Source organism: Ziziphus jujuba, chromosome 7 (assembly GCF_031755915.1).
Source record: "Ziziphus jujuba cultivar Dongzao chromosome 7, ASM3175591v1".
Lineage (NCBI taxonomy): Eukaryota > Viridiplantae > Streptophyta > Magnoliopsida > Rosales > Rhamnaceae > Ziziphus > Ziziphus jujuba.
In genome coordinates this window covers 13,244,637-13,388,815 of record NC_083385.1, presented here as the reverse complement: position 1 = coordinate 13,388,815, position 144,179 = coordinate 13,244,637, and the positions used below count along the sequence as shown (strand labels likewise).

The 144,179-nt window shown below is 32.3% G+C and overlaps 12 protein-coding genes, 1 long non-coding RNA gene and 4 pseudogenes across 16 annotated transcripts; 16 read left to right on the top strand and 1 right to left on the bottom strand.

Annotated features, from left to right (window-relative positions):
- The first annotated feature begins 19,589 nt into the window (after window positions 1-19,589).
- Window positions 19,590-23,085, top strand: LOC132804467 (replication protein A 70 kDa DNA-binding subunit B-like). The gene is made up of 9 exons (XM_060818870.1): window positions 19,590-19,644; window positions 20,223-20,319; window positions 20,411-20,460; window positions 20,680-20,758; window positions 20,844-20,976; window positions 21,061-21,221; window positions 22,251-22,333; window positions 22,669-22,755; window positions 22,850-23,085. Exons 1-9 carry the CDS (start codon window positions 19,590-19,592, stop codon window positions 23,083-23,085), a joined length of 981 nt encoding a protein of 326 aa, XP_060674853.1.
- A 9,729-nt stretch (window positions 23,086-32,814) lies between these two features.
- Window positions 32,815-40,263, top strand: LOC107404434 (WD40 repeat-containing protein HOS15). 2 transcript variants are annotated; one of them, XM_048479204.2, is made up of 14 exons: window positions 32,815-33,092; window positions 33,814-33,959; window positions 34,075-34,432; window positions 34,981-35,075; window positions 35,163-35,209; window positions 35,618-35,762; window positions 36,211-36,274; window positions 37,517-37,675; window positions 37,783-37,904; window positions 38,504-38,578; window positions 38,826-38,879; window positions 38,964-39,037; window positions 39,133-39,207; window positions 39,795-40,263. In XM_048479204.2, exons 1-14 carry the CDS (start codon window positions 33,032-33,034, stop codon window positions 40,012-40,014), a joined length of 1,695 nt encoding a protein of 564 aa, XP_048335161.1. In that variant the 5' UTR covers window positions 32,815-33,031; the 3' UTR covers window positions 40,015-40,263. The 2 variants fall into 2 exon arrangements, with proteins under 2 accessions (XP_048335161.1, XP_048335162.1); XM_048479205.2 differs by lacking the exon at window positions 32,815-33,092 and having other exon boundaries at window positions 33,818-33,959; window positions 34,067-34,432.
- A 3,347-nt stretch (window positions 40,264-43,610) lies between these two features.
- Window positions 43,611-45,681, bottom strand: LOC107404431 (licodione synthase). The gene is made up of 2 exons (XM_016011381.4): window positions 44,703-45,681; window positions 43,611-44,513 (listed from the first exon to the last, which is right to left on the bottom strand). The coding sequence occupies exons 1-2, from the start codon at window positions 45,642-45,644 to the stop codon at window positions 43,854-43,856; spliced, it is 1,602 nt and encodes a 533-aa protein (XP_015866867.2). The 5' UTR covers window positions 45,645-45,681; the 3' UTR covers window positions 43,611-43,853.
- A 7,948-nt stretch (window positions 45,682-53,629) lies between these two features.
- Window positions 53,630-54,917, top strand: LOC107404435 (zinc finger protein 7). Its single transcript, XM_016011384.4, has one exon. The coding sequence runs from the start codon at window positions 53,983-53,985 to the stop codon at window positions 54,604-54,606; it is 624 nt and encodes a 207-aa protein (XP_015866870.1). The 5' UTR covers window positions 53,630-53,982; the 3' UTR covers window positions 54,607-54,917.
- A 19,789-nt stretch (window positions 54,918-74,706) lies between these two features.
- Window positions 74,707-77,307, top strand: LOC107404429 (cytochrome P450 81E8). Its single transcript, XM_016011378.4, has 2 exons — window positions 74,707-75,745; window positions 76,539-77,307. The coding sequence occupies exons 1-2, from the start codon at window positions 74,846-74,848 to the stop codon at window positions 77,160-77,162; spliced, it is 1,524 nt and encodes a 507-aa protein (XP_015866864.1). The 5' UTR covers window positions 74,707-74,845; the 3' UTR covers window positions 77,163-77,307.
- Window positions 77,308-78,971: 1,664 nt separating this feature from the next.
- LOC107405743 (cytochrome P450 81E8) lies at window positions 78,972-81,008 on the top strand. Its single transcript, XM_016012830.4, has 2 exons — window positions 78,972-79,929; window positions 80,253-81,008. Exons 1-2 carry the CDS (start codon window positions 79,042-79,044, stop codon window positions 80,892-80,894), a joined length of 1,530 nt encoding a protein of 509 aa, XP_015868316.2. The 5' UTR covers window positions 78,972-79,041; the 3' UTR covers window positions 80,895-81,008.
- A 1,117-nt stretch (window positions 81,009-82,125) lies between these two features.
- On the top strand, window positions 82,126-82,875 carry LOC112489727 (cytochrome P450 81D11-like; annotated as a pseudogene).
- Window positions 82,876-86,312: 3,437 nt separating this feature from the next.
- Window positions 86,313-89,114, top strand: LOC107405738 (cytochrome P450 81E8). The gene is made up of 2 exons (XM_025069204.3): window positions 86,313-87,349; window positions 88,292-89,114. Exons 1-2 carry the CDS (start codon window positions 86,465-86,467, stop codon window positions 88,916-88,918), a joined length of 1,512 nt encoding a protein of 503 aa, XP_024924972.2. The 5' UTR covers window positions 86,313-86,464; the 3' UTR covers window positions 88,919-89,114.
- A 3,031-nt stretch (window positions 89,115-92,145) lies between these two features.
- LOC107404424 (cytochrome P450 81Q32-like) lies at window positions 92,146-94,306 on the top strand (annotated as a pseudogene).
- Window positions 94,307-95,644: 1,338 nt separating this feature from the next.
- On the top strand, window positions 95,645-97,528 carry LOC107404425 (cytochrome P450 81E8). The gene is made up of 2 exons (XM_016011376.3): window positions 95,645-96,532; window positions 96,890-97,528. Exons 1-2 carry the CDS (start codon window positions 95,645-95,647, stop codon window positions 97,526-97,528), a joined length of 1,527 nt encoding a protein of 508 aa, XP_015866862.2.
- Window positions 97,529-98,168: 640 nt separating this feature from the next.
- LOC107404430 (cytochrome P450 81Q32) lies at window positions 98,169-126,293 on the top strand. 2 transcript variants are annotated; one of them, XM_048480039.2, is made up of 2 exons: window positions 98,169-99,425; window positions 125,614-126,293. In XM_048480039.2, the coding sequence occupies exons 1-2, from the start codon at window positions 98,535-98,537 to the stop codon at window positions 126,238-126,240; spliced, it is 1,518 nt and encodes a 505-aa protein (XP_048335996.1). In that variant the 5' UTR covers window positions 98,169-98,534; the 3' UTR covers window positions 126,241-126,293. The 2 variants fall into 2 exon arrangements, with proteins under 2 accessions (XP_048335996.1, XP_048335995.1); XM_048480038.2 differs by lacking the exon at window positions 125,614-126,293 and adding an exon at window positions 100,924-101,678 and having other exon boundaries at window positions 98,195-99,425.
- On the top strand, window positions 105,525-107,585 carry LOC125423978 (uncharacterized). 2 transcript variants are annotated; one of them, XR_007242716.2, is made up of 3 exons: window positions 105,525-105,958; window positions 106,271-106,342; window positions 106,779-107,585. It is a non-coding gene; the product is annotated as an uncharacterized LOC125423978 (long non-coding RNA). The 2 variants fall into 2 exon arrangements; XR_007242715.2 differs by having other exon boundaries at window positions 105,525-106,342; window positions 106,779-106,924; window positions 107,046-107,585.
- On the top strand, window positions 109,940-113,374 carry LOC107404426 (isoflavone 3'-hydroxylase-like; annotated as a pseudogene).
- LOC125423930 ((+)-piperitol/(+)-sesamin synthase CYP81Q1) lies at window positions 121,055-124,142 on the top strand. The gene is made up of 3 exons (XM_048479881.1): window positions 121,055-121,063; window positions 122,267-122,617; window positions 123,513-124,142. Exons 1-3 carry the CDS (start codon window positions 121,055-121,057, stop codon window positions 124,140-124,142), a joined length of 990 nt encoding a protein of 329 aa, XP_048335838.1.
- An 822-nt stretch (window positions 126,294-127,115) lies between the features above and the next one.
- Window positions 127,116-129,749, top strand: LOC125423902 (cytochrome P450 81Q32-like). Its single transcript, XM_048479741.2, has 3 exons — window positions 127,116-127,740; window positions 128,170-128,511; window positions 128,916-129,749. The coding sequence occupies exons 1-3, from the start codon at window positions 127,192-127,194 to the stop codon at window positions 129,561-129,563; spliced, it is 1,539 nt and encodes a 512-aa protein (XP_048335698.1). The 5' UTR covers window positions 127,116-127,191; the 3' UTR covers window positions 129,564-129,749.
- Window positions 129,750-132,391: 2,642 nt separating this feature from the next.
- Window positions 132,392-134,514, top strand: LOC107424876 (cytochrome P450 81Q32-like). The gene is made up of 2 exons (XM_048479742.2): window positions 132,392-133,384; window positions 133,749-134,514. The coding sequence occupies exons 1-2, from the start codon at window positions 132,503-132,505 to the stop codon at window positions 134,373-134,375; spliced, it is 1,509 nt and encodes a 502-aa protein (XP_048335699.1). The 5' UTR covers window positions 132,392-132,502; the 3' UTR covers window positions 134,376-134,514.
- A 7,239-nt stretch (window positions 134,515-141,753) lies between these two features.
- Window positions 141,754-143,528, top strand: LOC107424868 (cytochrome P450 81Q32-like; annotated as a pseudogene).
- The last annotated feature ends 651 nt before the right edge of the window (window positions 143,529-144,179 follow it).

The following is a 144,179-nucleotide window of genomic DNA, read 5'->3' as shown; positions in this document are numbered from 1 at the left end:
CGTTATTAGGAGGCTGGAAATTCAGAGCTATTTTTTAAAGGTAATTGTTCTGCTCATATCATTAATTTGGTGATCTTATTCCCTTGAGATTTGACATGTCAGATTTTACTCTTTTTTTTTTTTTTTTTGGGCTTCTGTTTACAAAGAAGAATTTGAAGCTCTATCTAATGATCTTATTATTATTTAAATAAGCTGGATCAGTTGTTAAGATTCTTAGGAGCGTCATGTACTATAGCATATTCATGATTTCTGCTGTTGTTAACTTGTTATGTTTCCTTTTGCTCCAGTATCTGGCTGTCGTACCTGGTGTCTTGGAGTGGTGGAAATCCTGCTTAAGTTTATTTTACAGAGCTGGAAGAATGCTTAGCTGTAGCTAAGCCATGCGTTTGGAACCTGAGCCAGTGGTTCACTATTATAATTCTATAGTGGCATTTATGGTATGGAACTAGTGTAGTATTTCTTAGTTGTTGATTAAAAGGACCCTGACTAGACTGGTTCATGGAGAGAGAGAGAGAGAGAGAGAAACAAAAAAAAAAAAAAAAAGAAATCGAAAAGAAAAGAAAGAGTGAAAGAAAGTAAGAGAGAGAGAGAGTAATGTAATGTGTGATTTGTCATGGAGGCTATGTTTTTTGAAATGTCAGTTTTAGTCCTTCCTCTTCTCTATAGTTTCCAAACTCGCCCAGAAGGCCCATGTTTGTCCAATTTATATTATTCAAAGTAGTGTCAATTTCCTTTTAATCTTCTTGGTTCATAAAGATAAAGAAGGTCAAGCCCTTTTCGCTTTATGTTATATTTTTGTTTTATCTTTAACTTTTGTTGGATATTAGAAGTTTATTATTTAAAAAAAAATTAGCAAGTGTAGCTTTTTTTATTTTTTATAATTATATTCTTTGCTAATGTTTCTCTATAATTTTTTTCTTTTTTTTTGAAGGTGTTAACTCTCCTACATCTTACATTTGGCCTCACTTTTGTTTGTTAACAAGGTTGGCAAGTTCAGGTATTTATATATATATATATATATATATATTTAACTTTTGTTGGATATTAGAAGTTTATTATTTTAAAAAAAATTAGCAAGTGTATTTTTTTATTTTTTATAATTATATTATTTGCTAATGTTTCTCTATAATTTCTTTTTTTTTTAAGGTGTTAACTCTCCTACATCTTACATTTGGCCTCACTTTTGTTTGTTAACAAGGTTGGCAAGTTCAAGTATTTATATTTATATATATATATATATGTTATTATTTGATTTTTTTAACCTAAAAAAGAGTGTAGATTTTGGCTCTTTTGTTCCTTAGAAATTTGATTTGCTGTCTTGTTTTATCTTTAATATGTGTTGGATATTAGAAGTTTATTTAAAAAAAAAATTAGCAAGTGTAGTTTTTTTTTTTAATTAAGTATATACTTTGCTAATGTTTCTTTTTAAATCTTTTTTTTTTTTTAGGCGTTAACTCTGCTGCATCTTACATTTGGCATCACTTTTGTTTGTCAAGAAGTTTGGCAAGTACAGGTATTTATATTTATATATAGACTAAGGATTTGATTTTTTAACCTAAAAAAGAGTGTAGATTTTGGCTCTTTTGTTCCTTAGAAATTTGATTTGCTATCTTGTTTTATCTTTAATATGTGTTGGATATTAGAAGTTTATTCTTTTAAAAAAAAAATTAGCAAGTGTAGTTTTTTTTTTTTTTTTATAAGTATATACTTTGCTAATGTTTCTTCGTAATTTTTTTTTTTTTTAGGTGTTAACTCTGCAACATTTTACATTTGGCCTCACTTTTTTTTATTAACAAGTTTGGCAAGTTAGGTATTTATATTTATATATAGACTAAGGATTTGATTTTTTAACCTAAAAAAGAGTGTAGATTTTGGCTATTTTGTTCCTTAGAAATTTGAGTTGCTGTCTTGTTTTATCTTTAATATGTGTTGGATATTAGAAGTTTATTTAAAAAAAAAAGATAGCAAGTGTAGTTTTTATTTTTTATTTATTTTTATATATAAGTATATACTTTGCTAATGTTTCTTTTTAATCTTTTTTTTTTTTTTTAGGTGTTAACTCTGCTGCATCTTACATTTGGCCTTACTTTTGTTTGTTAAGAAGTTTAGCAAGTTCAGGTATTTATATTTATATATAGATTAAGGATTTGATTTTTTAACCTAAAAAAGAGTGTAGATTTTGGCTCTTTTGTTTCTTAGAAATTTGATTTGCTGTCTTGTTTTATCTTTAATATGTGTTGGATATTGGAAGTTTATTTTAAAAAAAAAAAATTAGCAAGTGTAGTTTTTTTTTTTTTTTTAAAGTATATACTTTGCTAATGTTTCTTTGTAATTTTTTTTTTTTTTAGGTGTTACATCTGCAACATCTTACATTTGGCCTCACTTTTGTTTATTAACAAGTTTGGCAAGTTTAGGTATTTATATTTATATATAGACTAAGGATTTGATTTTTTAACCTAAAAAAGAGTGTAGATTTTGGCTCTTTTGCTCCTTAGAAATTTGATTTGCTGTCTTGTTTTATCTTTAATATGTGTTGGATATTAGAAGTTTATTTTAAAAATAAAAAATAAAATTAGCAAGTGTAGTTTTTTTTTTTTTTTTATAAGTATATACTTTGCTAATGTTTCTTTTTAAATCTTTTCTTTTTTTTAGGCGTTAACTCTGCTGCATCTTACATTTGGCCTTACTTTTATTTGTTAAGAAGTTTGGCAAGTTCAGGTATTTATATTTATATATAGACTAAGGATTTGATTTTTTAACCTAAAAAAGAGTGTAGATTTTGACTCTTTTGTTCCTTAGAAATTTGATTTGCTGTCTTGTTTTATCTTTAATATGTGTTGGATATTAGAAGTTTATTTAAAAAAAAAAAAATTAGCAAGTGTAGTTTCTTTTTTTCTTTTTTTTTCTTTATAAATATATACTTTGCTAATGTTTCTTTTTAAATCTTTTTTTTTTTAGGCGTTAACTCTGCTGCATCTTACATTTGGCCTCACTTTTGTTTGTTAAGAAGTTTGGCAAGTTCAGGTATTTTTACATTTGGCCTCACTTTTTAGGTGTTTTTTTTTAATAAAAAAATAGCAAGTGTGATTATCTTTTTCTTTTTTTTTCCCCTTTTTTGTTTATAATTATTTATAATTAAGTTCTTTGCTGATGTCTCTGTAAACATTTTGTTTTTTAGGTGTTCGTTGTTGCTATAGCTTAAATTTGGCCTCACTTTTGTTTATTAGAGAGTTTGGTAAGCTTGTATATATTTTCAGTTCTAATTTATCATTGATAGGTGAGAGTATGGAAAAATAAAAACAAGATCAACAAAAATATGATAGTATGTCAAATGCTAAAAGAGAAGAAAAAAATAAAAACCGAAGAGAGAAAATGCTATTACGTAATGAATTACTAAACATAAATGTTAGACGAGACCGTTTATTTTTGAAAACTTTATTTGTTGAATGTCACAGTAATAACATTGGAAATACATCTGAAGCACTGATAGGTGTTGATGAAGGAAGAAGAAAAGAAGATAATTTAGGAATAGAAAACACCTATTCTAAAAAGAGCAAGACAAATGGTATGCATATAAAAGATAATGATAATTTAGTAATAGTTAATAAGAAGGAAGAACAATTAAGAAAAAGGAGAGAAAAATATGCAAAAAAATCGAAAGGGAAAATAAAACTAATTAATAAGCAACAAACCAAAGAAGGAAATGCACATAATGAAGTGTTAAAAATTATATATTTAGGATCTTCATCAAATCAGGTTGGTATTAATGATGCAGAAAATTTAGCCATTGGATATGTAACTAAGAGTGGCATAGTTAATGCACATTTGAAAAATCAAATTGAAAATGAGTCATTAATATCTAATAAAGGAACAAGTGTTTGTAAGAAAAGAAAGCAACGAAAAAACATTTTGAAAGAAATAGTTAGTAGTGTGCATGTTCTATCAAATCCTACATTTTGTAATCATTGCAATGCTAAAATATTACAATATGAACCCAAGGGATTTTATTGTTCAAATGGAGAAGTTTTATTGGTTCATAATAAAATGCCTATTGAGTTGTATGAATTATTTACTTTAGATGCTGAAGAAGCAAAAGAATTTAGAAAATATGTTAGAACCTACAATAATACATTTGCTTTCACTTCTTTTGGTGTCAAATGTGATAAACAACTTTGTATGAGAAATAAAGGTATTTACACTTTTCGTGTACAAAGACAGGTCTATCATTACATAAATGAATTGTTACCTATGGATAAACAACCATCATATCCACAATTATAGTTTTACGACACTGAACATGAGTTAGAAAATTGTCTTCGTTGTTCTAATTCAATGAATTTAATGTTGCTACAAAAAATAACCAATATTCTTTCTGTGAATCCTTATATAAAGTTTTTTCGAAGCTTGAAAGATATTGAAAATTTACAAAATTATTCTAGTCATATCAAATCTGATGTAGGATTAGATCAGAGAGTGTATAATCTTCCCACTGCATCTCAAGTAGCTGCTATATGGATAGAAGATATGAATTCTGAAAATAGAAATCGTGAAATTGTTGTGTATAATCAAGCTGGATATAGTCATAAAATAGAATACTATTTTGGTTGTTATGATGCATTACAATATCCTTTGATATTTCCTTTTGGAGATGCTGGTTGGCATTAAGGAATAAAAAAAATTAACAAAAAAAAAAAAAAGACAATCATATCGTGAAGGTCAATTTTTGACCAATGTGACTGAAATGGATTCTGTTGTAGACATGCTTGATAAGGAGACAGAAGGTGTTTTTTTTTTTTTTTAAACAACAGAATTTATGTATGTATATATATTTTCAATAGTCCTGCTAACTTATCTTCTTTGCATTGTTTCTACAGTGATGGGAATGAAGAAGAAAAGAAATAGCGTTTCATGTCGTGAGTATTATTCTTATAAGTTGCAAATTAGATCACTAAATGATTCGATGATTTTGCATATAGGACGTCTTTTCCAACAATTTGTTGTAGATATGTATGTAAAATTAGAAACTTCTAGGCTTGATTATTTTAGAAAAAATCAAACTAAAATTCGTGCTGAATTATATCAAGGAATTATGGATAGTGTTGATGTTGGAGAAACTAGGGGCATAAAAGTTGGTCGAAGAATTATATTGCCTTCTACTTTTATCGGTGGTCCTAGGGATATGCGTAGAAGGTACATGAATGCAATGACTTTAGTTCAAATATTTGGAAAACCAGATATTTTCCTTACTATGACATGCAATCCAAATTGGATAGAAATTAAACAAGGATTGATAAAAAATGAGGAAGCACAAAATAGACCAGATTTAGTTTCACGTGTGTTTAGAGCTAAATTAGAAGAGTTGACGAAAGATCTTTTTAAAGATGAAATTTTTGGTCCAGTAGCTGCACATGTACATGTAATTGAATTTCAAAAAAGAGGTTTACCACATGCTCATATATTAATCATTTTAAAATCTAATTGAAAGTTACTATGTCCCGATATATTTGATAAGATTGTATGTGCTGAAATACCAAATAAGAATGATAATTTACATTTATTTTCTGCTATAAAAAAACAAATGATGCATGGACCTTGTGGAAAATTTAATCCTAAAAACATATGTATGAAAAAAGATGGTACTTGTAAAAATAAATTTCCTATGTCATTTACATCAAAAACTGTTTTAGGGAAAAATTCTTTTCCATTGTATAGAAGATGTGATGATGGTTGCAAAGTTAAGGTTAGAGGATCTGTTCTAGATAATCGATGGGTGGTTCCTTACAATCCTTTTCTGCTTGCAAAGTTTGACTGCCACATAAATGTTGAAATATATTCTACAATAAAGGCTGTTAAATATTTATATAAATATATATACAAAGGACATGATAAAGTTACAATGAATATAAAGTCATTTAAAAATAATGATGATATTGATGAAATACATAGTTTCCAGTCTGCTAGATAGATATCACCGCGTGAAGCGATGTGGAGAATTTATGGCTTTTCTTTAAATGAAATGCATCCACATGTAATGACATTACAACTTCATTTGGAAAATAAGCAAATGATGAGTTTCAAGAATTCTGTTAATTTACAATCTATTGTGAATAATGATTTCTTTGCAAAAACTATGCTTACTGAATATTTTGTTATGAATCGTGTAAATGTAAATGGTAGACAATTATTATATAGGGAGTTTCCTGCACATTATGTTTGGTCCTCCCAATTTAAAACTTGGAATATACGTAAACGATGTGATGTTGTTGGTAGAATTGTAAATGTGAATCCATTTGATCATGAGAGGTATTATCTAAGATTATTATTAAATCATGTTAGGAGAGCCACATCTTTTGATGATCTTAAATGTGTAAATGGTGTTCAATGCTTATCATATCGTGATGTAGCTTTGTTGCATGGTCTATTAGAATCTGATAATAGTTTTGAGTTACGATTGGAGGAAGCATCTTTGTACCAAATGCCTTATAGTTTACGAAGGTTGTTTGCTACTTTATTAGTATATTATAGTCCAAGTAATCCGAGAGATTTATGGATTAAATATGAGAAAGCATTATCTGATGATTTTAAATATTTAAATTATAGTGATAGAGTTAAAAGATCAAAAGTTTTAGGACATATTAACATTATCCTAGAATCAATGGGAAAAACTTTAGCTGATTATGATCTTTTGGAATTTGACATTGATGACAATGATATTCATGATGATAATAGAGAAATTAGTGAGGAATTATCGATTGTTATAAATGTTGATGATATTGCATGTGCACAATCTTTAAATATTGGACAAAAATATGCATACGATCAAATATTAGATAAAGTGTTCTCTAAAGTACTTGGTATGTTTTTCATTGATGGCCCTGGTAGAAGTGGAAAAACTTTCTTATATAAAACAATTCTTGCTGCTGTTAGATCAAAAGGTTTAATTGCCCTTGCTACAGCATCTTCAGGAGTTGCGGCTTCCATTTTACCTGGTGGAAGAACAGCTCATTTCAGGTTTAAAATTCCTTTGGTGATGGAAGAACATAATACATGTCATGTTAGTAAACAATCAAGATTAGCGAAACTTATGAAAGATGCAAGTTTAATAGTATGGGATGAAGCTCTGGTGGTAAAAAAGGAAGCAATTGAATCATTAGATAAGATGTTACAAGATATAAATGAATGTGATTTGTTATTTGGTGGTAAAGTAGTTATTTTTTGTGGGGATTTTAGACAAGTTTTCCCTGTAGTTCCAAAAGGTACTAGCGAAGAAGTTATAAATTTATCTTTAGTTAATTCATATTTATGGCCAAAATTACATAAAACAAAATTAAGTCAAAATATGCGAGCTTAATTTGATCCTTTATTTAGTCAATATTTGTTATGTATTGGTGATGAAGTTGAAGAATATATTCATGATGATTATATTAAATTGCCATGTCAAATGATTGTTCCAAATGTTGATAAAGAAGATGCATTGGATAACTTAATTAAACATGTATTTCTTGAAATTGAAAAGTATGCTGAAAACTTGGATTTTATGATAAATAGAACTATTTTAACACCTAAAAATGATTATGTGGATCAAATTAATAATGTCTTAATAAATAGATTTGTAGGTGATACAATAACATATTATAGTTATGATGAATGTTTAGATAAAAGTCAACAAGATATTCATGAAGATTTCTTGAATAAGTTAGTGCCTAATGGATTTCCTCCACATGAATTAAGATTAAAAGTAAACTGTCCAGTTATACTATTAAGGAATATTAATCCTTCTGAAGGGCTATGCAATGGAACGAGATTAATTTGTCGTAGATTTGATCAAAATGTGATAGATACTGAAATTAGTGTTGGAGAATATCGAGGAAAAAGAGTTTTCTTACCTAGAATTCCATTTATGCCAATAGAGAATGTAAAAGATGTTTTACATTTTAAATGTAAACAATTTCCAATACGATTATGTTTTGTAATGACAATTAATAAAGCTCAAGGACAAACATTAGACTATGTTGGTGTGTATCTACCGGAACCAATTTTTTCTCATGGTCAGTTATATGTGGCTTTGTCTAGAGCAAAGATGGGACAATGTACAAAAATTTTGAATATTATGCCTTCAATAGATGAATTAAATTATACATTGACCAAAAATGTTGTATTTCATGAATTGTTGAGTTTAGTAAATTTTTCAAATAGGTAAGCTCAATGTATATCACGTATATTATTGATGTTATTTTTATTTATTTATTTATTTTACATTTTCTGGTCATTTTTTTTATATATTTGAAATTATGCTTTTGAACATATATGATTGTTTTGTTTTTTTAGTAATCTTGAGTTTGGTAATATATTGACTTTGATCAATCATTAAACGAGTGTCTACTACTCCTAATTGTTAACTGTCAAAAACTAATTTTTTATTTTAAAAAGCAATGCAATTCATATATATGGGGTGGACAGACATTGTGACAAAAACATTGACTATTGTAATGGTTTTGGGCGTAAAACATTGAAATGTATTGTTTATTGGTTATGGTCTTTATTATTGGTTATCATCACTTTAGAATGATTTGGGGGAAAAAGAAAGGGAGTTAAACTTTCAGTACGACCACCTCTGCTCAATCAATTATGACCTCACATCTCTTGGATGCTTAGCAACTAAGAATTGATCGGCAATACGATGAAGCATTACACTTTTACTGCTTTTTTGTTCTGAAATATGCATAAGCCTTTTACATATTGCTCTGTCAGTGATATAAATTTAGGTACTTTGCAACTTAGTTTGAGTGTTAACTGCTCAATTAGTGGAATTATTTTGGTCTGAATTTTAATTCTAATTACTTTGGATTTATCTTAATGAGTTACTATCTTTCTCATGCATTTTTCTCTTAAAGTTTTTTACAGTGTTCGCAATCAATGTGATAAACTGACATTTTATAAATGGAAATCGTATAGTTAATGTCAATATGCAATTTTAAACTGTGGCAAGGCTGGAAGCTTTATGTTAAAAAGGATATCTCCAAAGCAGGTTTGATGTTTCCATTCAAGACTCATTATTAACTTTTAGTTACCTGGAATTTTTTTTTTCATGGAATCAGTAGTAGGTAGGATATTTAAGCCTTTTTGTGATTTTCTAGGCACTACATGTGGGATATTGAAGCGTTTTTGTGATTTTCTAGACACTACACTAAGGCTAAGATGCTAGATGCATGGGCATTGTACGTACACACAGATACACATGCACACACTTGGCCACCAACATGCTCTATTGTGTATGTATCACACTTCTCTACATGTTTAACACTCTAACATCTGTTGTCATGCATAATTATCTGGTAATTTGTGATAACATTCATTTTAAGTGAGAGGTAGTTTCTGACTTTTGAAATATTTTAATTGTCTGACACCTGTTACTTAATGTGACAAGGACAATATAAGAAGTATATTGAGTTTCATTTTCACTGTTGTTTTGATAATTTAGAAACAAAGCTAATTATCATTTTTTTTACTATATTAAAATTTTTAAATTTGAAAAATAAAAATATAATAATAATAAAAGAAGGATAGCTGACTACTGATTTTTGATTTGAGATTTTTCAGAATTGCCAAATTCAAATGGTTTCTTCATTATTGAAGCAAATGGTGAGTTAAACCAGCAACGTATATCGGTACATTATAAATATGTTTCGCTATGATGGTTTTAGCAATTTGAAAATTGAGAACACTTCTCCTCTCTACCCCACCATAAATGAAGAAACAAGCTGAAAATATTGGTGGCAAGTATCTATATATGTAGGATATCCTTGGTTAGGAAATGGCTCTATACAATAGTCTTATGTTTTCCAATGCATGTTGGTTTGGATGCAATTATGCATCAGGGATATGTTTGTTTATGGTTATGCAGTAGCATTTTTGAATTATATTAAAGAATGTTTTCAAGCGTTTTCCTAGGGTTTAGGGTATCTTTTTTTGCTTAATTTTGTCACAAATATCTTAGTTATGATGCTTAATTTTCATGCAATCTGATAGTTTCTCTCCCTTTTCTTTTGCTCCTTAGTTCTCAAGATTGGAAAGCCAGGTTAAATGTACCCCCTCCTAATACCTGCTTTGAAACAAAGGTATGTTTCTATGCTTTCGTTATATTGTCTACATTCTCCGTGCTTCTTCGAAGCTATATCAAGGGAAGCTAATTTCAGGTTTTATGTCTTTAATTTCTATATTTGAGTTGATTCTATCATATCATTTAGTATCGTTCACCAGTATGGTCAAAGCATGCTTAATTTGCTTTTCCTTTGTCACACCTGCTACCCTCCTTTTCCTATTTTGGATTGTAGTGCAGCGTTATTTGTTCTATAGATAATTATGGTTGAATTAAATTTTTTTCGGGAGGTTGTAACATGTTGTATGGCATGGTATTTTTATATATAAATAAACATAACCTTAGAATAAATAGATGTCAATACACATCATTTTTTGTTTTCCAACATATTTTTTTTTATATAAATATTAAATTTATCACTTATAAAAGATTTATTATATTGATGTTTTTACTTGATAAGGTTTTTAGATGTCCATTATATATATATATATATATATATGTAACACCCTGTCCCAAAGTACAGCGGAAATTTTCCAACTTTGACCGAGGTTGACCGTTGACTTTGACCGTTGACCGTTGACCGAATGGTCAAAAGTTGACTTTTTGACTTGGATGAAATTCTAGGTTGACTGAGGTACCCTTACGAAGTACACATTGGCATGAGTTCATAGACTAGTAGCATGTTGAAAATAGAGCTACGGTTTGAAAGTTATGGGCAAAACAAGTTGAGATTCAAACTGTCCAAAAAGGTGCCGGGAGTTGACTTTTTATGGTTGTAGAATTTTGCTTTGACTTTTGTATGGTTGTAAAGTGCTCGTCGATACGAGTTCATAGACTAGCGGCACGCTTAAATTGGACATCTGGTTACAAAGTGATGGACGTGTAAAGTTTTTCAACTACCATAATATTTTAATATATCTGGCTTAAGTGAACAGTGACGCCACCTGTCGACATCTGAGAGGTCCACGTGGGTGAACAGTGTCATCCACGGTGGCTTTTATTTTGGCAAAATGGGGGGAGGAGAGAGAAAGAGAGGAGGAGAAAACCACCGGCCACCACCGGTTGGCAATCATCCGGCCACTGAAGGGCCACACGCGCCACCCCACTGCCTCTGACTCCTCAATTTCGACCGACCACCCAAATCTCACGGCCAACCGGCCAGTAATGCGTCGAGATCAGAGTGTTTTCCGGCGACGGTGATTTTTCCCCTCCACCACTGGCCACCGCCGATTTGCCCAGTTTCTAGCCACCCCAAGCCACACGCACCTGACCAGTCTCTCACCCATGGGAATTCCGGCCTACCCACCAAATTTCATGGCCACCGAACCTCTGACGCGCCGGGGTAGGAGTATTTTCCGACGAGGGGCCGAAAATCTTCAAACCTAGATCTCTTCGCCGTCCGGCCTCCGTTTGCCTCACCGCCGGTCCCGTTGGAACCCTCTCCCCTCGATCTACAAAACCCCCAAAAATCTCAGCCATTGGCCATCGGACGCGCTGGCAGCGACGACGGTTGCCGGTGACCGCGGCGGCTCGCCGGAAAATCCAGTTCCGGAGAGTACCCAGTTGCACCGCCGGTCCCTCCCCACTAATTCCGACCTCTTGAATCCAAATCCGGTATCTTTTTTTCTCCAATTCGCGACAGTTTGGGAGAATCGAGGCTCTAAAGGTCGAGAGCTTTCCGGCGAGATGTAACACCCCGTTCCAAAGTACAACGGAAATTTTCTCAAATTTGACCTAGGGTGACCGTTGACCGTTGACCCAAGGGGTCAAAAGTTGACTTTTTGACTTGGATGAAATTCTAGGTTCACTGAGGTACCGTTACGAAGTACACGTTGGTTCGAGTTTGTAGACTAGTAGCACGTCGAAAACAGAGCTACGGTCTGAAAGTTATGGGCAAAACAAGTTGAGATTCAAATTGTCTAAAAGGTGCCGGGAGTTGACTTTTTATGGTTGTAGAATTTTGTTTTGACTTTTGTATGATTGTAAAGTGCTCGTCGGTATGAGTTCATAGACTAGTGGCACGCTTAAATTAGATATCTGGTTAAAAAGTTATGGACGTGTAAAGTTTTCCGACTACCGTAATATTTTAATGTTTTTGAATCAATGAACAGTAAAATACCACGTATCGACATCTGAGAGGTCCACGTGGGTGAACAGTTTCACCCACGGTGGTTTTTATTTTGGCAAAACAGGGGGAAGGAGAGAGAAGAGAGAGACGAGAGCGAGAGCGAGAGCTAGAGAGAGAAACGATCGGCCGCCGGACTTGTCAACTTTTTCGGCCGAATCTTGCCACATGCACCGGCCAAGTAGGAGCACCTCTCCATTTCCGACCGACCACCCAAATCTCACGGCCAACCGACCGGCGATGGGCCCGGATCGGAGCGTTTTTCGGCGACGATGATTTTTCCCGGCCATCACCGTTTGATCCATTTCTGGCCATTTTCAGGCCACACACACCAGTCACCCTTCACCACCTCCTCATTTCCAGCCAGTCCACCAAATTTCAAGGCCACCGGACCTCCGACGCACCGGGATCGAAGTATTTTTCGGCGAGGGGTCGAAAATCTTCAAACCCAGATCTCTTCGCCGTCCGGCCTCCGTTTGCCTCACCGTCGATCCCGTTGGAACCCTCTCCCCTCGATCTATAAAATCCCAAAAATCTTAGTCATCAGCCACCGGACGCGCTACCGCCGGCGACGGTTGCCAGTGACCGTGGCGTGTCACCGGAAATCACTATTCCGGTGAGTACCCAGTTGTACCGCCGATCCTTCCCCACTAATTCCGACCCCCTAAATCCAAATCCGGTGTCCTTTTCCTCCAATTTGCAACAGTTTGAGAGAATCAAAGAGTTGAATCCCGAAAGCTTTCCGGCAAGTTTCCGGCCATCTCGGGTCCGATCTCTAGGAAGTAAGATCGGATCCGTGATCCTCGTCACTCAAGCTTCAATTCGGTATATTACTCGTCAATTTTGGTTAACGTTTGTGTTTAACCCCCGGGTACATGGTATTATTTACCCGAATAAAATATTAATTTATTTGGCTGTGTGTGAATTGTGTTCTAGGAACACGTGTGCATTGTGGAATCGATCCTATGGTGGATCATGGTTTAATTGCGTGTTACAGGTGAGTGACCCACCTTTAAAAATATTTTGGGGCAATTAATTATATTTAATTGGTGTTTAATTGATATTTGAAATTATGCTCATGTGGTGCAATTTAATTATAATTGTGGAAAATTATTATTTTATTGTGATTTAATTTTATTTATTACGCATGAGCAAGGTATTTTCAGTAATAAATCGTATGTGATTTTAATATTATTTTTTGGGCATAATTGGTTTAAATATTTAAGAAAAATATTTGTTTAATTGGTGGTTTAAATTTTATAATTATGCCTGTGGTATTATTTGTTGGACCTCATGTTACGAGAAAAATTATTTGTATATTGTTATCGATGGTTTCGTACCGAGTATGTTAAAGGAAAATATGTGGGATGGTAAATTTGAAAACTGGTATATTTCCCACGGTGATTTTTGGAAAATCGGTACGGTAATAATTAATTTAATAATTATTTTAGACGCACTCATACAGTATTGGTGTTCCGGTATATATGTGGTTAGCGCGCAAGTTATTATGTCTCCCGTGAGTTGCCATTGGACCGAGGGCAGACAAGTTTTATATAGTGCACATAGCCGCCCCCCTCCTTGGCCGGGATGACTGTTTCACCAGCGGTACTATCGGGACTCCGAAGTGCCGTTTGCAAGTTTCTCTCTTTAATCTCCCGCCAGTCGGTGCTCGGGACGTTGGATATCGGAGGGCATCACTGGTATATGGTGTGGTGCGTCAAGTATAAATTTTCAGATAGAAATTTCAAATCCAAAGTGTTCAAAAATTATTTATTATATTTTATTACATTTTATTTATATTTGGGTTATTTAATTATTTAATTAAATTAATTGATCCCTTGGTTTTCGGGAAATACGAATATCAGATTTTGTGAAAATGTTTTAAAAAATGAACATTTCCAACGGAGTGAATAGTGAGGATTTTGGGAGAAAGTATTACTTTCAAATGTTTATTATTTATTATTTATCTAATTGTTCGTATTAATTAAATTTCCTTATTTGTTATATTATTAATATTAAAAGTGTTCAGTAGATAGGGTCACTCACTGAGATGATTAGAATCTCATATTTTTAAATTTCGTTCCCCTAGGTCCAGGTTGGGAGACATTGATCGTCCGGGATAAGCCCGACGTCTCGGTTCATTGCCGAAAGTACAAGAAGCACTTCTTCCCTTTTTCCTCTTCATCTTGTATTACTTCTTTATCTGTCATTGTATTAATTCCATATTTATTTGTATAATGCTCTGTATACTGTATTGGACGCATTTTATTAAATACTGTATTAATTCCATGTTATTCATTTGGAGTGCTGTAAATTTGTGGAATCAACTTGTAGTAATGTGGGAGGAATAAGGGGATGAATATAGAAGTATGTTTTCAGTGCAGGTATTTTGTGGTAAGTCCAACCCTTAGGGGAGGTTTTGCCGGATTTTCCATTGGAGGATCCGGTAGGGTTTCCCTGGGATCAGGGTTTGTCTAGAGTTCTGGTGAGGAATTTTGGACGGGTCCTAACACGAGATTCCGGCAACCACCGATCCGATCTCCGGGAAGTTAGACCGGATTCGCGATCCTCGTCACTCAAGCTTCGATTCGGTATATTACTCGTCAATTTTGGTTAACGTTTGTGTTTAACTCCCCGGGTATCGGGTATTATTTACCTGAATAAAATATTAATTTATTTGAGTTGTGTAATATTGTTGTTTTAGGAGCACGGATGCGTCGTAGAATTGATCCCAAGGAGGATCTTGGTTTAATGGCATGCTCCAGGTGAGTGACCCACCTTCAAACTAATTTCGGGAATTAAATTTGTGAATATTTTGTGTGAATTGAATATTTGAAATTGATATTTTATGTGCCAAATATTTAGTGGTTTTATTTGTGAAAATTTGATGGCCAATTGAGTGAATCAAAATATTTATATATTAAAAAATATTTTGATTCAAAGAATTTTATGAAATTGAATTGAAATTATTAATTATTAAATTAATTTGTTAGAATATTTCATAATTGAATATTTCCAAAATACGTTTATGTGTTCGATATCATGAGAATTTCTATCTAGAATGGTATTGCTAATTCATAATGTTTTTAATATACGTTTTGGTGCCAAAAGAATATATTTGGAAATTTAAAGAAATTGTGGTTTGATTTATTGTAATCATTGCTATGGTTATTAGTTTTAAAAATTGTTTTGGGGTATAACATAATATATATGTGTTCGAATAATTTGGCTTATATACTATTTGATTGAATGTTTAGATTATGCATATAAAAATATTTGCCTTATTAAATATGAGTTGTCATTTTACGTAAGGTTTGACAATGTATTAAATGGTTTTATATTCTAATGGGTTCATAAGTGAACTTGGAGTAGTTAAATATTTTGGTATTTAAATTGAGATTTTAAATCATTTTGGAAACTGTTTGGTTTGAGAAACCAGATTGAAAATCATATAATTTTAAGCACGATCAAATATTTTATAATTTTAAGTGCTTAAAATTGGTTTATAGTGAATATATTTCACTGTGGTATTTCTGGTTTTCGTACGAAATGATATTTTGAAATTTTGAAATATTTGAACAAGCGGTTGAACTTGACAATTAAATTATGATTATGATACAGTAGGATACTATATCGGTTATTTTAATCGATGTACCATATAGTACCAGAGTTTAGTTCAGTATTATATTACAGCGTGCTGGGTTTACCACGGTGCCGTGAGGTTTGTTTCATCCAATGGTTATCTATTATTACCACAGACTTTGAGGTCGGGTTCATCTGATGGTTTTAGTATTATTACCACGGTGCCGTGAGGTTGGTATCATCCAACGGTTTATTATTGCCATGGACCGTGAGGTTGGGTGCATCCCGGCGGTTATTTATTATTTCCACAACACCGTTCATATATTGAGGGTCGTGAGGTGGGTGTATCCCATGGTTTACAGATTGGTACGTCGTATGGTACATTGTATATGTTGTATTTAACGTTGTTTTTATTAATTATTTCAATTGGAAAACTTAATACAAATTTTATGGAATTTTATTATGTTTTTGATTTCTTATTTATATTAGTGTTTTAACAGTGCATTTCATCTTGATTTTTCTATTTATATTGGTTTGATGATTTTAAAAAGATCTTACTATGTTTTTACCATTTATCTTAAATTGAGGTTTTAATTTGATTTAATTTTTCCTTTACTTAATTCTTCAAGAAATTAATTCATTTTAATTAAACAATTATTTCATGAATTGTTTTAATGTAAGTTTTATTAATATTTCGGTATTAATTATTATGACATGGATTAATTATTAGTAACTGTTATAAGTTATTTTTATTTCAATTTATTCATTATAAATTTTGGATGCTCAACTTATTATATTTTATTGGATATTTTGTTGACTAACTGATTCCTTGGTTTTCGAGAAATAGAAATAACGGGTTTTGCGAAAATGTTTTAAAAAGGGGAACTTTTCCAACGGAGTGAATGGTGAGGGTTTTGAGAGAAAATATTATTTTCAATTAATTATTATTTATTTATTTATTCTTAATTAATCAAGTGTACTATAATTATTATTACGGTTATAATTATACAGTAAATAAGGTCACTCACTAAGATGATTAGCATCTCATATTTTTGAATTCCGTTCCCCTAGGTACCAGGTTTGGGAGACGTTGATCGTCCGGGACGAGACCGACGTCTCAGTTCTTTGCCGAAAGTCCAAGAAACATTTATTCCCTTTTCCTCTTCATCTTGTATTACTCCTTTATCTGACATTGTTTTACTTCCACATTTATTTGTATAATGCTCTGTTTACTGTATTGGACATTTAGTTGTTAATTATGCACTGATTTACTGTTATTCATTTGGAGTGCTGCAAAATTGTGGAATCAAATTGTAGTAATATGGGAGGAATAAGGGGATGTATATAGAAGTGTGTTTTCAGTGCAGAAAATTTATGGTAAGTCCAACCCTTAGGGGAGGTTCTGCCGGATTTCCATTGGAAGGTTTGGTAGGGTTTCCCTAGGATTAAGGTTTGTCTAGGATTCCGGTGAGGAATTTTGGACAGGTCCTGACATAGATATATATATATATATATTATGTACTCTCTTTTTTTTCAATACAAAAATGTAACAAAAATTCTCCTGCATATATCTTTTAATTAAAAGAACAAGTTAATACCATTTACACAGATTAAAATAATATTCATTTTAAATAATATCATGACTAAAAAAGCATGGTATATTATATAATACATACTATTTATATATAATATTAAATTAATCTAATAAAAAAATCAACATGTAAAGAGCTATTGAAAAAAAGGTAAGGATAGCTACAAGTTTAAAATATCCCATTAAGAAATATGTTATGGTTTCATGTGTATGCATATAAATTGAATTTTAAAATAAATTAAAAAAATCAAATATTTTTACTAAATGTTTTATCAAATATACCAGCATGTATATATATATATATATATAATATGATACTGATTTGATCCAATATGTATAAAAATATAAATGTAAAACGAAGAAATAATTTACGTTTTGATGTGTATATAAATATGTGCATACAATATATATATATATATATATATGATTTTCAAAGTAAATTAAAAAAAATAAATATTTTTGTTGAATATTTTATCATATGTGATGTAGTAGATTTTTTCACTTTAAATATTAAATAAATAAATAATGGACTTTTTTGTTAATAAATAATGGACTGAACTTACTTCAACTATTGCTTTGCATTAACCTTTTATTTATTAGGTTATTTTAAATCCTTTAATGTTCCATCACATATTTGATCTTCAACAGTTGTAATACTGGTGAGATCCACATTTTATGCTTCTTTTTTCATTTTTCCATACAGGTGTTAGGGGTTGTGGTATGGCATGCATTATGGTTATGATGACTTACAGTATGATAAGGATGGAGTTGTGTACTTTATACAAAATTTTGGACTTCATTATTGTACTTCAGAAAGGACTTTGACTTACCATGTAAGTAAAGATTTTGATTTATAATATTTTAAAACCTATTTTCGTGGTTTTCAGTATTTAAATGCCATTGGCTTTTTTTCTTTTCTATTTTTTTTTTCGTTTTCAGCTTTTCTCTCCCCCTACTCTCTTTATCAGTGACGACAAAGAACCTGAAGATTGTGCTATTCACTACAAAATTGGTAACTTTAATTTTTTCCATTCCTTTGTCTTATTACTTAATTCTCTCGTGCATTTCAATTCTTTTGTGAGTTCATGAATTTCATTGTGCATGGATCTTTGCATTTTTCATTGCTTTTGTGTGCACATGCATATGATTTATATTTCAGTTCTTCACCCAATACCACATATTGATATATGAAAAACCAACATGTATTTATGTTAACAGAAGGACTAGCTTGTCTGCGTAGATTATCTCAAGCATCCATTTTTTAAGAGCTCTAACAACTGCCAGAACATCCGTGTTCCTCATTCTATAGTCTTCCCTTCTTTCATTATTTACTTTAGAAATTGCAAAATGAAATGTAGCATATTTAACAACCAACCAGAATCCAAATGACAAAACTTTTTATGAACACCATGTAAAAAACAACTCAATATAAATTGTTGGCTACAAAATTTTCACACTTGCTCAAGTGATGGTCCTTAAAATTAAAATAAGCTTTCCCTTTTGGCATTCTCCTACCCATCATGTCTCTTTCCCACACGTGTTAAAGACTTTCATTTTTTTGTTTTTTTTTTTTCGTCATACCCATTGTCTTTTTTTTTTTCTTTTTTAAATCATTAAACCAAAAGCTTTTTAATTAAGTAGAGCAAAAGGTGAGTACCCTTTACCCATGCCTAAAAACACACATCAATTCTTCTTCTTTTTTTTTTCCCTTTTTTTCCCCATTATTATACTAAAACCATACTTAAATAAATGTCCTTAGCATTTACATAACATCTAATCATTTTAAAAAGAACCACCCTCAAAAACCTTGCTTTAAGATTATTCTCTTGTTCTATCCTTAAACCCCATACCATCAGACAAACATAACTATACAAAAATAATAAAATCCATTTTCAGAATTGAACAATATATTTTAACTAACCCCAACATTCATTAAAGCTCTAAACTCATAATTAACAAAACAATCCCTTTGTCGGGTGGGAAAAAAAATTTTAAAAAAACAGTAAAAAAAAAAAGAAAAAAGAAAAAGTAGTGGGAGAGCATGCAATCCCACAAGAGATCATGATGGTCATTGTTTTTTTTTTCTCAGTCTAAAAAATAAATAAATAGTCAATTACTATGTCATCTATAATTTGGTTTATTTGATTCGTAGTGATTTCATTTTATATTTTTCGAAAATATAATATAGCAAAATGGTTAGAGAAGTAAAGCTAATCAAGGATATTCAAGCTCAACAGAGATTGGATAGTAAAAGTGGTGGTTATTGAGAAAGGAATGCCACGAGTTTCTAAATCAAGTTCAAACAAATATCAAAGGTTAATCTTAGCCGATGAAGAAGTAAGTTTGTTTTGATAATATATTTATTTTGTATAATTTGTCTCATATATAACTCAATTTTAAGTCTCTTGTTTTTCTTATATAGGGTAATAAGATCCAGGCCACAATTTATGGTGGAGACATTCACATCTTCCGAGACACACTCATAATTGGGAAAAATTATTATATTTCTAATGCTTGGGTTAAAGAAATTGGCGCACAATATCAGATTGTTCAAAATAATTTGCAATGGACTATAAATGGTTGAACCATTGTGGAAGAAGTGACTGGAGATTCAGAGATAATTGTGCCTGCTGTTTATAGCTTTGTACCGTTCTCACGACTACACACTTAAATTGATTCTCTATCCCAAGTCGGTATGTTTGTCTATATAGTCAATTTGTTCAGCTATATTTTTATAACTTTTCATTTATATTTAATTCATCATGTGGACAAATTTCTAATGATCTATAATTTTTTAATTAAGTTATGAATTTGTTTATCATCAGATGTGATTGGAATAGCGATTGAAATCAAGCCAAAAAAGGAGATAATCACGAATGATGGTTTAGAGATTGTCCAAGAGATGACTTTGATGAATGATAAGTAAATACTCCAAAAAAATTAAAAATAATTATTAATTATTAAATAAGTTAATAAACATTTTTCTAAATTTTGATTTTAATTTTATGGACAGTATGGATGCTGTGATGCTTACCATGTGGAACCAATTTGTGACCAATGAATGTACTCAAATTTGGAATATTATGAATAGAAAACCAATCATAATTTGATGTCGACTTAAAGTTAGCTCATATAATGGTATGCTTTCTTAATGACTACACTACAATTGATGTTATTTTTGAACAATTTTTATGTAATTAAAATAGTCAGCAATTTTCTAAATTAGTTTTTATTAATTCAATTTTTTACATGCATATTTGTATTATTTATATCATTATACAGGTATCTCACTTTCAACCAAATCCTCCAGTTCGTTTGTTATTGAACCGGAGATACCACAAGCAGCTACTTTATCAATTTGGTAAACTAATATTGGAGTTTAAATTTAGAACAAATTTTCTTGTATAAAAAATAAAAATAGCAATAATTAATTTGAGCAATTACAGGTATAATGCTAATGCTGAAAAAGCCATGGACATAATATGTGAAAGGATTGGTCTTGAGACAAAGTCACTGTCTACACTTCCTTCTGCTGAGGACATCGTTACCATTAAGATGATAGATAATCAACTTAATACGGTAAATTTCTTGACTATTATTTTGTTTATAATTATTAACAACTATAATATTAAGATATGCTTGTACTTTTCATTATGTAAACAGAGGAGAAGTTTTTGGATCAATGGTCACATCAAAGTGACAAATTTGATTCAACCTTTTTGGTACTTAACCTGTGAAAAATGCACAAAAGCAACTGGATATGAATTTGAACAGAGGTTTAACTGCTTGTATTGCAGACATGATCAAGTTAAAGCTATGCCAAGGTATGCACACAAATATTTGTTGTTGTTATTATTATTATTATTGTTATCATCATCCAATTATGCAATCATCATTATATGATAGTAACTAATAACTACTGGGTTTTTTTCCCCATTAAAAACACACTAATTAATTATGCATGAAGAATTTACAATCAATGATATTATATTTTTCATCTCAGGTGTGAAACATAAGATAAAGCTTTGATCTAAATGAACAGGACAAGAATAAAACAGAAAAAAGATATGATTATACCTTGCACTGATCGATTTGTACATTTGTTGAGCCCCATAGCAATCACCCATTCTACAACTTTTGCTCATTTGTCAATATGCTGCATTTAAAAGCAAAAATAGGCTACATTATGATTGAGGATCATGCTTGCTAGCCAAAATAACGAGATTTGTTGCAAGAAAAACTCCACTGTCTTTTGAGTATTTTTGGATATTTAGTTGCCATAATGATTGAGATCCACAAAAATTAATAATTGAAATTAATCATCATTATTTGAAACTCAAAAAACAAACTTAAACAGAGATCGTGTTTAAGAATTGCAACACAAAACAAAGAAAAATAACAAAATAGCTTACTTGATCATTTTTTTGCCATCATCCATAAAGATTTAAGCATGTTCCATTTGACCACTAACCAAATCCAACGTAAAAACTACGCACCATTTAACAGGTATTAAATATCTTTTTGTTTTTTTTTTTTTGGGGGGGGGGGGGGAATTCAGCATACTTATAATTTTAGGAATTTTCATGTATAGTTTAGTAAGCAAAATATAGAACTCCATAAATTTTTGTTCTCTAAATACTTAGCTTATCTTTGTCATACAGATTATTACTTCATCACCTTTTGTTGTAATCCATTAGGTTAATGCCTCAATCTTTTCCTCTGCTCTCTCCACCCAGTGCCACTTCAATTTTGTATAATGTGAAATACTTTATTTAGTTATAGTATAAAACATTTCATATCATTTATTTTATGATTAATTATAACCTCTAACTGGCAATTCTTCTTTTATTCAGGTGCCGAGTCATTGTTGATTTGATAGATGAATCTTCATCTTTGAATGCTACATTGTTCGGAAATCAAGCTGAAAATTTTCTTGGTTGCACTGCATATGAGTTGATGAATAAATCTGATGGGGTAATATAATTCTTTTCATATGTGTTTGTGGAAATGACTAGTCAGTTTTAACTTGTTCTTTGAAAAAACATATATAAATGATGTAAATGCTTATGTGAGTACTAACTGTGAATCTTTCTTTTTTTTAGGATTCTGTTAAAGATATTAAAAAAATTGCCACATTATCCAGTAGTCATAAGCTTCTAATTCAAGTTAAAGCATCTAAACATGAATATCATGATATTACAAGATGGAAATACACAATCCTTTCTGTTTGTGATACTATTTTAAATGAAATCAACACATTAACACAAACAGATACTTCAAATGATGCTGAAGTTAGTCAAGTTTTAGAAATCGTTGAAGAGCAAAGTGGAAAATCATTAGGCATAATTGAATTGAGAGGTATGAACATGTTTGATACATTATATCCTAAGTGAAATAACATGAGCTTTTATTTAATGTTCTAATGTATATATATTACAACTTTCAAAATTAGATATATCTGGAAGTGTTGACAATGCTAAGATAGAGCAAATGAGCAATGAAGATAAAGTCCTAGCTGATTTGGTTTCAAAGCCTACTGCAAGAAACAATGCAACAAAGAAACTAAAGCTGATGATTTCCAAAAGTGCAGATGAGGCAGATCCAATAGCGCTGAATGTTGAAAGTTCTCATCTAGAATTTGGTGAAGGGGGTAGGAAGCAGTTTGCCGAGCTTAAAGACAATGCTTAATTTGTTATCATGGGAACCATCTTTTTGTTAATGTGGACATGATAGATTACTATCAGTTCATAAGTAGATTATTATCAGTTTTTTGTGAACTTATAGCATATTTAGGCTATATTTTGATAGTAACACTAATATTATTATTTTGTACATTGCAAGATGTAATAGAAAATTGATTTAGGTATAACCTAATACATTTCTATTAAATCTTGCAATTTATCTTAGGAAGATAGCAATGATGCTAAGATAGTTTCATCTATGACACAGGTATTTTGTGACAACTTTTTGTTTAACGAAAGTAAAATAGTAATTATGAGTTTTTAAGATTGTACTTATATTTCCTATGATCATTTTTTATTTTTTGTGTTTCTTTTAGTTAATATATAAATCCATGAATAAATTAAATTTTATGATAATGGACTAAAATCAAAATAAATTGTTCATGTTTTAATTAGTTTTAAAATTAATTTATTCTCACTAAATATCTAAAACATCTCAATATTGATTGGTGTATTAAAAAAAAAAATTGAAAGGATGAAGCTAGAATCTAATTACGAACAATAATGGTTTTTGTTTTTTTAGATTTTCTGCTTTTCTAGAGTTTCTGTTCATCTAAGAGTTGGAAGTGTTCTTACTTCAAAATTATATTATGAGATTTGGGTATTAAATTTATGAAAAACTTGGAATAAAATGATTAATTTCTTTATGTTTGTTAATAATTTAAGATTCAATCCTTCTAAAAAAATTGAAAAATGTTAATTAAAAAAACTAATTTAACAACTTTTTAATTCAAATTTTTCCAAATTACTTAAAAGCTATTAAACATTCAAATATTAATCCAAGCCACGTGTCATACCTAGTATATATATATATATATATATATGTTTAACGAAAGGTAGGAAGGGCTTTAATTTCTTAAACCTCCAAGTTATCAAATCCTTGATAGCATCATAATTTCATGAATGGTACATTATTTTCCCCAATTTGATTTGGTGGGATCCTATTCCATATATATATATATATATATGTAGATTCTATGGTCAGGTCCGATCTGACAAAAAATTGTGCGGTCAAAAAACATAAAAAAAAAAAAAACCAACCATTAGATTTTAACTTATTCAATGAATGGCTCAGATATTTTATTGTCACAAATACTTTATTGTCACACGTGAGGAAATTGCAACTTCAAAAAAATTTCCTTGCGTTTCAAAACATCATTTCTTTTCCTGCTCGCACTATTGTTTCACATAAACTTTACCATTTCAAAATTTCCAAATAAAATCCATCATCTCACACCATTTCAAAATTCCCAAATAAAATCCATCATCTCCACTGTTCCAACCCTAGATATCCTTCTATTGCTTCCACCGCCAGGTTCTTCTCATCGACAATCCAAAATCCATTTAGAGCTTCAGTTAAAGGTTAGTATTTTTGAGCCATTGGCTTTTTTTTTTTTTTTTTGAGAGCCTTTGGTGTTTTTTTTTTTAATTTTTATTTATAAGTGTGAACAAAAAACCAAAAAAAAAAAATGACATCGATAACTTGTAAAACGCCACCGGCTTATGTATCAAACAAGTGGACATTTTCTTTCAGATTAAAAGCTGCTCTTTCTCGGTGGTCCAAAGTAGTCTCGACGTGGCCGAGAGTGAAGTCCCAGTGGTGACTGCATCGTTGTTCAGAATAGAAAGTGCATCCATGGCCTTGATAATCGAGTCTCGTTTGGCAGGGTTCTTTTGAGTCTTAAGGCCCCGATCTTGATCGAATATGAGGTTGAGAGTTCTTACTTGGAGAGTTTTGGTTAAGCTGTGAGGGATAAGCAGGCGATCACAGAGGAGTTAGAGCACTGGGGTTTCAGAAAACAAGAATTGAAATGATGGTGTTGTGAGTTGAATTGAATATTGGAAAGAAGGAGGTTTAAAGACATAGAGTTCTGGAAATTTTCTTTTTTTAAGTCCTTTGTAACTTTTTTATATTTTTACAAGTATCATTCAAAATAATAAAATTTAAACTTAACAAAAAAATTGAGGACCAATTGAAAACTATAAAATTAAAAAGATAATAAAAAAAAATGGGGGACCAAAGCCAACGCTCTTACATCCCAACAGCGTTGGCTTTGGTCCCCTAATTTTTTAAAATTTTTTATTATTATCTTTTTTTTTTAATTCCTTCGTAAGTTTTTTTATATTTTTACAATTCAAAATAATAAAATTCAAACTTAACAAAAAAAATTGAGGACCAATTGAAAATTACAAAATTGAAAAGATAATAAAAAAGAAAATTGGGGGACCAAAGCCAACGCTATTACATCTCAGCAGCGTTAGCTTTGATCTCTCAATTTTTAAAATTATTTTATTATTTTATTATTTTATTTTTTATTTTCTTTTTTTAATTCCTTTATAATTTTTTTTTATATTTTTATAAGTATTATTCAAAATAATAAAATTCAAACCTAACAAAAAATTGATGACCAATTGAAAATTACAAAATTGAAAAGATAATAAAAAAAAATTGGGGTACCAAAGCCAATGCTATTACATCCCAGCAGTGTTAGCTTTGATCTCCCAATTTTTTTAAATTTATTATTATTTTCTTTTTTTTTAATCCTTTGTAATTTTTTTTAATATTTTTACAAGTATCATTTAAAATAATAAAATTCAAAAATATTGAAGACCAATTGAAAATTAAAAACTTGAAAAGATAATAAAAAAAATTTGGAGGACCAATGCCAACGCTATTATATCCCAGCACCGTTGGCTTTGGTCCTCCAATTTCTTAAAGTTTTTTATTATTATTATTTTTTAATTCTATTGTATTTTTTTTTAATATTTTTGCAAGTATCATTCAAAATAATAAAATTCAAACTTAATAAAAAAATTGAGAACTAAATAAAAATTATAAAATTGAAAAGATAATAAAAAAAAAATTGGGAGACCAAAGCCAATGCTATTACATCCTAGTAGGGTTGGCTTTGGTCCCCCAATTTATTATTATTATTATTATTATTTTAATTTCTTTTGTAATGTTTTTATATTTTTGCAAGTATCATTCAAAATAATAATATTCAAACATAACAAAAACAATTGAGGATCAATTGATAATTACAAAATTAAAAAGATAATTAAAAAAAATTGGGGACCAAAGCTAACACCAGCAGCGTTGGCTTTGGTCCCCCAATTTTTAAAATTTATTATTATTTTTTATTTTCTTTTTTTAATTCTTTTGTAATTTTTTTATATTTTTGCAAGTATCATTCAAAATAATAAAATTTAAACTTTACAAAAAAAAAATGAGGACTAATTGAAAAGATAACAAAAAAATATTGGAGAAAAAATTAAAAGCATTGGCCTCGGTCCCCCAATTTTTAAAATTTTTTTTATTATTTTTTAATTCCTTTGTAATTTTTTTATATTTTTGCAAATATGATTCAAAATAATAAAATTCAAACTTAACAAAAAAAATTGAGGACCAGTTGATAATTACAAAATTGAAAAGACAATAAAAAAAATTGGGGGACCAAAGCCAACGCTATTACATCCCAGCAGCGTTGGCTTTGGTCTCCTAAATTTTTTAATTTTTTTATTATTTTTTTAATTCCTTTGTAATTTTTTTTATATTTTTGCAAGTATCATTCAAAATAATAAAATTCAAACTTAACAAAAAAAATTGAAAACCAATTGATAATTACAAAATTAAAAATACAATAAAAAAAATTGGAGGACCAAAGCCAACGCTATTACATCCCAGTAGCGTTGGCTTTAGCTGCCCAATTTTTAAAGTTTTTTTATTTTTTTATTTTTTTTAATTTTTTTACAATTTTTTTATATTTTTGCAAGTATCATTCAAAATAATAAAATTCAAACTTAACAAAAAAATTTGAGGACCAATTCAAAATTATAAAATTAAAAAAATAACAAAAATAAAATTAAGGGAGCAAAGCCAATGCTTTTACATCCTAAAAGCCTTGGCTTTCGTCCTCCAATTTTTTAAATTTTTTATTATTTTTTTCTTTTAATTTCTTTGATGAAAATATGATAATTAAAAAAAAAAGGGGGGTTTGTGTTAAAATTGGACAAAAAAAAAGAGAGAAAAGACTTTTGATGAAAATATGATAATGAACAAAAAAAAAAAAAAAGAGGGTTTGTCTTCAAAATTAGACCCAAAAAAATAGAAAATTTTTTTTGATGAAAATATGATAATAAAAAAAAAAGAAGAGGATTTCTATTTAAAATTTGATTAGAAAACAAGAAAAAATGAGAAGAAAAAAAAAACTGTAAGGCTTGTTAAGAAAATAGCGTTGGCTTTGTAAGGCTTAAGTGACGCTATTTTAAAATTGCGTCTTTAAAAACCAAGTACATACTTGGTTTTTAAAATTTATATAGTTGGTTTTTAGTGACACAATTTTAAAATAGCGTCGTTAAAATCTGTACAAAGCAGACATTTATTAAGAAAATAGCGTCAACTTTACTCCCTTTTGTGATAATTTTTTTTTTCTTCATTTCTAGTCCAATTTTGACTACAAGCCCTCTTTTTTTGTTTTTCATTATCATATTTTCATCAAAAAAAATTTCCTCTTTTTTTGGGTCTAATTTTAAAGAGAAGCCCTCTTTTTTTTTTTTTTTTTGGGTTCATTATCCATTTTCATCAAAAGTTTTTTTTCTCTATTTTTTGGTCAAATTTTCATCCAAGGAATTAAAAAAAAAATATTTAAATTGGGGAACCAAAGTTAAGGCTTTTAGAATGTAAAAGCAATGGCTTTGGTTTCTAATTTTTTTTTTTTTATTATCTTTTCAATTTTGTAATTTTCAATTGATCCTCAATTTTTTTTGTTAAGTTTGAATTTTATTATTTTGAATGATACTTGTAAAAATATAAAAAAAATTACCAAGGCATTAAAAAAATAAAAAAGTAAATAATAAAAAAATTTTAAAATTGGAGGATCAAAACCAACGGTGTTGGGATGTGATAGTGTTGGCTTTGGTCCCCCAATTTTTTTTATTATCTTTTCAATTGGTCTTCAATATTTTTTTGTTAAGTTTGAATTTTATTATTTTGAATGATATTTGCAAAAATATAAAAAAATTACGAAGGAATTAAAAAAATGAAATAAAAAAATTGTAAAAAATTAGGGGACCAAAGCCAACGCTGCTGGGATGTAATAGCATTGGCTTTGGTTCCCCAATTTTTTTTATTATCTTTTCAATTTTGTAATTTTCAATTGGTCTTCAATTTTTTTTTTGTTAAGTTTAAATTTTATTATTTTGAATGATGCTTATAAAAATATAAAAAAAATAATAAAGAAATTAAAAAAAGAAAATAATTAAAAAAATTTTAAAATTGAGGGACCAAAGCCAACGCTGCTGGAATGTAATAGCGTTGGCTTTGGTCCCTCAATTTTTTTTTAAAATTATCTTTTCAATTTAGAAATTTTCAATTAGTCCTCAATTTGTTTTTTGTTAAGTTTGAATTTTATTATTTTGAATGATACCTGCAAAAATATAAAAAAATTACAAAGGAATTAAAAAAAGAAAATTTCCAGAACTCTACGTCCTCAAACCTCATTATTTCTAATATTCAATTCAACCCACAACACCACCATTTCAATTCTTGTTCTTTGAAACACCACCATTCTAACTCCTCTATGATCGTATGCTCATCCCTCACAGCTCAATCGAAACTCTCCAAGTAGGAACTCCTCAGCCTTATATCTTATCAAAATCGGGGCCTCAAGACTCAAAAGAACCCAACCAAATGAGACTCAATTATCAAGGCCGTAGGTGCCCTTTCTACTATGGGCAGCGATGCAATCACTACCGGGATTTTGCTCTCAGCCATGTCAAGACTACTCTGGACCATCAAGAAAGAGCATGCTTTAATCTAAAGGAAAATGCCCACTTGTTTGGTAACTAAGCCGGTGACGTTTGGTAGGTCATCGATTTCATTTTATTTTATTTTTTTTTGGTTTTTTGTTCACACTTAAAAAAAAAAGGCTAAAAAAAAAAAAAAACAATGGCTCACAAATATTAATCTTTAACCGAAGCTCTAAATGGATTTTGGATTGTCGAGAAGAAGGTTCGGGCGGTGGAAGCAATAGAAAAATATCTAGAGCTAGAACAGTGGATTTAATTTGGAAATTTTGAAACTGTGAAAGATGGAGGATTTTATTTAAGAATTTTAAAATGGTAAAATCTGTGTGAAACAATAGTGTTAGCGGGAAAGAAAATAATATTTTGAAGTGTGAAGATTGAAGAAATTTTTTTTGAAGTTACAATCTTTTTACGTGTTACAGAAAAATATCTGAACCATTCACTGGATAAGTTAAAATCTAATAACTGATATTTTTTTATATTTTTGGACCATATCATTTTATCATATGATTATAGAAGAAATCTATGTATATATATATATATATATATATATGTATGTGTGATGGCTTCATTTTAAGATAACTGTTTTATTTTTTATTTTATTTTTATGTAATTATTGATCTTTTCTACGAGTCTTTTCGTCGCTTAATTACCAAAAAGAAAAAAGAAAAGAAAAAAAAGAAGGTGGTCATTTCATCTGTTCCATGTGTACAAGAATCTGTGTTTGCTTTCTGTCAGGTGGCCTATGTCTTATTCCTTTTTTTTTTTTTTTTTTTTTTGGGTGGAAATGGAAAAAAGATGCCTGATGATACCATAGACATGATATTAGAGGCGCACATAATTTCATGTAATGGTACATTTGTCCCCCTGTTTTATTTGGTGTGTTTTCGTTCCAAAATATATATGTATATGCATGTGGTGGCTTCATTTTGAGGTGGTCATTTCATCTCTAAAAGATTCCCTTTGTACACGAATCTAGATCTGCTTTCTGTCAAGAGGCCGATGTCTGATTATTATTATTATTTTTGTTTTTTGCTTTTTTTTCCTTAAGGAAAAAAAAAAAATATATATATATATATATATATATTTGAGGTGTGAGATGACAGGCTTTTTCTTTCTTTTTTTTTTTTTTTTTTTTGTGGCTAAATAACATGTTTTATAACCAAAACCGGAGAAGCTTACAAAAATGAGATGGTCTCGCACCCACTCTCCTGGAAAACAAAAAGAGAGAAAATATTAGGAAGGGAGTTAACAAGGTATATGTGATATCATTTTTAATGCATCGGTTACATATAAAATGAGCTAAAAAATTTGTTTTCTGAGGGGACCAGAAGAATAGTACTTCTTGAAATTTACTTTTCAGCTTGAGAATATCCTTGATAATTCCTTCCATTAACTAGTGCGTGATTTGCAAGTCAATGTTATTCAAGCTGAGGATGACATTTCAAACGTCTGATTCGCATCAAATTTTGAACCAACCTTCTTCTTTTGCCAATGTCATCCCTTGTAAGATACCAAAAACTTCAACTAATTTTGACTTATCTGAATGGAAAGGCATAGTCTAAATTTTTAGCACTTCACCCCTGGTGATCTCTAGCAACTATACGAATCATGCTATCACTATTTTTGATTGCGGCATCATGAGATGAGAGGCTTTGCACCAACCAACATGGTAGTAATAGATTTTTCGATATAATAACAAAATTTGTCAAAATTCAAACTATTATAGTTAATTTTGCATATATAATGGTTAAATGATTTATTTTTGCTAAGCTATTATCCTTTATGATCTATATCTTATTCTAAAATTTTAAGGTTAAATGTATTTTACTATCTTTCAAAATGAGTAAAGTTCATTTCAAAGTCTTTATATATTATTTTTCTTCTTTTTTATATTTGATATTTTAAAAATTTTTAAAAGTTACATTTTAAATTGTTAAATATAACATAACCTTAATGGTTTGTTATTTTCTACCCTACATTCTATTTTTTTTTAATGTTTATTTCTCTATTAAATAGTGAGTTTTGGATTATTTTGAAATGAATAATAAATTAAAAAAAATTAAATAAAATTGATTCAATTGATAAATGACTTATACCTATATTTAAAAATCATGAGATCGGAACATTGGTATGATAGGAAAAAACTATTGTAAAATGATAAAAAAACAAATTTAAAAGAAAATAAAAAATAGATTTGATGTTAAAAGAATGGATGAACTTAATGGTTTGCATTAGCATTAATAATAGTTTGTCATAAGAATGCAATTATTTCAAACTTAGAGGATATCAAATGGGAAAAAAAATAAAAAAATTTAAGATCCTAAAATGAACTTTGTCAAAATTAAAGGGCAGCAATTTGCATTTAACCCAACAACTTAATAGTAATTCAACAACACTCATGTGCATTTAACTCATTGTTAGACCAAAGAAAAAAAAAAAAAAGTTACTCCTCGTAAAAGTAAAATGTTCAGAACGTAATAGAACCGTTGTGCTAGTACATTGCCCAAGGGGGGGAAAAAAAAAAAAAAAAAAAAACTGTGGATGGACTGGATCTTCCATAATTAAGCATTTTTCTAAAAAATTCATAAGCAATATAAATTTAAATTTATATGTATAAATATCGACATTCTACTTCCCATACGCACTTAAGAAGCAGAACCAAAAAGAATATTTAAAAAATAAAAAAAATACTTCATTTTTTTTAATGCCCATGAAAACAAAATTGGTTAACAAAATACATTTTTCTTCTTCCAGTGAAAGGCAAAAAGCACAATTTTTCAGCAGCCAAATAATTTTTGTTTTTTTTTTTTTTTGGGGGGGGGGAAGACCCAGGATTTAATTTGTTTCACTTTTAAATAGGGCTGGGCAAAACCCGATTCGGACCGACCAACCCGCCCGAACCGAACTATTTGGGTCGGGTTGGGTTGGTTTTTAACTGTTAAGCGGGTCGGTTCGGTTACATATGGATTGAACCCGTGGTTTTCGGTTCGGGTTACGGGTGGGTAAAAAATTTACCCAACCCAAACCGAACCGACCCATATCTCAAAATAGTAAAAATAAAAAAATTTGGGCCGAAATCCATCATGAGGTCCAAACTGACCCAAACCAAAAATAAAAAAAATTGGGCTGAAAGTGAAGCTCATCATAAGACCCAAACCGGCCTAAACCAAAAATAAAAAAATTTGGGCCGAAGCCCATCAGAAAGCCCAACCCGTGAACCCAACCCAAACCGAAAAATATTCATTCGGTTCGATTCGGTTTGGGTTGAATGTAACGGTCGATTCGGTTCGGTTTTGTACCCAACCCAAACCGAACCGATCGGTTCGGTTTAAAAAAGTTCACAAAACCGAACCGAACCGAATCGAGCCCACCCCTACTTTTAAATACTTTTTTAAGTTTTATTTAAGGACTTTTTATGTATATTTTTTAATATTAATTTAATTATTAACGTTTTTTTTTTAAATTTTTTATTTTCATCACTCTCTCTCATAAAAGATTATTCGATATGTGTATACATTCCAATGAGTCCCATCATCATCCATATCTTTTTTTTTTTTTTTTTGGGTAAATCCCATCATCCATATCTTATATAGAAGGATAGGTAATGTTTTGAATAATTTTTCCTCTTCCAGGCGGGAGTTGGTAGATAAGTAATATATGTGGGTTCCACCTGATTTATGATTTATAATGCAACGGTGATTATGCAACGCAGTGGACCGTCGTGATCAACCAGGCAATGAAAGGATAACGATGTTCATACTTGCCAAGTGGCAAAATCTCATGCGGCTGTTCATCAGACGCAATGTTGCTTAGGTAGACTTTAGTAGGTCTCTCATTATCGGCAAACAAAAGAATTAAAAAAAAAAAAAAAAAAAAAATCAAGGCCAAAACGAAGTTCTGCCTCTATTCCGTCTTCTAACGACAGAACGCGCAGCTCTATACCATTGCTTCAAAACGACCTCTCTCTCTCTCTCTCTCTAAAAAAATTTCCAGCTCATCAAAAAGTATGTATGTTTCATCCTGAGCTGGTCCACATGATTTTCTGAGGTTTATCCACAGCCATTGAAGCCGGAGATTTTCCGACCATGACCTCCATCACTTCCGTCGAATTGAACTACCTCGTCTTTCGTTACCTTCAAGAGTCAGGTTCCTTTTTTTTCCCTCCCTGTTCCCTCAATTTTCCGCTACTATACCTTTTTTTTTTCATATTGTTTTTCTTTTGGACATTCGGCATAAGAATTAGGGATTGTGACCAAATTAGGGTTTAAAGGATGTGTATGGAACTGTAATTTTGGAATAAGTTTTCAAATTTTGCTTCTTGTTTTTTCCTTCTTCTCTTGCGGAGGAGAGATGGGGGCAAGAACTTATGGATCCGGAAACGGTGATGTCTCTGTTGTCTTTGTGGTTTAACCATGTAATGCTGCCTAGGTTTTATGATAATTTTTTACAGCAATTGATGTTGAAAAGTAAATTAATTCCAATAATGACGCTGCTTGACTCAATAAAGGGTAGTATGAATGAAGCAGGTGAAAATAGTTAACAATTTTGTTTCAAAATCTTAATTCCTAGTTGGGAATTACTCGCCTACAGTTATTGAAACCACTAGCAAGTTCGGAAATTTGATGTTTTAGAATGGTCTTCAATTAGGCTAAACTTTGGTCGTATTGTATGTGCTATGTAATTATAAATGTGATATAATTTTTAAGATAAGCGAATATATTTGGATAATCCATGTTTTATTTTTTTTATTATTTAATTTTTAAGCTATGAATTCGTTTTTATTTGTACCTTTGGAAAAAGACTTAACAGTTTTCTATATGCGGCTGCTCAATTTTTTGATATTATGTACCATCTGCATTTTTTGCAGGTTTCACCCATTCAGCTTTTGCATTAGGATATGAAGCCAGCATCAATAAATGTCCCATTGATGGCAATTTGGTTCCACCTGGTGCACTTATTACATTTGTGCAGAAAGGGCTTCAATATTTGGAGATGGAAGCAAACTTGAGTAATGTTAGCATTCTTAGCATTCTTTCTGTAATCCATTGTTTTTCCTTCCATTTCTTTTATTCTCTATTCTACATGACTTCAAATTTATGTTGATCAATGTTTGTTTTAAGCTTGCCAGAATGACACAGATTTGGATGAAGATTTCTCATTCTTACAACCCCTAGATCTCATTACCAAGGATGTATCTCAACTAAGGCAAATGATAAGAGAAAAACGGAGAATTTTGCAGAAGGACAGAGATAAAGATAAAGACAAGGAGATTGACAAGGAACAGGAAGGAGAACGTGGACAGGTTAGAGAGAAGGCAAGGCATGAAAGGGAGAAAGAACGTGAAAAGGACAAAGAGAGGATAGAAAATGATAAAGAGCGAGAAAAGCAGCATGGGGAACTTAATGACAGAGATATGGTATCAGATCAAGAAGATAAGGTGATTGTTAAGCAGGAAGAAAATGGAGTAACTGGCGTTAGAGTTGAAGGTAAGATTAATTTCCTTGAATTCTTAATCCTATAGATAAGCCTTTATGCAAATTTTAAGGCTATCATAAAGTAATAGTTGCATTTTCATGAAATTTTCACTGGTTGAAAATTTATTTTTATAGAGATGAAGAAGCAACTGATGTTTGTAAATCTACTATATTGGCCAAACCAATAAGAATTTTGCTACTTCATATATGTTAAATGATGGAGACATATAATGATAATTAACTGATGATCCACTGAGCTGAAGCTGCTGTTTTGCATGTAACTTATACTTAGAATGTGATTATTTTTGTCCTTCTTGGAAGTAGGCTGAGTATAAGAGGAAGGAATTTAAAGTGGTTTCATATGTCCATTTCTTGTTCTAGAGAACCGTTTAGACCAACATAAATGCTTATCCACTTAAACAAAGTTCTGGAAGGTGTCAATCATGTTGAGTTGTGTCCTATCCGAATCAGTTCTTCTTGGGTTCCTATTCTCTATATCTGGTATCTAATTATGTTCCTTTCCTGAAGACAGTATCTTAATTCTTTCTTGTGTCATATAGGACCAGAACCAATGGATATCGCTATGACTTCAACACCCCAAGCATGTGAAATCCCTCTTTCTGAAGTGACAATTTTGGAAGGACATACTTCTGAGGTTTGTTGAAGTCTCTTTTTCTTTCTTTGGTGTTTTCTCTAGCTATATATTTCTGTTATGTTAAGTCTGTTTACTTTTCTCTATTAGGTTTGTGCTTGTGCATGGAGTCCAACAGGTTCTCTTCTTGCATCGGGGTAGGTACCTCTTTGCTGGTGGTTTTCATTTATGAGCGGTGTACTTCTTTTTCTGTAATTTTTGCTGATTATTATCTGTATAAGAATCAATAGTGATTCCAGCTGACAAATCCTTCTATTCTTATTTGATTCAATTATTCATACTTTGTAACAAGATTGTGAAAAATCCAAATGCAGTTTTTTTCCTCTAAGAGTGGCATATTTATATTTGTAGGTAGACTTGGTGAAAGTGAATTATATTTTACGTGGGTTTATGATTAAATTAATAATTAAAAGCAGTTTTAAATTGCGAGCATATATCATTTTATTAGGATATGCGAGATTGACTTGCCAATGGTTTATTTAGCATTCAAAAGTGTTACCTTAATATTCTACTCTTTGTATTGAATTGATTGGCTTGCTTTTTAGGTCTGGAGATTCAACAGCTCGTATTTGGACCATAGCAGATGGAAGATCTAGTCTGCAAAACAGTCCAGTTAACGTTTTGGTGCTGAAGCATGTGAAGGGTAGGACAAATGAGAAGAGTAAAGATGTCACAACACTTGATTGGAATGTGAGTTCTAACAACATTTTTTATTTATTTATTTATTTATTTTGGGTTATGAGTTGCCCTTCAAATGTTTTGTATTTGATTTCATATGAAGCCTCAGCATGCAAGAAGAGCTAATTTTTGTTTTCATGGGATAAATTCAAGAATAGCTACATTTTTATATTTTATCTGGGAATTTAGGTGATGGGTTGAAGCTAGAAGGGATGTTTCATAAACTTCAACTGAATTGTAATAGCACATTACAAACTAATTGATTCACAGTGCCTATGGTGTAAATTTGCTTGGGTTGGTCTAATTAATTGATAATTTTTATATCAAATATACCATGTTTGTTTGCTTGTTTTCTTGATATAACAGCAAGAATGGTGATTGTTCCTTATGTTGCCTTTTATTTCTCTCTTTTCTCTGTGGACACTGCCACGTTATAATTCTTTTGCATTCTATTATGTAGGGTGAGGGAACGCTGCTTGCAACAGGTTCATATGATGGGCAAGCTAGAATTTGGAATACAAATGGTAAGCTGTTTCATTTATGCTTGAGTTTTTCTTCTTTAACCAGCTAAAAGCCAGAGCCAGAATGATATGATATAAATAGGCAAAACCTGAATGATATGATATAAATAGGCAAAACCTTTGTTATGATGTATATCTATAATTTTACTCTACTGCGGTAACATGACTTGTAAATTTACTTCTACACCCCCTGATGTGGTGGGACATGTGTGTCGCCCAGTGGAAAATTACTGTATGCTATGTGTCTAATTACCAAAGATGGGGCAATGGTTCTAGTTTATGAAGAATTGAAGCATTTTAGGATGTAGGAGAATATTTGTTTGTGGCGGTGTCATTTGTTGTTGAATAATGACTAGGTAACAAACTTGTCGATGTATGAATTGGAGCTCCACATGTATTTTTTAATTCAGTGCTTATCTGATAAACAAACTTCAGAACTTTTTTATGCTGTTTTTGGTATTGCACTTTGGAAAGTAAACCTTAATTGAGAATGGGAGCTCTACCTCCTGTAGCTGTTCATTCTTGAATGGCCTTATATGGTTGAACCTCTGATGGCGATGAAAGGAAGAGACATGCATCTTTCTTTCTGTTTCTTTTCTACCTCATCTCTCCTATTTTGTGCAATTTTGTGGTACATCTACTGTCTAGTATGAACTAATTGTCATAAAAGCTTAATAACTAGTATGCCACTGAATTTTAGTGTTGAAGTATTTGTAAATCAGTCTATCATTAGGACCTTGTCGCCTGATATTTAATTCTGCTTATGTTGTATTCACCTGATATAACTCAGCATAAACTCATCCATGATCTTGCAGTGAACCTAAAAAGAGGCAGAACATCACAGATAGTTTTCTTCCTCTAAAAAAAATAAAAATAAAATAAAATATAGTGTAACGTTAGTGAGGGAGGTTTGTTATATTGAAATCATGAATGGCTGCTAAGAAGTTGGCAGGAATAGGAGCTGTTTGATCCTTGATCTTGTTACGATGGAAAAGTGTTGATGTTATTAGGAAACATACTTTCTCAACAGTCAAGATAATTACTGCTTTCTTCTGTAATTTAGTTCTGTTTCCAGTTGCTGTTATACAACATTTTTTTTTTTTGGGTTTGTTGGCTTGTTATGATCGTCATGGTATTTGATATATGTTGCCTGATTTGAGAAATTTCTTTTTTGGTAAATATGCTTTTCACTTTTCAACCTTGTTTGAAGCTTACTACTTATCCTCTTGGTGGCATATTGACCAGGTGAACTAAGGAGTACTTTGAGCAAACATAAAGGTCCTATATTTTCTCTGAAGTGGAACAAAAAGGGTGATTATCTTCTTACTGGAAGCTGTGATAAAACTGCAATTGTGTGGGATGTGAAATCTGAGGAATGGAAACAGCAGTTTGAATTCCATTCAGGTACTGCATTTCGTAATTTAAAAAAAGAAAAAAAGAAAAACAATATTGTATTTTCAACAAGGTTCTGTCATTGTTTGGATTTAAATGTTAATATTTTTGCTATTTAGGTCCAACACTTGATGTGGATTGGCGAACGAATGTTTCATTTGCAACAAGCTCCACAGACACTATGATATATGTCTGCAAGATTGGCGAATCTCGCCCTCTCAAAACTTTTGCAGGGCATCAGGTTTGTTCTTGCATTCAACTGGTTAATATTCTTAAAATAAATGTTGCACCAGATTATGATTTGTCTTCCTCAGTGGACCCATGGTTTAGTAATTTATATTTTTTTACTCCAAAATCCTTTAACAAGGCAGATAATGGTTGTACTTTAAATTCTTAAAGATCCAAAAATGGTCTATCAAACATGACACTTATTTTGGATGTTAAGCTGTCTGAAGTATTATGACCAGTTGAACCCACCATAGGAGGAATTTGAAATCAAAGTATCATGTATATATGTTAACAAATATTAGGTATTTTCTGGTCAATTCAAGTTTAGCATTTGTTTATTCACCTGTCATGCTTTTGGGTAGAAATATGGGGCGCCTTTTGCTTACTAGCATTTTGGTCTTTCTGATCTAGATAATAGTAGAGGGGTTAGAAGCTTATTTTGAATTAGATACTTTAGGTAGATTGTGCCTGAAATTCCTATCAAGAATAAAATCCTGACTTTGTTTTTTTTCCCACATGATTGGTGTAGAAAATCAGAAGCATTAAACGTATTAGCATAGTATTCAATGCCTACAGGTTTCTATGACTAATTTTGAGATTATGCTATTGTAGGGGGAAGTTAATTGTGTCAAATGGGATCCAACTGGTTCATTACTAGCTTCATGTTCGGATGATATTACTGCAAAGGTAATCTTTTTATCTTCCACTTTTTAAAGTAAACTATTTGCGTCTTGTGGTCCATGGCACTGATGCTGTTCTTTGGTGGTTACCTCTTTGGTTACCTCTTTTAGTTTGCATATTATGCCTTGGAATAGATACTGTTTTGTGTATGATTTAGACAATCTTCAAGGTGAATGATGACTTGACTATTTTATTACTTTTGGCATTGAGAACTTTATTTTTTGTTTGACTCCCATGCAAAATGATGGTGTAGATATGGAGTATTAAGCAGGACAGATATGTTCATGATTTAAGAGATCATTCGAAGGTACGTTGTTCAGTATTGTATATATCTGTTGTGTTTTTACTTTTTAGAGTTTTTGTTTGCAATATTGGGTTGATTATCTTACAGGAAATATATACTATCCGATGGAGTCCCACAGGGCCAGGCACAAACAATCCTAACCACAAGTTAGTGCTTGCAAGGTAGATATGCTGCATCCTGAATGAAGTTGGATATTGGGTTTTTGTGTACATAATTATTCACACTGTCAATGTATTATTTGTGTACATAATTACAGTGCATCATTTGACTCGACTGTGAAGTTGTGGGATGTGGAACTTGGGAAACTTCTCTACAGCTTGAATGGACACAGGTAAAGACTTTAACTGCACTAATGAATCGAGAGTAGGGTGATAGGTTCTAACAGATGTTGTGATTGGTTTGTTTATATTTTATATTTCTTACATAGACGTAGTGAGTCAGGGTGCGGATTCTTTCTGGGTGTTCTAGAGCTGGTACTTGACCATATTATGACAATAGTTCTGCATCTAGGACAGATTCTGGTCTATCTTCATCAGATAGTTTTATTTTGACCATGTTTCTGCTTGTTTAATTGATAAAAAGTTCACTGTTTTGGATGAGTAATCTACTCACTTTGCGTGATTAGATAGGTTTTGAATGATTAGTAATGCTCTCACTTTGCATAATTGGATGGTTATGATCTTCCACTTTGAGACCCTTACCTGGATATAACCTCAGCTGGTTCTTTCTGCTTTCTCGCTCTCTTAGGATTAAGTATGTTTGCACTGGCTTGATGCCTCGTGCATGCAGCCTCGATGAGAAAAATAGGATGTGATCCATATTATGGAGTTTTATAAATGATTTTTGAAAGTAAAAGTGATATTGGTCATACTTTTTCTTTCTTATTAATTTATTATTTGTTTCTAAACAAATCATCAGGGATCCTGTATATTCTGTTGCCTTTAGCCCGAATGGAGAATATTTGGCCAGTGGATCTCTTGATAAATCCATGCACATCTGGTCACTGAAGGAAGGCAAAATCGTGAAGACATACACTGGCAACGGTGGCATATTTGAAGTATGTTGGAACAAGGAAGGTGACAAAATCGCTGCTTGCTTTGCCAACAATACAGTTTGTGTTTTGGACTTCAGAATGTAATTTTGAAAGGTGCCCCATTGAACATGGCTGGAATGTAGCTGTGTTTCAATGTTTAGCAGTAGATGAGATGTGGGAAAAAAAAAAAATGTTTATTTTAGGTGGGTAGGCTGCTTTTTAACCATAGGTTGCAGAATACTGATTGTGATTGCTGTTTTCAAGTTAAGAGTTCCTCGCTTAATTGTCAACGAGGCATTGGACTTATGTACAGAATTGTTTAATTTTATGACATCTAATTGCCCATTGCTAGCCCTGACAAATTACCCTACTGTTATATGTAGCATTTGTTTTGGTTGTAAAAATCTAACTGAGGACCATGTTTCTATTGGAAAACATTCCGGAAACTGGCTCTCGATGAAATAATAATATTTTGCTAATAATATAAGCACAAGGAAAGTTACTGGTCTGGTGATTCTCAGTAAACCCACACTGTATTTCTTTATTCCAGTGATCTAACCACTCGGGTTCGTGTACAATTTTTTATTATTTTTATTTTTTTATAGTTCATTTTGAGAGGTCATCCAGTGAAGAATGGGCTTAATTACTGTTATCGAAATGTATTTTATTTTAAAAAGTTACAATTTAATGGAAAGGATGAAACTGGAAGTATAATTAATTGAACCCTTTTGAGAATTGCTAATCAAGCATATCTTTGTAAATCCACCATTAAATTCCCCCAATGGGCTCATATTACTTGATTTAAGCCCAAGATACAGAGTTATCAAAACGTCATCGTATTTTTTCCGCTGTGGGTTTAAACCCAGTTTCGCTAAACCCTAAGCCGCAATCAATCCGATCGAGAAACAGAGAGAAATGGCTTGGCGCTGCGGATCGCTGTCAAGGTCGCTGATTTCCACAGCCTCAAGAGTTTCATCTTCATCAATCCGAGCCTCTCCGTCAGTTTCCTCTATTCCCCGATCTACGATTCGCTCCTTCAACCTCAGGTCTCGCCGCTCGCTCTTCAGTGTTCCAAGGTATAGTCGTTAGGGTTTTCTTTCAGGGTTTTCATTTTGCTTATGAATTTTTTTTTGGGGGTAAAAGCGAAATTGAACTTTTGCAAAGAAACCCTCACCTTCTTATTTTTTGGTTGAAAAATTTGCTTTGAAGGAATGTGGGGGCTTTAGGATGCACTCAATCTCTGCTACCGCTGCACAGCGCGGTGGCCGCGGCTCGCCTCACAGCTCACATTTCGACTGAAACGCGCGCTTTTTGCGAATTGTCTCAGGGTACCTCCCTACGTCCCTCGTAATCCTTGTAGGTCTTCATTGATTCATTATCATCATTTTATTTAATAATTCATTAGGCTTTGCTTCGATTCCTTCGTATTTCTAGTTCATTTCATTTGTTTGCTGAAAGGTAGAATTCTTCTGTGGTTTATTGGATTTTGTTTTATTTATTTATTTATTTTCTCATATTGTTATTGGTTGAACATTTTAGAGTGTTTTTGCTCATTATTACATTTGCAATTGGTATTTTGTTTTGGTCACTCAATGACCATAATGTTCCTTTTAGAAGTTATGCTGAAGCTCCTGATTTTTTATCACCATAATGTAACAGATATGGAATATAATGGAAAAGAAAAAATTGTAAAATAAATATAGAGAATGTGATTAGTTGATTTGATTCGGCTGTTGCCACCATTATTCTCTGAACTACACTTTTTTTTTTTTTAATGAATTTTTTAAAGCAATTATGCAATAAAGTCATAACTTAGTATGTATTCAATTTTTGTTGAGCATATTAACTGGTTAAGCTTATGAATCATCACCTTCTTATATTTATTTTGGGTAATCTTTTTTCTTTCATAAATTTGGTTCTTATATTTATTTGTTTATATGATACTCGTTGCTTCTACACTATTTGTGCTATCCTAGTTAAAATGCGAGCATATACATACAAATCTAATTGTTGGTATTATGGTGTGGCGAAGGTACTTGATGAGACTGTTTATGATCGACATAGCAGGTGCTACAATGGATGGTCCCTAGTGAGAAGGAATTCCATGCTTCTGATTAAGGGTGTGGAAAGTAATTTCAATGTGTTTAAATTACTTGAGGTTGTATTTTAGGAACTATTTCCTTCCATACAAGCCCTTTTTTTTTTTTTTTTTTTAAACTGATATTTGCATGATTTTCTCTGCATATCATGTGCTGTTTCATTCTTATGTAGGAACCTAAATAATAAATTTAACTTTGTGCAGTTTTATTCTTATTTAGGATCCTAAATAATAAATTAACTTTTGAACGTTTCGATTTCCTTCCAAAGTTTTAGAAGGTTTCAAATTTCAATATAACTTCGCTAATTTGGAGTACCAAGCATTCAGATTGAAAATGGTTTTAGTTAATGGAAAAACTTTTATATGAAACTGTTATATGGGTGATGTGTTGCCATTTATTTTCGGTACCTATTAATATCTATGTAGGATTCACATGTTTTCTTAAATTAAGCCGTAAATCGGTAAGTTAGATTTATTGATAAAATAATTATATATTATAAAACCTATCCATTGTACAAACGAAGTTAGATTTCAAGCATACACAAATTATTCCCAAACCAATCAAATAAACTAAGCAAACTAAGCTAACTTACACGTTAATGTTTTATATTTACATACCGTATGTTGGGCTGTCTTATGTTTAGACACCGATAAAAGAGTACCTACACACACCTAAGTCTCTAAATGATCTTCTATTCTTTATTTCAACGTCAGTGCCAAAAACAGAATGTAGAGAGGAGAAATTAAGGATTTGAAAATCCTTTGTTACTGAAAACATGAGCAGGGGAAGGATTCTTTGGCCTAGGCATTGTTTTTGGCAATCATTGTTCTCAGACATGGAATGTGAGGATCAATTTTTCTTTCCATCAAACGTTACTGTTTGTGGTCACAAGAGGTGGATATGTGCCCATTCCGTTGGGCTTCCCTAATAGCCGTTAGACATTGCGGTGAAGTGCTCGGAAAACATTATTATTATTTTTTTTTAATGGTAAAATGTGTTGGGAAAACGTTAGTTTAGATGGCTATATGATAAAATTTTTAATTTAGGTGTTAAAGTTTAGGAGGGTAAAGTGTATTTTACCCTTATAATAAGAATCTTCAAATCAATTTCACTCAATTCTTTTGATTTCCAATTTTCCATTATTTTTGTTATTCATTTATTGGAATCAACTTGCAATGTGGAAACTAATATCTTGGACATGAAAATTAGAAGGTTCCCAGTAATGTTTAACCCTAAATTTTAAGTTGAACATACAGAAGCAATGGAAATTTACATTTATCTGCTGGTTTCCTGGTGAAACCAACAACACTTCAGAAAATGCTAAAAAACGACAGAAAATGGTACAAAGGGTCGTCTAGATTTCACAGTTGCTTTGAGTAACCTAAAAGTTTATCCATGGGGGATCTACAAAAGTTTCATGGGTCATTCAGGTTTTTATTCTTGTGTTTTCCTTTCAATTCCCTGAGAAGTTTCCGTTCTTGTCAGATTTTTTTTTGAGACAATGAGTTAATAGTTTTGGTCCAGAAAATTTTTTTCCCCCCCTTAAAAACCCTTCATCTATAAATCAGCACCAAAATTTAAAGTTTAAAAACCATAAGACTTAACTGGAAACGTTTTCCAAATAAGTAACATATATTTATCAACTACATTTTATTATTATTATTTTTTTTTTAAATAAAGCAAACAACTACATAAACATAACATTAATTTAACCCAAAAAACCAAAAAAGAAAAGAAAACTACATAATATTAATTTAACAAAAGAGAGTACTATTCCCATATATCTGCGGGAACAATTTATTTTCATACCATAACCCTTTGATTCCATACTTCATAAGACCTGCGTTACGGGTCAAGGATGGTGAGTGGGCTGAAGCGAGCAACCGGAACACAAACAAGATCACGAGCACTTGATAAAGTCATTCCTTGCCGTTCATCCATTTCCATGACAGAATCATTACCGTCCATCTTCCCATTAACAACCTTCCAATCAAAGCACTGGATCATACCCGCAACCAGACCCGGCAACATTTGCAAGACTAAGTTCTTACCGGGGCAAATCCTCCTACCCGACCCAAATGGCAGAGCTTGAAAATGCTGGCCCTTTATATCAATTGGGCCCATTTTGTCTCTCTCATTGGGCTCTAAAAATCTCTCAGGTCGAAACTCCGATGGGTTTTCCCAAAAGTTTGGATCCCTATTGATGGCCCAAAGATTCAGAAACAGCATTGTGTTTTCTGGGATCATATATTTATCTATTTTACATGCTTCTACACATTTTCTATTGACCACAGGAAATGGTGGGTGTAATCGCAATGTTTCTTTTATGATCGCTTGGATATATGGAAGATTTGGACCGTCCGATTCTCCGACTAGACGATTCTTCCCCACCACTCGATCAATTTCCTCCCTTGCTTTTTCAAGCACTTTTGGATGGTTGAGTATCTCCCCTATTGTCCAGTCAGCTGCCGTGGCTGTTGAATCTGTACCCGCTGTGAAGTATTCCTGAAAAAAAAAAAAAAAAAAACATAGAACCAAAAACATGTTTTTGAGAACAATATTTTTTTTTATGTTTCTTTTTCATATAATATTTTCCCCCTAATAAAGTAAAGAATTATTAATTATTCCCAACTGGATAGGGAAAAAAAAAAAAAAAATGGATAGAAAGAAGTATTTTTAATTGTTATTTTTTACCATAACAAAAGACTTGACATGAGTTCTTGTAAGTTTTATCTCGGCATTTTCATCTTCACTAACGTCAAGTAAAAAGTCGAGAAAGTCCTTGACATCTTCATCTTCCTCAGTAACGACGCCGTTTCTGCCTCCTCTGCCACCACCATTTATATTCCTCAATCTTCTTTGTTCTTCTCGCTCCACAATAATCACCTCCAGAAACTTATCAATCCTAGCAAGGATGTTATCAATTCTCTTCTCAAAACCCTGCAAATCCAATTTTTTGCAAATCCAAAAATGATCGGCCAAATTGAATTCTCCGAAAATATTGGTAACATCACGTGTCAAGATCCTAGCTTCCTCAACTCGTCCTTCAATGGACGCAGACTGAGTTCCAAGCACCATTTGCACCATAATAGTGTTTGTCAGCTTGGACAGCTCCTCCGAAAGGTTAACAGATTCACGCAGCTCCGATTTCTGGGCCAAAAATCTGAAAAACCGGCGACACTGACGGGCTCGAAGCGAAATGAATTTGTTGACAGAGCGGGTTCCAAGGAGCTCGGTCATGGTCAACTTCTTGACGAACTTCCAGTAAGGTCCATAGGGTGCGAAAGTGAGCGCCACGTTGTTGGTGACAAGGGTAATGCCGATGGTGGCGGGGCGGTGAATAAAAGAGAACTCGTTGGTTTTGAGGAATTGTTTCGCAACGTCACCTGTGTTGGCTACAACGGCACGGACGGAGCCGAGTCGAAGAGAGAATAAAGGGCCGTAACGAAGGGAAAGTTTGTACAGCGAACGGTGCTTTAGTGGGCCCAGAAGGTGGAAGTGACCAATAATTGGTAAGGCAATGGGACCTGGAGGGAGGTGGTGACCATATTTGTGTTTGATTATTAGATTTGTTATCGCTCTAAGAGGAACAAAGACTAAAAGGGTGAAGAATAAGAGCTCAACTAGTAGTGCCATGTTATTTGGCTATGGAGTACTATTAAAGTAATGAACAAAAAATGGTTTCACGTTCAATTCATTTATAAGGAGTCTTTGCCCATCCAAAAACATGCATATCCTATTAAGTCAACATCATTAATGCATTGACAAATCATATTTAATACATTGACAGAAAAAAACAATTAATGCTATTTCTTTTCCAATCTAATGATGAGGATTTGAAAATTAATATTTTCCAACAGAATGATGGGTGTTGGAATTTATTACGTTACTAAAAAAAAAAAAAAAGTATGAAAAATTATTTTTTTGACAGTAATAAAGAAAAGAGAATTTTAAGTATAAATAATGTAAAAATATTAAATTATGTATCAGAAAAAAAATATATTATCCCGACGCCAGCAAAAAAAGATTATGTATTTCCAAATATTCCCCTATGATTATTTAAGTTTTAACCTTAATTTACAACCAACCATACATTTTTACATTTGGAATTGACGCTAAAATGCTACAAAATGTCAATTTTAGTCTATTCTTCATAAAATAGAACAAAAATAACAAAACAGTGTAAAAGTTGAAAGATTGAGATTTGACCTTTGATTTGTTATTTGCTACATGTATTAGATGTTTTTATTTTTTTATTATTTATAATAATTTACTCCTTTATCCTACTATTTCGAATTTATGATTTTCTAGTTATATTTTTAAGAAGCTTTTCTAACAGATGCTGAAAAACTTTAATAAAGCATAGGTGACTAAAGTATCTTTAGCTCTGTCTTGTAAATGTATGTACAGAATATCAATAGGCCCGTTTATCAAATAATAATAATAGTAAAATAACTAAATAAAAGAAAAGAAAAGAATAACAACAGGCCGCCCCAAAATAGCCGAGTAGGCGTATCAGAAGTTTCTAGTACTATGTATAAAAGTGACTGATTGATATCCTCTTTGATTTGGTTTTATATGGCATTTTTATGACTTTTAACATGCATACAAAAAAACTTTACACATAAGCTACCTATAAGCTACCATCGAGGGTGGTATAGACATGACAATTGAGTTAGTTTTATTCAAATCAGTGCTATTTTATCCGCCCCGATCCATTGGGTTATCCAACCCAACTCGATGTGGTTTTAAATATAACAAAAAATTTCCAGCTTTATTCAAATCAGTGATATTTTATCCGCCCCGATCCATTGGGTTATCCAACCCAACTCGATGTGGTTTTAAATATAACAAAAAATTTCCAGCAAAAGCATTTTATGCATACATATTTGGGTATAGGATTGGTATACCCGAATTTAGATTGGATATAAAATTATTAAATCTGATCTGTTTTGAAATCTATTAAAAGATATCATGTTAAAATCCATTAAAAGATATCATATATGATTTAATTAGGTTGAATTTTTCACAAATTCAATATAATCTGATTCGATCCGATTCGATTCGACCTGATCCGTTATTTCTAAGGTAATAGTTTAAAAGAAAGAAATTAATCAAAACATTATGCTTGTAGGTTTGAGAGTTGCGATTTGAATTTGGTAATGACCTGCTATTGCTTCGGCGGCGCAATGTCGTCTGGTGTAAAAGCAATGGCCTAAGATCTATGATATTATTAGGATATGACTTTTTTATTTAGCAAGGGAAAAAAAAAAAAAATTTGCACACAAGCATGTTGTAAATTAAGAGGGTAAGACATGCAATGGTACTATTATATTCTGAACCGAAGGTGATCAGAGTGATAATCAGAGTTTGGATACTTACTAAAACTCTGCATATACATTGACTGCCACGAGAGTAGGAAAAAAAATTAAGGTGATCCTTGAATGATATATCTTTAAATAGTCCTTCTAATAAAATTTTGAAAAGTGGTAAAAATGATTGTTGTTGGTTTAAAAATAGCCAAATCAAAATAGAATAATCATTGTATTGAAAAAATATTGAATTGGGGAAAAGTTATTTTCAGATGGGAAAAATTAAAATAATTAAATTGGGGGAAATATTTAAACAGAGGAATTTTTACATGGCAAAATAGGGGAAAAAAATCCAAATATTTTATTGGGGAAAAATTTTTAATGGAAGAAATTTTTAAGTGGTAGAAATAGGGAAAAAAAAAATTAAAATATTAAATTAGGAAAAATTGATTTGTTTATTTTAAAATTCATATCAACCATTTTCCCATTTGTCAAAGTTTTAACAAAAAATACTATGTAGAAGTAGGTGATTCAAAAATCTAATTATTTTTCCCAGAAGTAGAGAAACACTTTATGGGGAAAGACCTTATATCCGAATCTATCCATAGTCCTACTCTCATACGCTGCCTGGAGCACCCTTTTTCTTTTTTCATTTTTTTTTTAAATTTTTTAAAAAATTTAATTGAATTGAATTTATTTGTATATATTTTCTTGCTATTGGATTATAATAATGATGGTACCGGCTTTAACTGAATAATTTGAATCCCGTTTTCGTTGTTATATGTCTGATTAAAAACCTACCATATAATATTCTTTTTAAATAGTAATAGATCCCATTCCATTTTAGAAAAGTTATGTATTATATTTATTTAATTTATACTTTTTAATGACATAATATGGTATTAATAATGATGAAGTCAATCAGAGAGAGAATGTTAGACTCTGCATAATATATAAATATACATATATAGATATATATATATATATATATAGTCTTTTATTCCTTTTTCAATTATCATGATGCTTTGATGATTTTACCAACAAATATTTTTATCATCCATTATATTAAATATTAAAATTTAAAAATATATTTGAAGTTTTTACAATATGATGAAATGGTGAAGCCTTAAAAGGGCATACTGAATTTGTATAAGCTTATAAAATTCTCAAATACATTTGGAATTGCCATCGAAGTAATCCAAAAACTTTTAAAGAAGATCATGATAATTTTCTATTATAATATTCTTGATCTATAATAATAATAATAATAATAATAACAACAACAATAATAATAATGTTTGATTTATCAAAATATTCAACAAATGAGTGATTAGTGATGGTCAACGATTAATTGATTTATTAATTTAGAAGTTTATTTTATATTTTTTATATTTAGATTATATGAATATATTAATTAATAATATTTAAATATATATTATTTAATAAATAAATTTGATGAATATTGCAGTACTTGTGGCATCACTGCTAATATATAATATATATATATATATACACACACATGTATATGCATTCCGAATCTAAAAGTTGGACTGATGCTAGAATAATATTCTTCACCGGAAGAATTTTCTTATTAAGACATTCTTGACATATTTTCTATTTGTAATCTGCTTCTTGAAGATCAGCTTGGTGTTGCTCAAGTTAAAACAATATATATAATTTTTTTCTTTTCGTTGTTTGGGCAATTGGCCATTCTGCTTACTACCAAAATAATAATAATAATAATTAATAATATATTCTCTTATTAAGAAGTGGCTTTCTATTGTAATGTGTGTGCAATTCAATCTTGTATTTTTTAATTCCGGCCAAAAAAAAAACAATCTTGTATTTTTTAGTACTAATATATACCATAAGGCCGGTAGAAAAATTACCTATTTAAATTATATAAAGCAAAATCAAGGGAATTTCGAAGTGAGCGTCCTGATCTTACCATCGTCGATCTTTTAATTTAATTTAATTTAATTTATTTTTGGTTGAATATGGAGTAATTAAGTCGCCACAAGTGTGGATGTCATATATTTCAGAAAAAAAAAAAATGCTAGTTGTAGTGACCTCATGATTTTCAAATTCTAATAATGCCCTTATTGAATGTTTTTCATTTTTCAATTTTTTGGACGAATTTTATCAAAATCTCTCTCTCTCTCTCTCTCTACTTCGACTTCCTCTTCTGTGCTTCATTGTTAGAATTTCAACAAATGTAAGATATGTGATATGTGAAATCAAATTGAAAAATCCAGCCGAGTTCAATTAATTGGGTTAGAAAGTGGCCCAAAAATCAAGTTCATCTTTGAGTTGTTTAAATTGGGCTAACATAATATCCAGGGTTTTTTCGATAAATAGCCACCTTATAACTTCATTTTAGAAAAATAGCAAAAATTTTTTTTTTAAAAAAAACTAGCCATCTTGGGACAAAAATACCTTTGATAAAATTGAAAATTACGCAAAAGATTTTTTTTTTACCCTTTCCTTTCTTCCTCTACACAGCCGTTCATGGTGTTTCTACACAGCCGTTCGTGGGGTTTCTCTAAGGTCACTCTTTGCATCTCATCGCCTCTCACTCTCATTTTTTTGTATTTTCTCATATCTCAAACTAAAATCAGGTAAAAATTTTATCTTTTTTCTTATTAGATGAAAGTAAGGAAATATGTGTTTTTTTTTTGTTTTTTCTCTTTCTCTTTTTTCTTGTAAGTTTTATTAGTTTAGGATTTTTTAAGCTTTTTATTTGATATGGGCATGCAAGAAATTAATTTATGAGATGTTATATGTGATTTTAAAAATACTTAGGTGGCATATGATTTGAAAATGGGAGAAATTTTGTGTAAAACTAAAAAATCGCAAAAAACAGTAAAAACGGAGGAAATTTGGCGAAAAGATGAACTTCCGCCAATTTCCTCCAGTTTGTCAGTTTTTGCAAAATTTCCGCCAGTTTTCCGCCAATTTTCTGCCATTTTTCTGCCAGTTCGTGGAAAATGGCGCTGCTTCTAAAGGGAAAGGGAAAATGGCGCTACTGGTGTGCTTCTAAAGGGAAAGGGAAAATGACGCTGCTGGTGTGCTTCTAAAGGGAAAGGGAAAATGGCACTGCTTCTAAAGGGAAAGGGAAAATGACGCTGCTGGTGTGTTTTTTGCTTGAAGTGAAAATGGCGCTGCTGGTGTGTTTCTAAAGGGAAAGGGAAAGCTTTGTTTTTATGCCCTAGTTCTGTTTCGAAAGGAAAAGGGAATGGAAGAAAAAAAAAAACCAAAAACAACAAACTAAAACAAAGTTATATTTCGGTAGAGAAAATTGACCCAAAAAAAAAGTACAAAAAGGTATTTTGGTCCTGATGTACTAAAATGTGGTTATTTTAAAAAAAAAAATTTTTTTTGCTATTTTTTTAAAATGAAATTATAAAATGGCTATTTTTCGAAAAAATCCTAATATCCAAGCATGGCAATAACAGTTGGTGGTCTAGTGACTACACCAACAAGATAGGCTGCTAGTTTGAAATAATTAGGAAGAAGAAGACCAAAATAAAATATAAATTTTAAAAACCAAAAAAAGGAAAATATATCATCTATATTTTGGTCATTTTATATGTTTATGGAACCTTAAATGCTTGTGGAATTGTATAAAGTTGTTTTTTCATTGCAAAAGAAAGTATTCAAAAAAAAAAAAAAAGTTTGGATGTCATATTATTATTATAAGTGATGGAGGATTTTCCGATTACATTTCACAGTTACGAAAATATATCTTATTCATGAGCCGTGCACATGCAAGTGTTAGAACCCTGCCAAGCATTCTGTCCCACACCAGTTAAGCTAAATGATCCTGTTTCATAGGTCTGGTTTTACAGCGAAATATGGGGTCCTTCTCTAGGGAACTGTGTTTTTTAAGTTCTTTTTTCATTTTTTGGAATATAAAAAATGAATTGGATTTTAGGATGCAAAGGTGGTTCCTGTTATTTTGTACGTAATCCACAGTTTTGATATTGGATTTGAATTTTATGTAATTTTTTTTGGGGTTGATAATGTTATGTACTTGTTTTGTAAATTTTTTTTAATGTTTTCAACCACCAAAAAGATTGGAACCATCTTGTTTTCTTTGGTTGATTTTAAGTCTACAAAGACTATCTCAATCTCTAACTACCTGATTTTGTATGGATTGGCTGATATTATTATCAGATTCTTCTCGTCTTGATGCAGGGTAAGGTTTTAGGAAACATTACTGAAGTTGATATTTCACCAAACAGGGCCAATATTGCAGAGTATTTAATGTCCCAAATTCCATATATTCTAAACAATGAAGTCTACATTTTGATGCGACTATTGGGTTGCTTAGAGTTAGTTTGCCAAAGTTGATTCTTCTTTTCTGAATTGTATACGTACGTATACTTGTCAGGAACATCAGGAACAGATACGCCATTGATCAACTAGTTGTTTTTGCTTCGAAATCAGATTCTGTGTATTTCTATTTGTTCTGATACTAGTATGGCATTTCGTTTCATGATAAGTCGTCATAAAAAGTAATTTCAAGAACAGAGAAACAATAAAGTTTTATTGCAACCCTGCTGATCTGTTTCACAACCGAGGGTGGGAATCAGTTCCAAAGAAGAAGGATGCCAAAGAACAGAGTTGGGTCATTTTCTCCATGCGGATTCCTACAACAAACCAAAAACAAAAACAAAAAAGTTCTCTCTCTTATTCTGACACTGTTTCAATCATTCAATCACAAGAAGTTTTTCTAAGAATATATCAGAACAGGTTTTTTGCTCCTTGAGATTCTCTAAAAAGTCTAATTCCCAAACAGGAGGCTATATGTAAACTCAGGAAACTACTTTGAAACTCCTAGTCTCTCTGTTTCAGAAAGTTTGTGCTAGGCTTTAGGAGTTTAAATAGGTATTATGCTATAAGCCGAGAGGCATATATTTCTTTCTCAGAATCAGCTACTCTCTCCTCATCCGTAATTGTTTGCTTGCTTGGATCTCTATCAACAAAAATGCTTTATTTTTATACCCTGGATAAGACTATGACTTCATTTGCATAAATTTTGATGGTGGGAGGTATTAAGTAGACCTAAAACATCTTTGGTTTTTGTTTATTAAAAGAGAAATTAAAGTTTTGAGATATTTCCATTATCTTAGCAGAATATATAGTGACAGAAGGAAGAGATTTGAGTATAAAAAACAGAAACGGGTCTAATCTGTCTTTGGCATTTCTAAAAGACAGAGTTATTTTGTCTGTATTTCACTTGCTTTCCTACTAAATTTGGACAGTACCTGATACTAATTGATAAGATAATATAATCTCTAAGAAATCTGACTCACCAATCCATCACCACCATTTATTTTATATGAACGAATAAGCTTCAGCATCACACTACACTCATCACAACTTATATATATATATATATATATATATAAGTTATATTAGAAAGAGCAAGATTCTGATTTCTGAGAAACATCACAAGTGGTTCTCATTGCACTTCTCCTACTGTACATATACGTACAACACATGTAGACACCCACAAAGATCCTCCTGTATTGAAAGAAACAGCTAATGAAAAAAAATAAAAAGAGAGAAAACCCCACCTCTGCCTCTTGCATACTTTTTATCACCATTATTGTCAGTTTAATGGGTCCTACAGAACCTTCAAAACCCACATCTTGTTCATGACAATTAAGTAATAGCATCTCCACTCACTCCACTATCCTCTTCTGAAAGCTTGTCATTAACTCATTTGGGAGAGATGAAATGTATGTGGATTTCCTTTTCCGTCTTTCTTAGTTTTTCTTACAGTATAAACTCTGATATCTCTTTCCCAACTTGAGGCTCTTAAAAGAAAAAAGAAGGAAATAATCAATTCCAACTCCTTTGGCAAGGCCAATAAGCATGGTCTACAAAAATGTAAACGAAAAATGAAAGTAGTGATCCACTTTCTGTAAACTCCAGCATTGGAGGTCTAAAAGTGTAGAATATATTGTTTTGGACTATTGCATACTTAAAGAAGCGTCTTTCGATCAACTTAATCAAAAAAACATTAAAAAATGTACATGTTCTCGGTATTTAATAAACCAATTTTTATCCGTTGGATCCGTTTTTTCTATCCAGATATTGAATTTGACTTTGATTTTGGATCGATTCTCTAAATAACATTATCAATGTACGTCAAAAAGGAAAGCTACTTTAGATATAATTATGCACTAATAATAGAGTACCAGTGCATGGCTGTAGAGAAAAGAATGAAAAACTATATCATGATTTGACTCAATTGACATTCAAATAGTCATGGTTTCGTAATTTCGTTCATCAGAAAGAGAATCATTTTAACTACTTAGAAAAAAATGCTTACAACAAGTGTGAAAGAAAAGATAAAAGAGTGAGGAATCCAAGGCTCTCTCCCAAAGCAGAGATGACATAAGCTTTGCCCCCTTAAAAATTGTCAAGCATCAAAAGGTGGGAATACCAGATAACATTCTATCAATTTTTAATAATATCCAGTTCCACTTCCAATTCCTCTATACCTCTCAATCTTCTACCATTTTCTTTCCCAAACTTGTCCACACTTTGTTCTTCAATTTCCCTTTTAAATACCCAACTACCCCCCATTTCTTCAAGCCTCTTTATCACACGAAATTTTCCTTCCAAAACTTCCCTCTTTGTCTGTGCAAATGATTTTCAAGAACGAAGAAGAATTAGTACCAAATGAAATCTCGGACAGCAACAACCAAGACGCCGAGTCGAAAACAAGCTGTCATGAGGAAAACGATGAAAACAGAGTAGCCGATGAAGATGATAATAACTTGGGAGAGTGGTTGAGCTTAGGTATCAATGAAAATAAGGCTTTTTCAGTTGGGGATAACTGTGATCCCCATTCAAAGCCAACAACAAGTAACAAGGTTTTTTCATGCAATTTTTGCATGAGGAAGTTCTATAGCTCACAAGCTTTGGGTGGTCATCAAAATGCACATAAGAGAGAACGAGGAGCTGCTAAAAGGTACCAATCCCATAGGATGATGATGATGACAACAATGGGATTTCCGTTCAATTCCGCGACGACGAGTAGTCGATCACTCGGTGTTCAGCCTCATTCCCTAGTTCACAAGTCCAGTAGTAGAGAAGGGTCTGCAAGGGTTGCAAGATTTAATGGTTCTTCAGCTCATGCCATGGCAGCATGGACACCTTTCATGGTTGAAGAAACAATGGATTTGATATGGCCTGGAAGTTTTCGTCTCCAAAAAATGCCCAAACAGGATTCTGATGTGCATAAACTGGACTTGAATCTTAAGCTGTGATTTTTATGCTCCTTCTACTTTGTAGTTTGTATTTCAATCTGAATTGTTTTTGTTTTTGTTTTTGTTTTTTTTTTTTTTTTTTTTTCAATGTTATAATCCAAGTGGGAAAAATATATATTTATAATTATAAACTTGGTGTATGAGGTTTTATTTGAAGAGATCACTACCAGAAAAAAAACATAAACACAGTTAAATTGCTAACAGTTCGATCAATTTCTGTCCTATATCAATAATATATCAATTTAATTGCCAAGTTGTGCTTAAATTATATTATCAATTTCGAAGCAATTATTAGAGAGGTTGGTCTTGCAGGGAATGTGCCGATTTATTATCATTATTATTATTATTATTATTGCAATAGCAGGGAATGAACTGATTTATTTATTTTTTATTTTAGCTTTTTTTTTTTTTTAAACATATAGAATGAACTTAAAATTATAAACAGAGGCCCTTCAATCATTGCCTTCCATTCCAAGAGGCCATCTTCGATCTGCTTTTAAATCAATTAGTACTACGGTACTTAAGGGTGGCAATTCGTGTGATTTGCTTTTAAATCAATTAGTACTACTGTATTTAGGGGTGATAATTCGGATTGTATTTGGCTTAACTCATTTATTAATTGTGTTGAAATTGCTTAATCTGAACACAATATGTTTACTAATTGTGTTAGAAATTTTTAGCCAAATACAACTTATTTAATAAACAAATAATTTGACAGGACCTATGTAATCCTGTTTATTAATTAGGTCAATTTAGATCAATATAATCCGTTTATATGAAACTAACTCGATTAAATAAATTAATTTGTTTAAATTAATTATTTCATATAAAAAATAATTTAGTCATTAATTAATCCAAAATTAAATATATATGTAAAACCATATAATTGTATTTATAAATTTACACTAATATAACATATGATATGATACTATGGCAATCTCATATAATAATTAAATATATATATATGTATATATATATCCATACATACATAATAAACTTAATATTATTTGTCTAAAAATAATATAAAAAATTATTAATAATGATGTTTTTAATTTTTTACATCTCCAATATTCTTAGGCATATTAATTTTTATTTTTTCCGGTATCCATAAGTTTATATATATATATTAAACATATTATAATTAAGTACATAAATAGTATTTTAATAATTTTGATTCTTTATTTTTTTAATTAATAATATAACTTTAAATAAGTATGTAAGTTAGTTAAAAAAAAAGTATTAATTAAAATTTTATTAATAGTAAATTTTATATACTAAAGTGATAGTTTAAACCGTTATAACTGTATCAGGATTTGATTGACACGGTAATTGACATCTTTAGTTAAACATGTCAATTTTGGATTAATCGGATCAATCTAAAATTGATATATTTAATAATTGTGTCAAACAAATTGATTTGAATTTGATTTGAATTAATTTATGGTAAATCCACATCCTTTAACTTCATGTCGTTTTCAAATTATCATGTTATGACTTAAATTGTCATTCCACTGAATGAACAGATAGAAAGACATTCAATTATTGACTTTTTTATTTCCCTTTTTTTATTATTGTTGTTGCAAGTTCATTTCATTGTTTTACTTTTAATTCAAATAGCGTTAATGGTTCTTTACACCGTCATTGAAGATGCACACTTTCTTATCAAAATCTATTCTTTTTTCCAATCTAGCTTTTTAGGAAATAAAAGCAAATAAATGAATCTTTTCTTTTAGATAATCATAACTTTTTTTATTTTTATTTTTTCTTATAATATGTTAGTAGAACAAAGGAATTATGGCTGAGCGTTGGCTACATCCCAAAAAAAAAAAAGAAAAAAAAAAAAAGCGTTCACTACTTTAAAGCCCATTTTAGTTCACAAACATTCATAATTTTTATTCAATACAGTTTTAAATATATATATATATATATATATATATATATATTTTATAATTTGATTCTTTATTGGTTCTTCGGATGGTCACTACTAACAGGTCGAATAATGGTGTGCCATAGCCTTTAAAGGTTAGTCCAAATTTTTAAATCTGCCACTAAACTTGAGCTGATATATCAAGTCAGGCCCATCTCACAGTAACATCCGGCCCAAGCACTCAGTTACAATAAATAAATAAAAAAAAAAAAAAAAACACAAAACAAAAAAACAAAAAAAAAAAACAAAACAAAATTCCTCTTAAATGTTTGTAATTTTTTTTTTTTAACATCAATAATAAAGCTATGTTTCATAAAACAAAAAAATAAAAAAAGCGTTAAGAATTAAATATATCCATTTATTGCATTATTTGATTTCCTACTTCTTTGGTCTCCTTGGTCCCTCAGTCTATGGAAATTTGTATTGAGTTGGAATTTGTTTTCTGTTACATATATAAGCGAACCATTTTTTCTAACTCTGTTTCAAATTTGATAAATGTTGGTTCATAGTATATTTTATTATAATTCTATAATTTAGAATATTATTTCCTATTTGATCCTTTTGAATTCCATATTTGATTTTGCGATCGAATCTGTTCATTAAAAAGAATTGATTTAATATATTTTTCAATACATTTTTTTACGTACCCATAGGTGTTATATTGAATTTGAATCATATTTCATATTAATTTATATTGATTGATTGCTTCTGTTATATTGCTGCTGGTAAATATCACTATTTTTGGTTTTGTATTTTTTAAATCATTTCCGTAGGAGATCCAAACCTTCTTTTTTTTTTTTTTTTTTTTTTTTTTTTTTCTGATCCTTCGATAAAAGGATTCATTTTCTTATTTGTATTAAGTTGGAATTCGTTTTCTGTTACATATAATCTAGTTTGCATTGACAACTCGAGTGTTGATCTTTTAATAAGAATTCTTCACCGTCTCAATACTTTTTAGTTAGCTAATAAACTGATTTTGCTGCATGGTTTGGGGTAATCAGCTCACAATAGGCCATAAATGAGCAAAACTTGTTTGGGATTGTGCTTAGAAGTCGTGAATTTTAACGTACATGATAATCTCCTTTTGAGTTCTTCAATTTTTCTATACATTTCCCAAATGTTTTTACTATAGTCAAAACATATGTTGAACACTCAAATCATTTACTTAGCACTAATCAGCACTATTCAGCAATAACACTTGGTTTCTTACAATATTTGCCTATTTGAATTTATCTTATTGGTTCTCTATATAATGCATGCCATGTAGTGTACCCTCCAGCCTTTCTCAATTATGACATTAATGATAACTTTTGCATCAAACCTAGTCCTTCATACATTTCTCTCTCTTTCTCACATTGATCATGTGATGGTAGACGTACGGACGGACATGTTTATTCATTTGAGGGGAGCTGAGTTTTTGGGGTGGGGGATGAGTGGTGCCATGGTTGTGTTTGTCAATTTTTGGCAGATTGCAACAAGAATTTAATACATTACTAAATGAATTTTTAAAGGAGTAAGTGCATCCAATTTTTAAGCTATATGAGTAACACAAATTTTTTAAGAGAAATAGATTTCTCTGTTAATTGAATGGTTCTGAAATTTGTTTATGTGATTTTGGTGTCCTTATATTGGAAAAATTGTCCTGTCCATCACAGCAGAAATGATACATATGAATATAATATCTTTTGCCAATATATGTTTTATCTGCTCGTTCACTGACCTAAAAACTTAAGTTCCATATTCTAATCTTTCTCTCTAATAGACTAACTTCTGTAACCTCCCAAGTCTAAATTTTCATTTACTTTATTAATCTTGACAAAATAAAGATAATTCATTGATTTTATTGGTATATTTCTTGACAATATACAGATGACCCTAAAAAATTGCCTAGAAAGTATATTTGTTACCCATCATGAGTACCTATGAAAATTATCGTACTTAAAATTCCCTTCTAAATATTGATTCCGATATGCCTTCTTTATAAGTGCCAGGAATTTATTCACCAATAATTGATGGGGTTTGATTTATTTATGCATTGATGGGATTTGGGATTGAGATTTGATTTATTTGTGGCTTCTTGGACATTGGTAAATAGACCTATGCAATGGAAAGAAAGCTAGGACGGTGGAAAAGTGAAGAAATAAAGAATATTTGATAAAACTTGTAATTTCTGATCTGTGTTCTTCATTGAGAAAACTATGGTATTTGTACAAAAGAGAAGACCATTTCATAAGGCAATTTGAGAAGTGTCTTTAAGAAATTTCTATATACAAAGGAAAGATAAAAAAAAAATAACTCTTTGAAAGAAAGCAAAAAATCCTAACGGGTATAAGTTGCCTTGCACAGGAAGTCAACCAGCAGATTCTTGGAGAAAGTTTCCTTTTAGACAAAAAGTTCCTTAATGTATTTTGCAATATCACTTCTTCCCTTATTTGTTGATTTGAGTGTTTCCTTCCTCTCTGGAGGTAGATTTGGTATTTAGCTTATCTGGTGTAAGCTGATCTGATGTAGGCTGTGTATAAGACAGTTTTTTATTTGGTGCTGGTGTGAGCTGTAGATCTGGCTTTGTTTCCTTATCTGCATTCTTGTCATGCCCCCTTAAGCTTGTGAGTGCTTGTAAAGAGAGCAGTCCAAGCTTGGAACAGAAAAGGCGAAACTTATCACTTGGTAAAGGCTTGGTCTGTATATCAGCAATTTGGTGAGAGGTGGGGACGTATCTGGTGACCAAATGTCCAGCAGCAACTTTCTCACGAACGAAATGGTAGTCCATCTGGATATGCTTAATATGACTATGAATGATGGGGTTTATTGTCATGTGTAGAGCACTGATATTATCACAGAGTAACTGTGGGGGTTTGTATAAAGGTTTGCCAATGTCACAAAGAAGAAAACTAAGCCAAGTTAGTTTAGCTGTACCAGTAGCAAGGGCCCTATATTCAGCTTCAGTGCTGAACCGAGCCACAGTGGGTTGTCTCTTGGAAGACCAGGAGATGCAATTGGCCCCAAGGAAGATGCAATAACCACTAGTGCTACGACGAGTAATGGGACATCCACCCAATTAGCATCACAAAAACCAGATAGGTTCAGAGAGCTTTGCTGAAGAAATCGAATCCCGTAGTCCATTGTTCCCTTGAGATAACGAAGTATTCTTTTAACTTCGCGTAGATGGAGCATAGTTGGATTTTGAAAACGTTGGCACACTTTGTTGACTGCTTGTGTAATATCTAGCCGTGTGAAAGTCAGATATTGCAAGCTGCCTACCAAATGATGATAGTCAGTAGGGTCAATAGAGATGAGGTCATCTGGTTGAGTGGTGAGTTTGGTGGCCATTCGAGTCTTGATATGAGTTGCTTCGACCATCTTAGCTCGAGTGAGAAGGTTGTGGGTGTATTTGGTTTGAGTGAGAAGCATGCCCCTTGAGAAGTACTGTGCTTCAATCCCAAGGAAGAAATGAAGTTGGCCAAGGTCTTTGATGGCAAATTCCTGACTGAGAGTTATGATGAGATGATGAACTAGCTCAGGATTGTTACCTGTCAAAAGCAGATCATCGACATATACAAGAAGCAAAATTATAGAGTTGTTTTGATGAAGCACGAATAAGGAGGGGTCTGCCTTACTACACAAGAAACCAAGTAGAATTAGAAATTGAGATAATTGGTTAAACCAGGCTCGAGGAGCCTGTTTGAGTCCATACAAAGATTGCCTTAAAAGACAGATGTGGATGAGTGTGAGAAACAAAACCTACGGGCTGCTCCATGTAGACTGCCTCCTTGAGGTGTCCATGCAAAAAGGCATTTTTAATATCTAATTGCCTAATCTGCCAGTTACATGTTACAGCAACAGAAATAATTAGTCTTACCATTGTGTGTTTTATGAATGGACTATAAGTTTCTTCAAAGTCTTCTCCCTCTATTTGAGTGAAGCATTTAGCTACCAAATATGCCTTGTATCGGTCTATGGTTCCATCTTCTTTATACTTGGTTCTGAACACCCATTTTGAACCAATGATGTTGGTGTGCTGTGGTAGTGGGACACATGTCCAGGTTTCATTTTTGTGTAAAGCATCCAGTTCTTCATGCATTGCGGCAAGCCAATGAGGAATTTTTAGAGCTGTTTTCATGGTTCAAGGTTCTGTATTTGTTAATAAAGCCATTTGAGATGCCAAAGTTGGATTGGTTTGAAGCTTGTGCCTTGTGATCATGGGATGTGTATTTGTTGGTGACTGAATCTTTGTGGCAGGTATTTGCAAGTTAACAAATAAGTTGTTTTGTAAAGCTTCGGGATTATGGATAGAGAAAACATTATCTGTTCTGTTTTCTTCACTAGTGAACTGGTATGAAATTGGAGTGCTATCTGGATTATTTTGGAGACTGTTGTCATGTTCGACAATAGGACTGGAAATGGGAGTGCTTTTTGGATTGTTTTGAGAGTTATCCTCATGCTCGACAATAAAACTGGTGCACTTACCAGGAGATTCCATGGCCTCTGTAGGTGAGTTGGGTTCTGTCATTGTTATCTGTTGATACTCAATAGAATCTGCACAAACACATTTATTAGGAAATAAATAAGATTTTATTTCAGCTGCATTTGTTGTTGCAGCGTGAAAATCTTGATGTTGCAACTTATCTTCATTTTCAAGAAAATTGATTAGTTCAATTTGTTTAAGCATGTTTTTATCAAGAGAATGATAAGGTAGGTTGGCTTTATTGAAAACAACATGCCTAGAAATATAAATGCGATTTGTTGGAGGATGTAGACACCTAAGCCCTTTATGCTGAGGACTGTAACCAACAAACACACAAGGTAATGTTTTTCTTGAGAATTTATTTTTGCCATAATCTCTTAAATATGGATAGCATCTGCAACCAAAGGTTCTTAAATATGTATAGTCAGGATATTTGTTAAAAAGACAAAAATAAGGAATTTCATGCTTCAAGGCATTAGTAGGCAATCTATTTAAAAGATATGTTGCTGTTAAGAAGGCTTCAACCCATAATTTCATTGGTGAATTTGCATGAAACATCATAGTGAGTCCCATCTCAATGATGCTCCTGTGTTTCCTTTTTGCAATACCGTTTTGTTTAGGTGTACCTGGACAAGACATTTGGTGCATAATACCACATTTATGCAGATGCTGTTGAAACGTATTTGATTTGAACTCACCACCTCCATCACTTTGGAAGACTTTTATCTTATGATCAAGTTGGTTTTCTACCAATCTTTGATATTTGAGAAAACATTCAAAGAAGTCAGACTTTTTCCTCAAAGGATAAAGCCATTGTACCTGATAAAATCATCAACAAAAACAGCATAGAATCGAATATTTTGTGAGGAAATTATTGGGGTAGGTCCCCATAAATCACAGTGAACATTTTCCAAGGAGACTTGGAAATTTTAATAGATAAACCAAAAGAAAGTTTACAACTTTTTCCTAATTGACAACTTTCACAGACCCTAGATTTATTTGTCCAACTAGAAATATTAATAATATCTTTTGACTGAAGAATTCTTAAAATTTTTTGATTTGGATGCCCCATCCTTTGATGCCATGTCTCTGAAGAAGCCTTTATTGTGCTTAAAGCGTGATGTTCTTCACCATCAAGGACGTAGAGCTTCCCTTTCTTATGGCTTGTGGCTAGAATTTTGTTGCTCCAATCCTTTATAACAAAGCCATTAGAAGAAAACTCAAAAACACAGTTATTATCTCTAGTCAATTGGCTAACAGATAGCAGATTTTTTCTCAATTCAGGAATTGATAAGACATTTTTTAAGTTTTAAATCTCCTTGATTTGTTCTAATGGTTGTATTTCCTACATGAGTTATTGATAGACCATGTCCATTTCCAACATATATATTATATTTACCTGAGTAGGGAAAGGAATTATGAATCTTACCTGCATCGTTGGTCATGTGTGCTATTGCACTTGAGTCTGCATAAAACTTTTCATCATTTTTTGTGATTTTGAGAGCTGCTAAAGCCTTTGGAACTTCTTTTTTGGTGTAGGAGTGATCAAACCTATGCTAGTAGTCTAAAGCAATATGATTTGGTTTGTCATAAATTTGACAGAAAACTTTATCTTTAGTTCTTTGATTCGAGCCTTGACCATTGAACAATTGCTATTCTGGTTTCTTCTTATCTATGTTTCCAGTGAACTTTCCTGCTGGTGTAAAGCCTTTACCTCTTGAATTAAATCTGCCATCTTGGTTTCCTCGTCCTTTTCCTCTGCCACATTGTCCAAAGTAAACTTGATGCTAATCAAGTTCTAGTTTACTTGTCTCATTTTCAGTTTCAGTCATTTGATCATGGTTTTGTAAAGTTAAAACAAACTGATTAAATGATGCATAAGGTAGTTTTGTGAGCATGGCTACCTTAAAATATTCATAATTTGGGCCAAGTCCTCTAGCAAAGGAAAACACCTTGTCTACATCTGAAACAGGTGCATTAATAACACTCAAATTATCATAAAACTGTTTGAACTTACGTAGGTATTCATCTGTTGAAGAGGAACCCTTTTTGATAGATGCAAGTCTGTCCTTGAGAAGATATTCTTGCTCCTTGGTTGTAGGCAGCAGCTAATCTTCCACGGATTTCCAGAGAGAATAGGCATTGTCTATTCCCACATTTAAACTTAAAATATCATTGGACATAGCACTAAGTAACTAGGTTGTGAGAAGTCCATCATTATTAATCCAATTGCTGTGGTTTGGATTCAATACCAGAACCTCCTTTTCATCGAGACAGAATTCACAGGGTCATTTAGGGATGGTAAGATGATGTGAGATTCCAAGACTACGGACCAATGGAAGTATTTGTGAGCGTTAGAGAAGGAAATTAGAGCTGTTTAGTTTTGTAGAAACTAAACTGGAACACTGATGGAAGACTTGAATTGTGAGTACTGGTTCTATAGGGGAATTTGAGGGAATTCTGTTTTGGGTGGTCGTTTCATTCTGAGCATCCATGATAGAAGATAGTTGCAGAAGTCAATTGCTCTGATACTGTGAAGAAATAAAGAATATTTGATAAAACTTGTAATTTCTGATATGTGTTCTTCATTGAGAAAACTATGGTATTTGTACAAAAGAGAAGACCACTTCATAAGGCAATTTGAGAAGTGTATTTAAGAAATTTCCATATACAAAGGAAAGATTAAAAAATAACTCTTTGAAAGAAAGCAAAAAATCCTAACGGGTATAAGTTGCCTTGCACAGGAAGTCAACCAGTAGATTCCTGGAGAAAGTTTCCTTTTAGACAAAAACTTCCTTAATATATTTTGCAATATCACTTCTTTCCTTATTTGTTGATTTGAGTGTTTCCTTCCTCTCTGGAGGTAGATTTGGTATTTAGCTTATCTAGTGTAAGCTGATCTGATGTAGGCTGCGTATAAAATAGCTTTTTATTTGGTGCTGGTGTGAGCTGTAGATCTGGCTTTGTTTCCTTATTTGCATTCTTGTCAAAAAGTTCATATTAAGAGAAACCTGGTTTTCAAATTGAGTCAGATGAATAACAGTAATGGATGATCAATTAAAACTACCATTTGAAAAGTTAGGATTTTAAGTAGTAAAAAGGCTAAAATGGCTAGCTGCTAGGTTGAAGCCACAGTTGGGAATTTATAGCAAAGATTGCTTGCTGATTTTTTTTTTTAACAATATGGGAAATGGGGGGTTTTTCACCTATATTTGAATTTTAAATCTGAAAATATATTTTTAATAGTTTTAGCATGGGAGCAAGCTTATGAATATTACATATTTATTTCCACCGACATGAAATAAGAATTAGTTTCTTATTAACTAAATGCTTTAAAACCATTAACTCAATGGTTTTTTACGTCCAAATCCCAAGTGACATTGTCATTTTTATACGCCAACTTTTTCTTCATTAATTCCTCACATCCCGTAGATGGAAGAGCGCACAACAAAGTCCATGAAGTATCCTATTTCCTTTTCAAGCCTATGTATCCATCGAGGTACAGACACCTTTCAAATACAAGAAAGCATAAAGTAAGTAAACGCAACTTTTCCCATAAAGGTTTCATATTCTGATATCTCTCTCTCGCTCTCATAGACTAGCTTTCAAGACCTCCCAGGTCTAAATTTTCATTTACTTTATTAATGTTGACAAAATAAAGATACTTCATTGATTTAATTGGTCTATTTCTTAACAAAATACTGACCACCCCAGAAGAAACTTCAAGGAAATTGTATAGGAAGCATGTTCGTTACCCATCATTGTGATAGTACCTATGAAAATGATCATACTTGAAGATTCGCTTATAAATATTTTTTAAATCCATCAATAATTGATGGGATTTGATTTATTTATGCATTGATGGGATTTGGATTATGACTACAAGGGCAATGTTAAATAAATAAATAAATATATATATATATATATATATATGTATATGTATCCAATCAAATGTTAAAACGAACCAAAAAGTTGATCATCTTCTTACTAACATGCTCAAATTCCTATAAAAAAATGCAATAGCTACCCTCCATGAGGGGACAAGTACATTTCATGCATACTAAGCCAAGAGTATTTTTTGGTGAATCTAACCCAAGAGTACTTTAGGGTACTATATTTGGAGCACAAAAAACATGTTGTTAACTAATAAACATGCCACCTTGATTAAGAAAAACTTAAAAATTTAATTGTCCATTTTAAGAATTATTTCTGAATTGTCTAGAAAGGATTACTTTTCGAACATATAATTTATATATGATGGCCGATTTGAGTGAAAGCTGCTAAAATGTGAAACAGTAAGAGTAATATATACATAGCTAGTTTGGTGGTATTCATGGAGAACGTGGCTTTTTTTTTTTTCATTCGATCCACCGATAATTGGAGCTTCAAAGAACATAGTTTATTTGTGTACGAGGTAACAGTAATGCCTATTGAAATTCCCAGTGGGGTAAAACTTTACACGTCTAAAAAAGAAGCCGAGGTTTTCAATGGCTTGGAAGCATGCTGGGCGTCCCAAACAAAATAAAATAAAAATAAAAATAAAAATAAACACACACACCCCACCTTCCATATGTCTAGTTCATATCAAGCAATTTTAAAGTGGATTCCAACGCCACTTCAACCCATATATAGAAATTCGAACCATTCCCCAATATTCTCAACTACTTGTGAGTTTCCCTTTCACCACCTAACCCTCTCTCTGATATAAAATTTAATGAAATTCATATTATATATAACTCCAAATTGGATCCATTAAAATACAGCTTTTAGATTCGCTTCATCTTTGGCGCGCTCTCCCAAATCTAGGTGCCCAATGGGTGTGGGTAATGGCCTTGTTTTCACTACTTGAAAGACTCAATTTGTTAATATATCTCTCTCTCAATTAATCTCTCTTTTGGGATCTGATATTTGTTTAGGGCTTTTTGTTTTGAGATATGGAATACTTACAGGAAATGGAAACCTAAAAACTACACTTATTTTAAGAGAAATAAAAAGGATCCTTTTGCAGAGGAAAACGGATATTCTAGATGACTTACAAGGTTGTTGTAATGTTCATACTTATGCAAAGAGACAATCATCGCTTCGCAAAAGGATTTCATATATATATATATATATGACACAGCAGAAATATATATTCAATCAATTAGACCAACATGGAATTAATATATGGGAGAAACGGAAAATGTGAAGCAAACAAGTTGGAAGTTCAAAGCCGTTCAAATGAGGCAACATATATAACTCTGTTATTCAAGCCAACCAGATTGTCCATGTTTCTTTTGAACTCGATCGAAAGGTTAAAAAAAAAAAGTCAATTATTTCTTGGAAATTTTGGGGGTTAAGGAGTTCTGTGTTGTAGTATTTCATGACAGGAAGTTATGGGGGCAATTAAATATATACATGATGGAAGTTTCATGGATTTCTCAAATACCAATCTGTTGATTATTTTTATCACTTAGAAAACCAAGCTTTCAAGTAGCTACTCAATTTTTTTTTTTTTTTTTAAAGGGAAGTAACTATAATTAAAAGACAAGGAATTCACCATTTTTCAATTTCATTATTTAAAAGATCGATATGTATGGCTGATCAAGGTACCGAAATAAAGAAAGATGCCTTTAACATGTCAACATCGACCATTAATATTAAGAGAATTAGGTAGAATTTTGATTCTTAATTGCATGTATATGGAAATTCGTTTCACAGTGGGATGACTTATTAGTTCATATGGTATTTTTCTTTTATTTATTTGTTTATTTGATAGTATAATTGGAAGATTCATATTTTAGATTTTTACCGAAGAAATAGTGGTTTTCACACAGTCGTTATGGAAACCATTAGATTTGATGGTACCCATACACGACATATTAGTCTTAATTATTTTCTTCAGTAAATTAATTATTTTTTCCCGCGTTTCTAGCTTTATTTTTATCCAGGTGTCAAGCATAATGCTGTTACTAGCTTCCGTCGTTTTTTTAGTTCCTTCAGTTGTTTTCTAGCAGGAGGGTTTTTCCGGATATTTTCTAAGGAACCACTATAATGACTTCGGGTCAAAATTTTGTGCTTTTTGAAATCGTGATTTTCGCATTTATATTGCTCTTTGCAAGATATTGTTTCCAGTTGAATAGTGAGGTCTAAATAAGATTTTAAATATGAAAATTAACATAAATTTTTTTAAAAAATTTTTTGATTTTTTTATTTTTAAATTGTATAAAATTTAAAATTATATTTATTAATTATTAAACTTTTACAAATTTATTTTTGTATGTTATTAAATTTATATTATTTTTTAAATTTTAAATTTCAATCTTCATCTTTAATACGATAATTATCAATAGTAAATTTTATTTTAATAAAATAGAAAAAATTTTATTTAAAATTCACTGTAATGTTAAAACATTCAAATAATTTTATATAGTCTAATATTTAAAAAAATTAATTTTATATATATATATATTTTTTAAATATAGTCAACAATATTTTTTTTTATCAAAATTTGGGTACATAAAATGATATGGCATGATATATATAATTTAATTAATTTACTAATAAAATCCCCACACAAAAGTCTACTAATCTAATTAGCATCTACGATGACAACTCATGTAACAAGTGACGCTACATCCTCTCATATTAAACAATTTGTAGAATAAGTAATGGTAGACTGTTGCCATCGAACGGCTAATTTTTCAATAATTGATTGTGAACAATTGCAAGAGCCTCCAAAGCTAATTAATTAGGACATGCAAGACTATTCTATCTCTCTATAATACATATTCATCAAGGATCAGTTAAAAAAAAGGGAAAAAAAGAAGAAGGAAAGAAATGTATCAATAAACTGTTCCTTCAATTTCTTTGGCATGAGTCTATGACAACGAGGACGAGCCTTGCTTCCTCAATTATAACGAGCTGGAAAATTATAACGAGTTAGCAGAAGCCACGTCTTGTCACGCTTATGATAACATATGTTTTTTTTTTTTTTTTTTTTTGGTTGGGGAAAAAGGAACAATACGCCTTGGGAAATAAAACCTTTAATCGCTCTAGCTGTCCCTTTCCTTTCAGAAATAGTGTTAAATCAATGAAAAGCATTTATAATGGCGAAAATCTTGATGACACCAATTTTATTCTAAAACTGGCCAAACAACTTTTAAAAGGTTCTGCGATCGATTCTTCTTGCTAATAAAGTTTTATTATTGCCAAAAAAATTAGAAACTTCAAAAGGTTTTTAAACCATTTTTTGTGGATGGAATTGTGATTACATTAAAAGACTAATAAATCAGCAGTTTCCAGACAAAACTTTAACCAGTACGATTGCTTTGCTAGTCTCTCTTTCCCTCTCACTAGTTTTTCTTTCTCTTTTTCTATCTTTTTTTTTTTTTTTTTTTTTTTTTTTTGGTTTCCTGAGTAAATATTATATAGGTTTCAAATTTTTTTTTTTTTGGGTAAACTATAAACGGCTATCATTTTTTTTAAAAAAAAAAAAAAAAAAAGAGTAGCAACATATTAAGAAGTAATTCAGTTTTTAGAAGAGTGTTAAGCCATTAAGCGCCTCTTCTAGCCATATAGAGTTCACAAGACTAGAAAACGCCCCCCTTTTTCTCCCTTTTTTTTTTTTTTTTTTTTTTCTGCTAAAGCTACCGGGAAAAAAATAAGCCCATGGCTGATATTTAATCCCAAAATGCAGAAGATAATTTATAAATATATATGTATAGAAATGCAGACAATTTAATCGCTCTTTAGCTAACTTAACCATGTCAGTGAACGTCTCTGCTACTTGCTGACAGGCACTCTTCATCTTCTCCTCTTTTATCTGAGCTTGATTCTGTTGATTATAAAAGTCAATCCTGAAACAGGTCATAAACATACCATCCAATAATCACTTTTCGTGGCTCAGGAAAGTCACTTTAAAGCCATTGAGGAGGCAATTTATTATGCTCTGATCATCCAATTGCCATATATTATTATTATTTAATTTAAAATTGGTTTTTTAATTCTTCAATGGTAAATTTCCTAATTTTTATGAGATGAAAATAAATTAACAATTGGAAGAGTATATTTATATATATATATATATATATATATGACTTTTGACAGAGCAAATTGGGTCAAATATTGACTTGGGCTACAATATATATGCAACAAAGGAAATCATTAATTATTAATTATATTTAATATAATTAATTATAAAATAATGAAATTAATTCCTGACAATTGATTGGTTTGCTGCGTGAAAAACTAGGAGTTTTCAATATTAATGCAAAACATGGATACAATTAAATATGAGATACTGATTTAGGTTATCACACGTACTCGAGATCTCCCTCTGCATTTCAATAAAATTCCTTTTTCTTTGAGGAAAAAATAAGTAATAATAATTTGTGCAAATTTAAGTTTTCAAGAATCGTAACAAGGCCATCTTTATGCGCTTTGGCCTCTGTCTTTGTCAGTTTTCTTTTTCTTTTTTCGGTTTTCTACTTTTCTTAATGGGGTACCTCTAATATTCAATTATATTTGAAATACATATTTTATCTTTTTAGTTATATCAATCCTTATTGTTTTTAAAGTGTGAATTTTTTTCAACAATTATTTACAATATCATAAATTTAATATTTTCTCTTTTCTCTTTTCTTCTAATTTTCTTATCAAGATGCATAGGAATCCTTCAATGTCATTGTAAACTAACCATTTTTTCTTCAGAGAAAACGAAAAAATTAAACAAAGTAAAGGCCCACAAATAATTACCATGCATAAAAATATTCAAAAGATTAATTAGTATAACTAATCATTCCCAAAAGATAGGGAAGAAAACAATATTGTTTTAATGCTACTGTCTGATGTAGAAAGAATACAAGAAATTCCACCTACCCTTCCCATATAAAATCCTTACCCACAAGCCTAGACATTACCTTTTCCTCTAATTATCCTAACTACATTCTTAATTATTGAATTAAAAATTTATTTTATTTTTAAATTTATATATATATATATATACATATACATATATAATTAGTCCCATAAATAATATTCACGGTTCGATGTATTGGAGTGCTGGAAAAATTATTGTAAATGTTAAAAAAAAAAAAAGAAAAGAAAAAAAGCTTGGATTCTCCCCTATTTGCCACATAAAAATTTCCAAAGCTTAGGTCTTCTCTTCCGCAGATCCTCAGCTTCGCCACTATTTGCAGCATAAATAGCGCACCGGACGTGTCATATGTAAACATCCATGACTTAACTAAATTAGGACTCATAGTTTATTCATTTATTTATTTTTGTTTGACCTATATATAGATATATATATATATATATATATATATGAATAAGGTATCTCCACTTCTAAAAATTTTTTGTAGAAAATGGTGGATGGAAACTAGCCTGTTAATTTTGTAAGGTTATCTATAACCAAAGTATTGTTGCATGGATTTTATAATACCACTTTAAAAAGATAAAAGAATATATTTGTGTTTGTATGCTGGAATATTTTTATTTGAATCTCGAGGTTTTTATTTTCATTCTTTTTTTGAATCAATCTCACCTAGAGCTAGAGTTTCTCCTACTTTGCATGTCAAACTGTTAGATGCAAAGATTAACGATAAAGTTCGTAAAACCTCCTTTATTATTGATGAAGCTATGGCTATGAATCTGCAAAATAAAAGAGAAAACACTTCCCTAAAATAAAATTATATCATTCACAAACACATTTTTTTGTATGCTGCCATCATTCCATACTTTATTTTTATTCTTTTGTCTTCTAATGCAGCAGTATAGTTGTTTTAAAGTCGTCTTATTTAGTATTTGGATTAAACGTACGGAGCCTTGCTGATAGGGCTGATTCTTTTTTGAAAAGTTTCATTGATGAGCATAGGAAAAGGAAAAGTAGAAACACCATGATTAATTGATCATTTGCTGTCTTTGCATGCAATACAATCACAGCCTGAATACTACACTGACCAAATTAGCAAAGGCTTAATATTGGTAGGTTTATTGTGTCAATCAACTAAATAATTGATCCCATTGTTTTGTTTTTTCCTTCGCCTTAAAGCATATATACCTTTTTCATTTTGCTAGCTCCAAAAATATTTGTAGAAATGACAACAACATTAAAGAAGTTCTAGTTTCCATGATTTTATTTGTCTTTTTACACTAAATGTTCATATAGTAGTATATGGAGGTCTATAAAATGTGGTAAACCATAGTTTTGGAACACTTGATAATGTTTATTTTCACTTGGAATCATAATTGTTTCTAATATGGCAAAACCCTTGCCTCCACAAAATTATTAAGAAGGTACGTATTTGTATAAGTTTAATATGTCATGTAAATTAATAATTTAAAATTAAAATTTTAGATGGACAAATAGTAACTTTAACAATTATCACATAAATAGATATTTTACATAAAATTAGAATTATATTCGCAACAAATCAATATATATTCCTCCTTATGGAATGTTAATAATGTTTTTCTATGTCCCACGATATATTATAGGACGTAGAAAAGAATTGGTAGTTTTAAGATGTGGTATATCATAGTTTTGGAACCCTTGATGATATTAATTTTCGCTTGGAATCTTATATATATCCAATCCATAATTGCTTCTAATACTACAAAGTATTTTCTTCCACAAAGTAATTGAAGGCATACTACTTTCATAAGATATACTCAGGGTTTTCATTCGTTCATATATATATATATATATAGAATAATGATATATTAGAAACATAATATCAACATATATATATATATATATATATATATATATGTATGTATATAAGGTGAGAGTGTGCTAAGATGTCACATGTTAATTATATCAAATTAATTAATGAATTAAAATTAAAACTCTAATTCGATGAGTAGTAATTTTTTGCAAACGTTAATAGGCATGCTACACATAAAGTTGGAATTGTGCTCCCAAGCCGACTGATGAAAACTATATATATATAGTCCTTTTTATGGAACGCGTATAACAATTTCTTTTTCTTTTTTTCTTTTTTTTTTTATGTTCCAAAGCATATTCAACATATTACAGGACATAAAAAAAATTACACAAATTATACTCTTGATAACATGTTACAAAATGTGAAAATACATTATACACGTTATATGAGATAAACATTCAAAATTCACATAGCAATAGCAAAATTGTATATATATATATATATATATAAAAATACTACAGTACAAACGATCGTAATATTAACAATGATTTTTGAAAAAATTATTTTTAATATTACTTTTTTATAATAATATTGATGAAAATTTTTAAATAACACGAATCTGTATACAAACCAGTTTCTATATATATAGATATATATTTTGTAAAGTTAGGGCTCCAGAAAATTTAATAACCATTGAGATTATTATTTATAAAATATCAATAAATGGGTCCTACACATTAATTAAAAAAGTTTAAAATAGTTAAAAAGCTTGATCAAAGAAATGAAAAATTAACACAGGGTGAGTGCCTCCTGACCGATGTGAAGAGGCAAGTGTCTTTTTTTTATTTTTATTTTTTTATTATTATTTTTTTTTAACAAACATTCCTATATTATATTTGCATTTTCCAATTCGTTGGTTTACGACCTACAAAATTCTTATTTGACAAGCAGATGATGATATTAGCTGGGGGACTGGCATCTCTTCACTAAAATTAGAATGGGTAATGATCGTCTTGAAAAAGATAAAAGCCGAATCGGATGCTCATTATTGGCCAGCAAAACATGGTGAATGAAGAAGATCTTCCCAAACTACCTAACCTCCAAAGCATCATCTCTAGACCCTTCATCTCTACCCAGTGGCCCCAATGCTAGTGCCACATTACTCATTCAAGGATTGCATCGTTGGAAGATACAACATGCCACGTGACACTCTATTACTGGTTAATGTATAGGTTATGCATAGAGGCCCTAAACTGTGGGATGATGCAAAAACTTTTAAGCTCGAGAGATTTGTAGAAGGCGATCAGCCTGAGTTATTGAAACTAATGCCCTTTGGTATTGGAAAGAGGGCATACCCTGGTGTTTGACTCGCCCAACGTCCCCTCAACTTGACCTTGAGGTCTTTGATCAGTGCTTTGAATGGAAAAAAAAAAATTCAGCGAGAAGAAAACTGATATGAGGGAAGGTAAAGGAGTTACCATGCCGAAAATTGAACCATTGGAGGCCCTGAAGCAACTCCGATCATGAGCAAAGTACTCTTTGAGTTTGATTCGTTAGCTTCAGTTTAATTATTTTGCGTTGTCATATAAAATTTGGTTTAAATTACCCAACTATATTTGCATGCATATGTAATATGTAATGGATTTTAAACTTTTCAAATTTAAAACGTGTCAGTATATACAGTCAATTTATAAATTGTTTCACATTTATTCAATTAATCCTCAAATTGATTATTAAAAGTTATCGACATCAATTAACTCTTTCTTTGTAAAACAAATAAATAAATAAAGCATCGAAAGCTACCTAATTTTTCAAAAGCTTTTATGGTATATTATCTTTTTTTTTTTTTTGCCATATCATTTTAGAATTTTATTTTTTATGTTGAGAAAAAAGGTTTAATTGACACCATCAAATTAGTGAGTTAGTGAGTTAATTTGATGATTAGATAATATGAAACAGTTTATAAATTATAATTAAAGGCTCAAATTGGATTATTTTAAATTTATATATCAATATGCAATTCGACTAAAATATAATATATTTCTCTTATCATTTACAAATTTTTTTTTGTTTCAAACTCCTTTTTAAATAATAAATATGAATAATTTAGCAACTAAATCAATATTATTTAATCAAAATATAAAATATCAAAATGTATTTAATTTAAAATGAAATAAATATTACTTCCTACTCATTTCTACAAATATATATGTATATATATATATATATATATATATCTACAGAACCTAACACGATTGAATTCATGTACCAAATATTGCACTAATGTAAGAAAGCGGAAATTAATTCAATGAGTGGTGGAATTGGAAAGCTGTATTACTTTAGCATTCCATAAAATGTTTCTGTCTACGTCTATGTTTATTTAAATATATAAATGTATATACATATGAGGAGAAAGCGCAGAATGCCCAACCATTCGAGGTAAAGTGGCAATGATTTCTGTTTACCACAATGAGTAAGCGTGCTGGTGCACCGAAACGGCATAGTGCACGTACGTATTCACTGACGCAAACCGCACAAAGAGATTAGATTTGGAATTCGGAAGACAACAAAATATACGTACTTGCTTACGTAATTAGATATATATAGTCACATTCGACTGATCACGTGAAGTAGGATCACCACCACATCAGCTGATTTTGTCTAATTATCAAGCTATGAAGCATAAAATATTCAAGTAGTGAAAATTACAATAACAAAAAATTTTAAAAAAAATGTAAAAATAATAAAAATAAAAACGTAGCCATATGCGGACGGTTTTAATCGTAAAAGAACTCCATATGTATATATATATATATATAGCCTTACTATAGTATGTACTGTAGCAAAAATTTTTATTTGACAATAAATTTGAAAATCCAGACAAAAAAATGAATGACACAATTTTTAAGATGCAGGATTGGCACATTTTTTTAACAAATTTTTATATATATTTCTTTCTTTAAAATGAACGGAGAGATCTAAATTAAATTTGAATTATTGAAGAAGAAAATTCTAGGTTTGCCACTACGCTCTCTTTAAGTATAGTATTTTGGATAACATTTTATACTAGAATCCCATCACAGGGGACCCAGAGAGAACCACTGATAAATACCAGTTGATCTTAGCCACAACCAGTACTGCCTCACAAAATAGCCTCAGACGAAATCCTATCCCACATCAACCAAGCAAAACAGTGCCATGGAAGACACTACTCTGTCTTTGCTGTACACAAGCCTTTCCTTTATCACCCTTGTCTTTATAACTTTCAAGTTCTTGCTTTCAACTAGAACTCCATACAAAAACCTCCCACCAGGACCACCATCTCTTCCCATTATAGGTCATCTCCATCTCTTAAAACTCCCTGTCCATCGAACCTTCCGCCGTCTATCACATAAATACGGTCCCATTTACTCTCTCCGGTTCGGATCCCGCCGTGTGGTTATAGTATCATCACCTTCGGCAGTTGAAGAATGTTTCACCAAGAACGACATTGTTCTTGCAAACCGTCCACAGCTGCTCGTAGGCAAACACATAGGCTACAACAACACCACAATTGTTGCATCCCCATACGGCGATCACTGGCGCAACCTCCGCCGCATCGGTGCCATCGAAATATTCTCGTCGAGTCGTCTCAACATGTTCTTGGGCGTTCGAAAGGACGAAATCAAACGCTTACTGCTTAAGCTTTCGCGTAATTCGGTGCATAGTTTTGCAAAGGTGGAATTGAAGTCCATGTTTTCGGAGCTTACCTTTAACATCGTAATGAGAATGGGGGCCGGTAAGCGATATTATGGGGATGGGGTGACACATGAGGAGGAAGCTCGGCAATTCAGAGCGATAATAAGAGAGGCGGTTGCTCATGGTGGGGCTGCCAATCCAGGTGATTTTTTACCCATTTTGAATTGGATTCATGGAAGTGAAGGTTATGAAAACAGGGTTAGGAGGCTCGCGAAGAGGACAGATGCGTTCTTGCAAGGCCTTATTGATGAGCATCGGAGGAATATAGAGAGCAGAAACACAATGATTGATCATTTGCTTTCATTGCAAGAGTCACAGCCTGACTACTACACTGATCAAATAATCAAAGGGCTTGTACTGGTTAGAACTTTTAAGATTTGTCTTTTTCCATAATGTATTTTTTTTCCCCTTTTAACTCGTAGTTTTTATTTTTATTTATTTATTTATTGCCATTTTTGCATACATGTGGGTTCTACATGATGTGAGATTGAGATGGAATTTTAAACAAATGCATGCATGGGAATTGAAACCATATAATATTGGATAAGGATAATGTCATTACAACTATTTTAAAATTAGGCATTTTTGATTTGTTATGTTACACTAACATAAGTGATATAATCAACGGTCAGGATTTAAAAACTGATGTTAAAAATTGATTTAAAACCTTGTGTAAAAAATTGATCTTATTCTCATAATATATATATATATATATATATATGTATGGAGCTCCAACCTGATGGGTTAACTAACTTTATTTATGATGGAAAAATATACTAAACTAAATAGGGTTAAAAAAAGAAATATATAAAATTTTAATTTTTTTTTATTAAAAAAGATTTCAATGAAATATGAAAATTTAACTAGTTTGCGTTAAAATATTGACTCTCCCATATTAGAATTTTAATAATAAAAATAAAAACATTTTCAATTAATATTCATATATAATTCATCAATAATATTCTTAAATAGTTAATACTAAAAGCGAGCAAAGTAATAGTATATACATAATATTTGATCACATTATAATATCTTGATTTTATTAAAAATAAAAATACACTAGATTTTTCGTTAATATTCAATCACAGATCTATGATTCTATCTCTTTAAAATTTTAGATAAATTTTTAAATAACCAAACTCATTATTTGCAGATATTATTATTGGCTGGAACCGACACATCTTCGGTAACATTAGAATGGGCAATGGCCAATCTGCTTAACCATCCCCACATATTGCAAAAGGCTAGAATTGAACTAGATGAACATGTAGGTCAACAAAACTTGATAGATGAAGTAGATCTTCCCAAACTGCCTTACCTCAAAAGCATCGTCTCCGAAACTCTTCGACTATATCCAGCTGCCCCGATGCTCGTCCCTCATTTCTCTTCCGAGGACTGCAAAGTTGGCGGCTACGACGTGCCACGCGACACTATTTTATTGGTCAATGCATGGGCAATACACAGAGACCCTGAGCTATGGGAAGATCCAGAAAATTTTAAACCTGAAAGATTCGAAAATGGCAAGGAAGATTATGATAAGGTGCACAAGTTAGTGCCGTTTGGCATTGGAAGGAGGGCGTGTCCTGGCTCTGGACTGGCCCAACGTGTCGTTGGCTTGGCTTTAGGGTCATTGATTCAGTGCTTTGAGTGGGAAAGAGTTAGCGAGGAGGAAATTGACATGTCTGAAGGAAAAGGGACCACCATGCCCAAAGCTATACCATTGGAGGCCATGTGTAAGGCCCGTCCGATCATCAACAATGTTCACTTGTCTATTTAAGTCAGTTGATTAATTAGTTTCTTATATATCTATAGTTAATTGATGTGTATTTTTGCAAGCGTGTAATTTAGTATTGACATGTAGTTTTGTGTTGAATTTTAATCCTGTAAGATATTAATTATAGAAATTTGATTTCAACTCTTAACTATGTCGAAAATATTCATAAAGAAAAATAATTAATTACATTTTAGTATAATGTACGTTGGTATAAAAATATTTCACATCAAATCTTTAATTTATATTTTATTTCATTTTTGAACCTCACTTTTCAATCTAACTAGTAAAAAATTTAAAAATTAAAAAAATTAAGTAAGTATTTTTAATTTATAAACAAGACAAGTGAAAAAATTAATTAATTGACATATTAAAAAACTAATTAATTTTTTCAATTCTAAAATTTGTTACTAGTCAATTTTAAAACTAAAAATTTAATGTAAAAAAAATTACAAATTAATAATAGAATATAGAATATTTTAAAGGGTTTAAATTATAATGATTAGTATTTTTAATATTTATTAAATATGACGAAATAATTAACCATCAATATCAAAATTTTAACTAGATGAAAGTACAACAAATTGAAACTTGAAAGCTTAAATTAGAATATTTTGAATTTAAAAACTAAAAGTGTAATTTTTTCAAATTAAAAATATTAAAATGTAATTAACCCATAATAATTTAATATAGTAAATTAGATAGTTTTTATTCTTTTAATCTAAACTCAAAAAATCGAAATTCAAACTCATAATGATTAAATGAGAAAATAATTGTTTGGCTTAAAAAAAGAAAAATAGATGCTTTAGACTGCGAAAAATTATTCATTGGCAGGCAAAAGTGTTCATTAGACATGAATTAAAAATCAATGGCAGGTAAATAATCAAACAATAATACTAGAAGCAGCAAAATATTTATTCAATTTATTAATTAATTATATATATAATAAAATTTTGTAATTAATGTTGGTGCAGACGTATGACAATTTGCAACCACCCATCGCACTGACGCAATGGAGAGGATTAAAATATACGCACTCACTGACGAAATTAGAATCTGAGATATTAAAAAATCTTCAATCCCCAATTTAATACCTATCCGAAACCAAACAAAAAACGTGTTGGAAGATTTTTCAAAGTCCACGTGACTATTGTCCTTGTATCTTGACACGTGGCTTTAAATAAAAAGAGGCCACTTTATCCAAAGCCAACTCAATATCAATATCCAAATATCAATATCCATAGCTTTTCTGCCAAAAAAACAATTATCCATGGAGCACATTAAATATTAAAGAATGATAAATTTGTTTAATTTGAGCCTTATTTTGTATTTTATTTTTTTTAAACTAAATTTGTTTAATTTTTTTAAAAAAACTAATATAATTTGTACTGTATTCACCTAATTATTTGTGTAAGAGTATTCATAAACTTGTTTAACAATTCTTATTATTATTATTATTATTATTATTATTATTTGGCAATGATAAAAAATTAGATTATAGGCGTGATAATTATAATTTATTTCAAAATTAATTTTTATTATCACGAAATTTCCCAGAACACAGGGTCAAACAAAAAGAAAAAAAATAAATTACGTTTCAACATTTAGCATAGAGAAAGTATCCAAATACAAGAAAAAGAAACGAGTACTGTAGATCTAGAAGAAAATTGACTTGAAAGATGTAATCATTTTTATCTTTTTGTCTTGGATTGAAGACTTTTCTTTGTGTTTACAAAATTTACTTGGTCATCACTAATTTTAATTTTTGAATGCTTATCCCCTAATATATACATACCAATTTTGACCCGCCACCACCATCACACAAAGCCCCTATTAGATTAAATCCACCATATTCAAACAGAGCAAATCATTAAGCACACAAGCCATGGAAGACACACTGCTATACACAATCCTTTCCCTCATCACCTTCTTTTTTGCTTTCAAATTCTTCATCAAAACTAAAACTCCCCACAAAAACCTCCCACCAAGTCCACCTTCTCTCCCAATTGTTGGCCACCTCCATCTCTTGAAACATCCTGTCCATCGAACTTACCACCGCCTGTCACAAAAATACGGCCCCATTTTCTCTCTCTGGTTAGGTTCCCGCCGCGTGGTCGTAGTATCGTCGGCCTCGGCGGTGCACGAATGCTTTACAAAGAATGACATCGTCCTTGCCAGCCGTCCTGCCCTGCACATACGCAAACACCTTACATGCAACAGCACAGTCATGACTGTAGCCCCATACGGCGATCACTGGCGCAACCTCCGCCGCATTGGTTCCATCGAGATTTTCTCATCGAGCCGTCTCAACATGTTCCTAGGCATTCGAAAGGATGAAGTGAAGCGATTATTGCTTAAGCTTTCTCAAAACTCGGTGCAAAATTTTAAAAGAGTGGAGATGAAGTCTTTGCTTTCGGAGCTGACCTTTAACATCATCATGAGAATGGTTTCCGGAAAACGGTACTACGGCGACGAGGTGTCGGATGAGGAGGAAGCAAGGCAGTTCAGAGAGATCATGAAGGAGATAACTGCCACTGGTGGAACATCAAATCCTGGAGACTTCTTGCCTTTCTTGAATTGGATAGGCACTGCTAATGGTTTAGAAAGCAGGGTAAAGAGGCTTGCAAAGAGGACCGACGAGTTCTTGCAAGGCTTGATTGATGAGCATCGCAATAGGAAAGAGAGTAGAAACACCATGATTGATCACTTGCTTTCTTTGCAACAATCGCAGCCTGAATACTACACTGACCAAATTATCAAAGGCTTTATACTGGTTAGTGCTCATAAGCTTTTCTTATTTTTTAACCTATATATATATATATATATATATATGGTCATCTTTTCACATTTCAATCATTCAATTAATCGCTTTGAATTTGAACTCGCTACACCTAAAGGTTCACACTAGCAGTGAATCTCATGGTCAATAGTCAACGTTTTTAGTCAACGGTCAATATCCCGAAAACTCATTCTATTTTTGTTCTATATTTCAAAATAATAATAATAATAATAATGATTCTGTTATAGTATTTGTTTAATTTCTCTTGATTTTTAGATTTTTGGCTAGATTATAAAAATTAACTTAACCGTTTGCAGGTGTTGCTAGGAGCTGGGACTGACACATCATCAGTGACATTAGAATGGGCATTGTCCAGTCTACTTAACCATCCCCATACGTTGAGGAAAGCTAGACGTGAACTTGATGAACAAATTGGGCAACAACGTTTACTGGATGAACCAGATGTATCCAAACTACCATACCTCCGGAGCATCATATCCGAAACCCTTCGATTGTACCCAGCAGCACCGTTGCTTCTTCCACATTACTCTTCCGCGGATTGTGAAGTCGGCGGATACGACGTGCCACGCGATACCATGGTGTTGATTAATGCATGGGCGATACATAGAGACCCTGAGCTGTGGGAAGATCCAGAAAGTTTTAAACCTGAAAGATTTGAAGTTGGTGATCATCATGAAGATCATGAGCAGGTGCAGAAGCTATTGCCGTTTGGCATTGGAAGGAGGGCGTGTCCCGGGTCTGGGCTGGCCCATCGCGTAATGAGCTTGACATTGGGCTCGTTGATTCAGTGCTTGGAATGGGAAAGAGTTAGTGAGGAGGAAATTGACATGCGTGAAGGAAAAGGGACCACAATGCCCAAAGCTGTTCCATTGGAGGCCAGGTGTAAAGCACGTCCTATTATGAACCATTTTCTATTGGAGTCTACGGACAAAATTTAGAAATCATGTGACTTGCTTTAGATTTTTATTTATTTAATTATTTGTGCTTACAATTGTTTAAGATATAGTTTTATATTTTTTATTATTATTATTATTTTTTAAAGATTGTTCTGATATCCAGTCTCTCTGATTGTTCTGATATCCAGTCTCTCTGAGTTTGTAAGGTAATAAATATAATTGCATGGGTGTATTATTCAAATAAATATTCATTATTTTCGAAATTAAATGTTAGCCTCATTCAGGCTTCCTACAATTTAATTTGCTGTTCGCAACCCACATGTGAAGTAATGTGAAGTAAAACAGAGAGATAATTGCAATAACATTAAAACGACAATATTATAATATATGGGTCCCAAGGGCAGATTTTTGTTTTTGGTTAAATATCTAAGAGAACATGGGGCTGAGGAGTCAGCCAACCTTTCTTTATAAAAAGGATTTTAAAATAAAAGAATACAATAATCTGCTCAGCCACTATATATTATTATTATTATTATTGTAATTTTGTTATTGTTGTGTTCAACCCTAAAGAGTAATATATTATCGATCTCTAAGCCATGAAAAAATCACAATCTGAAGTGGATGCCGACGCCGGGTGATTCCGTCAATAATCATAATTTAATGTCCATCTAATGAAAAATCTCCTTTCCCATGTAAAAATTAATAATAATTTAAAAAAAAAAAATCACTGAGTCAGTGAATAGGATCGACATAGAAAGAGGTCGTGGTTAGTCAATAGTCAACGTTATTATGAGGGTCAATGGTCACCGTTGGAGTGCAAAATAACCCCCCAAAAAAAAAAAAAAACATTGCAAATTGAAAATTTGCTCTCTTTCAGTACTATACTAAAAAAGAAATCATGATTCTTAGTATTTTAGGCCTATTTGACCATTAGACTTTAAAACAATTTTCTATTCTATAAAATAAAAAATTATTTTTAAAACAAAAAATTATCTATTGATCACCAATTTTTTAAAATAATTTTAAAAAATAAATTCAAAAAAAATTTAAAAAATATTAAAATAATATTTTTTGTTATCTTAGTTTTGAAAACTATTTCAAATATAACTGACCAAATATTTCTGTTTTCAAAAAACAAATAAAAACAGTTTTTTTTTTTTAAATAATACTTTAAAAACTGAAAACAAAAAACATGAACAAACAGAACCTGAATATTTCTCTTACAGTTTTTTCTATGTTTTTAGTATTTTGGCTAGATTGCAAGGATTAACTTAACCGTTTGCAGGTATTGCTACAAGCTGGTACAGACACATCATCAGTGACATTAGAATGGGCATTGTCCAATCTGCTTAACCATACTCATACCTTGACAAAAGCTAGAATTGAACTTGATGAACAAATTGGGCAACATTTGGTGGATGAACCAGATGTATCCAAACTACCATACCTCCGATGCATCATATCCGAAACCCTGCGATTGCACCCAGCAGCACCGTTGCTTCTTCCACATTACTCTTCCGCGGATTGCCAAGTTGGTGGATACGACGTGCTACAGGATACGATTGTATTGATTAATGCATGGGCGATACACGGAGACCCTGAACTGTGGGAAGATCCAGAAAGTTTTAAACCTGAAAGATTTGAAGTTGGTGATCATGAAGATCACAAACTGTTGCTGTTTGGCATGGGAAGGAGGTCGCGTCCCGGGGCTGGGCTGGCCCAACGCGTAATGAGCTTGACGTTGGGCTCCTTGATTCAGTGCTTTGAATGGTAAAAAGTTAGTGAGGAAATTGATATGACTAAAGTAAAAGGAACCACCATGCCCAAAGTTGTTCCCTTGGAGGTCATGTGTAAAGCACGTCCTATCATGAACCAAATTCTCTTGTTGGAGTCTTTGGACAAAATTGAGAAATTATGTGATTAACTTTAGATTTTCTTCCTACAATTGGTCAAGATATATATATATATATATATACATATATATTACGTTCACTTTGTATGGTCATAAATGTATCCAAATATTGTTGCAAGGGTATAATAATATATAATTCCTTTTTTTCGTTTTTTGTTGGAAGATTTGTATTCGAACCTTTGAGGTTTTTCTTTTTTAATTATGAAATCAATCTTGTCTTGATATTTTATTTTATTGCCGCATTGAATACGGTCATTTCCTCTCTTCGTTTTTTTTCCCCCCTTTTTTGAAAGGCATTTTGTATTTCCTCGAGTAAGTGAAAGCCATATGATTTAAGAAAAAGAGAAAACCATACGGTTGAGACTTGAGAGCTTTTACTTTTATGACTCCGACGACAATTTCTAATCTTAAAAAGAGAAAAACGTGTTTCGAACTCATGACTTCATGAGTTGGGTGTCAGTGTTCAAATCTCTTGTTTTTATTATTATTATATATTGAATGAAGTTTCATGATTCAAAGTTTTTAAATATTTTCATAAAATATTTATGATTTGGAATAATACAAGATTTTAGATATTTTTAAAGATATTTATGATTTAAAATAAAAACAGTTTAGTTAACAATGATAGTTAATGATAATAAAATCATAATTTTAAACCTAGTGATGAAATTTCTCTATTCAATTTATCACAAAAATAAATACAAAGTTCAATAAAAATAAATAAATAAACAACAAACTAAATAAAAACTTTAAGAGGGAAGATTGGTGCCAAAAAAAAAATTTAAATTAAAAGAGAAGGTATTGATTGCTAAAAAGAAAAAAAAAATTCAATTGCAATAATTAGTACTTATGAGGCCTTTGGTAGGCAGGGTTGTTCTGTATTATATTGAATCTCTTGTACTTATATTAAATTTGTATCATATTAAGTCTGAGCTGTAATGTGCTCTATCAATATTCTACGATGATTAGTAAAGAATAGCATTGTATTGTTCTATTTTTTTTTAAAAAAAAATCAAACTAAACACATTGATATATGTCATTATATTTATTTTTTTCAATTACTATATTAAATAAATTATCAAAAATTAAATTATATCAAAAATAAATAATATTGATCCCTTTTACTATAAATTTAAGAAAAAAACAGAAAAACAAAGTCAACGAAATAAAAAAGTGTTACTTTGGATAAAAAGACGAAGTGAGAACTGAGAAGCAAAATAAAAAAAATGAAAAGAATGAAAGATTCATCATTTTTGGATGCTCAATAACCGGTCAAAAGACAAATATAATATTAAAGTTATTAAAATATTTATCAAATTTTTTATTAAATGATGTGACAAATTTAATTGATTTATTTTTTTATCCACTTTTTCATTTAATTATTTATTTATTTATATTTAGATTATATGAATACATTAATTAATAATATATTAAAAAATATTATTTGAAAAATAGATTTTATGAAATTTTAATACCTGTATTGTTATTGAAAATGAAAATAAAATAAAAGTTAGTTTGTGGGTATACTGGATGACCTCAATTGGCATTGGGGAGATTTTTCTTGTGCAGCTTAAATCCATGCTCCCTTGGTTTACATAGTACTAAGAAGGTGGCATTATACAGGGGTTCCATATCAATTTTTGAGCAGCTCAAAGGGCTGTGAAACATTGACTTGCACTATTTAGTACCATCGTGGATGCTTTGTGCAGAAGTGCCGATATATAACATATGTCAAACGTAACCATAAGTTATAAGTCGGATAATTATAATTCCAATAGTACTTATATCCGTACATATTCTTTTAATATGTATATGTATCCCTTAAACCATAGACCATAAGATGTTGTTTGTGGCACCGAAAGGAAGATCGTTCTCCGTATGCAAAGGCAATAATGGAGGATCTTGACCCTTTAAAAATGAAATGGTAAAAATAGGAAATAGCATAGAGTTGTCGCAGCAATAAGGTCGCCTAATTTGCTTTGAAGCATCAGCTTCTCTTCTTCAGCAATATGTAAAAATCAGATGATTCTTGGATTATATATTATCATTTGATTTTTTTAAATAAATTTTTAACATATAGCAAAAACCTATTGATACAAATTTAAAAATAATTGATGTGATTTGACGTTTTAAATTTTTTATTATTGTTTTTATCACATATTAAAAAATTATAAAAAAATTACGTAAAAATAAATTAGTTAAAAATCCATTTGATTTTATCTCCTTTGACTGCATGCGGCGGCCCCATTGTTAGTACCTCCGAAGACTGTAGACAGATCCAACATGCCATATGACACAATCTTAATGATCAATGTATACATTTCATGTGTAAAACCACGTGCGATTAGTAGAAATTAATATTCTCTCTGAGTCAATGGATAAATTTGAAACGATATGCAGAGATATAATTTGAAACGATATGCAGAGATATAATAGTTATAATTAATCTCTACGTATATCTTCCAAAGTGTAAGCATATATAAAATGGTTAAATATTGATCAATTAAGTGTCAACATATATAAGGTACATGAAGTGAACCAGAGTGGAGGCAACAGGAAATTAAGAATATACTGTCCAAAATCTTCAATCTCAAATTTAATTGTTGTACTCAAAAAAGGAAAATGAAAATGCACCCCAAAAAAAAAAAAAAAGACACTGGTTGTGGAAGATTAATTTCTAAGCTCAATCTCATCTTCCAAGCACCATACTTTGGTTTTCTGCCGCATTAGTGTCGATTTGTAAAGAATTCAATGGCAAGGTGAATATTCAAATGACATGTTGGTGCAGACGTATGCAAATTTGTAACCCACCTGCTGCAAAACACGTACTGGACTGACGCAAGAGAGGATAGAATTTTACGCAATCGCAGACGTAAGTAGCATATGAGATTAAAATCTTTAATCTGGTTTCATAGTTGTCCTAAAACAAACAGAGTAGAGAGGGAAAAGGAAAAAGAAAAGTGCTGGATAATTTTTTAAATTCCATTTGGGTTTGCAACTGTTTCTCGACACGTGGCTTAATTCAAAGAGACAAAGCCACTTCATCCAAACCAATTAAATATCGTTTCGATTTCCGACAAAAAAACAATGCATCCATGGATTACATGGAATTTTGAAGATTGATATTTGTTTATTCTGTGCGTTAACGTTGTATTTTAATATTTTTTTTTGGTTAATGAAAAATAACTAATGCAATTTACACCATATTCACCCAATCATATGTGTATAACATTTCATAAACTTGTTTAGCAATTATTATTATAAGAAAATCAATCGATGAATATAGCAATATTAAATTGAAAGCCGTAATCAATTTAATCTTTTTCTCTTTTTTCTTTATTTTATTTTGAATAAGTTTCATCTTTTGTCTTGAGGTGAAGACTTTTCTTTTTCATTACGAAATTTGCTTGTTACAGCTGCTAGCTTAGTCACGTGAATAGTCTTGCTATAACTGTAATTTTTCAGAATAGGCATGTTTGGTGGTTGAGTGCTATAACTATATGTCTTGTACTAGCTTCTGGTGTAAGCAGAAACATTTAATACAGAAAATCATTTTTTATTCTTATTTTTCTTCCTTCTTCTTCTCCCTGTTTTCTCTGCATTTTCTAGTCATTTTCTTGCATTTCCTCTACTATCAAGCAGTGCTGTCACTCACCACCACACACCATACAAAGCAAAGCAAATTATTAGCACACAAGCCATGGAAGACACACTGCTATACGCAATCCTTTCCTTTATCATCTTCCTCTTTGCTTTCAAATTCTTTACCAAAGCCAAAACTCCCTACAAAAACCTCCCACCAGGTCCACCTTCTCTCCCAATCGTTGGCCACCTTTATCTCCTGAAACCTCCAGTCCATCGAACTTTCCACCGCCTGTCACAAAAATACGGCCCCATTTTCTCTCTCTGGTTCGGTTCCCACCGTGTGGTTGTAGTGTCATCGGCCACCGCGGTTCACGAATGCTTTACCAAGAATGACATCGTCCTTGCCAACCGCCCTCAGTTGGTCCGCGGCAAACACGTGGCATACAATTACACGACCATGGTTGCAGCCCCATACGGCGATCACTGGCGCAACCTCCGCCGCATCGGTTCCATCGAGATCTTCTCGGCGAGCCGTCTCAACATGTTCCTAAGCATCCGAAAGGATGAAGTCAAGCGCTTATTGTTTAAGCTTTCTCAAAACTCGGTACAAGATTTTAAAAGAGTGGAGATGAAGTCCATGCTTTTGGAGCTGACCTTTAATATCATCATGAGAATGGTGGCTGGCAAGCGGTACTACGGCGACGAGGTGTCGGATGAGGAGGAAGCAAGGCAGTTCAGAGAGCTGATGAAGGAGATTTTTGAGACTGGTGGGGTATCGAATCCAGGAGATTTCCTGCCCATCTTGAATTGGCTCGGCATTGATGGTTTTGAACGCAGTACGAAGAGACTTGCTAAGAGGAGCGACCAGTTCTTGCAAGGCTTGATTGATGAGCATCGGAACAGTAAAGAGAGTAGAAACACCATGATTGATCATTTGCTTTCTCTGCAACAATCACAGCCTGAGTACTACACTGACAAAATTATCAAAGGGCTTATGCTGGTTAGTATTCGTAAGCTTTTCTTATTCCTTAATTTATATACATATATATATATATATATATATACATACTGTCCTCTTTTTCTATTTCAATTATATAATTAATTAATTGCTGTGACTTTGAACTTGCTGCATATAAACGCCCAAATTAAGTAACTGGATCAGTGATAGACACAGAAAGAGCTCGCGGCTGGTCCATAGTCAGCGTTTTTTAGAGGGTCAATGGTTAACGTAGGAGTTTAAATTTATAACAAACAAACAAATATACTTTATATGAAACTAATATATAAGAAGGAAAATTTGGCACGCATATAATGATTAATGACAATAAATTGATGATGTAATTGGATCAATTATCAATTTACCTTATCTTTTAAGTAATTTTTTTATATTTTCATTTGGATAAATTTAAAATGATTAAATTTTTTATCAAAATTTTGATATTTTTTAAATGGTTCATCTTTTCATAAATATAGAACAATGTTAATTTAATTATTATTAAAAAATTATCACACAATTGATTATCAAAATTTTAGTAAAAAAATTTAGTTTTCATATTATTGCCCGTTTTATTTTATTTTAAAATTTTATATATACATGTAGCACGTCAATTTTGTAAGTCTTACCTCTCCTACTGTCCACTGAACTAGTTTTACTTTTAAGGTCAAGTTGACATTATTATAATTATTATTAGTAGTAGTATTTTTTGCTATAGCAGTTAACATTATTGAAATAATATTTTGCGTTGAAAGACATAACACAAGATTTCATATGATTTAGACTTGTTTAAAATTACAAATTAATCACAGAATACCTCTAAACTCAAATATCATTTTGTGCTATACTAAAAAGGAAATCCTGACTCTTAGTATTTTCATATCTCTTACTATTTTCTCTATGTTTTAGTATTTTGGCTATATTAAAAATTAACTTAACCGTTTGCAGGTATTGCTACTAGCTGGGACAGATACATCATCGGTGACATTAGAATGGGCATTGTCCAATCTACTTAACCATCCCCACACCTTGACAAAAGCTAAAATTGAACTCGATGAACAAATTGGGCAACAACGTTTGCTGGGTGAACCAGACGTATCCAAACTACCATACCTCCGAAGCATCATCTCCGAAACCCTTCGATTGTACCCAGCAGCACCGTTGCTTCTTCCACATTACAGTTCCGAGGATTGCCAAGTTGGTGGATACGATGTGCCGCACGATACCATTGTATTGATTAATGCATGGGCGATACACAGAGACCCTGAGCAGTGGGAAGATCCAGAAAGTTTTAAACCTGAAAGATTTGAAGTTGGTGATCATGAAGATCATAAGCTATTGCCGTTTGGCATTGGAAGGAGGGCGTGTCCCGGAGCTGGGCTGGCCCAACGCGTAATGAGCTTGACATTGGGTTCCTTGATTCAGTGCTTTGAATGGAAAAAAGTTAGCGAGGAGGAAATTGATATGAGTGAAGGAAAAGGAACCACTATGCCCAAAGCTGTTCCGTTGGAGGTCATGTGTAAAGCACGTCCTATCATGAACCATGTTCTCTTGGAGTCTATGGACAAAATTTAGAGATTATGTGAGGAGCTTTAGATTTTTATTATTTATATCTTCCAACAATTGGTTAATATATATATATATATATATATTAATTTTCTATTGACATCTAGTACCAGTAAGGTTTTTTATTTATTTAATATTCATTTTGTAAGGTCATAAACATAAACAAATATTGTTGCATGGGTGTAATAATATATAATTCCTTTTCTTTTCTTTTCTTTTTTCCTTTTTTGTTTGTGTTTGAAGATTTGTATTTGAACCATCGAGTTTTTTCTTTTTAATTATGAAATTTATCTTGCCTTGATATTTTATTTTATTGCTGCTGCACTGCAGTACAAAAAAACATGTGTTTAGCCACAACTTGGTTTGTCGCTATAGGTTAAAAAAATATATTTTCTCAGTGTTGTCAACACTATCAGGTACAAATGATCTCTAGGTACTATTTTCGTTGCTGTCATTTTACTTTCTCTTTTTTTTTATTTTTTTTTTATAATTTTTTTTTGAAAGGCATTTCGTGTTTCCATGAATAAGTGAAAGCCACACGGTTGAGACTTAGAGTTTGATTGTTCATATCTCCAGTTTTTGTATTATTAAGGCTTTAGATATTTTTGAAAATGCACCCAAAAAAAAAAAAAAAAAAAAGAATATTGGCACTGTGGTGGAATATTTCAACTGCGCATGACTATTGTTAAAGAAAACAATGCAAAGCTCAGCCTCATCATCCAAGCACCATCATTTGGTTTCCGAAAAAATTGAATAGATAAATAAATAATGACACGGATTACATTAAAATTTAAAAAATTGTTGAATGTATGTTTTACGGCCGTATTAGTGTTGATTTGTAATGAATTAGAAATCAATTGGGAGGTGAATAATCAAATGAAATGTTGGTCCAGACGCATGCCAATTTGCAACCAACCGCCGCAAATCTGACGTACTGATTGACGACATAGTGAGGATTAAAATATACGCACTCACTGACGTAATCAGCGTATATATGAGAGATCAAATCTTCAAACCCCAATTTAATAATTGTCCAATAATAAACTGACACAAACAGAAGTCTAACTATTTTTTTTGAAGAAAAAGAAAAGTCAACTTGATCGAAGATTCTTAAAACACGTGACTATTGTCACTGTATCTTGAAGCGTGGCTTTAAAGGAAAAAATGCTACCTCATCCGCGCCAATTTAATATCCATTCGTTCTACCCCAAAACACATTTATCCATTGATTACGTTAAATTTGAAAGAATTATATTTGTTTGTTTTGTGCCCTATGTTGTATTCTAAAAGTTTTTTTTTTAAAGAAAAATAACTAATATATTTTGTACTATATTCAATTAATTATATGTGTATAACTATTCATAAATTTGATTACATATTATTATTTTTATATAATATATTCATTATTTTTGCAATGGTGTAATGTAGTAATTTTACCTTGTAAAAGATTTTCGATGTAATAAGTTCTAAATTTTTTTTCTTTTCAAAAAAAAAAAAAGTTCTAAATTTTTAATCATCACGAAATTTCTTAAAACACATTTATGGGTCTGATTAAAAAAAAAAAGAAGTTTCAACCTTAGCCATAGAGAATGAATCCCTATACAAGCCCTAATCCATTACTCACTCTATTTTATTAATGCTTAGCCTCTATTGATGCATTATTTCTGCAAATACATGGGTCGCACAAGTAATATAGTGATGAGTGAGTATTGTATCCTTGAAAATTGATGTTCGAAGCTTTGCTAATTACTAAAATTATTGATTAATTCTTTTTATTTAGGCACCCAATTTAACTAAAAATTAGTGTGAACGTAAATTAAAACTAATATTAAAATTAAACTAAAATAGTAAGACAAAAAATCAAGAGAAATAACACACAGAAGAAATGGAAATGACAAATATTATGATCTAAAGTTCTAAGATATTGATTTTCCTTTTATTCTTCCTATAATTGAACTTAACTTGGATGATTACTATTGGATTTCTATCCTTAATTCTAACGAAAGGGATTCTAATTACATCTAATTTCCTATCTCTAGAAAAATTAGAATCTATGAATAATTAGTGGAAATTGAAGAATCCCTTCCTAAATTAACCTAAAATGCCATGCATTAATTCTCCTTTTTAGGTTACCCAAATAAAGCTTTCCAACTCTAATTAAAATATGAGTTGTGTAATCCTAGTGACAAATCCATTAAATAACCCTTTCCCAACGAAAAATTTATAGATCTACCAAGTACCCAATTGATTTCTAATCTAATTAGGCATATTATAACATTAAATCCAAGGAATACACAAGAAAAAAATAGAATTGCACAATATTAATCAACCCATCATTCAATTACAATCCAAATAAAAGTTTCATCCATATCCTAGATAATAAATCTAGCAATCCAGATACAAAATATAAACCAAATCCAAAATAGAATATATATTCATCATTAGATCCATGTCAAACACAATATATATATATATATATCCAAATACAATTTTAAGAGTGATAAAAGATAGAGAAAACTCAAAGCACGAGGAATCTTGTGGAGGAATCTCCTCAATCTTCAATCTTCTTCCAAGCCCAAGCTTTCTCTCTCTGGATTTTGCTCTTTCTCTTTCTAAATTGAGTGCGTTGCTCTGCAGCTCTTCTCCAAGCTATCTACAATGGTGGCTCCTCTCTTTGTCCCCTCTAGCAAGCCTCCTCAAATAAAACCCTCTTAAATAATCTCTAAAACTTTAGCCTTAAATCTAGCTTTTAGATTAAGATTAAAGGGTTCTAGATGTGCACATAGCTTTCATATGCCTAATTTAAATGAATCATATGATTTGCATATACAAATCTCTACACTAAATGCGCGTGTCTTGCATATGCTCTCATTAAAACTTCAATTTGACCAAAATCAATAAAGTCAAAATTTTAAAAATCTTCAATAATAAGTGGCATGTTTGACTTGGTTGAGGTATAGTTAACATTCTTCCTCTCTAAAATGATCTCCAAAACTTCAAAAACTATGAAATTTACTCTTCTCTTCACTTTAGAGCTCACATACACAAATACACAAAAACATATCAAAATAACCATAAATACTTGAGTTTTCCACAAATAATTAAACTATAGAAGACTAAATAATTGAGCTAAAACTCATTTATCACCTATATATATATATATATATATCCAAATTTTTATCCACTACCACCATCATAAATACCCTTAGATTAAATCCAATATATTCAAACAAAGCAAATCATTAAGCACACAAGCCATGGAAGACACACTGCTATACACAATCTTTTCCCTTGTCATCTTCTTCTTTACTTTCAAATTCTTCCTCAAAGCTAAAACTCCATAAAAAAATCCCCCACCAAGTCCAGCTTCTCTCCCAGTTGTTGGCCACCTCCATCTCGCAAAACTTCCTTTCCATCGAACTTACCACCGCCTGTCACAAAATACGGTCCCATTTTATTTCTCTGGTTTGGTTCCCGCTGCGTGGTTATAGTATCCTCGGCCACGGCTGTGCATGAATGCCAACCGCCGCCCTCGGCTGGTGATCCGCAAACACCTTGCATACAACAAGACGACCATGATTGCAGCCCCAAACGGCGACCACTGTCGCAATATCCTCCGCATCGGTTCCATCGAGATCTTCTCGACAAGCCGTATCAACATGTTCTAAAGCATTCAAAAAAATGAAGTCAAGCGCTTACTGTTTAAGATTTCCCAGAACTCGGTACAAGATTTAATAAGAGTGGAAATGAAGTCATTGCTTTCGAAGCTGACCTTTAACATCATCATGAGAATGGTTGCTGGAAAACGGTACTACGGCGACGAGGTCTCGGATGAGGACGAGGCAAGGCGGTTCAGAGAGCTCGTTAAGGAGATTGCTGCCAGTGGTGGAGCATCAAACCCAGGAGACTTCTCGCCCATCTTGAATTGGTTCGCAATGGGAAAGAGAGTAGAAACACCATGATCGATCATTTGCTTTCTCTCCAACAATCGCAGCCTGCATACTACACTGACCAAATTATCAAAGAGCTTATACTGGTTAGTGCTTATAAGCTTCTCTTATTTTCTTAACTTACATATATATAAATATATATATATATATATATACACATATGGTCCTTTTTTCCCATTTTAGTTATTTAATTGCTGTGAATTTGAATTCGCCGGACATAAACGTTCACACTAGCTGTATCAGTGAATCTCATGAACAGAGAAAATGGTGGGTTGGTCAATAGTTAACGTTTTATAGAGTCAATGGTCAATGGTCAACTTTGGAATGATCTGTGGAAAACAAACAAATATTTATCTATGTCACCAAAAAGCTATATATATATAGATATATATATATATATATATATTTCTATATAAAACTAATATATAAGAAGGAAAATTTGGCACGCATATAATTGATGATATTAAATTGATGAGGATGTAATAGAGTCAAATAGTAAAATACCTTAATTTCAGGTAAAGTTTTCATAGTTGTATTTATTTTAAGAATTTATAGGTTTATCACGTCCATTGTATAAATCTTCTACACTGCCACGTCTCCACCATGATTATTATTATCATTATTATTATTTTTTCAATACCAGTTAACATCATTGAAATATTATTTTACACTAAGAAGCCAAACACGTATATGTAGTCTATCAATAATATAGAACTTGTTGTAGTATACAAATTAATTTAGACTTGTTTAAACTCTCTTGGGTTTTTAGATTTTTGGCTAGGTTACAAAACTAACTTAACCATGCAGGCATTGTTAATAGCTGGGACTGACACATCATCAGTGACACTAGAATGGGCATTGTCCAATCTACTTAACCATCCTCCTACCTTGACAAAAGCTAGAATTGAACTCGATGAACAAATTGGGCAACATGCCCAACGTTTAGTTGATGAACCAGAAGTATCCAAACTTCCATTCCTCCAAAACATCATATCCGAAACCCTTCGATTGTTCACAGCAGCACCGTTGCTTGCGCCACATTACTCTTCCGCGGGTTGTGAAGTTGGCGGATACGACGTGCCGCACGATAACATTGTATTGATTAATGTGTGGGCCGTACACGGAAACCCTGAACTATGGGAAGATCCAGAAAGTTTTAAGCCTGAAAGATTTGAAGTTGGTGATCGTCATGAAGCTCATGATCAAATGCAGAAGATATTGCCGTTCCGCATTGGAAGGAGGGCTTGTCCTGGGGATGGGCTGGCACAACGTGTAATAGGCTCGATATTAGGATCGTTGACTCAATGCTTCGAATGGAGGAAAGTTAGTGTGGAGGAAATTGATATGACAGGGGACCACCATGCCCAAAGTCGTTCCGTTGGAGGTCATGTGCAAAACACGTTCTATTATGAATCATGTTCTCTTGGAATCTATGGACAAAATTTAGAAATTATTGAATAGCTTTACTGCTTTAGATTTTGGTTAAGATATAGTTTTTTTTTTTTTTCCCTTTATTTTTTATTTTGTACTCACATCTAGTCTCAGTACTTACCTAAGCTTCTTCTTTTTTTAAAATATATTTTTGGTTCAATTTGTAAGGTTTTAAATTTAACCAAATATTATCTTTAAAAAAAAAAAATAATTGCATGGGTGTATTAATATATAACGAACAGTATTACAGGTACCAAATTTTTTTACCAAAATTTTGATAACCAATTATATGGCAGTTTTTAATGATGTTAAATTTTTTTTTTTTCCCATTTTGTTTGTGTTTGAAGATTTGTATGGTTTTTTCTTTTTATTTACGAAATCAATCTTGCCTTGATATTTTATTTCATTGCCACATTCACTACTGTCATTTTCCTTTCCTTTTTATGCACATATACTCAAAATAAAAATTATCCAAAGCATTAATTAATATGCTATAAGAAGAAGTGAAATGGATGCCACCATTCAATTTCTTTTCTGTCTGTATATTTTCTTGACTGAATTTACTTGGAAATCCACTAACTTTATTTTATGAGTGCTAAGACCAAAATTATAAATATCAATGATTAGCCAATTATTAAAAACACAAAAAAAGAAAGTCGTTTATATGTCTGGAAAAATATTAAAAACTGTTTTTTTTTTCAATAAAAAAAATCAGTTAAGGCACTTCTAAAAAAGGCACCGAAGTTGATTTGTTTTTTTAAAATAATTACTTCCAAATAAAAAAATTATAATAATAATAAAGCATTAATTAAAATATAAAAATATCAAATATAAATTTAAAAAAGCGTTTTATTGTATGTAGTTAAATATTTTGACATTTATTTATTCTTTATTAAAAGAATAAATTTAGAATGATTAAATTTTTTTATCAAAGTTTTGGTATTTATTATTTGGCAACTTTTAAATAATTTATCTACTTATATATATAAGGTAATATCAATTTAACACCATTAAAAAACTATAATATAATTGGTTACTAAAATTTTGGTAAAAAAATTTGGTATTGCTCTTATTAAAAACCTATTAACAAAAGTATTATGCAAATTAAGTGCTATGAAAAATAACACTTCCAAATATGCAAATAGATATTTTCTTCCCAAAAAAAATCCAAAGCATTACTTAAAATGCCAAAATAAGAAATGAAATGGATGTCGCCATTAAATGTTTTTCCGTCTTTGAGTATCTTTATTTTTGACTAAATTTTCTTGGAATTCTACTAACTTTATTTTATGAATGCTTAGTCCCAAATTATAAATACCAATGAGTGGCAGATTCCTAAAGGCACAACAAAGACATGGAAGACACCCTACCATGCACAATCCTTTCCTTTGTCATCCTCTTATTTGCTTTCAAATTCTTGCTCAGAACTAAAACTCCCTACAAAAACCTCCCACCAAGTCCACCTTCTCTCCCAATTGTTGGCCACCTCCATCTCTTGAAACCTCCAATCCATCAAACTTACCACCGCCTGTCGCAAAAATACGGCCCCATTTTCTCTCTCTGGTTTGGTTCTCGTCGTGTGGTTATAGTATCATCGCCTTCGGCTGTACGCGACTGCTTTACCAAGAACGACATCGTCCTTGCCAATCGTCCTCACCTCCTCATAACCAAACACCTTGCATACAACAACACGACCATGGTTGCAGCCTCATACGGTGATCACTGGCGCAACCTCCGCCGCATTAGCTCCACAGATATCTTCTCGTCAAGCCGTCTCAACATCTTTATAGGAATTAGAAAGGATGAAGTCAAGCGGTTGCTGTGTAAGCTTTCGCAAAACTCAGTAAAAGATTTTGAAAGGGTTGAGATGAGATCTTTGCTTTCGGAGCTGGCCTTCAACATCATAATGAGGATGGTTGCCGGGAAGCGATACTACGGTGACAAGGTGACGAATGAGGAAGAAGCTTGCCAATTTAGAGACATAATTAAGGAGATGGTTTCTTATGCGGTATCAAATATTCCAGGAGACTTCTTGCCCTTCTTCAATTGGATCGGATGCAATGGTAGTTATGAAAGCAGGATACAGAATCTTGGTAATAGGATGGACCGGTTCATGCAAGGCTTGGTTGACGAGCATCGGAAAAGGAAAGAGAGCGGAAACACCATGATTGATCATTTACTTTCTTTGCAAAAATCGCAGCCTGAATACTACACTGACCAAATTATCAAAGGCCTCGTACAGGTTAGTACTTCGTTGAAAAGTGTTTCATTACAAATTTATTTGGCCAACTTATTGTTCTTCTAAAATTGCACATATCCACTATTACTTAATTAATTATAGGGCCCGTTAATATTATTGAAATATAATGTTATGATAATTAGAAATGTAAGATTTTCATATAACTTGACATATGTTTAAATTTAAAAAATTAATTAATCACATAATATCTCTAAAATTCAATCGCTTTTAACTAAAAATAAAATAAAAATTGTAATGATAATTTTTCTGTAGTTTGGAGTTTTAAATTAATCTCTGATTCTCTCTTATTTATTTCTCCATATTTAGATTTTTTATTATAACTCTTCAATCACTTTGCAGGTATTGTTATTGGCTGGGACGGACACATCATCAGTGACAATAGAATGGGCTTTGGCCAATCTATTAAATCATCCCCATATCTTGAAGAAAGCTAGACTTGAACTTGATGAACGTGTTGGGCAACAACGTTTGGTGGACGAACAAGATCTTCCCAAACTACCATACCTCCAAAATATCATCTCCGAAACCCTTCGGTTGCACCCAGCAGCGCCAAACCTTGTGCCACATTTCTCTTCCGCCGATTGCCAAGTTGGCGGATATGACGTGCCGCAGGGTACCATTGTATTGATTAATGCATGGGCGATACACAGAGATCCTAGTATGTGGGATGATCCAGATAGTTTTAAACCTGAGAGATTTGAAGTGGATAAAGATGGACATGATGAGATGCCGTACAAGCTACTGCCATATGGCATTGGAAGGAGGTCATGTCCTGGAGCTGGGCTTGCCCAACGTATAATGGGTTTAACATTGGGCTCTTTGATTCAGGGCTTAGAGTGGGAGAAAGTAAGCGACGAGAAAATTGATATGGCCGAAGGCGAAGGTATGACTATGCCCAAAGCTGTTCCGTTGGAGGTCATGTGTAAAGCACGTCCTATCATGAGCAATGTTCTCTTGGAGTCTTGGGATCAAATTTAAAAATTACGTCAATGCATTTGACTAGCCATACCCTATTATTTAATTATTGTTGTTCGACTTTTTTTTTTTTTTTTTTTTCCTTTGGTTGAGAGAATTTTTTTTTTTCTTTTAATATATTAGAACAAGGAAATTCTAATTCTATACCTTTTCTTGTAAGGTTACATATATAACCAAAATATTGTCGCATAAGTTTAATAATAATGCTTTTGTTTTTTTAAATATTTGTGTTTGTGTGTATGAAGATTTTTTTTGCTTTTTTTGAACCATCTCACATGGAGCTGGAGGTTCTTCGAGTCATGATTTGTCTTGTTGGTGATGGTGACCGTGCTCTGCGTGAATCTCATTTTTCTCCTGAAAATACAAAAATAAATGATTGGCTCGAGCAGGCTCTTGATAATTCCACAAAAGGCTAAAGCTCGACATGTTTTTTTTTTCTTTTTTTTTCTTTTATGGATTCTCTTTCAATAAATGAATTTCGTGTACAAAACAAACACGTCAAGTAACAGAGAGAGACATTGATATTAAAACGACAATATTGTTTTTAATGTCTGAATATCCAAGAGTACATCTGGTCGAGGACTGAGGAGTCAGCCAACCTTTTTATATAAAAAGGATTTTAAAATAAAAGAATACAATAATCTCCTCAAATCCTAAAGAGTAGTAAATTATCGATCTCTAAGCCATGAAAAAATCACTATCGAAGCGGATGCCGATTCAGTGTTTTGCCAATGTGGATCACGAGTTTCCACTGCGCGCTGGACAAGAACCATTATTTATTCATTGATTAGGATACTTATCCTTTAGAGATTTGGCTCGTCCACCATTTATAACCATGCACAGCCATTTTAAGAAATCTGTTACTATAAATATGGGTGTTAGTCATATATATTTCAACTCACAAGGGCGTCTTGAATAAGGAATTGCTTGGGAAGTAACAAGTTATAAATTATACTTTAGAAAAACGAAAAAAAAGAAAAGAAAATACCAACAACAAAGCCCACCCGCCATGGAAGATGCTCTGTTCTACACATGTCTTTCCCTTATCATCTTTTTCTTTGCTTTCAAGCTCTTCTACCTACAATACAGATCACCTTACAAAAACCTCCCACCAGGACCATTTTCTCTTCCGATTATTGGTCATCTCCATCTCTTAAGACCTCCGGTCCACCGAACTTTACGCCGTCTCTCCCAAAACTACGGCCCAATTTTCACTCTCTGGTTAGGATCTCGCCGCGTTGTTGTGGTATCGTCTGCCCCGGCGGTCGAAGAATGCTTCAACAAAAACGACATCGTTCTCGCCAACCGACCTCAGTTACTCTTGGGAAAACACGTGCACTACAACTACACAACTGTCGCAGCGACTCCGTACGGTGATCACTGGCGCAACCTCCGCCGTATTGGTTCTTTAGAGGTCTTCTCGTCGAGCCGCCTCAACATGTTCTTGGGAATCCGAAAGGACGAAGTGAAGCGCTTTCTGCGTAAGCTCTCGCATAATTCACGACAAAATTTTTCCAAGGTGGAGATGAAATCGTCGCTTACAGAGCTAACATTTAACATCGTAATAAGAATGGTAGCCGGGGAGCGGTACTATGGGGACGATGTTACTGCTGATAAGGAAGAAGCACAGAATTTCAGAGAGGTTATAGAGGAGTTAATGCTGTATGGTGGGACAACAAACCAAGGAGATTTCTTGCCTACTTTGAAATGGATCGGAATTAATGGTTTTGAAAGGAGGATAAAAAAACTTGCTAAAAAGACGGATCGTTTACTGCAACGTCTAATTGAGGAGCACCGGAGAAACCAAGGGAGTAGAAACACCATGATTGATCATCTACTCTCTTTGCAACAGTCACAACCCGAATGCTACACCGACCAAATTATCAAAGGATTTATACTGGTTAGTTCTATTACTTCCTTTTAATTTAGTTTTCTAATGTTTTCTAGTTTCTTTTATTTTGATTGTGTAATCTTGGTCTTGGTTTGAGCAAGCAGCTTGGTTCTATTCCCAATGCATATCTAGAAACATAAATGCCCAAAAAATGCCAAGAAAATAAAGAAAGAAAGAAAGAAAGAAAAAAACTTACTTGATATTATTAAAAATGCCCCAAAAATATTATATTTATAAAGTAGAAACATATATGTACTCCTATAGTCCTATTAACGTGAAACATATAAAAGATTAGTTGATTCAAATTATAATTAATTATCAAGTCATTAAAAAAATACAATTATCAAAATAAAAAGTATTTTTAAAAATTTTTAAAAATAAAGAATAAAATTGTGAATAGAAAACTACAAACGAATTTATTAAATTCTTTATATAGAGAGTGAGTTTGTTTTTTTCAAATTCATTTTTTATTTTACTTTCTAAATTTATTTAAAAGCCTATTGAAAATATTAAAATGAGATATGACTTTTTAAAATAAAAAGAATGAGACTTTTGCCAGGCTAATGAGAATACATATTTTTTTTTTTAAATAATTTTTTATTTCAAAAAGTCATATCTTTCTTTCAACTTTCATTTTGTACTATAAATTGAAAAGCAAAATTATGGTCTTGGCTCCCTAAATATAGAAAGTCAAATTCACTTTCTATATAAGACTTTTACATTCCATTTTAGAAGTATTAAAGTTGAAAAAGAAATTATTCACGAGATTTAGTTTTCTGAAAATTAATTTTTCTTTTAATATATTTGGTGATTAATAAGAAAGTTAGAATTTGTAAGTATTTAAATTTAATATTTTATAATAAATTAAGAATAAATATGTATTTTAAAAAAAATTCAAAATTATTTTCTATAGATTCTCAAAATGACAATATTATAGGTGGAACAATTTTTCCACATAGTTTCCTACATTGTTGAAAATCTAATTTCCTAGATCTACATGTTTATACCTTATAATAAATATTCAAATAAAAAAAAGAATCACTTTTTCAAAAAAATTATATTTTCATTAACTTCACTTTTATTCAAACATATCATTAATAAACTCATTAAATGGTACATAATTTTCAATGCACAATTATAATTAAAATGTACTATTTCATTTTTTTTAAATACTATTTTTTTAATATAAAATGAGAAGGAAAAAAAAAAAACAAAGGGAAAAGGTAAGTCATAATTATTTATGGAGAAACGCAAAACAAAAATTAACTATAGAAAATATCATTGGAATGTACTTAAAAACCTCAGCTTTTATTTATTAAAATCTTTAATTTTGTTCTCTATTTTAAAAATTATGCTTTTTAAAATGAAGAATATTAATTGAGATGCTGCTAACATTGGTTACTTGCTAGTAAGAATTTTACTATCGAAAATGAGACATCCAGGTCAAAATCAAGATAGACGACTTAATTCCAAAGTGAAAACTTATCAGATATTTAAATTTCGACAGATAATGCTATTGGCTGGTTCGGACACATCGGCAGTGACATTAGAATGGGCAATGTCCAATCTGCTTAACCATCCTCATATCTTAGAAAAGGCTAGAGCAGAATTGGATGCTCAAATTGGGCAACAGAAATTGGTGGACGAATCAGATCTTTCAAAACTACCTTATCTCCAAAACATAATCTCCGAGACTCTTCGATTGTATCCAGCAGCTCCATTGCTGGTGCCTCATTACTCATCCCAAGACTGTACAATTGGGGGATACGACATCCCACGTGACACTATCTTACTAATTAATGCATGGGCCATACATAGAGACCCTGAGCTTTGGGATGATCCAGAAAGTTTCAAGCCCGAAAGGTTCCAGAAGGGTAAGGTTGAGGTCTACAAGCTCATGCCATTTGGAGTTGGAAGGAGGGCCTGTCCTGGAATTGGCCTAGCCCAACGTGTAATGCACTTGACTTTGGCATCGTTGATTCAGTGCTTTGAATGGGAAAGGGTCAGTGAGAAACAAGTTGACATGACAGGAGGTAAAGGGCTCACCATGCCAAAAGCTTTGCCATTGGAGGCCATGTGTAAAGCACGTGAGATCATGGATAATATTCTTTCAGATTCAACAAATGAAATTCGAAATATGCATAAAATGATTTGATTAGCTTTGCGAAGAGCATATATCAGATAGTTTAGTATCGATCAATTAATATTTCGTGTACTAGTATTTTTTTTTTTTATCGAAATATTAATAATGAATTTAAGCAACTTGTCTTAATCGAGATCCTTTAATCTAATATTCCAAAGAAAACATATCATTTCGACCAATAACGAAACAAATTTTTTTTGTGATCGCGGAACATTTTTACAAAATAAATAAAATAAAAATAAAATTATCAGTTTTCATTAATGAAATCTTCACAAATAATATAAAATAACATGGTTTAATTAATTATGAATATATAAAAAATAACCTCTTTAAATTTATTTTTTTTTATTATGTTTAATCAAATATTTTATTGCTTCTTATAAACTTTTTTTTTTTTTCCTAAAAAAGTACTACAAACAAGAAGTATTGCGAGCTAGTATTGAAAAAGTACTACCAAATACATTCTAAGTTCGAAGGTATTATTATTTAGTTATTGTTATTTTCATTGATAAACACACTATTTAATTACTTAAAAGAAAAAATATATGACTAAAATATAACATGAATTTATAAAAAAAATTAAAATAAAAAGATGATTTTTTTTTTTTTTTGGTGTAACCAAGTACTCTATTATTTGCTGTAAAGCATTTTTTTTTTTTTAAGAAAAAATATTACAAAGAAAAAAGTAATGCGAAAAATATCTAGTAATTAAAAAGTATTGTCAAACACATTTTTAAGTTAGAAAATGCCATTATTTAATTATTATTTTTATTTTTTTCTTTTGGAATTTGGCTTTAGATACAGGTCTAATCCAGTTTAATGATTAGAGCATTAATAAATATTTTCTCACAACGAGAGTTTTTGTTTTTGAATATTGGTATTACTGCGCCTGATATATGACTCGAACTGGCGCCTCTTGGGCGCAAGTAGCAGCGCCTTACCACTGGGCTATGCTGCTTCGTCTTCTCACAACGAGAGTTACTTCAACTTTCTCATAACAAGAGTTCCTTGAACTTTAACCCGTAACTTTTGACCAAATAAAATTCTTGGGATTGTAATCTACTATCAATTCAACCAGCACCTTATTGGTTCTCTCTTTTTTTTCTTTGATAAACACTATTCAATTACTTAAAACAAAAAATACATGACTAAAATGAAATATGAATTTTTTTCTTTCAAAAAAAAAAAAAAAAGATGAAGCATTAATTAAGATGCTATTACACAAAAAGACACTAATGCCATCACTCATTGAAGAATGTCGAAGCTTAGGCTTGAATTAGAGAAAACTATTGATGTACAAAGCATTGAATTCGAAGCAATAATAATTTTTATATGTAACATCATTTTGTAAATAAAATTTGATTAAAAAAAAAAAAAGAAATAGTTCTCTCTAATAAAGGGATTTATACCTAGACCTAATTCAACCTAAAATCAAAAAGTGCATTATTAATATTTTTACTACCGATCCAAATCTATCAGTACTAAGTAGTAATAGTTAAAAACTCTTAAATCCAAATTAAGTTATTAAAATCCCAAGATTAAAAAGTAGTACGGTTTTTCACGATATGCAATGAAAGATCTTATTATGGAGGAACTGTTGGATAAAATTCACAAACAATATAGAAACAAAGTATAATATTCAATGAATATTTAATATGATGTATAATAAAGAAGAAAAGAGGAAATAATGATATACAGGAAAAAATATAAGTTAGAAAAACCTGTACAGCAAAACAAAATAAATTAGGAAAACCTGTATTAAAGAGATGATGATAGAGTTTTGCTTGTAGCAATGTTCTAAAGAAAGTATTTCTCCCATTTTTTGTGCTTGAAATTCTATAGGAAATTGCCTTCCAGGATTAAACTATCAGATATTTGAAATTGAGCACTCAATTCCAAATCCAATACTGGAACAAAAAATATTTTTTGTCTTTGAATGTTTCTGTAGATTGTGTATCTCTATTATTCTCTGAACGATATATGAAATCTATCCTCTATATATAAGTTATTTTGTATTCTTTCATGAAAAGATACAATTCCACATAAAAATGGAAATTGTAACAAGAAAAATAATTTCTATTTTCTTAAAACGTCTTGTAACAAACTTCTTAAAAATAAAAGCAAAATAATATTTTATTTAAATAAAGATATATATATACATATATAATGGATAATCAGATAGGCAGTCTTGTTTCTACCCGTTTGAGCCTTGCTCAAGTTTACCTCGTTCATTTTTAATATACATTGTGATGAATAATTTGATAGGCCCCACTGGGGAGCCCATGTTCAATTTTGAACATATCACATGAGCTTATAAAGCATAAAAGCTTCTCTTAAACTTTCTATGTAGGACTATGTGTTTTTGTTTCAAAACACTCTTAACTTCAACATGAACTACTTTGAAGATATTTGCAAGATTTGATTGAATAAACGACAAGGACACGTTTAGGAATGCTGGTGGGTTCTCTACTATAAATTCCAGTTGGCATTACGCTAGCCGTTAAGTAAAAGCCATGTAATTTCAAGTTTTGAGGCAACGTCACTTTTTGATTTTTTTGAGATTATTGAATTTTTCTTTGTAATAACTCTTGACAGATTTTAAAGATATAATACATGCATAATATTATTATTTTTTGAAGAAATAACTATTGTTAATTTCTGGTAGCTGAGAGCTGAGCATTGTTTAGATTTATAGATTTCTACTCCTACATGTGAGAGTGGTGTTTAAAGCTTGATCTGATACTTTGAAAATGATTGAATGTCTTTGCATATTTCTTTAATACACTAAATTTTTTTCATAATTAATCTTTCAGTTCTTGATTTCTATTGATGGTTTTGGGAGATATACGTTGCTATTTTAAGAGGTTGTGTGCAACAAAAGTTAAAAGGAAACGGCAAACGGCATTTTTTCCTTGGAAAAAATATAAAACATGTTTATAGTTACTGAATAGCAGGAGTTAGATGGCAATGCGAGACCGTATATGTCATTGCCATCTACATTCTTCTTGAAGCTATGATCAGTCTTATTGGTAATGCTGACCGCATGAACTCATTTTTCTCGTAATAGTACAAAAATAAATGTTTGGCCAGCACGCTCTCAATAATTCAACAAAAGACAAAAGTTCGATTTTTTTGTATTTCCAAGAGAAAAACATGGATATTGGATTTTTTTAATGTTTGATTATTATTACTTTTTTTTTAGGGACACCAACTGCTTTTTGAAGTCAACTTTGTTGATTGATTCTATCAATATGTTGCGTATTTGTTCCGACACCGTATTTATCGTATTTATGAAAGATTGGGACATACCACCTCAAAAATTAAAATAAGAAATAAATAAAATTATCGTGCAAAAATTTAAATAATATCAGATGTGTATTTAAAATTGGAGAGAACAAAATAATTGAAATGTTATTTTTAATGCCAAATGAAATAGAGCTTAATGAATTAAAATTCATTGAAAAGAAAATAGTAAAAATTTAGATAAATGGTAAATTACGGGCAAAAATAAAATTTATTGGAAAAATAAAATTACAGAAAAGGTAATGAGATACTAAAGATTTGTAAAAATTCGAAGATAAAATCTCCATGTTGGAGTTTTAATGTGTTTTAAGATGGAATCCCTCATTTCTTCGACACCTATAGGTGAAAACCCTTCAAATTTAATATGAAAATAAATTATGTTTTGAATTTCTCAAATCAAATAATTATTTCTAAATGGAGTTTTTCCTTGATTAATTGGATCAAATTTGATTAGATTTCATGAATGGCTACCAATTAACATTAATCTTCCAAATCAAACGTAATTTATGAACATGGCCTTATTCAAGAATTTTATTCAAATAAATATTTATTATTTTCGAAATTAAATTGTAGCCTCATTCAGGCTTCCTACAATTTAATTTCCTGTACGCAACCCACATGTGTAGTAATGTCGAGTAAAACAGAGAGGTATTGCAATAACATTAAAACGCCAATATTATAATACATAGGTCCCAAGGTTTTCATAAATCAACACTTGAAAAATGACTATTTTTTTCTTTTCTTAAAAAAATAATCACCCTTTTACATATTTGGACTAAAATACCTTTTAATTTTAATTTTTTTTTGAAAAACTTTAATTTTTTTCTTTTTTCTTTTTTCCCTACTTTCTCTTTCAAAACGTTTAGATTAGGGTTTATATTGTTTTACCCTTGAAAAACCATGGCCGCTGTCGTCCTCGCACCGCCATCATCCTTGCATTTTGAAGCTCCAACCTTAAGAAGCCACCGAACCCATCTTCGTCAAAGGGGCTTGGTTCCACTTCCACTTCAACCTTTCAATAACTGATAGCCTTCACGCATGGATCTGCCAAGTTTTTTTTTTTTTTTTTTTTTTCCATTTTAATGATGAAATATAGGTTTGTGCTGACCATTGCCTATCCTTGTTCTTGTTTAACTATTTAGTACATGGTATCTACTTATCTAGTTCTCTATCTTTGATAATTGATATATAAAACGAAATATGTATTTTATTCATATGTGTGATGAGTCATTGTCATCTGCAAACTCTTATGTGCTAGCATGATTTTTTTACATTTTTAAACATGATTTGATCTAGAAATTTTTTAGAGGAGTTAAATATAGATTGGTCCACTTGACCATAAATTCACAAAGGTAGATCACTATTATGGCTCGTGATGTGATGTTCCTTCGTTTTTGCTTCTAAGCAGATTGTCTCTGCTGTTCTTGGGTCAATAGGACTTTCAAATGTTGGAAATGGCAGTGAAGACTTTGATTTCAGGGTAAGTTTCAGAAGCTAATTACTATAGCTTGCGTTGCTGATATTATGTGTGAAATGTAATGTTCGCCAGACCTCTCTCTCTCTCTCTCTCTCTCTCTCTCTCTATCTCTCTCTCTCTCAAATCAACACTAACATAGATCCACATAGAGGTGCATACCCAAACTAACCATTCTTTCAAAAGAAATTAAAAAAACAAAAACCCAAAAGTAATGGTAACAGTAAAATATTAGGCCATTCCTTGACTTAAAATTTAAAAGAAATGTAGGGTCACTAGTGGAGGTTAAAAAAATAAAAAAATGTGGTTGTCTTTTGACTTTTAACAGATTTGAAGGCTGCATGCAAGAATGCAGGCATATGTGTATAGGTAGTTGTGAAAATATCATTAGATTTTTAAGCTTGAATTAATTACTTTTTGCTATGGTGGTTGGATGTTAAAGGCATATGGCTCTCAAAGGTCTGAAAGAACAGTAGGTGCTACTGGAATGTTTGACACAACACAGCTGCAACCTGAACATGCTGGCATGAGGGTTCCATCAGATAGATTGCATGGTGCCTTTGGCCATTCAGCAGCATTTTCTTTGGGGTCTCTACCTTCTGATTTGAAAATTTTTGATTTGGTTCATTTTTGTTTCTTTGGCTTGGGATTTACAAAATTTCTGATAAGAGGTGTTTTATGTTTATTTCTGCTATACTTGTTTTTGTAGGTAATTCCCAATTCTTTGACATCTTTATCCCAATATCTGAGAAGTATAAGAAGTGAATTTGATGCCATGGGTTAGATTTCAACATTACAACATTTTATGAAGTTATACGTGCTAGTTACTCCTACACTATTGGTGAATTGTTTCGACATTGTACTGATAGGCAGAGATGCGGGAACCAGTGGTTAAGCAGGTGCTGCCCATACAATTGAATCAAGGAGTTCTAATAATGCACCTAGTAGCTCAGGAACAAGACTTGAAGGATTTTCCACACCTGCATCTTTGGCAGAAGTCATGCTTTCTACAAGACAAATGCTCCTTGAACAAACTTCCGCAAGTTTATATGTTCGTTTTAATTTTCTCATACTGATATAATTCTTAATATGGATTTCCAATTTTTTGAAATTTGCTGGTTTTATATATCAGTAATGTTTTTGGTTCTCAATATAGCAACCACTTTTTGGAGGCAACATAAAATGTGTCATTTTAATGGTCAAGAATCTTAATCGCCATGGCCTTATAGTACTTACAAAGCTTTTAATTTGTTTGATTCATTGATTGGTAATGCTAAACTTAGAAGAAATCTTGAATTTTCATGTTGCATGTTGATAGCAACTAGCAAGGCAATTGGAGGATCAAGTGAATGTGACAGATCCTTCCTCAAGGTTGAACATTTAGACTACTGCATTTAGAACTGGAGCACTGTTTAATGATCTGAGTGCATTTTTACTTGAACTTCGTCGAACCATCATGGCATTATGTATAAAAGAGCTTGTAACTTTTTAGATTTGCATCTTATAATGAGCTTGTAGCTTTTAAATCCACAACATGCTTCAATTGTAAAAAAAAATTTAACATTTTTATTAGAATTCATTTTTGCACAAACCCTTCAAGTCCGGCTCATTTTCCTGAAAAATTTTCCACTTGTCAGAAAAGCTTTCCTCCAATTGGAAAAACTTTTACTCCTAGCAGAAAAAAATTTCCTCCTATCGAAAGCCTACTATTGGAAATCAATTTTTTCCAATTGGAAAATCATTTCTAATAGATGAATAAATTAATTTTGGGGTAAAAAGAAAATGAAAATGAGAGTGGAGACAAAATATATTATGAATTCAATGAATGAAAGTCCAATGGATTTATTAGTTATAAAATCTTTTAGTCTCATGTAATGGTAGAAGTATTACTAACATTTCTTTAAAATAAGGTATCTGTACAATTTTAATCACTTAATATAATAATATATATATATATAATTGAATTTAATAGATACATAATAATAATAATTATTAGTGTATATACATATATACATAATGAAAATTAACCATTAAGATGAAGATGGATTTAATAAATAATGTCTTGACTTTTATAATCACTAACCAATTAAAAGTTAATCCAAATGGTTTTGATGTAAAGATATCTAATTAGTCGTCTACAAAATATAACATATTTATTAGAGTTTCATTTTGCACAAACCCCTTATGTGCAGCTCAATTCAAGCTTCTGGATAATTTTTCGGCTGTCGGAAAATTTTTCTTCCAAGCGAAAATCATTTTCCTTCTGTCGGAAAACATTTCCTCATGTTAAAAAATGTCTGAAAATATTTACTCCTGTCAAAACTAATTTTCTCCATTTGGAAAATCAATTTCAAATAGATTATTTAAATTAATATTGGGGTAAAAAAAATTAAGAGTGGAGACAAATATTATATTAGATGAAGATGGATTTAACAAAAAATGTATTGACTTTTAAAATCAATAACCAATTAAAAGAAAAGAAAAAAATTATATATATTTGTTTTGTTTTCAAAATCATTTAGACATTTCATAAAATGAGATGTAAACTAAAGATTCAAAATCAACTCCAGAATGCCTCTTTTCATTTGGGATTAAATTCTTAAAAAAAAAAATTATTAAATATGTACACCATTATCACAACATAAATAAATCATTACCATCGAGTAGAATATATAATATCCAAAATATGAAATAATTATCAAAAGATATTAAATCACAACGTGTCCATCTCGTTGGAAGAACAATATGACTAAATTAATAAATATATAAAAATATGAATAATACTGAATAAATATATTAAATGTCCCAAAAAAATCGCTTCTGTTTTTTTTTTTTTCACCAAATATTACGTTTTTCTACTGGCGAAAAGTTAGCAAAAAACTGGCGGAAAACTAGTGAAAAACTAGTGGAAAATTAGAAAAAATTGATAAACTAACAGAAAATAACAGAAATTCATCTTTTTCACCAATTTTTCTCCGCTTTTATAGAATTTCATGATTTTTTATATCAATACAATTTTTTCACTATTTTTATACCATATATTATTTAAGTATCTTTAAATTAAAATATAAAAGGTATTAAAATATAAAAGCTTATAAACTAATTTATTACATACCCATATCAAAAAAATCTTAAAGAAAGTAAGAAAATATAACATTTGCCAAGGAAAAAATATAAGATGTGCTCATATCTAAATTTTTACATGATTTAAGTTTCGAACATAAGATAATACGAGAAAAAAATAGTGAAACTAGATGAAATACCAAGGAATCGGTGTCAAAGTGAAAATATTTTTTTTCAAAAGGAAACATATGCTTATTTGAGGAGGGAGAAAAAGAGAAAAGTAAGAGAAACAACATTTTATAATTTTGAATTTAATCAAGGGCTTTTTTGTCCTGGCAATTTTTTAAAATATTATTTTTTATTATTTTTCAAATTTCCATTCGTGAGGGCGCTATTTTTTAAAAAAACATTTTTGTTTTTGGTTAAATATCCAAGAGAACATGTGGCTGAGGAGTCAGCCAACCTTTCTTTATAAAAAAGATTTTAAAATAAAAGAATACAATAATCTGCTCAGCCACTATATATTATTATTATTATAATTTTGTTATTGTTGTGTTCAACCCTAAATGGTAGTATATTATCGATCTCTAAGCCATGAAAAAATCACAATCTGAAGTGGATGCCGACGCAGAGTGATTCCGTCAATTTGGATAGTGAATTTCCAAAGGGCGGGACAAGGACCATTATTTATTCGTTAATTACCATTTATAACCATCATCAACCACATTAACAAATCGATCTGTTACTATGTATATGGGGGTTAGTATATTAACAAATCCCAATTTGAACTCACAATGGCGAGTTGAATATATAAGGAATGTTCCCGTAAGTACCATCTATAGATAAGCAAAAACAAGAACAAAATCCATGCGCCATGGAAGATGCTCTGTTCTACACATGTCTTTCCTTTATCATCATTGTCTTTGCTTTCAAGCTCTTCTACCTCCAATATAGATCATCTTACAAAAACCTCCCACCTGGACCATTTTCTCTTCCGATTATTGGTCGTCTCCATCTCTTAAGACCTCCGGTCCACCGAACTTTATGCCGTCTCTCCCAAAACTACGGCCCAATTTTCACTCTCTGGTTCGGATCTCGCCGCGTTGTTGTGGTATCGTCTCCCTCGGCCTTCGAAGAATGCTTCAAAAAAAGACATCGTTCTCCCCAACCGACCTCGGTTACTCTTGCGAAGACACGTGCACTACAACTACACAACTGTCGCAGCAACTCCGTACGGTGATCACAGGCGCAACCTCCGCTGTATTGGTTCTTTAGAGGTCTTCTCGTCAAGCCGCCTCAACATGTTCTTCGGAATCCGAAAGGACGAAATGAAGCGCTTGCTGTGTAAGCTCTCGCATAATTCACGACAAAAATTTTCCAAGGTGGAGATGAAATCGTCGCTTACAGAGCTAACATTTAACATCGGAATAAGAATGGTAGCCGGGGAGCGGTACTATGGAGACGATTTTACTGCTGATAAGGAAGAAGCACAGAATTTCAGAGAGGTTAATGGTGTATGGTGGGACAACAAACCAAGGAGATTTCTTGCCTACTTTGAAATGGATCGGAATTAATGGTTTTGAAAGGAGGATAAAAAAACTTGCTAAAAAGATGGATCGTTTACTGCAACGTCTAATTGAGTAGCACCGAAGAAACCAAGGGAGTAGAAACGGTGGACCAGCCAAATCTCTAACTGATAAGTATCCTAATCAATTCATCGGCATCCACTTCGATAGTGATTGTTTCATGGCTTAGAGGTCGATAATATACTACTCTTCAGGATTTGAGGAGATTATTATATTCTTTTATTTTAAAATCCTTTTTATAAAAAAAGGTTGGCTGACTTCTCAGTCCTCGACTACATGTACTCTTGGATATTCAACCATTAAAAAAATATTGTCGTTTTAATATCAATCTCTTTCTCTCTTTTACCCTGACGTGTTTGTTTTGTACACGAAATTCATTTCTAGAAAGAGAATCCATAAAAGGCGAAAAAAAAAAAAAAAACATGTCGAGCTTTAGTCTTTTATGGAATTCTTAATCATTTATTATGTACTATCAGGAGAAAAACGAGATTTACGCAGAGCACGGTCACCTTCGCCAACAAGACAAATCATGACTCGAAGAACCTCCAGCTCTATGTGAGATGATTAAAAAAAATTCTCTCAACCAAAGATTAAAAAAAAAAAAAAGGTCGAACAACAATAATTAAATAATAGAGTATGGCTAGTCAAATGTATTGACATAACTTTTAAATTTGATCCCAAGACACTAAGAGAACATTGCCCATAATAGGACATGCTTTACACGTGACCTCCAACGGAACAGCTTTGGGCATAGTCATACCTTCACCTTGGGCCATATCAATTTTCTCGTCGCTCACTTTCGCCCACTCTAGGCCCTGAATCAAAGAGCCCAATGTTAAGCCCATTATAAGTTGGGCCAGCCCAGCTCCAGGACATGACCTCCTTCCAATGCCATATGGCAGTAGCTTGTACGGCATCTCATCATGTTCATCTTTATCCACTTCAAATCTCTCAGGTTTAAAAGTATCTGGATCATCCCACATACTAGGATCTCTGTGTATCGCCCATGCATTAATCAATACAATGGTACCCTGCGGCACGTCATATCCGCCAACTTGGCAATCGGCGGAAGAGAAATGTGGCACAAGGTTTGGCGCTGCTAGGTATGTTTCGGAGATGATATTTTGGAGGTATGGTAGTTTAGAACGATCTTGTTCATCCACCAAACGTTGTTGCCCAACGTTGTTGCCCAACATTTTTTTAACCTTACAATAAATATTCAAATAAAAAAAATGATTACTTTTTTAAGAAAATCAGGTTTCTATTATTATTTTTATCCAAAAATATCGTTAATAAACTCATTAAATGATACATAATTGAAATGTAATATTTCATTTTTTTTAAATACTACTTTTTTATATAAAATGAGGGACAAAAAAAAAAAGAAAAATTAAGTCATAATTATTCATGGAGAAATGCAAAATAAAAATTAACTATAAAAAATATCATTGGAATGTACTTAAAAATCTCAATTTTTATTTGTTAAAATCTTTAGTTTCATTCTCTATTTTAAAAATTATGCTTTTTAAAATAAAGAGTATCATTGAAGATGTTGTTAAAATTGGTTGCTTCCTAGTAAGACTTTTACTATCGAAAATGAAACAACCAGGTCAAAATCAAGATAGACGGCTTAACTCCAAAAGTAAAACTTACCAAATATTTAACTTTGACAGATAATGCTATTGGCTAGTTTGGACAAATCGGCAGTGACATTAGAGTGGGCAATGTCCAATCTGCTCAGCCATCCTCATATCTTAGAAAGGGCAAGAGATGAATTGGATGCTCAAATTGGGCAACAGAAATTGGTGGACAAATCAGATCTTTCAAAACTACCTTATCTCCAAAACATTATCTCTGAGACTCTTCGATTGTATCCATCAGCTCTATTGCTAGTGCCTCATTACTCATCCCAAGACTCTACAATTGGGGGATACGACATGCCACGTGACACTATCTTACTAGTTAATGCATGGTCCATACATAGAGACCCTAAGCTTTGGGATGATCCAGAACGTTTCAAGCCCGAAAGGTTCAAGAAGGGTAAGGTTGAGGTCTACAAGCTCATGCCATTCGGAGCTGGAAGGAGAGCCTGTCCCGGAATCAGCCTAGCTCAACGTGTAATGCGCTTGACTTTGGAGTCATTGATTCAATGCTTTGACTGGGAAAGGGTCAGTGAGAAACAAGTTGACATGATAGGAGGTAAGGAGCTCACCATGCCAAAAGCTTTGCCATTGAAGGCCATGTGTAAAGCACATGAGATCATGGATAATATTCTCTCAGATTCAATGTACGAAATTTGAAATATGCATAAAACGATTTGATTAGCTTAGCTAAGAGCATATATCAAATAGTTTAGTATTGATCAATTAATTTTTCATATATTAATATTTTCTTTTTTATCTAAAAATTAATAATGAATTTAAACAATTTGTCTTAACCAAAATCTTTTATTTTAATATTTCAAAGAAAATACACAAATTTGGCATATATAATGAAACTGTTGTGGTTCTCTGACCACGTTAGAGAAGAAATATGAGAAGAAAATAAAAAAAATTCTATTAATTGCTTAGAAATAGAATACAAAAATACAAAAAACTTCTCTCTCTTGGATTCTCACGTGGAATCTCTCCCTACACCCTCCAATTCTCTCTGGAATTGCTCACTCTTCTCTCAAGCTCTCTCTGGAACTTAAACACTCTCTCTCTCGGAGTTTTCTCTCAATATTCCTCGCTTGGGATAATATTGATGCTCTCTTGGCTTGTGTTTTTCATGCAACGGGAAGGAGCCTATTTATAGGCTTACAAGGTTGGTTGCATGGCCACAATCTTCAACAGCTTAGCCCACAATTGTTGATTGGTGCAGCAATGGTGTCAACAATGGTGGCTGTAAAAAATGGTGGCTGTGGTTGGTGTGGCTGTGGTTGGTGCGGCTGGACTTCACAATTCTCCCCCTCCAGCCGCATTTAAAAAACTGATGGTCATCTGTCATCTATTCCAGCTATGTCTCTGCATAGCTTCAGCTTCTCTTGAGCAACAACTTTTGTTAGCATATCTGCTGGATTCTCTTTTGTGTGAATCTTCATCAGTTTCAGCAACTGTTGATCTATTACTTCGCGTATCCAATGATAGCGGATGTCAATGTGCTTTGTACGGGAATGATACATTGAGTTTTTGCTCAAATCCATGGCACTTTGGTTATCACAATGTATCTTGTAGTCTTCTTGCTTGATGCCCAATTCTGTGAGAAAACGCTTTAACCACAACATTTCCTTACCCGCTTCCGCTGCGGCAATGTACTCTGCTTCAGTAGTGGATAAAGCAACACACTTCTGCAATCTTGACTGCCATGACACAGCTCCCCCTGCAAAAGTGTAGAGATAACCTGATGTAGACTTTCTATTATCAGGGTCTCCGGCCATATCTGCATTTGTATAGCCTTCTAAGATTGGATCACCTCCCCCGTAGCACAAGCACAGCTTCGATGTACCTTTAAGATACCTGAGAATCCATTTGACTGCTTCCCAGTGTTTCTTTCCAGGATTTGAAAGAAATCTGCTCACAACACCTACTGCATGAGCAATGTCTGGTCTGGTACACACCATTGCATACATCAGACTTCCTACCGCTGAAGAATATGGTACTGAAGCCATCTCCTCTATCTCTTCTTTGGATGAGGGGTACATTCTCTTACTCAACTTGAAATGATTTGCAAGTGGAATGCTGACCGGTTTGGCTTTATCCATGTTGAATCTCTTTATCACCCGTTCAACATACTTCTCTTGAGATAGCCATAACCTTCTATTCTTCCTGTCTCGGATTATTTGCATTCCCAAAATTTGTTGAGCTGGTCCTAAGTCTTTCATATCAAAGGACTTAGACAATTCTTTCTTCAGCTGACTAATCTTCATTGCATCTTGTCCAACGATCAACATGTCGTCCACATATAGCAAAAGCGCAATGAAGTTTGCACCTGAAAATTTTTGAATATAAACACACTAGTCTGCTGCAATCCTTTTATAGCCTTGACTCACCATAAACGAGTCAAACTTCTTATACCATTGTCTTGGTGCTTGCTTGAGGCCATACAAGCTCTTCTTTAACTTGCATACGAGGTTTTCTTTCTCTGAAACCTCAAATCCTTCTGGCTGCTCCATATAGATTTCTTCATGTAAATCACCGTGAAGAAATGCTGTCTTCACATCCATCTGTTCAAGCTCTAGGTTTAGACTTGCTACTAAACCAAAAATGACTCGAATTGAAGTCATTTTTACCACTGGTGAAAAAATCTCATCAAAGTCAATTCCTTTCTTCTGAAGAAATCCTTTGACCACCAATCGGGCTTTGTGTTTCACCACCTTTCCGCTGCCATCTTTCTAGAGCTTGAACACCCATTTATTCTTCAGTGCCTTCTTTCCTGTTGGAAGCTCAACCAACTCATAAGTATGATTTTTCTACAAGGATTCCATCTCATCTTGCATTGCTTGCAGCCACTTTTCCTTCTCTTGATGAGAAACAGCTTCCTGGAAACTCTCTGGCTCCCCCTCTTCAGTAAGCAGAATATACTCAGATTCTGGAAATCTCTTTGATGGAATTCGGCCTCGCTCAGATCTCCGAACTTGTAAACCACTGGTTTCAGGAGGTGTACCATCATCTGACCGCTGTGATGGCCCTGCAGCTGCTTGAGAGGATTGAGTCTCCCCCTGCTCAATATCCCCTTCTTCCTCCTGGTCTGCTTCTGGTATATCTTCATGCATCTCATTATCTTCTGTGGCTATTTGTGCTGGTGCTGGATTAGGACAAAAATTCTCGGCACTAGAACTACAATTAGGAGACATTCTGGGCTTTTCAATGTCTTCCATTTTCTGGTTTTCATGGAATACTACATCCCTGCTTCTAATAACCTTCTTTGTTTTCGGGTCCCATAACCTGTATCCGAATTCTTCGTCTCCATATCCTATAAAGATGCATGGAGTAGATCTTGCATCGAGCTTCTGTCTGAGCTCCTTGGATACATGTACATAAGCTAAACAACCAAACACTCTTAAATGAGAGTAGGAGGGAATCTTACCCGACCACATTTTCTCCGAAATTTCAAAATTCAACGGTACTGACGGTGATCTATTGATTAAATAGCAGGCGGCACGAACAGCTTCTCCCCAGAATGGCTTTGGCAGCTTAGCCATACTGATCATACTTCTGACCTTTTCCATAATGGTTCGGTTCATTCTTTCGGCTATTCCATTATGTTGTGGGATGCGAGGGACCGTCTTCTCATGTCGAATGTAACACCCCGTCCCGAATCGCACCGGAATCCGTGCACGTTGACCGAGGTTGACCGTTGACCGTTGACCGAAGGGGTTAAAAGTTGACTTTTTGACTCGGTGGGAATTTCAAGTTGACCAGGGAACCGTGGCGAAGTGCATGACGCCCGGAGTTCGTAGACTAGTAGCACGGCGAAAACGGAGCTACGGTTTGAAAGTTATGAGCAAAACAAGTTGCGGTCCAAACTGTCCAAGGGGTGCCGAAGTTGACTTTTTGTTTATGGGAAATTGAGCTTTAACTCATGCATGGTTGTGAAGTGCTCGTTGATACGAGTTCACAGACTAGCGGCACGCTCAAAACGGACATCCGGTTAAAAAGTTATGGACGTTTGAAGTTTACCGGATACCGTATTATTTTAATGTTTTTGGGTTGGTGAACAGTGAAATGCCACATGTCAGCTTTTGATTGGTCCACGTGGCATGAACAGTATCACGCAGGGTTTTTATTTGTTAAAACTCTCGGGGAAGAGAGAGAAAGAGAGAGAGAGAGAGTCACCGGCCACCGGGGATTTTCAAGTTTTCCGGCCTAGTTACTGTACACGCGCAGGCCAGCCAGATTGCCCACCTCATTTCCGGCAAAACCTCCAAATTTCACGGCGAACGGCCGCCGGACGCGCCGGGATCGGACGTCCGAAGTTTGGCGGCGATTTTTCCCCCTCCACCGCCGGCCACCGCGAATCAGCACTATTCCGGCCATTTTCCGCCCACACGCGCCTGACAGCCTTGATCCTCTCCTCAAGTCCGGCCGACCCACCAAAAATCACGGCCATCGGACCACCGACGCGCCGGGATCGGAGCGTTTTCCGGCGAGGGGTCGGAAATCTTCAAACCGAGATCTACAAGTCTGCAAAATTTCACAGCCAACGGCCACCGCACGCGCCGCCGCCGGCGACGGTTGCCGGTGACCGCGGCAGTTCACCGGAAATTACTGTTCCGGCGAGTACCCGAAATTCCGGCCAGCTCCAATCCGCTGTGTTCGACCTCCTGAACCTGAATCCGGCATCCGTTTCCGCCAATTCGCGACGGTTTGGGAGAATTGCGAAGCCGAAACCCGAAAAGCTTCCCGACGAAATTCAAACCTCGTCGGGTACGATCATCGAAAATTAAGATCGGATCTGTGATTAGCATCACTCGAGCTTCGATTCGATATATAACTCGTAAATTCTAGATATCGTTTGTGTTTTAACCCCCCGGGCACCGGGTATTATTTATCCGAATAAAATGTTAATTTATTTGACTGTCTGTGAATTTTGTTCTAGTAGCACCGGTGAGTCGTAGAATTGATCCTGTAGTGGATCGTGGTTTAATTGCGTGCTCCAGGTGAGTGACCCACCTTCAAATTTATTTTGGGGAATTTAATTGGTGAATATATTATGTGTGATTTAAACATTTGGAAATTAATTTCTATGTGCCAAATATTTATTCGATTTATTGTGGAATTATTTATGAATTTATTGGATTTAAGAAAATGTGCATTTTACAAATTTATGCCATGTGAAATTATTTTATGGTTTTGAGGATTTTGAAATTAGTGTGGTTTTAATATTAAATTGGGCATGATTCGATTTTTCAAATACTTCAAGGAAAATATTTGGTATGTTGGTGATTTCAATTTTTATAAAATATGCCCATGGAATATTATGAGATTTAAGTATTATATTTCGAGAATTCTTTATGCTTGGAAAAATGTGGATATTTGAATTGGTGGATTTTGGTAGTTGGTGGATTTGAAAATCATGGAATTTATGGTGTTGATTATAAAGAAATTACGGAGAATTTCCGGGTTCAAGCGGATGGACTATGCCCGCTATGTTTATGAAAAATGTGAAATTTGTTATATAATTTAAACATGTGGATTTTATGATTTTTGGATGCACCGTGCACGTACTGGTGTTCTGTTTATATGTGATATGGTTAGTGTGCACACGGTTATGATTAGCGCGCAGGTAGGTGTGATTAGCGCGCAGGTGATGTGATTAGCGCGCAGGTGGGTGTGATTAGCGCGCGGTTGATATTATAAGGTTGTCCTGTGGATGCTATCGGATGAGGGTAGGCCACCCCCCATGGCCGGGACACCTGGTTAGCAGCGGCGCAGTGGGACGCCACGCGACCATATGCCGGTTTCTCTCTATAACCTCCTGTTTGGCGGTACCTTGGGACGCTGGGTACTGTTGGCGCCACTGGTATATAGTGGGTGCATCAAATGATTTTCAGAACTGTGTTTTAAAAATAAAATGTTTTGAAACTGTATTGGAATTAAAATATAATTATTACTGTTTCTGGTATTTATTTGATATCTTGGTTTTCGGGGAATACGAATAAAGGGTTTTGTGAAAATGTTTTAAAAGGGGAACTTTTCCAACTGAGAGAATTGTAAGGGTTTTGAGAGAAATTATTATTATTTATCTACTTATTACCGTGGTATTATATTGTATAGTAGATAGGGTCACTCACTGAGATGATTAGCATCTCACACTCTTAAATTCCGTTCCTCTAGGTACCAGGTTGTCGTTGTTCATTCGGAGCGGACTCGACCTTCCTCGCTGTTTTAGTTCGTGAAGTACCCTGTTCTTCTTTTATTGCAGTTGTAATATTTCTTCACTCTTGTTGTATTTATTTTGCACTGGATTACTGTATTTATTTTGAAGTGCTGAAATTTGTGGAATCAATTTGTAGTAATGTGGGAGGAATAAGGGGATGTTTTTAGAAGTGTGTTTTCAGTGCAGGTAAATTTTGTGGTAAGTCCATCCCTTAGGGGAGGTTCTGCCGGATTTTCCACAGGAGGGTCCGGTAGGGTTTCCCTGGGATCAGGGCTTGTCTAGGGTTCCGGTGGGAAACTTTGGACGGGTCCTGACATCGAATGCCGTGTCTTCTGCAGTAGGCATCGAACTCCTTGGAAGTATACTCGCCTCCATTATCTGAACGGAGACATTTCAGCTTCTTTCCTGTTTCACGCTCTACCATGGTATGAAACAGTTTGAAGTAATCCAGTACCTGGTCCTTTGTCTTCAAGAAATATACCCACACCTTCCGTGAAGCATCATCAATGAAGGTCAGGAAATACTTGTTGCCACCTAATGATTCCACCTCCATGGGACCACAAACATCAGAGTGCACCAGACTAAGCAACTCTGATCTTCTCAATGCAGAGGAACTGAAGGAGACTCTATGTTGCTTTCCAAACAAGCAGTGATTACAAGGATCTAGCACAGCATCCTTGCAAACAGTGATAAGCTTCTTCCTTGCCAAAGTGGACAATCCTTTTTCACTCATGTGACCGAGTCTCTGGTGCCACAGATTTTGAGACGCCTCTCCTTCTGCAATATTGAGGCTATCTGCACATATCTTCACATGAGTCTTGTACAACGTTCCACAAATATGTCCTCGGGCGACAACTATGGCACCTTTCGTCATTTTCCATGTGCCTTTACTGAAGTAGTTGTCATAGCCTTGCTTGTCTAAGGCTGCTCCCGAAAGTAGATTAAGCCGAAGATCTAGAACATGATGGACATCCTTCAAAGTGATTGTACAACCAACATTCGTTTTTACCTGAATATCACCAGTTCCCATAATCTTTGCGAAACTGGAATTTCCCATATTTACCGTACCAAAGTCTCCTGCTTTGTACGTTTTGAAGAAATCTCTGTGTGGAGTGACATGGTAGGATGCTGCGGTATCGACTACCCACTCAACATCTTGGGTTGTTATATGAAGGCATGTCTCTTCTTCGGTGGAGCAGAGCGCCACTTCGCCTGTAACAGTGACTAGTGTCTCTCCATCCTTCTTCGGCTGATTACCTTGGAGTCTCTGCTCTCTCAACAACTTTCTGCAGTTCTTCTTCATGTGACCCTCCAAGCCACAATAATAGCACTTATATGATGATTTTCTGCCGCCGTCTGTAGATCTGCCTCTGCTCTTGCTCCTGCCTCTCCCCCTATCTCGACCACCTCTTTGCTGTCTTCCTCTCTCTGTGACGAGGGCATGTGACTGATCCATGCCAATGTCCTTTCTCCTGGCCTCTTCATTAAATAGGGCATCCTTAACCATAGCCATAGTAAGTTTGCCATTCGGGGCCGAATTGCTGAGAGAGACTACCAATGTCTCCCAACTGTCTGGAAGAGAGCTTAGAAGTAGGAGGGCCTGATCCTCATCCCCTAGTTGGTAATCCACAGCAGATAGTTGATTTACCAAGCTCTGGAACTCACTGGTATGCTCGGCTACAGAAGTTCCACTCTGTAATGTTAGATGTACCAATCGCTTAAGCAACAGGGCTTTATTCCGAGCAGTCTTGGCCTGGTACATGTCCTCCAATTTTGTCCAGAGGGCATATGCATCCGTTTCCTTCGCTACATGATGGAAGACACTGTGGTCGATCCATTGCCTGATCTGACCGATCGTTTTCTTGTTTAATTTCTTCCATTCTGCTACCTTGCTGGGATCGGGGTTTTCTCCTTTAGCTTCTATAGGATCAAACAGATCCTTACAATTGAGGAGATCTTCCATCCGAGGTCTCCAAAGTATATAATTTGTGGCAGTGAGCTTAACCATAGCTCCCGAAGATGATTCTTCCATTGACATTATGGTTTGACCAAAAATGGAGCTGAATTTGGCAAAACGGAGTTAACCGTTGCGTCCGGAACGGCCGAAAATGGTGGACTTGACTCTTCCGGGGTCAAAATATAATTACCAGAAATTTTGGGGCAAACCTGTAATTTCACAAAATTTCTGGGTCAACCTGCAAATACAGAAATGACAGGGGCCAATCTGTAATTTCCAATAGTTCAGGGGCTGTACCGTAATTTCAGAAAACTACAGGGGTCAATCTGTAATTTATAATAATTCAGGGGCTGTTCTGTAATTTCAGAAACTACAAGGGTCAATCTGTAATTTCCAATATTTCAGGGGCTGTTCCGTAATTTCAGAAAATATTGATGATGTGGCAGCTGTGCTGACGTGTCAACACGTGGCAGATGACGTGGCTGACAACGTGTCGGCTGGCGTGGCAGATGACGTGGCAGGGGTGCGCTGACGTGGCTGCTGACGTTGTCGTCTTGAACCTCCAGACGGCGCGTGCGGCGCGTGAGGCGCGTGAACAGTTGCAGAAAAATTTCAGTCGGCACGTGCGAGCGCGTGGAACACTATTTTTCTCTCCGGCGAACTTTTGTGTTCTCCTCTCGTCGGGTACTTTCACCTGGTATTGTCAAATTAATTATTTGAGCAATTTTTCGAAACACCAACTTGAAGAACAGTAGCTTTGTTTCTTCAAATTTTGAACCCAAGCTCTCGACCTGGAGCTCTGATACCACTTGTTGTGGTTCTCTGACCACGTTAGAGAAGAAATATGAGAAGAAAAATAAAAAGAATTCTATTAATTGCTTAGAAATAGAATACAAAAATACAAAAAACTTCTCTCTCTTGGATTCTCACGTGGAATCTCTCCCTACACCCTCCAATTCTCTCTGGAATTGCTCACTCTTCTCTCAAGCTCTCTCTGGAACTTAAACACTCTCTCTCTCGGAGTTTTCTCTCAATATTCCTCGCTTGGGATAATATTGATGCTCTCTTGGCTTGTGTTTTTCATGCAACGGGAAGGAGCCTATTTATAGGCTTACAAGGTTGGTTGCATGGCCACAATCTTCAACAGCTTAGCCCACAATTGTTGATTGGTGCAGCAATGGTGTCAACAATGGTGGCTGTCAAAAATGGTGGCTGTGGTTGGTGCGGCTGTGGTTGGTGCAGCTGGACTTCACAGAAACAAATTTTTCTGTGATCGCGTAACATCTTTACAAGATAAATAAATAAATAAAATTATTTGTTTTCATTAATGAAATCTTCTTCACAAATAATATAAAAAAACATGGTTTAATTAATTATGAATATATGAAAAATAACCTCTTTAATTTATAACCTCTTTAGTTTATTTTTTTTTTATTGTGTTTAATCAAATACTTTATTGGTTAGTTCAACATCGGAATGAGGATGGTTGCCGGGAAGCGATACTACGGTGACAAGGTGATGAATGAGGAAGAAGCTTGCCAATTTAGAGACATAATTAAGGAGATGGTTTCTTATGCGGTATCAAATATTCCAGGAGACTTCTTGCCCTTATTCAATTGGATCGGATGCAATGGTAGTTATGAAAGCAGGATACGGAATCTTGGTAATAGGATGGACCAGTTCATGCAAGGCTTGGTTGACGAGCATCGGAAAAGGAAAGAGAGCGAAAACACCACGATTGATCATTTACTTTCTTTGCAAAAATCGCAGCCTGACTACTGCTACACTGACCAAATTATCAAAGGCCTTGTACTGGTCAGTACTTTGTTCAAAAGTGTTTCATTATAAATTTATTCGGCAAACTTATTGTTCTTCTGAAATTACACATATCCACGATTACTTAATTTATAAACAAAAAGAGTATATAATATATATTTTTTTCTTTTTTAACGATTACAATCTATACTCTTTTCTTTTTTTACGATTACAATCTAACTAATTATAGAAATAGAACATAAAAAGTTTCAATTAGATTTTATTAGTATTTTCTTTCAAAGATAAAAATAATCAAAAATAATTATAGTAATAAATGATCAATTAAAAATAATTTAAAATTTTAACAAAACCAGGTTCTCTTCTTTCCAAAATAAATTAATAATTATCTTTTTGGAAGGCTAGTAAAACGAGGGCCTAGGCATATGCTTTGTGGCGTATGCCTTGAGCCGGGCCTAACTACACTAACCAAATTATCAAAGGCCTTGTACCGGTCAGTACTTCGTCCAAAAGTGTTTCGTATAAATTTATTTGGCCCACTTATTGATCTTCCACGATTACAGAATCCAAATTATCAAAGGCCTGGTACTAGTCAGTACTTTGCTCAAAAGCGTTTCATTATAAATTTATTCGGCCAAACTTATTGTTTTTCTGAAATTACACATATCCACGATTACTTAATTAATTATAGGGGTCGTTAATATTATTGAAATATAATGTTATGATAATTAGAAATGTAAAACTTTCATGTAACTTGACATGTTTAAAATTAAAAAATTAATTAATCACATATTATCTCTAAAATTCAATCACTTTTAATTAAAAAAATTGTAATAATAATTTTTCTCTAGTTAGGAGTTTTAAAATTAATCTCTGATTCTCTTATTCATTTCCCTATAATTAGATTTTTTGCTATAATACTTCAATCATTTTGCAGGTATTGTTATTGGCTGGGACGGACACATCATCAGTGACAATAGAATGGGCTTTGGCCAATCTATTAAACCATCCCCATATCTTGAAGAAAGCTAGAATTGAACTTGATGAACATGTTGGGCAACAACGTTTGGTGGATGAACAAGATCGTTCTAAACTACCATACCTCCAAAATATCATCTCCGAAACATACCTAGCAGCGCCAAACCTTGTGCCACATTTCTCTTCCGCCGATTGCCAAGTTGGCGGATATGACGTGCCGCAGGGTACCATTGTATTGATTAATGCATGGGCGATACACAGAGATCCTAGTATGTGGGATGATCCAGATAGTTTTAAACCTGAGAGATTTGAAGTGGATAAAGATGAACATGATGAGATGCCGTACAAGCTACTGCCATATGGCATTGGAAGGAGGTCATGTCCTGGAGCTGGGCTGGCCCAACTTATAATGGGCTTAACATTGGGCTCTTTGATTCAGGGCCTAGAGTGGGCGAAAGTGAGCGACGAGAAAATTGATATGGCCCAAGGTGAAGGTATGACTATGCCCAAAGCTGTTCCGTTGGAGGTCACGTGTAAAGCATGTCCTATTATGGGCAATGTTCTCTTAGTGTCTTGGGATCAAATTTAAAAGTTATGTCAATACATTTGACTAGCCATACTCTATTATTTAATTATTGTTGTTCGACTTTTTTTTTTTTTTTTATCTTTGGTTGAGAGAATTTTTTTTAATCATCTCACATAGAGCTGGAGGTTCTTCGAGTCATGATTTGTCTTGTTGGCGAAGGTGACCGTGCTCTGCGTAAATCTCGTTTTTCTCCTGATAGTACATAATAAATGATTAAGAATTCCATAAAAGACTAAAGCTCGACATGTTTTTTTTTTTTTTTCGCCTTTTATGGATTCTCTTTCTAGAAATGAATTTCGTGTACAAAACAAACACGTCAGGGTAAAAGAGAGAAAGAGATTGATATTAAAACGACAATATTTTTTTAATGGTTGAATATCCAAGAGTACATGTAGTCGAGGACTGAGAAGTCAGCCAACCTTTTTTTATAAAAAGGATTTTAAAATAAAAGAATACAATAATCTCCTCAAATCCTGACGAGTAGTATATTATCGACCTCTAAGCCATGAAACAATCACTATCGAAGTGGATGCCGATGAATATTTTATTTATAAAGTAGAAACATAAATGTTCTCCTATTAATGTGGAATATATTAAAGATTAGCTGATTCAAATTAGAATTAATTATCAAATCATAGATTAATGAGGATTATATATATATGTGTATATAATAAGATCACCTTCAATAATATTTTTTATTTTAAAAAATACAATTATTAAAAATAATAACAAAAAATACTTTTAAAAAATTTTAAAAATAAAGAATAAAATTGTGTATTGAAAATCGAAAAACTATAAAGGAATTTATTAAATTCTTTATATATGTAGAGGGTGAGTTTGGTTTTCTAAAATTGAGAAGTCAAAGTTTACTACTTATTTTCCTTTTCAAATTTGGAGCCCACTAAAAATACTAAAATAAGATATTACTTTTTATTTCAAGACTAATGAAAATACATATTTTTTAAAAATCTTTTTTTTAATTTTACTATTTCAAAAGGCCATCTTTGTTTTTCAACATTTCATCTTGTACTATAAATTTAAAAGCAAAACTATGGGTCTTGGCTCTCTAAAAATAAAAAATCAAATTTACTTATTAAATGGTGCATAACTTTCAATGTACAATTATAATTAAAATATAATATTTTAATTTTTTAAAATACCACTTTCTTATATAAAATGAGGGGGAAAAAAAGAAAGAGAAAAGGCAAGTCATAATTATTTAATAGAGAAATGCAAAATAAAAATTAATTATAAAAAATTATCATTGGAATATATTAAAAAGCCTCAGTTTTTATTCATTTAAGCCCTTAATATTGTTCTCTGTTTTGAAAATTATACTTTTTAAAATGAAGAATATCATTCGGGATGCTATAAAGATTGGTTTTTACTAACAAAAATGAAACAACTAGGTCAAAATCAAGACAGACCGTTTAATTCTAAAGTGAAAACTTACTAGATATTTAATCTTTGACAGACGATGCTATTGGCTGGTTCGGACACATCGGCAGTGACATTAGAATGGGCAATGTCCAATTTGCTTAACCATCCCCATATCTTGGAAAAGGCTAGAGCAGAATTGGATGCTCAAATTGGGCAACAGAAATTGGTGGATGAATCAGATCTTCCGAAACTACCTTACCTCCTAAACATAATCTCCGAGACCCTTCGACTTTACCCAGCAGGACCATTGCTTGTGCCTCATTACTCATCAGAACACTGTACCATTGGAGGATACCACATACCACGCGATACTATTTTAGTGGTTAACGCATGGGCCATACATAGAGACCCTGAGCTTTGGGATGGTCCAGAAAGTTTCAAACCCGAAAGGTTCGAAAAGGGTGAGGTTGAGGTTTACAAGCATCTGCCATTCGGAGTTGGAAGGAGGGCTTGTCCCGGAATCGGCCTAGCCCAACGTGTAATGCGCTTGACTTTGGCATCGTTGATTCAGTGCTTTGAATGGGAAAGGGTCAGTGACAAACAAGTTGACATGACAGGAGGTAAGGGGCTCACCATGCCAAAAGCTTTGCCATTGGAGGCCATGTGCAAAGCACGTGAGATCATGGATGATATTCTCTCAGATTCAACGTGTGAAATTTGAAATATGCGTAAAACGATTTGATTAGCTTTGCTAAGAGCATATATCAGATAATTTAGTATCAATTAATTAATATTTCCTGTATTAATATTTTTCTTTTTATCTAAAAATTAATAATAAATTTAAGCAATTTATCTATACCGAAATCTTTTAATCTAATGTCCCAAAAAAAATATACCAGTTCAGCCAATAATGAAACAAATTTTCCTACAGAACATTTTTACAAAATAAATAAATAAATAAAATTATCAGCTTTCATGAATGAAAGCTTCTTCACAAATAATATAAAATAACATGGTTTAATTAATTATGAATATATAAAAAAATAATTTATAATTTTGAATTTAATCAAGGGCTTTTTTGTCCTGACAATTTTTTAAAAAATTATTTTTTATTATTTTTCAAATTTCCATTCGTGAGGTGGCTATTTTTTAAAAAAAAACATTTTTGTTTTTGGTTAAATATCCAAGAGAACATGTGGCTGAGGAGTCAGCCAACCTTTCTTTATAAAAAAGATTTTAAAATAAAAGAATACAATAATCTGCTCAGCCACTATATATTATTATTATTATTATTGTAATTTTGTTATCGTTGTGTTCAACCCTAAAGAGTAATATATTATCGATCTCTAAGCCATGAAAAAATCACAATCTGAAGTGGATGCCGACGCAGAGTCATTCCGTCAACGTGGATAGTGAATTTCCAAAGGGCGGACAAGGACCATTATTTATTTGTTAATTACCATTTATCACCATCATCAACCACATTAACAAATCGATCTGTTACTATGTATATGGGGGTTAATATATTAACAAATCCCAATTTGAACTTTTTATCCAAATAAAAAAAAAAAAAATTCCCAATTTGAACTCACAATGGCGTGTTGAATATATAAGGAATGTTTGGCAAGTACCATTTATAGATAAGGAAAAACAAGAACAAAATCCACGCGCCATGGAAGATGCTCTGTTCTACACATGTCTTTCCCTTATCACCATTGTCTTCGCTTTCAAGCTCTTCTACCTCCAATATAGATCATCTTACAAAAACCTCCCACCTGGACCATTTTCTCTTCCGATTATTGGTCATCTCCATCTCTTAAAGCCTCCTGTCCACAGAACTTTACGCCGTCTCTCCCAAAACTACGGCCCAATTTTCACTCTCTGGTTCGGATCTCGCCGCGTCGTTGTGGTATCGTCTCCCTTGGCCGTCGAAGAATGCTTCACCAAAAACGACGTTGTTCTCGCCAACCGACCTCGGTTGCTAATGGGAAAACACGTGTACTACAACTACACAACTGTCGTGGTGTGTCCGTACGGTGATCACCGGCGCAACCTTCGCCGTATTGGTTCTTTAGAGATCTTCTCGTCGAGCCGCCTCAACATGTTCTTGGGAATCCGAAAGGACGAAATCAAGTTGTTGCTGTGTAAGCTCTCGCATAATTCACGACAAAAATTTTCCAAGGTGGAGATGAAATCGTCGCTTGCAAAGCTGACATTTAACATTGTTACGGAATTGGGAGAAAAACAAATAGCAACGGAAACAAAGAAAGCGAAGAACAAACACAAAATTAACGTGGAAACCTTTGACGGGAAAAACCACGGACAGGGAGAACAAATCTAATATTGAAAGATTGGTACAAAAGGTGAGTCTGACTGCGCGATACCTTCTAACCCTAATTACAGCCGAAAACTAAATATATATAGTACAGAAGAAACCCTAAAATTGAACAGATCCATACTGCGGGGGCGTTGCCCCCGCACCCCCATCGGGCTCAATGGTGGGCTACGGTCTCGGGCCTATCGGCCCGAGACCTCCGCTTCCACCACAGAGCCCCAAATTTTTCTCCAAAATTTAGTTTCACCAAATGGGTCGCACCGCGAGCTTTTCGGGTCGGGTCAATAAGAATTCGGGTCACAAACTCTAACAAACATCACAATGAGAATGGTAGCAGGAGAGCGGTACTATGGGGACGATGCGACCACTGATAAGGAAGAAGCACAGAATTTCAGAGAGGTTATAGAGGAGGTAATGGTGTGTGGTGGGACAACAAATCCAAGAGATTTCTTGGCTATCTTGAAATGGATTGGAATTAATGGTTTTGAAAGGAGGATACAAAAGCTTGCTAAAAAGACGGATCGTTTACTGCAAGGTCTAATTGAGCAGCATCGGAGAAGCCAGGGGAGTAGAAACACCATGATTGATCATCTACTCTCTTTGCAACAGTCACAACCCGAATACTACACCGACCAAATTATCAAAGGATTTATACTGGTTAGTTCTATTACTACCTTTTTTAATTAGTTTTCTAATGTTTTCGAGTTTCTTTTATTTTGGTTGTATAATCTTGGTCTTGGTTTTAGCAAGCAGCTTGGTTCTATTCCCAATCCGTATCTAGAAATTTTTTTCGGTTCTTTGCTAATCTAAAACTCCAGAAATTAAAAAAAATGCCATTGGAATGTGCTAAAAAAATTCAATTTTTATTTTTTAAATCTTTAATTATGCTCCATATTTTTAAAATTATTTTTTCAAAAAAGAAAAATACTATTGAAAATACTCCAAAGATTATTTGCTTCTTGGGAAGACTTTTAACTATCGAAAATGAGACAACTAGGTCAAAATAAAAAAAGATGACCATTCCAAAGTGAAAACTTACTTAGGTATTTAAACTTTTACAGATAATGATACTGGCTGGAACGGACACATCAGCAGTGACATTAGAATGGGCAATGTCCAATCTGCTTAACCATCCCCATGTCTTAGAAAAGGCTAAAGCCGAATTGGATGCTCAAATTGGGCAACAGAGATTAGTGGACGAATCAGATCTTTCAAAATTACCTTACCTCCAAAACATAATCTCCGAGACCCTTCGACTTTACCCAGCAGCACCATTGCTCGGGCCTCACTTCTCATCCGAAGACTGTACTGTTGGAGGATATCACAGGCCATGTGACACTATTTTATTGGTTAATGCATGGGCCATACATAGAGATCCTGAGCTTTGGGATGATCCAGAAAGTTTCAAGCCTGAGAGGTTCGAAAATGGTGAGGTTGAGATCTACAAGCTCATGCCATTCGGAATTGGAAGGAGGGCTTGTCCTGGAATCGGCCTAGCCCAACGTGTAGTGGGCTTGACTTTGGCGTCATTGATTCAGTGCTTTGAATGGGAAAGGGTTAGTGAGAAACTAGTTGACATGACTGAAGGTAATGGGCTCACGATGCCGAAAGCTTTGCCATTGGAGGCCATGTGTAAAGCACGTGAGATGGTGGACAATATTCTCTCAGATTCAACCTATGAAATTCTAAATATGCGTAAAACAATTTGATTAGCTTAGCTAAGAGCATATATCAAATAGTTTAGTATCGTTCAATTAATATTTCGTATATTATTTTTTTTTTTTAAATTGATAATAGATTTAACCAACTTATCTAGACGGAGATCTTTTGATTTGATATCCCCAAAAAAGCATGCAATTACCGAACATCTTTACAAAATATATAAATAAAATAAAATTATCAGTTTTCATTAATGAAATTTTCTTCACAAATAAAATAACAATAACATGGTTTAATTAATTATAAACATATAAAAAAACTAACCTCTTTAATTTTTTAATTTTTTTATTATGTGTAACTAAATATTTTACTGCTTCTCATAAATAATTTTTTTTGAAAAAAATACTACAAATAAAAAGTACCGCAAACTAGTAATAAAAAAGTATCAAACACATTTTAAGTTTGAAGATGTTATTATTTAATTATTGCTTTTTTCATTGATAAACACTATTTATTTACTTAAAAGGAAAAATATGTGATTAAAATAAAACATGAATTTATAAAAAAAATTAATAATAAAAAGATAAATTTTTGGATGTTATAACCAAGTACTTTACTTCTTATTTTTCAAAAAAAATTTCTACTAATAAAAAGTATTGTGAAGACAACTAATAATTAAAAATACTATTAAATACATTCTAAGTTAAAAGAATGTCACTATTTAATTATTATTGTTATTATCATTTTAGAATTTCCCTTTGGATATGGTTCTAATCATTGTTTGATGACTAGAGCATTAATAGATATTAACTTGAACCCTTAACTTTTGACCAAAAAATTCTTTTGAGATTGTAATCTGCTACCAAATTCAACTAGTAACTTATTAGTTACTCCTTTTTTTCTTTTTTCTTTTCCACAAACAGTATACAATTACTTAAAACTAAAAATATATGACTAAAATGAAATATGATTTTTTTTTTCTTTCAAAGAAATAAAAGAAAAGAAGAAGCATCATTTAAGATGCTATAGCACGAAAAGAGACCAATGCCATCACTCATTAAAGAATACCGAGGCTTACGCCTAAATTAGAGAAAACTATTGATGCACAAATAGAAAATCTTTAGGGATACTTTTAGTTTGACAGAGTTTTTGAATAAACATATTTGTGAGGTTTTCTTTTTTAATGATTGTATATTTTTTGATGAAATATTCACAATGAATAAACCCATTAAAGATGCTTTTATATTAATTGAGAGGGATCCAGATGCTTTTAATATTGCAAACAAATTTGAAAGTATGAAAATAACTTGCTTTGTGACTCATCATAGACTTTGCAATTCATAGAAAAAATATATATATACCTAGACTTTGCAATAATCCTTATGCACAAGAAAACAGGGCAATATTCTCATACTATTATATGGTATAAACCTTTTTTTATTTGAGTCCAAATCTGGTAATACTATCTAGATGTAAAACGCAAGTAACATTATCGTTCTCAAGCGCGCTTTAGGTAACTGAATAATTTTTAGCCAACGCAATAAATTTTAATTAAAAAAATTTATTATTGCTAAGAATGTAGCTAAAAACTTTTAACCCCAACATGCATAGTATGGCTAAAAAATTTTTAGTCACAGAACTTATTGATCAGAAACTAATAGTTGTCTTTCTTGTGGTTCAAAATATATAACCACTGAGTGAGAGAAAATGAGCAACGAGGAAGCTGCTCCGTTGGAGGACGTGTGTAAAGCACGTCTTATTATGAGCAATGTTCTCTTGGGGTGTTCGGATAAAATAAATGTTTGGCAAGCAAGCTCTTAATAATTCCACAAAAGACAAAAGTTATCAACATGTTTGTTTTCATTTTTTAGGAAGACATGGATATTTTATTTTTTAATTATCAAAAAATTCGATATTTTATTATTATTTCTTTTTTTTGGTAAACCAATTTCAAATACTTTTTTTTTTTTTTCTTCTAAGAGAAAACGACGATAGGAGAAAGATAAACAGTACATAGAATACTTGTTCTAGTGGAAAATTGAGAGGCGTTACGGTTCTTCTTTCCACTATATGTGATCAAAAAGTTGCTTTTATGGATTCTCTTCCTACAATTTAATTTCACACGCAACCTAAATGTCAAGTATAGTAGAGAGATATAGCAATAACATCAAAGCGACAATATAAAAGGGTCCCAACTTAAATATCAAAGAGTACATGTGGTTGAGGAGTCGGCCAACCTTTCTTTATAAAAAGGATTTTAAAATAAAAGAATACAGTAATCTCCTCAACCACTATTATTGTGTCCAATCCTAAATACTAATATTATCGATCTTTAAGCAATGAAAAATCACTATCGAAGTGGAAACCGACAAGGTGTTCAATCACCAAAAAAGACAAGAGTGTTTTGTCAATGTGGATCGTGAATTTCCACAGTGCGGGACAAGGGCAATTATAATTTCTATATTAATCAAATATTAACAGCTTATCATTCATGTTTTTATGGAAATAATCTAATAGCAAAATCCTTATTTATTTCAAAAAATTTAATTTGATCCCTTAGTGTTCGATATAAAATATAATAAAAAAGAATAATCAAATATTTTTTTAGGTAAGATAATTTGTTAATTTTTTATTTTTTCTAAAGACCAGAATCAAACTTTATATTATCTCCATCGATTTTTGTCATACTTTTAATGGCCAAATATTGATAACCGCACGCATATTATATATTATATCATACAAGGAATAAAATATCTAATATTTTGTACTATTAATTTTGGAAATAGATGTTTCGCGCGGTGCAATAAACGATAATATAATATCGGTTAGAGATTTGACAGGCTACCTTTTATCACCATCAACAACCATATGAACAAATCTGTTAATAAATTGAACTCACAAGGTCGTGTTGAACAAAGAATGCTTGGGAAGTACCATGTTATAATTCATAGATTAAAAAAAAAAAAAGAAAAAAAAAAGCCCACACGCCATGGAAGATGCTCTGTTCTACACATTTCTTTCCCTTATCATCTTTCTCATTGCTTTCTTCATCCTCCAATATAGGTCACTTTACAAAAACCTCCCACCTGGACCAATTTCTCTTCCAATTATAGGTCATCTCCATCTCTTAAAACCCCCAGTCCACCGAACTTTCCACCGTCTCTCCCAAAACTACGGCCCAATTTTCACTCTCTGGTTCGGATCTCGCCGCGTCGTTGTGGTATCGTCTCCTTCGGCCGTCGAAGAATGCTTCACCAAAAACGACATCGTTCTCGCCAACCGACCTCGGTTGCTCATGGGAAAGCACGTGAGCTACAACTACACAACTGTTGTAGTGTCTCCGTACGGTGATCACTGGCGCAACCTCCGCCGTATTGGTTCTTTGGAGATCTTCTCGTCGACCCGGCTCAACATGTTCTTGGGCATCCGAAAGGACGAGATCATGAGCTTGTTGTGCAAGCTTTCGCGAAATTCACTCCGAGATTTCGCCAAGGTGGAAATGAAATCTTTGCTAACGGACCTGACCTTCAACATCATAATGAGAATGGTAGCGGGGAAGCGGTACTATGGGGACGATGTCACTGATAAGGAAGAAGCACAGAATTTCAGGGAGGTAATAGAGGAGGTATTTGCGAGTGGTGGGGCGACAAATCCAGGAGATTTCTTACCTATTTTCAAATGGATCGGAATTAATGGTTATGAAAGGAAGATTGAAAAGCTTGCTAAAAGGACAGATCGTTTACTACAAGGTCTAATTGAGGAGCATCGGAGAAACGAAGGAAGTAGAAACACCATCATTGATCATCTGCTCTCTTTGCAACAATCACAACCTGAATACTACACCGACCAAATTATCAAAGGATTTGTACTGGTTAGTTCTATTATTTCCCTTTTTTTAATTAGTTTTCTAATGTTTTTGAATTTCTTTTTATTTTGGGTTTTACATAATCCTGATCTTGATCCCGATTCGTAACTAAGAAAGTTTTATGGGATGTCAAAATAGAAATAACATTCGACCTTATTAGAAATGCCTATCTTATTCATATAGTATATTCCTGTTAATATAGAAGATGTATTAATTCAAATAGGAATTAATTGTCACGTTATAAACAATCAAGATCACATATATATCCCTAGTAAAGCAGTTAATTGTTTATTACTGGTATTGCCTGTTCAAAGTCAAATGGACGGCTCAATTCCAAATTGAAAACTTACTGCATATTCAAACTCGACAGATAATGCTACTGGCTGGTACGGACACATCGGCAGTGACATTAGAATGGGCAATGTCCAATCTGCTTAACCATCCCCATATCTTAGAAAAGGCTAGAGCCGAATTGGATGCTCAAATTGGGCAACAGAAATTGGTGGACGAATCAGATCTTTCAAAACTACCTTATCTCCAAAACATTATCTCCGAGACTCTTCGATTGTATCCAGCAGCTCCATTGCTGGTGCCTCATTGCTCATCCCAACACTGTACAATTGGGGGATACGACATCCCGCGTGACACTATCTTACTAGTCAATGCATGGGCCATACATAGAGACCCTGAGCTCTGGGATAATCCAGAAAGTTTCAAGCCCGAAAGGTTCGAGAAGGGTGATGTTGAGGTCTACAAGCTCATGCCATTTGGAATTGGAAGGAGGGCATGCCCTGGAATGGGCCTAGCCCAACGTGTAGTGGGCTTGACTTTGGCGTCGTTGATTCAGTGCTTTGAATGGGAAAGGGTCAGCGAAAAACAAGTTGACATGACTGAAAGTAAGGGGCTCACCATGCCGAAAGCTCTGCCATTGGAGGCCATGTGTAAAGCACGTGAGATCATGGACAATATTTTCTCACATTCATCTATCAAATTTTAGATACACGTTAAAGGATTTGATTAGCTTGGTTAGAGGATATATAAGATAGTTTAGTATTGATCAATTAATAATTTTATATTAATATTCTCTTTTTTTATCTAAAAATTTGTAATGTATTTGAGCAACTTGTTTGGGTCAACACTCTTTAATTTAACGTTCCAAATAAAATATGCGGTTGGGCCAATATACAGTAAAACAAATTTTCCCCTAATCGGCAAACATCTTTACAAAATAAATAATAACATAAAATAAAATAAAACGATCAGTTTTCAATAAAGAAATTTTATTCTTCACAAATAAAAAAGAAAATAACATGGTTTAATTAATTATGAACATATAAAAAATAACCTTTTTAATTTTTAATTTTATTTTTTATATGGTGTGTAACCAAACACTCTGATATTTCTTATAAAACATTATTTTTTGAAAAGGTACTGTAAATAAAATTTTTTTGAACCAAAAATAAAAAAAATAAAAAAAAAGTAGTACCACAAAAGTACTGCCAAACATATTGTAAGTTAAAAGGTGTCACTATTTAGTTACAGCTTTTTTCTTTTCTTGTTTTCTTTCCTTTGATGAAAACTATTTAATTACTTAACAAAAAAACATGTGATTAAAATGAAACAAGATTTTTTTCTTTTGAAAAAAAAAAAAAAAAAGATGAACATTTTCTTATTGTGTATAATCAAGCACTCTACTACATTTTTTTTTTAACATTAATTTTCATATTTTATCTTGATTTCTCAAATATACAATATTTCAATTGTAAGTATTAATAGCTGACAAATTAAATCAATCTTAATTGACCATTTTACTAATTCTTATAAAGCATATTTTTATTTTCAAGAAAATTACTGCAAATAAAAAGTATTATGATAAACAACTAGTAATAAAAAAGTACTACTAAACATATTTTAAGTTAAAAGGTGCCATATTTAATTACTTTTTTCTTTTGGATAAACACTATTTAATTTAAAAAAAAAAAAACTACGTGGCTAAAATGAAACATGAATTTTTTTTTTCTTTCAAAAAGGGGGGAAAAAAAAAAGATAAAGCATTAATTAAGATGCTATAACACGAAAAGAAACTAATGCCATCGTTTATTAAAGAATGCCGAAGCTTATTCTTGAATTAGAGAAAACTACTGTGACACGAAGCATCGAATTCTAAGCCATAATAATTTTTACATGTAATATCATTTTGTAAACAAAATTTGATAATAAAATAAAGTTATATCTAATAAAGAGGATTTCCACCTAGTGCTGATTGAACCTAAAATCAGGAAGTGCGTTATTAATAATTTTTCTACCGGGCTAAATCTTTGAGAGTTCGTTTGGACGGAGTCCTTTTTTATTAAAATTTTTTTTTTTTGGTCCAAAAGTTTTTTTTTTTGTCTAAAAATGAAACTGCTTCCTAAGAATTAATAACCACGTATTAACAAAAATAAAATATTTTTATTAAACTATTTTAAAAAAATTTATTTTTTATTTTATATAGAAACTTAATAAGTATTTAGTATAGTTTTTTTTTATTTACAATTAAATATTTATTAATTATTTAAAAAAATTATTGTATAAGGCTTTACGAATAAAAATTTTATTTTATCAGCTATACTAAATAAATTTTGAATATTAAATGGCAGTTGTTAAAAATTTCTAAATTCTAATTAGGTTATTAAAAATCCAAGATTTAAAGATAGTATTGGTTTACACCATACGTAATCAATGGTCTTATTATAGAGGGATGGATTGCTTTAGAGACATTTGCAAGATTTGATTTAATAAATGACAAAAACACATTCAGGAACAGTAGTGGATTCCCTACCATAAATTCCAGTACGCATTACGCAAGCGTTGTCAAGTAAAGCCACAAAATTTAAAGTTTTGAGGCAATACCAATTTTTTATTTGTTCGGAAGATTGAGTCTTTTTTGGCAATAACCAGTGAGAGACTTTAAAGATCTAATACGAGTCTAAAATTATTATTTTTTGAAATATTACTATTATTAATTTCTGGTAGTTGAGAGCTGAGTATTGTTTTAATTTATAGAATTCTAGTCCTACATGTAAGAGCAGTGTTCTCATAGTGTCTAAAGCTCCATCTGAAACCTTGAAAATGATTAAATATCTTTGCACATTTTTTATTTAGGATTCACCACATACTTATTCGAAGTAATGTTCTAAGGATAAAGAAGTAAACCGTTGATGCGCATAAGCAAAAAACAAAAACAAAAAAGTGATTTATATTGAAACGAAACATTAATTACAGGCCTCAAGCGTACATGGGGCCCTTGGCCATAAAACGGAAGATAGGCCTCGTAGGAATTTGCTTCTTCTTCTTCTTTTTTTCTTTTTAATTATTATTATATATATATATATATATATATATATATATATGAAGTCTATTTTTATATTCAATGTTGTTTTAGTATTTAACACTAAAATATTTATAAAAATAATAATTATACACTAAATATATTATAAAATATATAAAATAAAATTATAATTCTATTTTAAAAGTTGAGAGAAAAAATAAAAAAGATTATGATACAATACATTAAATTCTCAATTTATTTTGAATATAAATTAAAAAAAAAAAAAACCTTTGAATATAAGGAAAGTTTTTTCTTTTTTTTAGAAGTATTTGTCATGTTACATCAAAAAAGAAAGAGATACCAAGTTGTTTTTTTTTTTTTTAATGAAAATATATATTCATAATTATTAAATGAAAAACTGAAAAATGCATTAAAGTAATTAACAATTATTTGCCAACAAATTAGGTTGGTGAAACCATTAATGTATTTATTGCAATTTTATTTTTTCAAGACTTGTTGAAATTAATCCACCAATTTATCATCTATAAATCTATTTCATCAACTCATATAAATATTAATCTTATTAAAAAAATAATCAAAATATTAAAAAAACTCACATAAATATTATTTCTTTCAATTTTTTTTCTTTTAAAATTTTTCTAATAATCTTTGTAAACCTTTTAATTGAGAACCTTGGTTTTATATATATATATATATATATATTATAAAATTAAGGGCCCTAATAATTTGAGGACCTAAGGCATTGGCCTTGGTGGCCTTAACGGCCTGATTACAGGAGCAATAAAACAACAATTAAAATGATATGTGGGTTACCCTCCCCAAAAAATGATATGTGGGGTCCCAAAAATAGGTTTGGTGTTGAAAAAATAATAATAATAATAACAAATACTAGCTTATTTTTATCAACTCTATGCATACGGTACGTCACAAAATTTGAAATTTTCAATACAATGTATTATATTCGGCAGCTTCAATCCAAGGCTACTACATATTTTAGATTTCCAACCAACAAAATTAATGATATTGATTAATGTTTTTTGCATAACGTAAATCATATTCCAAGATTTTCTCAAAGTTTAAGCATTAAAAAGTTTTTGTTGCATTATGTGATTAAACTGAAACATGAATTTTTTTTTAAAAAAAATAAAAGGATAATTTTTTTTATTGTGTTACCAAGCATTCTACTACTTCTTATAAAGCTTTTTTTTTTTTTTTTTCAAAAAAAGGTACTACAAATGAAATGTATTGCGAAAACAACTGGTAATAAAAAGTACCATCAAACACACATTTTAAGTTAAAAGGTGTTACAAGATAATTATTATTAGGATGTTCTTTTGGGTTTGATGATTAGAGAATTAATAGGTATATGTTATTGCAATAAGTTGTACTCCAACTTGAACATTTGACTTTTGACCAAATAAAATTTTTAGGATTGTAGTTTGTTACCAATAACTAGCACCTTATTGGTTGCTCTCTCTCTTTTTTTCTTTTTTTTCTTTTTTTTTTTTATAAATATTATTCAATTACTTAAAACCAAAAATACACGACTAAAATGAAATATGACTTTTTTTTTTCTTTCAGGAAAAAAAAAAAAAGACGAAGCATTAATTAAGATGCTATAACACGAAAACAAACTGCATTAATTAAGATGCTATAACACGAAAAGAAACTGAATTACTTAAGATTCTTTAACACGAAAAGAAACTAACGCCATCACTCATTAAAGATTGCCGAGGCTTAGGCTTTGAATTAGAGAAAACTATTGACGTACAAAGCATTGAATTCAAACCAATATTATTTTTCTATGTAACATCGTTTTGTAAATAAAATTTGACAAATATATATCTATATATATATATATATTCCTCTCTAATAAAGGGATTTCCACCTAGACTTAATCAAACCTAAAATCAAAAAGTGCATTATTAATACTTTTGCCATTGAGCCAAATCTATCAATACTAAATAGCAATTTTCAAAAACTTCTAAATCGTAATTAAGTTATTAAGATCTCAAAATTGAAAGATGATACTGCTTTGTACCATATGCAATCAAAGATCTTATTATACTAGACTGCCTTGGAGATATTTGTGAAATTTGATTGAATAAATGACAAAAAAAACATTTAGAAATAATGGTAGATTCCCTACTATAAGTTTTAATAAGTTGCTAGCACTGGAAGTAAAAGCCGTGTAATTTCAAGTTTTGAGGCAACATCACTTTTTGATTTGTTCAGATTATTGAGGTTTTTTTTTTTTTTTTTTTTTTTTGACAGATTTTAAAGATCTAATACATGGCTATATTATTATTATTTTTTGAAAATATAACTATTATTAGTTGCTGGTAGTCGAGAGCTAAGCATTGTTTTGATTTATGGATTCCTACTTCTACATGTGAGAGTGGTGTTTGAAGCTTGATCTGATAGTTTGAAAATAATTAAAGATCTTTGCATATTTTTTATTATTATTATTTTTTGAAAATATAACTATTACTAGTTTCTGCTAGTTGAGAGCTGAGCATTGTTTTGATGCATGGATGAGCATTGCTTTGATTTATGGATTCCTACTCCTACATGTGAGAGTGGTGTTTAAAGCTTGATATGATACCTTGAAAATGATTAAATATTTTTGCATATTTTTTATTTAGGATTCACCACATACTTACTTGATGTAATCTTCTAAGGATAAAGAAAGTTAAGTGTCAATTCGCACGTGCTTTATATTGAAACGAGATAATTACAAGAGCAGTTAAACAACAATTAAAAAGATATGGGGGTGCCTCCTCTCCATGTTGTAATAATAAAATATATATATATATATATTTACAAAAAAAAAAAAAAAAAAAGAAGATGATACGTCTCAAAAATTGATTTGGCGTTGAAAAATAAAAGCATAATAAATACTAGCTTATTTTCATCAACTCTATGAATACAATACGTCACAAAATTTGAAATTTTCAATCCCATGTATTATATTTGGCAGCTTCAATCTTAGGCTACTACATATTTAAAGACTTCCAACCAACAAAATTTAGGAATATTTATCATTATACGTTTCTTGCATGGTGTAAATCTTGTTCCGTGATTTTTTTAAACTTTAGAGCATTTTTAATGGCTATTTGAATTGCAATATATATGGTATGGATATTAGTATTTTTAGTTTATTTGATATAAATATTTACTTGATAGATACTGAATCTAAAAATTAATGTTTAATAATTTTGTTTAAATCATCATTAATTAATAATTTGCCAATTATTTTTTTATTTAAAAATACAATTTTTAAAGATTGTTTTTAATAGAATATCTTTTTCTTAATAAGTATTTTATTATAATATTCCCTCTATCTAAAATCCCCTCCACAAGTAGACACTCATCTTGTCAAATTTCTTTTTTTTTTTTTTTCCCTTCATTACACCATCTCTAAAGAATTCTTTAAAATATAGAATATATTTTTTACAATAGAAAGCATATTTTAAAATAAAGAATAAATTTTTAAAAAATCCTCCAACAAACTCTTTATTTATTCTTTTTATTTTTTTTATCAATAAACACTTATTACTCTCTTTATGTTTGCTCTTTTTTTTTTTTTAATCTAAATTATCTTTTAAATATTATAATAATGGTATAAGAATTCATAATGCATCAAAGTAAAATAACATAATATTGAAATAAAAAGTAGATTCAGTTTTTCAAATGTAAAAAAGTCAAATCAAAAATCAATATAAAAAATTTATTAGGATTATTTAAAAGTTAACATTTTAAAATAAAGGGCATGAAACAAATTAAATTTTTTTGGAGATGCTCTTAAGTTAACAGAACTTTTGAATAAACCTATTTATGAGTTTTTTTTTTTTAATTATTGAATATTTTTATGATGTAATAAATAAATCTTCAAAATAAACATACCTATTAAAGATGCTTTTAAGATGCTTTTGATATTGCAAACAAATTTCAAAGTATGAAAGTAACTTACTATATGACTCATCATAGACTTCGCAATCCATCAAAAAAATACATAAGACTTTGCAATAATTTTTATGCATAAGTAAACAAGACTATAGTCCCGTAGTATTATATAGTATAAAGTCTTTTTTATCTTTTTGTTTGTGTCCTAATAATTGCCTTTCTTGCAGCTAAAAATATATAACCACGAGTGGGACAAAATGAGCAACGAGGAAGCTGCTCCGTTGGAGGTCATGTGTAAAGCACGTCTTATTATGAGCAATGTTCTTTTGGGGTGGTGGGATAAAATAAATATTTAGCAAGCAGGCTCTTAATAATCCCACAAAAACAAAAGTTAATCGACATGTTTGTTTTTCTTTCAGGAAAGCATGGATATTTGATTTTTTTAATTATCCAAAAATTCGATATTTTATTAAACGACGACGTTAGGAGAAAGATAATAAACAATAGAAAGCATAGTAGTACTATACGTGATTAAAAAGTTGCTTTTTATGGATTCTCTTCCTACAATTTAATTTGCTGGTACGCAACCCACATGTCAAGTAAAACAGAGAGATATTGCAGTAACATTAAAACGACAATACTACGATATAAGGGTGCCAACAGTAGATAACTTTGGTTCAATGTCCAAGAGAACATTTGTTTGGAGTCAGCCAACCTTTCTTTATAAAAAGGATTTAAAAGAAGCAAATAAAAGAATACAACAAATACAACAATCTTCACAACCACTATATATCATTGTTTATTATTGTTATAATATTTTGTTCTCGTTGTGTCCAATCCTAAAGACTAGTATTATCGATCTTTCAACCATGAAAAATCACAATCGAAGTGGGAACCGACACATAGTGTTTTGTCAACGTGGATCGTGAATTTCCACGGGGCCATTATTTATTTTTTAATTAGGATAGTTATAAGTTTGAGATTTGGCTGCCCTACCTTTTATCACTATCAACAACCATATTAAGAAATCTGTTAATAATTGAACTCACAAGGGCGTGTTGAATATATAAGGAATGTTTGGGAAGTACCAAGTTATAATTTATAGATAAACAAAAAGAAGAAAAACAACCCACACGCCATGGAAGGTTCTCTGTTCTACACTTGTCTTTCCCTTATCGTCTTTCTCATTGCTTTCAAGTTCTTCATCCTCCAATATAGATCACCTTACAAAAGTCTCCCACCTGGACCATTTTCTCTTCCGATTATTGGTCATCTCCATCTCTTAAAACCTCCCGCCCATCGAACTTTGCAGCGTCTCTCTCAAAAATACGGCCCCATTTTCTCTCTCTGGTTCGGCTCTCGCCGCGTCGTTATAGTATCGTCTTCCTCTGCTGTTGTAGAGTGCTTCACCAAGAACGACATTGTTCTCGCCGACCGCCCTCCGTTGCTCATGGGAAAACACCTTGGCTACAACTACACTACTGTTGTAGCGTCCCCATACGGTGACCATTGGCGCAACCTCCGCCGCATCGGTTCCACAGAGATCTTCTCGTCGAGCCGCCTCAACATGTTCTTGAGCGTTCGGAAGGACGAGATCGTTAGCTTGTTGCGCAAGCTTTCGTGTAATTCACTCCAAGATTTCGCGAAGGTGGAAATGAAATCGTCACTAACGGAGCTGACCTTTAACATCATAATGAGAATGGTTTCGGGGAAGCGGTACTACGGCGACGACGTCACGGATAAAGAAGAAGCGCATAATTTCACAGAGGTTATAGAGGAGGTATTTACGTGTGGTGGGGCAACAAATCCAGGAGATTTCTTGCCTATTTTGAATTGGATTGGAATTGATGGTTATGAAAGGAGGTTACAAAAGCTATCTAAGAGAGCAGATTCATTGCTGCAAGGTCTGATCGAAGAGCATCGCAGAAACAAAGGGAGTGCTACAAACAACATGATTGATCATTTACTCTCTTTGCATGAATCACAGCCTGAATACTACACCGACCAAATTATCAAAGGATATATACTGGTTAACTAATTACTTAAGACAATACTCTTTTATGTAAAAAATTATATTTTAATTATTATGCCCATTTTATTAATTTGGTTTTTATAATCTTCGACTAATTGACTATCTCCTTTAATGAACTTACAGACAATGCTATTGGCCGGAACAGACACAGCGGCTGTGACACTGGAATGGGCAATGTCCAATTTGCTTAACCATCCCCATATCCTAAAAAAAGCTAGACTTGAACTTGATCAACATGTTGGGCTGCAACGATTGGTGGACGAATCGGACCTTTCAAAACTATCTTACCTCCAAAACATAATCTCCGAGACCCTTCGACTATACCCAGCAGCACCATTGCTCCTGGCTCATTACTCGTCCCAAGACTGTACTATTGGAGGATACGACATGCCACGTGACACTATCTTACTGGTCAATGCATGAGCCATACATAGAGAACCTGCACTCTGGGATGATCCAGAAAATTTCATGCCCGAAAGGTTCGAAAAGGATGACGTTGAGGTCCACAGCAAGCTCATACCCTTTGGAATAGGAAGAAGGGCTTGTCCTGGAATGGGCCTCGCCCAACGTGTAGTGCGCTTAACTTTGGGATCGTTGATCCAGTGCTTTGAATGGGAAAGGGTTAGTGAGAAACTGGTTGACATGACTGAAGGTGAGGGGCTCACCATGCCGAAAGCTTTGCCATTGGAGGCCATGTGCAAGGCACGTGCGATCATGAAATATATTCTGTCGGTGGATGAAATTTGAAGCGTGTATATCGATTGGGTTAGCTACGATATATAATACTAATAATCGATATATATTTGTAATAATGTATTCACCAAAAAAATATATATTTGTAATTTAGACTATGACGGGTATCTACATAAAGTTTAAGATTATATAAAATAGTTTACTATTGATCAGTATTAATATTTTTTTGTCAAGCTAATAAATTATATTGGCCTGATTAAAGCAAATTTTTAAGTGCAAGACCCTTTTAATTTAATTTCATAAAAAGATAAATACCCTTTTAATATATTTGCCTTTAATGAATAAGGGAGTGAAGCGAGGTGGACTATGTTTATCATGCTACCAACCCATGTGGATTGGCCCATTATACACTCCAACAAAGTAGTGTAAAACTGTAAATGATGTTAGAAATGCATCGGAGGATATATATATATATATATATATTTTAAGATGATCACTATCCAGAGAAAAAAAAAATTAATTAACCTAGTTTCAAATTGGTTAAATATAAAGTTTAAAAATTAAGAAAATTCACTAGTTTTTTTGTAATTTATAAACAAAATAGGAAAATAAATAAATAAATTAATTAATTAAGCGAGATATTTAATTAATTTTGTCAATTTGTAAACTTTTAATTATGCAATTTGAAAATTGGATTAATATGAAATAAAACGCAAATAAAAACAGTAATGCTACAAATACCCAAGTATTTATCAAATCTATTTATCAAATAATATGTATTAAAATATTATTAATTGATATATCTATAGAATTTTAACATGTAAAAGTAAATCCTTAGA

Bases quoted from the DNA above. Each gene is read 5' to 3' on its own strand.
- LOC107404430 (XM_048480038.2), top strand. From the start codon at position 98,535: ATGGAAGATGCTCTGTTCTACACATGTCTTTCCCTTATCATCTTTTTC. The intron at 99,426-100,923 runs GTTAGTTCTATT...AAATTTCGACAG, and splicing joins TTATCAAAGGATTTATACTG to ATAATGCTATTGGCTGGTTC.
- LOC107404435 (XM_016011384.4), top strand. From the start codon at position 53,983: ATGATTTTCAAGAACGAAGAAGAATTAGTACCAAATGAAATCTCGGAC.
- LOC107405743 (XM_016012830.4), top strand. From the start codon at position 79,042: ATGGAAGACACACTGCTATACACAATCCTTTCCCTCATCACCTTCTTT. The intron at 79,930-80,252 runs GTTAGTGCTCAT...AACCGTTTGCAG, and splicing joins TTATCAAAGGCTTTATACTG to GTGTTGCTAGGAGCTGGGAC.
- LOC107404434 (XM_048479204.2), top strand. From the start codon at position 33,032: ATGACCTCCATCACTTCCGTCGAATTGAACTACCTCGTCTTTCGTTAC. The intron at 35,210-35,617 runs GTAGGTACCTCT...CTTGCTTTTTAG, and splicing joins GGTTCTCTTCTTGCATCGGG to GTCTGGAGATTCAACAGCTC. The intron at 38,579-38,825 runs GTAATCTTTTTA...ATGATGGTGTAG, and splicing joins CGGATGATATTACTGCAAAG to ATATGGAGTATTAAGCAGGA.
- LOC125423930 (XM_048479881.1), top strand. The intron at 122,618-123,512 runs GTCAGTACTTTG...ATCATTTTGCAG, and splicing joins TTATCAAAGGCCTTGTACTG to GTATTGTTATTGGCTGGGAC.
- LOC107404431 (XM_016011381.4), bottom strand. From the start codon at position 45,644: ATGGCACTACTAGTTGAGCTCTTATTCTTCACCCTTTTAGTCTTTGTT. The intron at 44,514-44,702 runs GTAAAAAATAAC...TTTTTTTTTCAG, and splicing joins ATGTCAAGTCTTTTGTTATG to GAATACTTCACAGCGGGTAC.
- LOC132804467 (XM_060818870.1), top strand. From the start codon at position 19,590: ATGGTTAGAGAAGTAAAGCTAATCAAGGATATTCAAGCTCAACAGAGA. The intron at 19,645-20,222 runs GTAAAAGTGGTG...GTTTATCATCAG, and splicing joins AGCTCAACAGAGATTGGATA to ATGTGATTGGAATAGCGATT. The intron at 20,977-21,060 runs GTAAATTTCTTG...TTATGTAAACAG, and splicing joins TAGATAATCAACTTAATACG to AGGAGAAGTTTTTGGATCAA.
- LOC107405738 (XM_025069204.3), top strand. From the start codon at position 86,465: ATGGAAGACACACTGCTATACGCAATCCTTTCCTTTATCATCTTCCTC. The intron at 87,350-88,291 runs GTTAGTATTCGT...AACCGTTTGCAG, and splicing joins TTATCAAAGGGCTTATGCTG to GTATTGCTACTAGCTGGGAC.
- LOC125423902 (XM_048479741.2), top strand. From the start codon at position 127,192: ATGGAAGATGCTCTGTTCTACACATGTCTTTCCCTTATCACCATTGTC. The intron at 127,741-128,169 runs ATTGTTACGGAA...ACTCTAACAAAC, and splicing joins TTGCAAAGCTGACATTTAAC to ATCACAATGAGAATGGTAGC. The intron at 128,512-128,915 runs GTTAGTTCTATT...AAACTTTTACAG, and splicing joins TTATCAAAGGATTTATACTG to ATAATGATACTGGCTGGAAC.
- LOC107404429 (XM_016011378.4), top strand. From the start codon at position 74,846: ATGGAAGACACTACTCTGTCTTTGCTGTACACAAGCCTTTCCTTTATC. The intron at 75,746-76,538 runs GTTAGAACTTTT...CATTATTTGCAG, and splicing joins TAATCAAAGGGCTTGTACTG to ATATTATTATTGGCTGGAAC.
- LOC107424876 (XM_048479742.2), top strand. From the start codon at position 132,503: ATGGAAGATGCTCTGTTCTACACATTTCTTTCCCTTATCATCTTTCTC. The intron at 133,385-133,748 runs GTTAGTTCTATT...CAAACTCGACAG, and splicing joins TTATCAAAGGATTTGTACTG to ATAATGCTACTGGCTGGTAC.
- LOC107404425 (XM_016011376.3), top strand. From the start codon at position 95,645: ATGGAAGACACCCTACCATGCACAATCCTTTCCTTTGTCATCCTCTTA. The intron at 96,533-96,889 runs GTTAGTACTTCG...ATCACTTTGCAG, and splicing joins TTATCAAAGGCCTCGTACAG to GTATTGTTATTGGCTGGGAC.